This window comes from Pezoporus occidentalis, unplaced genomic scaffold (genome assembly GCF_034315485.1).
Source record: "Pezoporus occidentalis ecotype Australia unplaced genomic scaffold, CSIRO_AGI_Poc_V1 ctg138, whole genome shotgun sequence".
NCBI lineage: Eukaryota > Metazoa > Chordata > Aves > Psittaciformes > Psittacidae > Pezoporus > Pezoporus occidentalis.
This window is the reverse complement of record NW_026913188.1, coordinates 1123517-1245705: the sequence shown is the minus strand read 5'-3', so window position 1 is coordinate 1245705 and position 122189 is coordinate 1123517. Positions and strand designations below refer to the sequence as shown.

The window sequence follows — 122189 nt, the reverse complement described above, 5'->3', positions numbered from 1 at the left end:
TGTCTTTCCGTAATTTCACTTTCTGTTAATTTCACTATCACTGTTTTCTCTTAAGTGCAGTACAAAGCCTGAAGTAGCAAATCATGGCTTAGCTTGCATTAGCTGTGCAGAAAATGCATCCTGTACAGCGGAATCGCCAGCACAGGCTATGCAGTAAAGCCACTCATCCTTTGTTTTTAACCACTCTGCTGACATGTGTTCTGAACAACAGTAGTTCTCTGTAACAGAGGCAACATTTGTGGTCTCTGCTTGGTGTGAAACAGTCCACTGGTGGAGCTCCATAAGTACTGATTTAGTTTATTACTGGAGAAGTGGCAATTACAGAATAATTTTAGCTACAGTACTATGGCAAGGATTAAAAAGGCTGAAAGGAAAAGATTGCTTTTTGGGTTTTAAGACTTGACCCCTACAAGAGGGGAGATGTGGAATAAACTGCATCAACTTGTTTCGGCAAAATTAAACACAGAACTACCACTAAGTAGTTGCATAGCCTGCTGGTCCTCTGAAATCCCTTCCACAGAGGGCATGAGATCACTGGGTAGCCATGGCTGGTCAGCTAAACCAGGGGTGGCTTCTCACTAGGGACAGGAGCCCTGCCTTGGCTGTGGGGAGGAAAACCTGGGTTACCTGTGACCAGCCCCATGATGAGCACTTCAGAACTGGCTTGTAAAAATTGACGAAATATGCTGGCCACCTGAAGATAACCTTGTCGTGGTTTAAACCCAGTCAGGTAATTCGTTCGCTCACTTCCCCCCCTTTTCTTGCCCTCCCCCTGCTCTCGGAGGGATGGAGAGGAAAATCGAAAAGAATGCAACTCCCACGGGTTGAGATAAGAACAGTTTAGTAACTAAGGTATAACACAGATCACTACTGCTACCACCAATGATAATAATGATAAAGGAAATAACAAGGGAAGAGAATACATCATCTCACCACCAGCCGACCGATAACTCGCCCCCCCCAGCCTGACCAAGCTCTGACCGATACCTCCTCCAACCCTGCCGTCTCCCCGCCCTTCCGGCTCCCTCCCAGTTCCCTCCTGGGCATGACGTGCTGTGGTATGGAATACCTCTTTGGTCAGTTTGGGTCAGGTGTCCTGTCTCTGCTTCCTCCTGGCCTCCCCTCCTCCCTGGCAGAGCATGAGGCTCACAAAGTCCTTGGCCAAACCTAAACATCACTATCAGCTCTGTTCCCAAGCTGAAAGTCAAAACACTGCACTGCACCAGCTACCAAGAAGGGGAAAAATGAGTGCTACTGCTGAACCCAGGACATTATCCACCCCTTATTCCATACCATTCACGTCATGCTCAGATCCCACATTTTCAATATACCATCACTCTTATCTAAGTGCATGGACCAGTAGCTATAAAGCTGCTGAATCCATCTGGTCCATGATGTCAGGCTCCATCTCTTGTAACAGTCTTCCAGAGCAGGAGAGACTGTGTGCAGTGTTCACACTCGTGAATAACCTGGGCAATAGTGTCCATTACTAAGTCCACCCCTCGATCATGAGTCCATCTCTATGTTGCATCTCTGCTCTGATGGCCTGAAGTGCCATGGGCCCACCAGGCTTAAAATAATTCACTGTCCCCTTCAGCAGTTTCTGCAGCTTGTTGCTGGGGACTCCACACAGCTGCCTTCCATCTCCAATGCTTCCAAAGCACTGGAGGGGCCCAGTGGACTAGATACTTGCCCATACTGTCACACACACCCTGCCACTCCTGGCTGTCCAGCCTTGGGGAAAACCTCTTGGTCCCCCCATATCCTCGTCTAACCCCAGACAAGACCCAAACCTGACTCTGCTTAACTTTTGAGATCAGACAAAATGGTCGTGGGTAGAACACAGTCTGTGTGTGTGCCAACATGCTGATCCCCACCACAATCAGCAGGCAGGTACCAAGGACACCCAAAGGCCATTCAAAACCTTCAGAACTCTCAAACGATGCTGCTGTACTTGTCACTGGGGCTGGTGTAGCTGCTGTGCTTGCCGGCTCTCCCACCGCCAGCTTCTCTTTTCCGGAGTCCAGCTCTTCCTCCTCTGCCTTGCTGGGAAATGCTGCGTGGTCTCCTGCATCCTCCTGGGGCTCGGCGGGCGGCTTCCGGGGAATGCTCTCGGCCGTCGCGGGGCTGGGCTCCTCCGCGGGGCTCGGCTCGGCCGCGGGGCTCGGCTCCTCCGCGGGGCTCGGCTCCTCCGCGGGGCTCGGCTCCTCCGCCGCCTTCTCCCGCTGCTCGGCAGCCCCTTCCTTCTGCTCCTCGACCGCCCCGACCTCCTCCACCGGCAGCCGTCCCCTCGCGGCCTCCGGCCCCGCTCCCGCCGCCGCTTGGTGCCCGGGGCCGCTCTCCCGGGCCGGTTCGGCTGCCGCCGGCTCCCGGGGCCGCTCCCCCTCGGCTCCCCGCAGCCTCACGAAGATGGAGAGTAGGGTGAGGGCCAGGACGGTGAAGAGCAGCCGGACGGCCAGGTACAAGTCCACGGCCACGTCCGTCCCGCCCTCCTGCTGGAGCCCGCCCGTGTTACAAGCCATTGCCATAAAGCACAGTGAGACAAGAACCTTAGCCCAGGCCCCATACTTGATAAACACTAACACAGCAAATACCGGCTCTACGTAAGTTACAACATTCTGAAGCTGTGAGATCAAGCGAAACAACTCTGAGAGCCAATAAATCAGCATTGTGACGAGTGACTATTAATCCAGTCAGATCTGTCGTTATCTCAACCCTTCGAGCCCCACGTTGGGCGCCAAAAAGAACTGTCGTGGTTTAAACCCAGTCAGGTAATTCGTTCGCTCACTTCCCCCCCTTTTCTTGCCCTCCCCCTGCTCCCGGAGGGATGGAGAGGAAAATCGAAAAGAATGCAACTCCCACAGGTTGAGATAAGAACAGTTTAGTAACTAAGGTATAACACAGATCACTACTGCTACCACCAATGATAATAATGATAAAGGAAATAACAAGGGAAGAGAATACATCATCTCACCACCAGCCGACCGATAACTCGCCCCCCCCAGCCTGACCAAGCTCTGACCGATACCTCCTCCAACCCTGCAGTCCCCCAGCCCTTCCGGCTCCCTCCCAGTTCCCTCCTGGGCATGACGTGCTGTGGTATGGAATACCTCTTTGGTCAGTTTGGGTCAGGTGTCCTGTCTCTGCTTCCTCCTGGCCTCCCCTCCTCCCTGGCAGAGCATGAGGCTCACAAAGTCCTTGGCCAAACCTAAACATCACTATCAGCTCTGTTCCCAAGCTGAAAGTCAAAACACTGCACTGCACCAGCTACCAAGAAGGGGAAAAATGAGTGCTACTGCTGAACCCAGGACAAACCTAAAGGAGAAAAAAATGACTGGGGTCTGGATAACTGACCTGGGGAAAATGGGAGTGGGTTAGCTGGAAGAATGGGAGAAAGGGGGAGCAAAATTCTTCAGTCATCTGAAGGCTGTTACAGAAGGTGTCTGTGGTGAAAGGAGTTGAGATTCTGAATATACATCGTAGTGCACAAAACAAACCTTTCCAAGACTTTTCCAATAGGTTTCCTGAGTTTGGCAATATCTTTGTGAGACTAAAGAGAGTGAAGTGCCAGAATAGTGTTCTGGGAACTGAGCAGTATTGGTCGAACTGGGGGGTTTGGAAATGGGTTACCTGTTGGCAGTTCTCGTGGCCAATCTCACCACTGGCAAGGCTGCATGACCTTTTAATTTTCTGTTTTTTAGACAGCTTTTTGTTGTTATTTGTTCCATTGACTACAAATAAAGTGTGGTAAGGGATATATCCCTCAGCGTCATCTGCTGTTTTGACATTGGTACGAGCCTGGCCAGCAGTCAGTGCACTTGCAGATGCATGTCTTTTGGAGACCTTTCACCTGCTGTTACAAAGCAGACTGCCAGGGACAGGTCGAGCTGAGCTGTGCTACAAGCCGGGGGGGGGGGGGGGTACCACAGTTGTTCAGAGCTGTGTTCTGCTGAAATCTCAGTCAGGTGTTGGATGCAGCTGGTGACTGCACAGGCTTCCACGGCCTTCCCGTCAAGGTGCATGTGTGTCACCACTGCCTGGCCATGGGAAACATTCCCTGCAGTAGCAGCTCGAAGTGACTTTGGCAGCTCATTTCAATGAGAGCTCACAGAAGTGCATCACTGGCCCTTGCCAGCTCCCTGGTGCCAGCATGAGGGTCCCTTCAGCATACTTGAGTATATTCATGCTGTGCAATGCGGGGTTTGTCAGTTCATTGCAGAGCTGGTGTCAGCAAATGCATCTGGCATGTAGCCCTGCCCTGTGCTGGGGGACAGGCAAGCACTGGCTTTGCTTGGCTGGCACATCTGCCAACTCATGGTGAAAGAAGATGATGCTGGCACAATTGTACTGCCATGGGAGCCCTACAGCAGCTCCAGCTTTTAGCAGTCAGCAGCAGTTTAGAGTCTGCAACGAAATCAGGTCATGAGATTTAACTATTTTGTTTTTTTCCCCCTTTTTATTCGTCGGAACCTTCTGTGTAAATGCGCAGATGAATTGTTCATAAACCCTGTATCGCCACATCCTGAAAACACGTTATAGCCGGGCTACAGCCCACTTTATATCACTTAGATTCTGTGCACGGCTGCGTTAAAGTAGGCGATGTTTTAACGCCTGAGCTGTACCGGTCAGCTCACCGAGCGCTCCCCACAGCTGTAGGTTTGCTAGATCCGGGCTTCCAGATGCGGCTGGGCTCGGAGGAGCGGTGCGGGGCCGGGGGAGCGGGGTCCGTCCCCGCCCTGCGCCCGCCTCTGCCGCTTCTTCCCTCTCGTCCGCCCGTCGCTGCGAGGCCGGCGCGCTGCCGGGGCCCGCTGCTCCCAATTACAAGAGCCAGAGTTATGAAAAGCCTTCCCGTGGAGACTTCACCTCGGGAAACACAAACGCGAAGCCACCGCACGCAGTGTGTTACCGAGTCTTAACTGTTTTACCTGCTGTAGTAAATCGTACCTCCTGGAAAGGCGTCACGTCTGCTTGCAATGCCCACTGCTAGTGCGTGCCTTGGCAAGGGCCGGTACCAGCGCAGGTTACAGCCGCTCCAAACCACGGCGGCGGCGAGCCAAGGGAACGGGGTTCGGCGCACCGGGAGTGACCCAGAGCCCCGGGCTGTGCTTGTTCCTCCCGAGACGTCTCAAGGAGAGAGGAGTCGGCAGCGGCGCTGAGCCGAGCCGGTGTGTGTGTGTGTGTGTGTGTGTGTGTGTGTGTCTCTGTGTGTGTGTGTGTGTCTGTGTCTGTGTGTGTGTGTGTGTGTGTGTGTGTGTGTGTGTGTGTGTTTTCCCACCCCGCCGCTCCGCTCCCCTGGCCCGCGGGTGCCGTGTGCGTGAGGCGCCAGCCGCCGCGGGGAGAGGCGGGCAGTGGCCGGCGCGTCCCGCTCCGCATGGCGGCCACCCCGGGCGAGCGGCGGGGCAAGCGGCCAGCGGCCATGTTCCTGCAGCCCGATGCGCCCGACGGGGTCCCGGGTCCCGCGTACAGCGGCTGCCGCCGCCGCCGCCCGGCCCCGCCGCGGCCCGGCCACGTCCGCACCATCTTCGAGGCGCCGCCGCCGGAGCCGCCGCACCGCTTCGGTCCGGCAGCAGCGGGAGCGTGGTGCGACCTCTGCTGCAGCCTCGTCCTCTGGCAGGGCCTGCGCTGCGCCGGTGAGCGGGAACGGGCGTCGCGGGCGGGGAGCGGCGGGCTCGGGGCGGCACTGGAGCGAGAGGCGGGCGGGTGGCGGCTCCCGCTCCGAGCCACCGGCGGTGGTAACGAGCTCCTCACCCGGGCCCGCAGGGTCTCCCGGCAGGCGGCGTTGGGTGTGAGGGCGGCGGCTGGCGCTGCAGGCCGGGCGGGAGGGGAGTGAGGGGTGAGCGCATGGCCCGGGGCGATGGCGTGGGTTGGGGTTACGGTGCAGTGGGTGCAGTGCTCCATGTCCACCCAGTGGGACGGCAGCACCTCTTAAAGGTTGCTGCTGCTGCTCCAGACGGTTCTCGTGGGCTCCCAATGCCTGGCAGAAACCATGTGGGCTTCTGGTCCTTGAAGGAGGAGGAAAAGAATCATAGAATGAGTTGGAAGGGACCTTCAAAGGTCATCTAATCCAACCCCACTGCGATGATCAGGGACACCTTCAACTACTCAGGTTGCTCAGAACCACATCCAGCCTGTCTTTGGATGTCTCCAGGGATGGCACATCCGCCACCTCCCTGGGCAGTACTGTGCCAGTGTTTTACCACCCTCATTGTAAAGAATTTCTTCTTCACGTCCAGCCCGAATCTCCCCTCTTTCGGTTTAAAACCATCACCCTTTGCCCTGTCACAACAGGCCCTGCTAAAAAGTCTCTCCCCATCTTTCTTATAGGTCCCTTTTAAGAACTGAGAGACCGCAATAAGGTCTCGCCAGAGTCTTCTCCAGGTTGAACAACCTCGACTCTCTCAGCCTCTCCTCATAGGAGAGGTGCTTCATCCATCTGATCAGTTTTGTAGCCCTCCCATCTTTGTGGGAAGTTGTGTCTTGTTGTACCACACATCCCCCATGCTCACCACGTACATGTGCTTACTCTCTCTGGGCTCTGATTCACAGTCAGCAAAGGTGCATTTTCCTTTCCCTGTGTAGAAAATGGGGAAAGGAAGACTGCTTTCCAGCCCTTCCATCGCCGCTGCTGGACTCTAAACTACCCCTGCTAGTTCCTGTAGGAGAACACGCATAATAGTGCTTGGACAAGTCCTCTTTTGCCATCCCTGGGTCTGAAAAGCCTTTGGCCACACTGCTGGGTTTCGTGCTTGTTTGTCTGGGTGTTCCTTGCCCAGGGCTGCCATGCTCCTGCACTTTTTAGGACAACCTAGTGCTGTCTCCAGTGGAGTGACATGTGTGCTTTGGTTTCCGTTCACATCACTGTGCCTTTGTTTAATAGGTGACATTTGAAACCCAAGCTGGGACAGAAAGGTCAGGCTTTTCCTATTGTTTTGTTCTGGTTTAAGAAGATGCAATAACCTCACACTCTCCTCTGCTGAGATACAGAATTTCTGTTATACTGTAATGTTCTCACAGTCACTTCCAGTAGCTCTATTTGTGTGGTTAATCTTGGAATGGAAATACTTTGGCTGTGAAAATGAAGTATTTTCTATTTATCATTTAGGTCACTGCACTGTTTGTTCTGACAGGTTGTACAGGGCTCTGATGTGAAAATAGACCTTAAACCCGGTATTTTTTCTTCTATGATCAAATGCTCCATGGCAAGAACTTCAAGTGTCATGTTGGATTATATGTCTCCCAGCAATGTTTTCTCAGGATCATTACAGCTTACAAAGCTTTTCCTTCTCCTCCATGACAAGCTCCATTTTTATGAGGCCTACTTCTTCAAGCCGCTCTCTTGAATTGCTGTTTAAATACCAAGGAAGCATTCAACATTTATGACCTAGCATGAATATAATACTTAAAAGCTGTAAAGTGCTACGGAGGTGAAAGGAAACAGTAGCCAAAGGATTGCTGCTGGAGCCTCTGTCCTTTCCCAGCTTACAGGCACACAGTGAGCCAGACTGAGGAAGAGATTTGGCTGAGGGCAATGAAAGCAGAGGCTGTGTCAGGAGCTCATAATCAGGAAGGGATGTGTGGCCAGCTGCCCTTGCAGCTCAGAGCTGCTAAATCCATTCTGTGGCCAGGCATTGGCCTGCACCCGGGCATAGGCTTTTCTGTGAATAAGCAAATACAGAGGGAAAAAGGATGTCCCCCGCATTGGAAAGCCAGCAGATGCAGCTGCGCTCAGCATCTGAATTGTGTCTAAACTGACCTTGAAAGCTGCAGCAGATATGTCATGGAATCATAGTATAATCAGGGTTGGAAAGTACCTCAAGATCATCAAGTTCCAACCCCCCTGCATGGGCAGGGACACCTCACACTAAACCATATCACCCAAGGCTCTGTCCAGCCTGGCTTTAAACACTGCCAGGGATGGGGCATTCACAACCTCCCTGGGCAACCCATTCCAGTGCCTCACCACCCTAACAGGAAAGAATTCCTTCCTTATATCCAATCTAAACTTCCCCTGCTTAAGTTTTAACCCGTTACCCCTTGTCCTCTCACTACAGTCCCTAATGAAGAGTCCCTCCCCAGCATCTCTATAGCCCCCCTTCAGATACTGGCAGGCTGCTATGAGGTCTCCACGCAGCCTTCTCTTCTCCAGCCTGAACAGCCCCAAATTTCTCAGCCTGTCTTCATACCGGAGGTGCTCCAGTCCCCTGATCATCCTCGTGGCCCTCCTCTGGACTTGTTCCAACAGTTCCATGTCCTTTTTATGTTGAGGACACCAGAACTGCACACAATACTCCAGGTGAGGTCTCACAAGAGCAGAGCAGAGGGGCAGGATCACCTCCTTCGACCTGCTGGTCACGCTCCTTTTGATGCAGCCCAGGATACGGTTGCTTTCTGGGCTGCGAGCACACACTGAAGCTGGCTCATGTTCATTTTCTCATCAACCAATACCCCCAAGTCCTTCTCCTTGGGCTGCTCTGAATCTCTTCTCTGCCCAACCTGTAGCTGTGCCTGGGATTGCTCTGACCCAGGTGTAGGACCTTGCACTTGGCATGGTTAAACTTCATGAGGTTGGCATCAGCCGACCTCACAAGCGTGTCAAGGTCCCTCTGGATGGCATTCCTTCCCTCCAACATATCAACCGAACCACACAGCTTGGTGTCATCGGCAAACTTGCTGAGGGCGCACTCAATCCCACTGTCCATGTCAGCGACAAAGATGTTGAACAAGACCGGTCCCAACACCGATCCCTGAGGGACACCACTCGTTACTGGTCTCCAGCCGGACATTGAGCCATTGACCACAACTCTTTCCAGGACTATGGGTGAATTTGTGGCCAATGTAGTCACCTCCCTGGAAATGCCGTGGTATTCTTTGTGTATCCCTTGTGAAGCAGAGATCACAACTGAGGTTAAAATCACAAGTACCGGTCAAAGATTTTAATCTGCCTGGCAAGGTGTGATAGTGCCGGAAGGTTCCCAAGTAACTCTGGGTTTTCCAGGGGCCACAAGTGGTAGGGGCGTTCACTTTATGTCATCTAAACATCTAAATGCAACAGCATCTTCTAGCTATGAGGGAGCTACGTACCCAATTGTCATGATTCTGTCACAAAAACGTAGATATTGTACTGATTTCAGTTACAGTGTTTGAGTATTGGTTGAAGTCAGAAGATTGTTGCCCTTAGACAGAATCAGTCAGAGGTGCTGAATTTGGTGATAAGAATTAAAAGGCATGAGGAATCCCCTCTGGGAAGAAAGTCAAAGACGCATCAAAAGGGTAATATTGAAGTGCAGACCTTTTCTAAGAGAGAAGATCTGTGACGGACATCCTTGTGGCAGTGGGGGTTTCCTTTGGGTGTTTCTGTCCTGCCATCCACACAGGGACAGAGAAGACACCTGAGCTGAGCTTCCCTGGAGGCTACACTTCCCTTTTGGCATTTCACAGTGGGGCCGGGATCGTCTTTGGGCTTCTGTATGCTCCTTGGTACGCATTGTAAAGTGAGGTGGGATCCCCAGGGTGAATAAGGAACTACTGAGGAAAAGGTCTTTCTGCCCTTGTGAGATTTTTGTTCAGAATCCACAAGTTTCGTTTCGGGCTTCTGCTAAAAATTGGAAAAAGACTTTCATGTAACTCAGGGAATAAGGATTAGAATAAAACACCCCAAGGAGACAGATGATCATCTGTTTCAGTGCGGTGCAGAGGTGCACATTATTCAAGCAACTTGTTTCTCACAAAAATGAGTAAGGCAGCACTGATATTTCTAGACCTCAGCCCAGGAAGAAAGCCAAGTGTAATGAATACCTCTGAAAAGGATGCTTTGTAGTATCTGAGCTCTTGCTGTTGTTTTGGATTCCTTTTCAAAAGGGGCTTAATTGGTCTAGCAGTCCAGACTTGCTTTGCTATTCACCTTTTCACCTCTATTATTTGGGGTAAAAACGTGGTGATAGAGCGCAGATGCAGAATGCCATTGCCTGGCCTCAATTCTCTGCACAGTCATTTGAAACAGAAGCCATCAGGATTCTTCCAGTTCATTCCAATGAAGTGACATAGAGTAAAGAGTGGATTTTCTTTTCTCGCATTCAGTTTCTCTTTCAATCTCAGAGCACTTTGGAGGGAAAATTCTCTATTTCTTGTATCGTAGAATCATAGCCTAGTTAGGGTTGGAAAGGACCTTAAGATTATCTAGTTTCAACACCCCTGCCATGGGCAGGGACACCTCACACTAAACCATCTCACCCAAGGCTTCGTCCAACCTGGCCTTGAACACTGCCAGGGATGGAGCAGTCACAACCTCCCTGGGCAACCCAGGGAAAACCAGGTGTTCCTTTCTAGTATCTAGTAATAGGACATGGTTGGGAATTCATGGATGCTTCTGTTAAATGCATGACATTGATGAACTGACACTTATTACTCTTACCAACTGTATGTTGCATGTACACCACCACATGTATTCAGTTTGTGTGGCAAGGTTGATGGGGCTGCAGGAGTTAGACCACCAGTACACTGCAATACTTCAAGGACCTTACTAAGCAAACAGAGACTCACAAGTATTTGTTAAGTTGCCTGTAAAAAGTTGCCTGCTACTAAGGAAAAAAAGGAAAAAAACAGAATATTTTTGTCATATTTCTGGTGGTTGGATTTTTTTATAAAAGTGCAGTTGATGAGCATTGAGTCAGTAGATATGTTTTAAATACTAGTTGGAAGTGACATAGAATTATAGAACCACAGAATGGTTTGGGCTGGAAGGGACCTTAAAGCTCATCCAGTTCCACCCCACTGCCACGGGCAGGGACACCTTCCACTAGAGCAGCTTGCTCCAATCCCCTGTGTCCAACCTGGCCTTGAACACTGCCAGGGATGGGGCAGCCACAGCTTCTCTGGGCACCCTGTGCCAGCCTCTCAGCACCCTCACAGTAAAAATGTTTTTCCTTATATCTAATCTAAATCTCTCCTCTGTCAGTTTAAAGCCGTTGTCCCTCAGCCTGTTTCCTCCTTTGCCTATAGTGTTACTTGCTATACCTGCAAGTATGTTCTGCCTGTAACATTATCTGCATGTAGTGTGACCTGTGGATAGGCAGACCTACCTGTCCCAGCGTAGAAGCCTCTCCAGTTGCAAGGTGCTCTGCAGAGGTGCAGAAGCCCATGGGTGCAGATAAGTCTGCTCTTCCTCTCACACCTACCAGGCATTCATTTCAGATTTATTCATTGAAAAGCATCTCTATATCTTTCCTACACATTTTTAGGATTTTGCCTTTTGAGTGGCATTCCCTTGTGAAGAGCATAGCACAATTTCAGGGTCTGTCAGGGCCTTCTGCCTTTTTTCTCTGCTGAAATGGGTATTTTGGTGGGACAAAAAAAAAACCACCCAAGCCCTTTTCCTCTTAGAACAAATTAGGGTATATTATCTAAATGCTTCCTGTCAAGAATGGTAAAGAAATAGATTCCCCCTTACAGAAGTGGAGGTAAAATGTGGAGGGAAGGAGTAGATGCAGAGATCAGTGATTTTCTTTCCTTTCAGAAGGATGTTCTTTTGACCATCAGATTCGTGTACCGTACTTTATGTTTTTAAAGAAGAAGATAAACTTTGTCTGTTACCTGTGCAGTAGGAGTACGTTCGTATTTCATCACATGTAATGGGGAGGTTAGGTTTCTAAAGCTACTTCTAGAGTTACGACTGAATTACCAAATGTGTTCAGGGACAAAGGAGCCCCTGAAAGGTTTATCTAAAGAGTGAGAACTTGGGGGGGGCAGATTAGAAACAGTGGCACTTCCCATTCTTTCTCCAGGAAGTTGTTTAACGATGCACAGTTCCCAACATTTTCTTTATTTTGTTTCAAATCCAAAACTACCACATTTCAGAATCCATAGGGGCTGGAACAGAAGGAGGAGACGGGGTTTGGGTTGTGCCAAGTGGAGCTCAGCTCAGAAAAAGACCTGTTTTCTTCCCTGTTGGGTTTGAAGGAGCGTGGGTCATCTTTTGCCCCAGCGTGTTAGTTGCTGGAGCTCGCAGGGCTAATGGAGCTGGAGGATGCTGTGCCCAGTGCAGGGAGGAAGGAAGAGGTGTGGAAATGGAGAGCAAGAATCAGCTTTGATGGGGGTTGTTCCCCAAGAGTAACGCTTGCTGCCTTCTCTCCATCTCCTGGGGCATGTCTGTGGTCTTCGCAGCCACAGTAGGGCTCCCACTGCTGCAAAGCTGAACCCTGCTCCCCCAGGTTTGCAGAGAACAGTAACTCCTCACAGAGTTCCTTGGTTTCCATAAGCCATACACTCTCATATGCAGAGGCTCTCACCCTTTCTCCGAGCGTCTCTTTCTTTGTTCTTGTGTTCACCATCTCATCAGCAGCTGATTAATTGTGGTGTCCTTCAGAGTTTGGCTCTCTCAGATACAACCCTGGGAGACCACAGACAATAGCAGTTGTTACTCAGGTTGCATAGCACTGAAGAGAAAAAGATTTTAAAATCACCCCATAACATTCCAATGCCACCGCTGACAGGACCTGCATGGCTCTCCTGCTTGTCCCCCTGATGTGCTTCGGAGCTGCTCTGTAGGAAGCTCCCGCAGAAGCGTTTTGTGATGGGGCAGGAGCCCTCTCTGCTGCCCAGTGTTTCATTTCACATGTGGGACGGAAGGAGGCCAGATGCCATATGGCTTGGTTTCAAACAAAGGGGTATTTGAGAGCTGATAGGGAAGCAGAAATGAGTCTGCTAATGAAAAGATGATAAAACAGGTGTTTCTGCAGGCAGTGTTCATAACCTAGGATGTCTTCAAGATGTGTAATGAAACATCAAAGCCATGATCTGTTTACAAAAGCAAAGATACTAGTAATAAAAATGTTGCTGTTACTCACCAGCATGATACCTGCTGATGGTCTGCCTGCCAAGAAAGCCTTGGGGAGCCAAGGAGAGACCCGGCCCTGTTACATGAGAGCTTTGGAGGCTTTGCTTGGTGCCTGTTTTATACAGTTCAACCATGCTCAGAGTTCAACAGATGGTTAGCACTGCTTGGCTGGGAGTTTGGGGCATTGTGGAAAGTACCGCTACAGGTGCCTTATAAATTACATTGCATCCACATACTATTGATATATTGCTAGTCTGTACTTCTAACGCACTGGGGGAAAAGGTAAAGATGAAGTTTTACTGGATAATGTATTTTTTGATAAATTTCTAACATGGTTTTTGTTTTTGGGTTTTTTTTTTGCATTTTCTGTAAGCGCTAGGAGTTGTTGGCCACACTCAGTGCTTAGTAGACAGTATGCTTGCATAGGAAGAAGCAGTCCCTGCTCTGAAGTGCTATGAGTGAAACAGAGAGAGATGAAACACCAGGAGGTGAAGTGACTTCTTCAAGGTCAACTGGGAGATCTCTGGCTAATCCAGCATTAGAGCTCAGCTCTTGCCCAGAGACCACAGTTATTTCTTCCTTCTGTTGCTAAGTAGTGTTGACCAGAAACCTCCAGCCTGGATTTCTTTATCTAGACAGTTAAAAGCAGGTCAGCACTGCGCACAACAGAAACTAAATAGTGATGCTTTTTTTGGCCGTGAGGCTTTGTGAGCTGCTAGACATGTCTGTTTTCTCCATACTGTACTGAGTACTGACAAAGGCCTTTTTGATTTGCACGGTAAAGGAAGAGCACATCACATGGAGTAGCTTGAGTACAACAGTCTGACAGGGAGTGTAGGAGCTTGGAAGGAAGGATGAAGAGCTACAATGAAAGTTCAGCTCTGCTGTATCTCTTTTGTGCGTTTTTCATTTACACTTCAGTATAAATGTTCTAAATATGTATATATACACACATATATACATATATACATACAAATTAATACATGCAGTTCTAAATAGTCACCTTTTATCTAATAGCTGCCATGGCTGAAGTAAGAATCATGCACTGTTCTAAGAGATAAAACCCCTTGCTAATCTCAAGTGCAAACAGCATGTAAGCATTCATGCTCCTTGCAGAGACCTAAAGAAAAGATGCTCAAAGCTTTCTTGTACCCTGAAAAATTATCACAATACTTTTGTTCTAAGACCAGATTAGATGGAATAAACTTACTGGTTCAGCTGTGTTTAACAAATAGTTTTGCTTCTCTGCTGTGATCGTATCTCCCTTAGTGATAGTTCCATGCAGGCTCTCACTGAGAAGTCTACTAATTTTGGCACAAAGTGACCCGAAGCCCACGGGCAAGTTGGTCTGTCATCCACTGAGTTAAATCCTATGTGTCAAACCGTGTTAGGAGGAAACTCAGTATCTCCTCTCCAGTTTCAGCCTTGAGTTTTATTTTCCCCGTACTCTAAAGGGTAGCTGTGTATGTACAAAAGTGGTTTTCCTAAAGGCTGTTCTTTCATTTTCCTGAGTTTACTGCTAATAGTGTAATATCTATTACAAAACTAAAATTAATACAGAGCTGTGATTTTCACATTGCACTACTATTATCTGTATTTAGCTTTTAAAGTTATCTTCAACTTTAATTTTTAGGCGCAAGCCTATATACAAACATACAGTGAGCCTGTAACCAAACTACATTAAAAATGACAATGTGCATCAGATTGTACTGGCAGCAGTCTCCTGGAAGTAGAGCATTGCCTTCCCAAAGCTCAGCTGAACAAACACAGCAATGCCCTTTCTCACACACTCACTTCCATCATAGTTCTGTGCCCATCCTGTCCTGCCTCTGCACATTTCCAGCACCTGGAAAAGAACAAATTGCTACCAATTTTACAAAATGAAATGGGGAACAACTGTAGAGCACAACAGACAATACTGAAAAGAATCAAGCAGAAATGGTGCTGAAATACACAAAGATACATTCTTTTGCATGTAACAATGTATGAGAATATTTAAGGATAGTGTTGGACAAAGCCTTGGGTGACATGGATTAGTGTGAGGTGTCCCTGCCCATGGCAGGGGGGTTGGAACTAGATGATCTTAAGGTCCTTTCCAACCCTATATATCGTGGAGTGAAGTAAGAACTAACCAGATGTGAACAAATGTTTGACAAGTGCAAGGTCCTACACCTGGGTTGAAGCAATCCCAGGCACAGCTACAGGTTGGGCAGAGAAGAGATTCAGAGCAGCCCTGCAGAGAAGGACCTGGGGGTGTTGGTTGATGAGAAACTGAACATGAGCCGGCTTCAGTGTGCGCTCACAGCCCAGAAAGCAACCGTATCCTGGGCTGCATCAAAAGGAGCGTGACCAGCAGGTTGAAGGAGGTGATGCTGCCCCTCTACTCTGCCCTCATGAGACCTCACCTGGAGCATTGTGTGCAGTTCTGGTGTCCTCAACATAAAAAGGACATGGAACTGTTGGAACAAGTCCAGAGAAGGGCCACGAGGATGATCAGGGGACTGGAGCACCTCCTGTATGGAGATAGGCTGAGAAAGTTGGGGCTGTTCAGCCTGGAGAAGAGAAGGCTGCGTGGAGACCTCATAGCAGCCTTCCAGTATCTGAAGGGAGCCTATAGGGATGCTGGGGAGGGACTCTTCATTAGGGACTGTAGTGACAGGACAAGGGGTAATGGGTTAAAACTTAAACAGGGGAAGTTTAGACTGGGTATAAGGAGGAAATTCTTTCCTGTAAGGGTGGTGAGGCACTGGAATGGGTTGCCCAGGGAGGCTGTGAATGCCCCATCCCTGGCAGTGTTCAAGACCAGGTTGGACAGAGCTTTGGGTGAGATGGTTTAATGTGAGGTGTTTCCTTCCCATGGCAGGGGGGTTGGAACTAGGTGATCTATGATTCTATGATTCTAAATGTGCTTGGGCACTGTGTTTTTCTTCCTCAAAATCCAGGATGTGTTTCATTGGAGCTATTGCTCAGAAGAAACTTCCCTACTCCTTAAGGGGAGAAATTAATTTATTCCTCAACATAGAGTCTGTAGCAGACGTAAGCAATTCATCTCAGAGGACACTGGGATGTGATCCATAGGCTGAATTTGTGTATATATTTTGAATAAACAGCACTTCAGGCCTGAAGAAAATGAACCAAAATCCCACTGCATTTGGAGAGTGCTTCTGTGTGAGCTCTGAAATGAGACCTGCAGTTGTTGGTTGTCTGCTCTGGGTTCAGCCATTCTGGTTTCTGTCTTCTGTCCCTGACAGAGATGCCATACCCAAAAACCTTAGGGGTTTCCACTTAAGATGTGCTCGGTGTGCCATAGAAGGGTCAGGACACCACTGCTTGTCCCTGCTGCTGCTCAGAGTGAGTGCTGAGGAAGTACTCTCCCAGCCCCTGACCTTTCTGCGGTGGCATCCTGTCTTCTCCAGAAACTTTGCAAGTCACAGTTCGTCTTGTGGATATTGCACTTTACTCCAGGGTGGGACTAAATATGCCCAAGAGGCACTGGTCTTTCTCTACTGACTGCGAAGGGAGCCATGACAACCAGCTCAGCTGCAGACATCTGTATTGAATTAGATGGAGCCAGCTACCTACTTGTACAGTGACACTTCCGTAGACCCATGAAAAGGGGTTGATGCTGCTCAAGCTCGTTTAATGCTCATTTGCTTCTCCATTTTGGATGAGTTTCATCCAAATTTCTTGCTGTTGTACTTAAAAAGTCATTCTAATCATAGGAATGTGTCTGGGCTAGAAGTGTTTTTTGCAGAAAGTAATGCTGGATGGGAATTTCTAGTGATACAGATCTGGTTCAGTTTGATGTGCAGCAAGGTTTGCGTTGCATCATCTTTTTATGGTATTTTTGTCTCTTAGCATAGCTGTCATCCACTGCACAAGGTGTAAGGCTTTCAACCTTCTTCCTCTTCTCTTGTCAGTTTTCTTTCATATCACATTTATTACATATTGGCATATAAATTATTGGGAGCTTGATAACAGAGGATTGAACATGTGGAAGACTTTTGATGTCACAGCTAAAAAGGTGTCTACACATTCTATTTTAACCTTATTTATTCATCTGCAATCGATCATGAAATCTGATAACAAGTGTATTTTACATCAGATTGGTTCCTGCGGTTCTTCGATTTCCATCTTTCAAACGGAGGGAAGGTTTTGGAAGCTGCAGATCACCAATCACTGGTTAATTTTTAATCCCTTCTTTTTGTGCATGTGCAGCTGCTGAGAATCAAAGGGTTTTTTAGAAACCTCACAAATATAGCTACTTATTTGGATCAGGGAGGGATGAACAGCTGAGCTGGAAATCAAAAGTATTATGCTAGTTTTGCTGAACTAAGCTGAAATGCAGCAGTTTTTTGTTTCTTTACTTTTAGTAGTTGTATTGCGTTCTTGTTAAGCTCCCTAACAGCTGCATAGCTTTGTCACACATGATGTTACCAATTACGTTTTAGTTTGAGTTCTGTGATGCTGTGTCTTGACAGTGTCATGCAAATGCAGTGATGCTGGAGCCCTACCCCTCTCTTGCTGCTTGGATACAATTTACTCTGACAAACGGCTGAACAGGGTTTAAGGAAGGTCACAGTTTTTGCTTATAATTTCTAGATAAATCTATTTCACACATTCAGTTCTGTCCAGTGCATAGTTATGGTGTTTCTCTGCATAAACCAGTTCTGGATTGCTGAAATCTTTCAGTTAATTTCAGATCTCTGTCAGGCAAAAGGTGAAGGAAAGCAGTCCATGGAGGTCTGGAAGTCTCCTCCTCATTCTCTGGAAGCTCAAACTCCATCAATGTGGAAAATATCCTTGTGCAGACTGGCTTGTAAATACCTCCTTACACGGAACTCTGCCTATTGGTGTGGTATATAGCATTATAGCATAGTGTTGCATACCCAAACCATGACAGGCTGGAAAGACACCACTTCATTTTCCAAGTACATTATTATCTAAGAAAGCAAAAACTCATTTTGAGTCCAGCTAATAGGGCTATTTGCTAATGCAGGCAAACAGATATTCCTCAATACATTTAGCTTTTCCTACACAGTTTCCACTGTGAATTGATGTGTGTGTATCTTTGTTCCTGAAACCAGACTGAATGGAGAAGTTCCAGTTAAATCAAAGCAAATGAAATCCTTTGCCCATCCTAGTCATCTGCTACCCAAGAGCTGTGAGAAGTGGAAATGGCAGTAATTCCTCAATGAAGAAAAATACTGTTCAGCCCCAGAGCAGAGAAAGTTCTGCATCTGCCCCCCATCGGGTACCACTGTCTGTGCTCCTCCTCACTGTTAGACTTCACTTTTATGTTATCTCGGCACTGCAGCATTGCTCTAACAAATGCTCATCAGCGAAGAATTTACCTTAAAACTACATAAACTCAGCACATGCAACAGAACATTCCCAGTCAGACGCCACTGGTTGTTTGCCATTCATTGTTTAAGAGTATTTTGTGTAAGAGTGAGGGGTTTTTGCGTGTTTTTAATTTCCTCAGCTCCAGTGGTGGGCACAGGAGGGCTGCAGTAAGGCACCCACTGGGCCATAGTGTGCAGAGCTAGTGGGCCTGGCTCTGTAGGCTGGGGTAGACACTGATGTGAGAGCCCTTTTGCTTTCCAGCTGCTGTGCACAGGTATCCTTGTGGAAAGTGGGGTGCGGGCAGATGCTGAGAGCAGTGTGGCGTGCCCGGCTCTCCTGCCAAGGTGGTGACTTGCCACATGTGCCAGTCCGTAAGTGGAGAGCACGTGGGATGGGTACCACGTGCATGGAGTCTGCGTGTGGCCTTTCTGCCCTTCACAGAGCCCTGCTGAGATGTGACCTCTGCACTGTTGCAGTGGGTCAGAGGCTGCCCACATAGCAGAACAGGGGGACAGCTGCTCACCTCCCTTTCCAGGCAGGTGGGACGGCAGCATGGACAGCAATCATTCCCTCCCCTCCTCCAGCACACTGCTTCGATGAGCAGAGTATGACCTGGGGGTTGAAATCTGCTGCAAGAAATACCCTTACATGGCTTTTTTCCTTAAAGGGAGGCAGGGATCAAGAGTGTGACTCTGCTCACATTTCAGGTCCTTCTGTCCTCCTTGGAAAGCATCTCAGTGCACTGTCCCTCCCTTTGTCAGAGTAGATTGAAAGGTACACATGTAGCCCTGTCTAGTACCTTTTTAATACAGTGAATGCTCAACTTTAGTAATGCTTCAGTGTAATGTAAGCAGAGTTGTGTCATGAGGGGCTGTGTGAACTCTCCTTAGCCCAGCCGATGCAGCTAATGCAGGCTGACAGCAGTTCGTTGCTGTGCAGAGCACAGTGGCTTGTATTCTAAAGTTCACAGTTCAGGTTGAGAGGAACCCTCATCATCATCACAGACCCTTCATCTGTGAGCCGTGGGGGACAGGCTGTCATCCATTAGCTCTACATTTTGGCTTAACTAGGGCCCAGAAATGTGAGGTGATGGAAAAGTCATGAAACTATTGCAAGGCTACCACTGCTGTTCAGTTCAGCTTGAATTCAGGTCCGTGTTCTCGTCTGTATTAACTGGTTTGTTCATACCATAATTGTCAGATTCATCCAAATTTTTTACTTATAGAATGAGTTCTGTTTGCCTTAAAGTGATATGCAACATTTTACGCTCTTGCCTATTTTGTGCTCCAGTAAGCCACCAAACACCCTAAGGTGTAAACCTCCACAGGTTCATGATTCTCATCAGCGAATTACCCCTTTATATTGTTATATTCTGATGTGTTTTACTGAATGTTTTTAAGCCTCATAAAACACCAGTATAACAAAAATAGTGTCGACGTTTTCTGTTACATGAAGAAAACACTTTTGTGCTGTTTATATCCTACTTATGATCATAGATACCTGTATGGATTCTTTGCCAAGTTCTAGCACTAATTGTCTTAACAAATTTTCACCCTGAAATAGTTTGTTTTTTGTTTTTTTTTTATACCACTTTGATTTTTGATAAAAGTTTGTATACATAAATCTCAGGAAAAATAAAAGTCATTGTTTGATTTGGTATTTGGCAGGTGCTCTTGAGCATTCAAACCCCTGCTGCTTCCTGAAGGATGCAAGTAAGCTGTTGGGCCTTTAACCCTGCTTCTTGCCTGTGCTGAACTGGGTGGCAGACCTCCTACTTCTGCTAAAACTGTCACTTTGCTACTAAATTCCTGCTGGTATGACAGGGTGGAGCTTGAACAAGAAAGTCTGGTGGGCTGAGTCCTGCCTTCTGCTCTTTTCATTGACACTGGCTGAAGAATTGTGACAGATAGAGTATAAATGGAAGTGTGTATTTGTATACAGAGACATCCTGACCAGAGGAAATGCAATCGATCTCACTGTGTCCTGAGAAGCAGCAGTATGCTAAAAATGTCAGGGTTATAAAAGGGGGTTAAATATTTCACATGTTTTAGTGAAGAAAAATACATTGTGAATTCTAGAAGAGTTATTAACTGTGTGCTGTGGACATAGCTGGTGTAACAAAGCCCTTACTTTCTGTAGTTTAAAAGTTGAAATAAAAGGAGCTTTGTTTTGTCATGACATTAGTCTCGATTTTCAGTGTTTTCTACTGATCTAGCAGAAAAAAAAATCAAACATGAGAAGCTGAAAAGAAACTTGTGACATAGTTGAGGAAATCATACGAAGCTTAGAAAATGGTTCAATAAAGTTGCTGTTCGGAAGTGTATGCTAGAATTTGTGATAAGTGTTGCAGGGGGCATATATTAATTTATAGCATCTCTGGATCTCCAAATGTATTGTGCTTGATTCATGTATAGTCTTAAGTACTGAGATGCTCTTAATTTCTTTGGATAGTGATATGGTGCTAGATGCTCAATTCTTAAATAAACTGTGCCAGTGAATGACTTGACTTTTATGTTTGCCTTAAAATCCACGAAGAGTAAAGTTGCATTAACATCCTATTTATCTAAGGAAATCTCTATAAAATGTACTGCTAAGAACCTTCGTATGAAGATATATTTAGCAGTACACATAGCAGTACAATAGAAGGCTCATAAGTGTCTTTGAAAATACTCTCTATAGATAGAAATCTTTTGACCTAGATCAAGGGCTTTTGAAAGGGAACTTGTCTGTATCAGTTTTAGGATTTGTTTCCAGCCTAGAAGGGGTAGCTAGAGATGAACAAATGAGCCTCTCTCAACCTTACAGTGGAAAACATGTCTTGTTTTAACATCATTGGAAACACAGTACCAGGTTAAGAGTCTGAAGCAGTGGTCTTTCTTTAGCCAGAGCATCTATTAATATAGCTGCTTCTTGTAATAAAGAGGGAGGTCTGGAGGGCTCTGAGTGGAGTGACGGAGAGGGAGGGGATTTAGGACTAACAGGTGGTCCCGAGACGTGCTGGCTGACGCTGAGCTCAGAGCGAGCACACTCTGCGTGGTTATTCATGGGCTTTCCTCCTTCTGTCTGGATACATGAGTCTGTTGTTCCTGGTGTAGCCGTGGAGCCCTTTCAGCTATGGCAGTAAGGAGTGACTTGAGCAAAACCATCAGGAGGATAGCACGTTTTTTTTACTGGTTTCCTAAATCATTGAGCAGTTCAAGGAGGAGGAGGACAGTAAAACTTCTCTGGAAGTCTGCTGGTAAGCCTGCTGCTATGTTTCTTGAGTTTCTTGTGTTTTTCCTGCTAAAAAGGAATTCAAAGAGAAAGATAGTTTATTCCCTTTCAGCTGGTTAATTTTCCAGGCCAGCATTGTTTGCATTTTTCCATTCTCTGAGGCTCATTAGGCAAAACTCTGAAGATATTCTGAAAATGCAATGGAAGGCTCATTAGGCTTGTTCAGATGAAGAATTCTCTTGCAGCCATATAAATCATTCTTATTAATGTCAGTGATATTTGGTGTCTTGTTTTTGTAGACCTTGTTTCTCCCTTAGGTATGTATATAGGAGCTCTAATATGGCTTGACTACCTGCTGGGAAATTATTTGGACTTGCCCTAATCGATCTAGAAGGCTGTGTGAAGATCAGTCTGACTGAAGACCTTAACTCATTGTACCAGTGTTCGCACAAAGCGACGAACAACTAGAGAGGGCTTGTGTTGAGCAGTGATGCGCTGTCCTTCACTTCCATCGTACCAGCTGAAATGCAGCACAGATCACCAGTCAGTAAAAGGCATTGCTCCTAGTGACAACACTGCCCAGTCTTGGCAGAGGAGTGTTTGCATCTCTCAGATTAACATTCTCATAAACACCCTTAAAGCCCAAAGGCTGTTTCTTCCCTCTAGCGTGGTCTGTTAAAGCTGGGGCTCAGGCATATCCTCAGGGGTTTGGAGGAACGTGCACTGCCATAGCTTAGGAAGCTGAGTTCTTTCTGTTCTTCTTAAAGGACTAGTTGTACAGGATCAGTTTTATTTTGATGAGGACTCTTTTGACCAAAATGGTGAATTTGTCAATTCTGCAAGTATTACAACACTAATACTGAATTTCTATTTGTATGGGATGGGATTTGGGTCAGTTCTGCAGTTGAGCAATTTAGTATTATGCCTCAAATAACAGATTTGTGGCTCTGAGAAGGAAGGACAAGTTGTGTGTATCATCTGAAATCTGTCACAGAAACACTGTTGGTCCACATGTCTAAATAACATGTGACTTTTTTCCATGTGAAGGAGTCCACAGAATTCAAATATCCAGAGGGATATCCCAGCTCACTGAAGTCTGTGGCAAAACTTCCCTTGACTAAACCTAAAGCTTCAATAAGCCTCTGTTTGAATATTGGTAATCTCAAGTCTTCCCAATACATCAAATCATCATGAGTTTTCATCAGATCATTCCTGATTCTTTTTTCTTACTAAGAAATAAGAGTCTAAAAGACACCAATAAATGCTATTTCGAGCTTTAATTGCTAGCTGAGTTGTACATGAAAATGTTTATATGCCAGTTATCTCTTCCCTCAGTACCATGAATGACTATTTGCATCTGTGACTTGTAACAAGAAACAATGTCAACTTCAAGTGCTTTAAAATAATACTTTTTGTGGGTTTTTTCTCCCCATCTCCCTCTACATCTAGTGGTGTGAATAAGATTGCCTTTCTGCCATCATTTTAATGTATATATATATATGTGCATCTCTTTTGAACTAAATAGTGTCAGAAGTGCCCTAAATGTTCTTTTTTTACCCATTCAGTGAGACAGTTATGACAAAATTGTGTGTTTGGTGGGAGTGTGAAGTTTTAGCAGAAGGTTACATCCAAGCAGAAAAAAATCTCAGTGTGAAAATTCAACTCAAACTTCTCATAACTTCACAGAAGCCAATCTCACCGTCTACATCTGTAATAAACTGGAAGCTGAAGCCCTGATGCTCTTCTCACAGGTAGGGGATACAGCTCCTGTTTGCAGTGATGTCTTTACAAAGACAACAAGTAGCATGAAACCTTAGCTACACAGAGGGCTGTGAACACTCTGCCTTTTTCTTGAGTGGCCAGATTTTTCCTCAGGATCTTGAAGAACTACCAGATCACTCACATGCTTCCTTAACTCTGAAACACCATGTTTTGGTAACATGTTTTAACCAAATTGTCCTTCTGTTCTTCTGGGAGAGTTCTCCAACAACACATAAGCCTGGTTTGGTCAGTACTGACCATCTAGCTGCCTTGGTACACAAAGAGATTTACCCTTGCCCCCAGCATACTGAAGTTTTCAACTTTATTTCTGCCTTTGTCTTTCTGCCAGGTTTTGCTCCACTACTGGCACTAACAGAAATGTTTTGGTTGGGTCAGCCAGGATAAGCCAGCAGAACAGTTCTGCATTGCTACACTTGCTCCACAGATGAATAACCTGGCTGATAATTAAAGCTTTCCATAATACTTGCTGATGGTTTTTATCCACTTATGCTGCAATAGATAAATTAATGTTTGAACAATAACGAGAGAGAAACTTCCATGATCTGGATGTGTTAGGAAGAGCAGAGATTCCATTCTCTAATTTGCTTTGTCATAGATTTTGTGTGATATCATACAACATTTGAACCAGGAGATGGGCACTGTGCCTCTGCATAGGACCCTCAGACTTGTTCCTTTCATTGTGTTTCTGTCACTGTGTCTCAGGATGCCACGTCCTCTCTGCCTGGCCCAGAAACCAAATCTGCCCAAGCACAAAATTAGTCTTTAAGTATGACAATGAATTCAGTACTGCTGTAGGTCACTGCATTCAGAAAGTGGCATTTGATTCAATTTTAGAAAGAGCTATGACAGCATAATTAGGTTGCTGTTCATAAAAACCCTTAGTTTTCCAGCCTGTCCTTGGATGACTACTTTGGGATTGTTGGCCACAGAATATTGCCTACAGATACCACGCTCCTTTCTAAGCTGTAAAAGAAGGAAGATTTGAGGGTGCTCTTTGATAACTGCTTTTGACTAAATTACTTACTGAATGACTAGAAAAATATCTTAGACATGGTTCAGAATATACAAAATGTAGCTGATAATGTTTTAAGTGCATTTAGTTTCATCAAGGGTACATGACATCTTGTAAGAGGCTTAAATGGAGGGATGTAGTATCTAGGGCTCTGGAGCCTTCATTTCTTTCAAATATGTTTGGATTATTTCCTACAACATCCTCATAGATTTAGTGTTGGCACATCGTATGACTAGAAGGTTTATCATGATGAAGTACATGCATACAGGGAGGGGTATTGAAACACAAAGATATTAGGAAAAAATACCATAGAGGGACACGCTAAGATCATGGAAAGCATGATCAAATGAATAAAAAGGAACAAGTAGCTCCCATTTTCTCTGTCTTATAGCAGAGGAATAAAGTGAAGGGTGACAAATGTAAAGCAGATGAAGGGAATATGTTTTTTTCATTTTTTATTCAGTGTGTAATTAAATTGTAGAGCTCATTAGCAGAGGATGCTGCTGAGGTCAGGAATGTAACAAGATTTAAAGAGGGTCTGGAAGAATACAATATTCAATATTATGACAATTGATGCTACAAGAGAAGCTTTGAGGGAGACATAAATCTTCTTGCTTCAGGGTTTAAGCTAATTTTTAACAATTAGGCATTAGTTTGAGATAATTTTGTGACCCAGATCCCACAGCTGTTATTGTTTCTTGAAGTTCTTTCTGAAACAACTAATGCTCACCCCTGGCAGAGATGATCTTACAACCTGCACTGATTTAAACCTTTATGACATTTTTAATGCTTGTACAGGAGAAAACCAGATTTTAGACCTGTTCAGAAAACATCCCATAATATCCTGTGGAAAACATGAAAGTGCTTGCTGTCATTTTTTTCACTTGGACAAAACTGCCCCAGTGTCAGACTGTGTGTAGTCCTGTTTCTTGCCAAATCCGACTGGCTCATGTAGAGCTGTGTTCTCAGCTCTTGTCTGGTGAGGGTTCTCATCAGTTTGAGCTACTGTCCTGCTAGGTACATTGAAGGGTTTTTCAGGGAGCAGAAAGTGAGGATTTATTGACAAAATCTGAAACTAACCGTATTTCACACAGCCTGAAGGTGGTTTTTACCCTTTGCTGTTGGTTGGGGTTTTTGGTGACTTTTCTGCTCCAGTGTACTACCTCTTTAGTCCATCTCTAATATTGAAGTAATGGAGTATTTTTATTGATTTTGAAGGATTTTTTGTCAGAATTGTCAAGCATCTGCTATAAAATCATGTTGACATAAGAGTATATGTTATGCAAAATAAATCAAACCTGTACAGAGTGTCCTGGGTTCAGCAGTAGCAGTCATTTTTTGTCCTCCTTAGCAGCTGGTGCAGTGCTGTTTTTGACTTTCAGCCTGGGAACAGCGCTGATAACACCGATGTTTTTAGTTGCTGCTCAATAACGTTTACTCTGACCAAGGACTTTCTGAGTCTCATGTTCTGCCAGAGAGGAGGGGAAGCCGGAAGGAAGCAGAAACAGGACACCTGACCCAAACTAACCAAACAGGCATTCCATACCACAGCACGTCATGCCCATGATGTAGAACTGGGGGCAGTTACCTGGAAGGGCAAGATCACTGCTCGGTCGGGCTGGGTATCGGTTGGTGGGTGGTGAGTGGTTGTATTCTCTTCCTTTGTTATTTCCTTTATCATTATTAGTATTGGTGGTGGCAGCAGTGATTTGTGTTATACCTTAGTTACTGGACTGCTCTTATCTCAACCCATGGGAGTTACATTCTTTTGATTCTTCTCCCCATCCCTCTGGGATCAGGGAGGGGAGGAAGGGGGCAAGGGGGCAGTGAGAGAGCGACTGTGTGGTTCTGATTTACGGCTGGGCTTAAACCATGACAACAGAGTTAAAGTGATAGCCTTTAAATTTGCTCCTAAACCAATCCACATACAAAGGTTTAACTGATCAAAGAGAGAAGTCAGCCTTTGAACTCTCTCTCTCCAAAATATGTCCAGCTGACAAATCCATAACACATATGGGCAGAGCAATGTAATTTTACCGTGATAGGTCCATTTAGTATGGCTTAGTTTAAATAATTTTTAATTCATGTCTTATTTTCATCTTTGGCCAGCTAACATACGATGGCTGTAAGCACCCGTGTTATACATGACATGGCCTCTTTAATTGGTTTACTTTGGGTATGAGAGGAAGCATATGTAGCACTTGTGAGATGACAGAGCTCAGAAATTAATGAACAGAAAATGTCACTTGTATTTCTATGTTCTCATCAAAACCCCGTTGGGGAAAGTTACTGCCTCCCCTGCTACCTCAGGCCAGTGGCATGTCACACCTCTATAGTCGGGTGCATGTCTCTTGCATGGATACCTTCAGCTGTCCAGTGAGCACCTATAGGTCTCCTGTGGTTTTAGTAAAAAGAAGTTCACCTGACCATCCTCACAGTTCACTGAGGCCCCTGTGCTCTTCTGGGGATGAGCATAGAAGCAACTCTCTGTTGGCGTGGTGGGTATGTCAGGCCAAGCGAGGGCTTAAAGAGCTTGCAGAGGGGTAATCGGAAGGACAGCATCCATCTTTGGGAATAATGGAGAGAGTTTTGGCCCACCAAAGATGATAAATGGAGTGGAGGGGCATTTGAGAGCTGTGGCTCTGGAGCATTCAAGCTCATGTGGGTGGACAGGGTGGTTGTCTCCAAGGGAATATCACCTGAATGATTAATTAGCTGTGTTTGGGAGAGGGAGCAGAAGGACACCGTCTCAGTGGCAGCCAGCTGGCTGTACACTTGTACTGGGTGTACATCAGTTATATTTAGACTTAGCGTGGTAGCAGACAAAGTGAGCTTATGACTGCAGAAGAGTGCTGTTCTGGAAGGACCTGCTGGGGTGGGTAACCAAGACTTCTGATCCACCTCGTTCAGACTGCTGTGTCTGCTTATTTCCTGGACATCTAGTTCATGGCTATGAGTTATATAGTACTGGAGATGGGTGGGGATACTGCAGCAGATTGGAAGCAGGCAGAAGATGATGGCCTTTTGCCATCAGACCATACATACAGAATTTCTGCCTACATTAGGACTGGTTGCAGATCTTTCAGTTCATATTTGTTCGTTTACTTTGGACATTTCAGCCCATTTGATTTGAACATTCTTAATCATCATTTAATAGCCTGTGTCCAGTGTTTGTAGATTATTAATAGAAGTGTGCCATTTAAAGATCCTTTGTGTTGTGAAAGCACATGTTAGTTTCTAGTTTCCTTTTCAAAAACATCTCTGTGTGTGTTTCCCCTATCTCTTTCCATTTTGAGTATGTATATGCATTTAATTTTTCTTGCATGGTATTGCTTGAAAGTGCACTTACCTAGTTCTAGAGGAAGCTGTGCCAGCACCTGCAAGAAAAAAGTATTTATTAACAACAGTAAAAGGAAGATGGGTGCAGGATATAGGTGTTAACAGGTCATCAGGGTAGTTTAAAGGTAATTGTAGAAGGGTGTAGGAAAAACACATCATACTGAATGACTGGGCACTAAAACAAAATTCAGTGTTGATAGACATGAACTATATGGCTAAAACGCTGACGGCACACATAGGACAGTGGCTTCTTCTTTTATCACTTTGAAAGCAGAATTAATCGTGTGGATGGTTCTTTGAAGAGACTCGTCTCAATGTTCAAGCTAACAGGGAGATGAAAACATGGATGTACTAGGAAAGAAATAAAGTAAAACCCCAGAAAACCCTGTTGTGCTCACATGTCATATGAAGCAGTTTGGTCACCCCACCCTCTTAAAAAAGATATCGTAGTATTTGAAGATACAAGAGAAGGCTTTGGATTATCAAAGAGATCAGCAAACTCCTGCAGACCAGGGCCTTTCTGCTTGGTAAGACACAGCTGCGAGAGTACATGCTTCAGCACTAACAGGAGCAGTGTGGAGAATTGAAAACAGCATAGTTATTTACCATTTCTTGTAGTACAAAAGTCAGGGCCATGCAATAAAATGGCCAAACAGGGGGCTTAGAACAAGCTACTCTCTCACATACATACACTTGCACGTAATTTAGTTGTGGAACTGACTGATACAGAATGTTTAGGAGGCTAGGAGTATAAATGTATTCAAGAAGAGATTAGATAAATTGATGGAGGAAAGAGCCATCAAGAGATATTAAATAAAATGATGCAGATATGGGCTGTGGCTCATTTATTTCGTGTAAGTTGCAGATTGCCAGACAGTCAAAAGGCATAAGGAGGAAATATCACTCAATACTCACCTTTTTTTTTCCTCATACATCTTTCCAAAGCATCTGCTGGTGAGTTCTTCCCAAGACAGGTTACAGGCCTAGCCAGATCTTTGGTCTAACCCAATCCATCTGTTATTATGGGTTATTTTCAGGTGCAGTACTGTTAAAGATGCACCCTGTCAGTGTCCAGAGAATCCATGGTATATTTTTCTCTGTAGTGGTTGTCATTCACAGCTCTTGCCGGTCATGTGGCTTTTTCAAATTGCATCATGTCTTGTTTGATTTAATTTCTCAGATAATTAGATGAGACAAATGTGGCATCTTACTAAATTCCTTTTTCTTTGGCTCTACCAGTTTTAAATGAGACAAGACAAATCTCTGCCTCCTCTGCTTCGTACCCAGAGATGTTTATGAGCCTGTGATAAATGTAAGAAAGACTGAACTTCATCTCACGTGCCCAGTCACTGCTTGGATGAGGATTACTGAAGTGAATGTGTGTAACAGGAAAGATGTCTGTACTACCAGGAATTGCTAGTACACCCTATGCTTATTGTAGACTTGTTCTCCTGAAGTACTTTGGAAGATTTAATTTTATGTCCTGTTTCCCTACACCCACATTTCTTGTTTCTTTTGCCAATATCAAGCAACAGCAGTTGGAAGACACTGTTTGTCTCTACTGCATCCCTTTGCTGCCCTGGCAGCTTGTAGGAAGGTAAGAGGAAGAAATGAGGGTGACCAACTCTGTGCATTAAGCTGAGCACCTCTCCAGTACATCTGCTTCAAGGTCCACTATCAAGAGTGGGAGTGATGACCTGTAGTATCTGAAATAAAAGCTGTGGGTTGGTCATTTATGAAAAGGAACATTAATAAATTAGTAGTGTGGAATTACCCCTTTTAAAGAGATAATGTAACATTAGAGCCTGATACGTAAACATAGACTGAGCTTGGATGCAGCATGCAAAAGCACGCTCAGAATTGAGCTGTGCTCAGTGTTAGAGATGATCTGCACAAGCGCAACTGTTTTTGTGTTAAGGTTCCTTTAATGTGATGAGTTTGACTCAACTTTTTTCCATCTCACATTTAAACGTAACAGTCCACAGGTTTTGGCTGGCAGAATGTTGACGTTTTCAAATTTCATGTGATCTGTCAGTTCAAAGCCTGGCTAGGATATGCTTGCTGGCTTTATGTCCCCTAATAGAACAATCACTGATCCTTCAGCAGCAATTCAGAATAAACTCCCAATATCATGCCAGGTAAAGCAGATAAATCGGGTATTCTGAGCTCTCGGGACTGTTTTTCTATAATCCATCCCTTCTGTGAACTGAAAGTCTGATATTGGTTCCGGCAAGAAGAGGGAGTTTCTTAACTCAGATGTGGTCCGGAGCTCACAAGCTCTTCGGCAGCACAGGCAGCCAGACTTAAACCATGCTTTTCTTCGCAGTTCTTACTTTTTGGTCAGGTTTCTTCTAAAGGAAAAACTGGAGAGCGAGCTGATTTCCGAACTTTATGCTGGCTGTTTTGGGGATTCAGCAACAGAGGGCACCAGAGTAAGCGCTTTCAAAAAGCAGCATTTTCCCTGGTTTTGCATACGGAAGAGAGATATCACTGGTTTGCTGGTTTGGGGTTTTGGTTTTTTTTCTACCCATATGTGTAAGCTCTTAATGTTGGAAATAGGACAACAGTCAGAGCAAGTAGAAATCCCAAAATACCAGCATGACACAGTGGAACTGTGTAAATACTTTGGATCAATTTTTGACTTTTTAAACTGGAATTCTTCTGCTATTTCCCATCACATTTGCAGTGCAGCAGTGTATGCATCCATGTGTTCCCAGGTGCTCACTGAATGCCTTTAGTTATGGCCAAGGTGGATTTCAAATGCATTTTCTGAAGGCTCCACAAAAAGAAAACGAGGCATGAGAAGCAGGTGCACCCACATCCCCATCCTCATTCAGGCTCTGTTCTCCTGAGGGTCAGGAATTCAGCACTTGCCCTGGGCTGCTGCATTCTGTGGTTTCTATGTGAAAACCTAATTTAATTTAAAGACAACCTGGGCCACTTTCAAGTGATTGGTGGAACATTCTGGGTCTGGTGGATTAGACTGGTAGTTAGGATCCAAATGTGTGTGGGCAGATTTGTGAGAGGAAAGGGGCTGTAGCTCCTGTTTTAGCATCGTAGCCACTGTGCTGCCATATCACTGCTGCAAGCCTAGCTCAGTGCGGTGCCATGGCTCCTCTCTGGCTGCTCAGCAGTTCCTAATGATAACTAACCAAATCTTGTAAGGCCAAGCCTTACACAAATAAGCATAAAAAGAAGAATTACTGTTTTTTATGGGAAATCGAATGTAAATAAATAATTGTAAGTTCTGTCAGGGCAGCTTGAATCTAGGATTTTATCCTCAGGGAACTTTGTTCTTTTCATGGCATAACTTCAGGGCAGTTTCTTAATATCAGAATTGGAGAATAAGCTGTGGGTAAGCCTTAAGGTTATCTTAAGGTTTTTGATAGAGTGTGACAGTGTCCCTTGAAAGGGACCTCTGAAAACTAGCCATGTACCTGGGGAGGAGAAGCTTGCTTTCCTAAAACCCCCTTTTCCCAGTTTCCTCATTTCACGCTTGGTCTCAAAGCTCAGGACAGGAGGAATGTTATCTGCCCAAGGAGCTTATTTCTTACGGTGTGCATTGTATTTTGGACCAGTTCTTCAGAAGGCTGTGCAAGCAGAGTCAGCTTAAAGCCATAGCCTAGAAGTTTAACTAAAGAATACTGTAGGTGTACGTATAATAGAAGGACCTAAGGAGGAAAGAGAAAAGAGGCATTTCTTCCCATTCACATGCTGGCATTACTGTGTGTTGGTCCTGTGCTCAGTTAAGCCAGGGGAGCCCTACAGAGAGGAGGCATTTCAGGCTGGGGAAGGAGAGCTCAGCCCTGTGCCCTTCAGTCTGCTTCCCAGAAACAGGCAGATCTGAGAGCTCCCAAAAGCTTGATAGCCCTGGGGTGGCCTCAGGAGAGGTTGTGGCCCAGCTCTCCAGCTAGCTGTGATGCTGAAACAGATAAAGGGTATGGTGAGGAGTAAATGTAATCTAAACTTGCATTTTCTTGTCTTTTGAAAGTGTTTCCAATATTGCAAATTTATGTCTTAACCCTTACTTCGAGTGGATGAAGTAAACATTTTCAGCCTTGTTTGCAAAGAGATTCTGTGATTATTTCAAGGTGGTCTGGCAAATACTAGGTGTTCTGTTTCTGTGGGAGTGGTGACTGTAAACAGGACTGCACGCAGTGTTATCTGCCCAAAAGAGGTGTAGTAAGTAGCTGTCAGGAGCCTTGGCCTGTTTATAGGCTGGTTGCATGGAATCCCAGGTTGTGCAAAAGTCTTGCGTGACAAGTCTTAGCTGGAGCCTGTTGGCAAGCACTAGAAGGGAGGTGAAGACCCGAGGCTGTTGTCGTATTGATAAAAATACAAATGAGCTTTACAAACAAAATAATTGACTTTAATTCTTTAATAGCTTCCGAGTAAACCGATGGGATTGATGTTTCTGTAGGCCAAATGCTCAGAGACATTTAAGCACCTGAGAACTAGGGCAGATTTTAGTGCCTGAAGATAGGCATTAACCCTTCCTCACACATCGTTTTTGCAGTCGTTGGCATGAAGAGTGGACAATCCTCCCTGAATGGTCAGGGAGCTTCTCTGTGGTTGCTGCTGGCCAGTTTACCTGGCTAACAGTGGTCCCTGGAAGATGCTTCATCCGTGCGGACTCCTACATCCCAGTTCTTCAACGTGCAGCTAGATGGCAATGTCCTCTTCCACTCACTCCCCGGCTCAGCCCGGCTCCTTAACCCTCCGGCTAAGGATGACACAGAATGCATGTGTCATGGTGTTTACCAGTTACCCAGCAAACCTCCTGGCACAAACCAAGAGAAGATAAGTTCATGCAAAAAAGGTATTTAAAAGCCCCAAAACAGAGTACAGGACTGTACAGGTTTATAAAGGTACCAGCAGCAGAAAGTGGAAAACATTCTGGTTTAGACTATTTCATCTAAAATGACTGTCATTCCATCCTGCTTTGCAGTTGGAAAGCTGAATTTATTAATTCAGTTTCCTCATGTTTTTCAAATGTCCTGTCCTCTGGATGTGGCAGAGTCGATTTGTTGTTGGCCTAGATGATAGATAAACGGTTATCTAAAACCTCTAAATCTTAAACTGATGAGTAATGCAGCATTTTTTTGGTACAGTACCCAAACTCTGCTTGGTAAATGTCTTTGCAGACCAAAACCCAGTGAGAGTTTGTTTTGGCTCATGGACTGTTCTGTTAGAATTAAAACACCTGCCTTCTGCTGAGTTCCATATATATGCCAATACTGGGTTTTGCAGGTTGTTGCCATAGGCACTCTGGTTAATTTTATCTCAGTCACTGTGAGTGGCTCCTAATAGAGCCTGTTACAGGGGTTTATCCTGTTCCCAGGCCAGGGTTCCTGACCCTGAGTGGGGCTGTGGCAGTTATAGGTGGGGCTGGAAGCTGGCAGAGAGTCAGTTTTATCTGGTGTGTATGTAAATGTTTTGGATTGCACAGTGCTAGGATACATGGCTGAAAAAACCAACTGCTAGTCTAGTAGAGATCTTAGACAAACCAGTGTTCTGTTAATCCGAAGTCAGAGAGATATAAATCGAACAACGGTCTCAGATACTAATTTGCAGAAATACCATGCTTTCCAAACAGTCATTTAAACTTTCCAGCAGACAGTACTCATCTGCTTGAAGGAGAAGGCACATCTGGTTTCATCTTCTGGCCTAATTTAGTTCCCCCAGTGCTGCTTCAGGAGCAAGATGGTTTCAGAGTCTTTTTAGAGGTACTTGTAGCACGCTTCTTGGAGCATTTCCCCAGGAAGCAACTTAAGCCAGTTCTGTGGTCTTTCTGTACTTGGGAAGATGGGAGAGGATCCTCTTTATGGGGAGTGAGTATCCCATATAGGGCCTCAGTGGCAGAGGCCAGTGTACCTGTTGAAAGCAGCGTCTACAGAGAAATAGCAGAAGACCTTAAGTGGCAAAGCAGTATCCGTGTTTTTGCTGGGCTACAATCTGACCTAAGCCTTGCCTAGCTCCACAATGGGGAAAGAGCATAAAATGTGCAGAGATCCCTTGGGAAGAAAGATGGCCATAAGGAGCTTGAAAGTCTGTCTCGTCTGTAATGGTTGTGATCCCTTAAAAATCATCCATGACTCACCAACTGGGAAATATGATTACAATTAGCTTTATTTTAATCTCAGACTGATGTTAATTGAGACTAATAAATAATCAGAAATAAAGGGAATTGCACAGAGATAATACTGATGCTACGGATCTTCACCTGCTAACAACTGTGCTTAACACTTTCTGAAGGCTGTTTGTCCAAGTAGGATTCTCATTCCATTACAGCTTCAAGTGAAACTGCTAAAAAAAGATGGTGGCAGCTTCAGTGTCACAGTAGAATGCAGACATTTGAGCATCAGCAAAAAAAGGAGGACAACCCAACACATATAAAGTACAAACTGAAATGTGAGATGTTGATATCAATGTGTTGTAGAGATACAGTCCAGCTCTGCCTCGCAGGAGAAATATTGATGAACTTCATTCTCCTTCCTCTTGGGACCTGCTGGCTGAATACAGATTAAGAATTAAACATTAAGCACCTTACCTGGTTTGAATATTTTTCCAGGCATGCTTTCTGTACGGCAGGCACAGTAGTAATCTTTCTGATTGCTGGGAACCAGGCCACAGGCTCCCAAGTAAAGATGATTTTACTTGCTAACTTCCTAACACGCACAGTCGCAGTAGCATACCCTGCTCACACTTTCTAATAAAGACTTCTTCAGTATTACTGTGGTTGATAAATAATGCAAACATCATATAAATTTGGCTTTGAACTTCCCATGTGCATCAATTGCTCTGGCACAACATACGTGTGCATACCCATTTGGAGGCTAAATTTGCCTGGGCCACCATAGAAATGAACACACACATTTCCTAGGCAGGGAAGACCACAGCAGGATAGACTTTGCTGTTGAGCCTCTGCCTGCCTCTGACAGATTCAGTAATGCTCAATTACTAGGGTATGATGTTTGAGCATCTGTTGGGTTGCCTATTCACTTGCTTCCTTTCTGCTGTGCCACCCTGGAGAAAATCAGTTATGGGAACAGCCATTTACAAGCTATCAGGCAAAATCAAGTTTCAGTTGAAGAAAACCGAGCCATCAGGTAGGGACATTCACGTAAAACCGATGTGTTGAAGTCTTGCAGTTCAGCCCTGTGAAGGCAGGATAGGAGTAGTCTTGATTTCATGTGATTTTAAAATTTGCTAACTTATTTCTTCTGTGCCTGTAGTCAAGCTGTTGCTGCAAGAGTCATAAATAATAAGGTGTTTCATTATATCTCCGTAGCTGACAATGCAACTTTTAAAGCATATTTATGTGTTTAATAAATACATGCTTACTTTGCAATTCCTAACTATGCAAAGGTTAGGAATGCATATTCAATATGCATTGATGCATCACTTTCATAAGTAACTTCAGCATACAGGATAGTCTCGGCATTAATAAAATAAACCTGTTAGCTTTCCTAGATGTCATTGGATGGTTTTATCAACTGTGGCCGGTTAGAGTCCCCAGACCTTTGAATTCAAAGGACAGCATTCATTTCAGACCACATGAGGGAAAAGCACCTGGTTCTGATTACTTTCTAAACAGAAATAATATGACAACCCACAATCTGATGGTGAAAACAGACTTTCCAGAATAACAGCTACTTTTTGAACTCATGGCAGTTTTGGGAGTGCTCCAGTAGAGGATTACCAGAAAAAGATGTTATTTTTAATTTGATGCTACCATGGTATGCCATGAATGGAATAAAATAATGTGTTTAATGCTATAGCACATAGGAAAAAAGGTTGAAGCATTGCTGTTCTAGGAAAAAAGGCCAAACATCCTTTTTTCTTGTCTTGCTTATAATCAGCATGTTAAAATCTAGTTTGCAATCAGAAGAGTTTCAGAGATGAAGCTTTTATATTTTTTGCAGTTATGCTTATAATAGGCAGAAATTATGGGTTTGTCTTACAAATGACATTATGGACTCACAAATAAAAATGAATATAAATGACAAACAAAATAGCATTGAGAGATAATGTTTCCTAATTTGATAAGTAATTCTGTTTCAGAACACCATGTAGCTAACGGATTTTTTCCTAATATTATTTGTGAAGATGCATCTTTAGAATTGGTGCATGCTTGGTATATACGTTTGCATAATGATAGAACATTGGGGAATTAGGGAAGCCTGGTTTCCTATAGATTCATGCCCCATTTTCTGTAACCTCCTCACCGTGGAGGTGACGTGCAGTAGCTGGTTGTCCAGACATTGCCAGACAATGGTGCAACGGATGAGTTTTGCTTGCTTTGCCCTGAGCATGGCTATTAGTTTGGGACTCCCTTCTTTAGCCAGGAGATAATGATCATAGAACCGCAGAATAGTTAGGGTTGGAAAGGACCTGAAGATCATCCAGTTCCAACCCCCCTGCCATGGGCAGGGACACCTCACACTAAACCATGTCACCCAAGGCTCTGTCCAACCTGGCCTTGAACACCTCCAGGGATGGAGCATTCACAACCTCTCTGGGCAACCCATTCCAGTGCCTCACCACCCTTACAGTAAAGAACTTCTTCCTTATATCCAATCTAAACATCCCCTGTTTCAGTTTGAACCCATTACCCCTTGTCCTATCATAGAATCATAGAATCATAGAATAGTTAGGGTTGGAAAGGACCTTAAGATCATCTAGTCCCGAGCCCCCTGCCACGGGCAGGGACACCTGGCACTAAACCGTGTCACCCAAGGCTCTGTCCAAAATGGCCTTGAACACTGCCAGAGATAGTGCATTCACTATTTCCTTAGGCAACCCATTCCAGTGCCTCACCACCCTTACAGGAAAGAACTGCTATGAGGTCTCCACGCAGCCTTCTCTTCTCCAGCCTGAGCAGCCCCAACTTTCTCAGCCTGTCTTCATACAGGAGGTGCTCCAGTCCCCTGATCATCCTCGTGGCCCTCCTCTGGACTTGTTCCAACAGTTCCATGTCATTTTTATGTTGAGGACACCAGAACTGCACACAATGCTCCAGGTGAGGTCTCACAAGAGCAGAGTAGAGGGGCAGGATCACCTCCTTCGACCTGCTGGTCACGCTCCTTTTGATGCAGCCCAGGATACGGTTGCTTTCTGGGCTGCGAGCGCACACCAAAGCCAGCTCATGTTCATTTTCTCATCAACCAACACCCTCAAGTCCTTCTCCACAGGGCTGCTCTGAATCTCTTCTCTGCCCAACCTGCAGCTGTGCCTGGGATTGCTTCAACCCAGCACTTGTCATGGACCTTGCACTTGTCATGGTTAACCTCCATAAGGTTGGCATCAGTCCACCTCAAAAGCGTGTCAAGGTCCCTCTGGAGGGAACTCCTCCATAAAACTCATAAGAACTTAATGAGCCTTTAGACCCTTTGTGGTTGAAACTGGGCAGCTCTCTCAGAATTACAGGGGGAGAATAGAAAGGTGCACATACAGTGCGATTTCATGAGCATTTTTTCTCAAGAAAACTCAGATAGTTAACTCAAACGTGGCACCCAGGAGAAACTGGGCAGCAACTGGGGGCAGTCTGGCATGACCCGCCAACGTCACACGAGGGCACAGGGACAGCTATCGCTCCTCCTGGGCACCTGGCCTTAACCATCCTTTTTAACCCCTGTAGTCCTCATGTTTTCCAAATTCTGCATTAAATACAGCGATGGTTTTAGAGAGTTAGAGCCTTTCTTTTAGTGTGTTGACTTACACTGCAACAGGGCCCTTCTTGCTCCACAAGTAGCTGGAAGCTATTTGCTGATGTCTCAAGAGGAGCATGACTTGAGACATATTATAGACATATAATCAGTCTGGTTTAAGATCCAAAGCATGCTAGTTATCTGACCCCAAGCACTGATCCAGGATAGACTCACTCTGCTGGGTCACTGGCATTGGCAAGATTTTGTATGGTTGACTTTGTATTGGCAGCCTTTGTGCCAAATAAAATATGTTTATTCCTGCCTTAATACAAATGCAGCATAAATTCTGTATCAGGCACAGAAATACCTTATTTACATTAGGATTTTTACTTTTGGATGATCTGCTAGTGCAGAGATCTTGCATTAAAGATCCAGTCACTAGCCAAAAGAGGCAGCATTTCAGGGAACTCTCTGCTGCCTTGTCCCATAGCACTGCTCATGAGTTTGGAATGGAAATGGGAAGGAACCTTCAAGAATTCATTCTTCAGGAACCTTAATTGCAATGTAATCAAACATGAGGGAACCTGAGATTTTTGAGAGGCTGATAAGGGAACAACAAAAAAGCTCATCCAGAATTCAGCTTTCGCTATAAATCTGGAAAGTGTAAAATTTCATGACAAAAAAACCCAAACCAAAAAAAAACCCCAAACAAACACAAACTGTTGTTTTGTTAGGGAAAATGAACGTTCTCCTCCAAAAGTCATTCTTGGAAATGGCAGAATTGTTTTAGCTGGAATGTTCTAAAACAAGCAGCACAACGTTCCTGAGCAGGGAAACTTGAAGTACAAGTGGTTGCTTGTTGGCAAAATTATAAACAATTTAAAACCTAAAGATAGAAAGTGCCATTCAGTGCTAGGCAAAGGGGGTATCATGAACTCAGCTCAACTTATGTAGGAAACCAGAAAACGCAACAAAGCTCTGGAGCAAAATAAAGGCTGTTTTTGCAAATGCTGTTAAAGTGATTCTCTGTTTAAGATCAGAGGCCTTATGATCGTCTGATTTCTTACTAGAGGTGGGGCCATCTGCTTCTGTTATCATGAACTGAAGTTTCTAATCTTAGTTGACTTTGCTAGTCAGCAAGAGGAATTTCTGAATTGTTCCTGAAGGCAACTTTGTGATTTACCAGCTTAATTACGGCTTCAGATAAGCCTCTCGTTCTGTTTTCAATATTAACACACATGTTCTTAAGAGAACCTAAAGCTGAAAACACCTAAAACCATGTAGCTGCGATTACAGTGGGTAGAATTTTGTTATCTGTAAATCATAGATACTGCGTCTTCTCTGAGAACGGCCCCTTTCGTGCTTGCATTACAACAGCTAGTACCTCATCTGGGGCATGGACCTCTTGCAAAAACCAAGAGGCAGCCGTGCCCTGAGAGCGAGCTGCATCACTGCTGCCATGTCAGTGTGGCATTGGGAGGTGTGCTGCAGTCACCTTCACTCCAGTGAGCTTGCATCTTCAATAGCATGTATCTGTTATTATCTCTGTGTACGGATGGGGAGATTCAGTCGAGAGGTGGTCGTTCCTCTGAGGACACGTAGCGGGTAAGGATGTGCCTCACTCCTAGGTCCTGCCTGCAACAACCTAATTTCTAATGCCACTTCTGTTTCTCTGTGTGTGTGTGTGTGCGTGCATTTTTCAGATTGCAAGTACACCTGCCACGCTCACTGCCGAGACCTGGTGCACCTGGGCTGCCGGCGCAATGGGAGATTAATGGACTGCCTCGCTCCGCACGACACCTTAGATCCATCTTACAGCAGCGGCCAGGTAATAGGTCTCGTGTTCATGTAATTACAGCTTTCTCTTGTCAGATCTGTAATGAAGTGTGGTCTGCCTGCCTCGCCCAGCTGCGCGGGAAGAATGTCTTGCTCCAGCACAGCCAGCATTTCCCACCCAGTGCTGCGATTGTACAGTACAGCTGGGTCAAGCTGCAAACGGCTGCTGCTGGCTGGGTCACTCCCGCTCCAATTCATTTTCAGGTAAACTGCCTGAAAAGTAGCCCCACAAAAAGGTGGTTTTCCTCTTGATTTGTGTCACTCGGGGTCACAGCAGGCACGTATGGCAGGACATGAGGGCAGAGCTGCTCTTCAGGTAGACTTGGCCATACCACGAAGCAGCTCACAAAGTGAGTTGTGACCAGGTGGCCTGGGCTGCTGGATGTAGTGCCACAGGGAGGCCAATAAAACTAAGGGCTTGGCTATTTGTGATCATCAAAGATCCTGCTGGGTTTGGTGTTAATCCCCCAGTTTTCATCAAATCCCTCTTAGGGTAATTTCAGATTTCCTTGCCTGGATTCGCCAGCAGCTTCAATGGGTCACAGTGTGCCTCCTCATTTCCTTCCTTTAACCACCACAGAGCGTCACTCCCTGTGTTTCACCCTCCCCATCAGGGCTTTTCTCTTTTGTTCAGGGAACACATCAAAGCAGCACATTTTTGCAGACAAAGCAGGGGGTCCTCTGAGAAGGAGGTTCATACAGTGATAATGAGCCCCACGGACCTTTAGTGCTGTGATAAAGGTTGTCATGTGCTAACTAGCTCACCCTTCTTTGCATTTTCAAATACATTTACTTTTTGTCCTCCACAAAATCCACTCAAACTTCATCCCATGGGAAGTCCTTTGACATTTACACCTAACCACTAGAAACCTCTGAGAGGACACTAGTATTTCCCAGTGCCCTTGCTGAGCTTGTTGCACATCCTCCAGGTCAGCACTGAATTTTCTCTGCAAGGACAGCATTTATTTGGTAGAGCAGATGCTTGCTCCAGCCACTCAAACTGAAACTGAGGGCAGTGTCTCTTGTGAGCTCCTCAGGACTTGCTGTTGGGAAGAGCAAAGGGGAATAACTCAGATGCTAAAAGGAAGAGTAGCAGGGGTGTGGAGGAAGAAGGACATGGCAACATATGTTTTGGAAGTGTGGGTGACTATCAGCAAGAAAATACATAGGATCAGAAAGAGAAGGCCATTAAAAGCCATTTATACTCAAAAAGACATGTACAGCTTGGTCATAAGCAATCTAAGAAAGAGCTGGTGGTGTCTTGGGTGAAGTGGCTATGAACACTGAGCAAGGAAACTATTTCTTGCTGTTTGAGGCTTACAGCACTTAGAGAAGCTGTATTTCATGTGCCTTTGTGTGAAACAAGGCTGAATCAGAGAAGTTCTGATTTTTCCTATTGATTCCTTGCTCTTGGAAGAAGTCACAATTTGGGTGGCTGTTGTGGATGACAGTTGTTGCAAACTTTCGTTTTCCTCACTAGCTGTCTGGGTCAGTGTGTGTCTGACAACTGATACACCTAAGATGAGGATTCAAATACTATTTTCAGCATCCGTCATCCATCGGTTTTGAAACAACAATCATTTGTGTGCATGAAACCTGGAGTGTTTCCTACTGGGCAAAGTAACTTTCTTCGTGCATGGCTGTCCTGTGTGCGCAGCACAGGCACAACTACTCCTGGAGGCTGCAAGATTTGAATTCATTCTTTCCCCTGCTCCTACTGCTTTGTCTTTCTAGGACTTACCTACCTGTAGGCAAAATAGGCATTAGAATTTTCTAAAAGGATTTTAAGATCTCTGAACAGTAACACTTAAAAGGGCTGGCACAAGTGTGACCAGCAGCTCAAGGAGGTGATTCTCCCTCTCTACTCTGCTCTTACGAGACCTCACTTGGAGTACTGTGTTCTGCTCTGGGGCCCCCAGCACAAGAGAGATGTGGACCATGAAGATGATCAGAGGCTGGAGCACCTCTCCTGTGAAGACAGACTGAGAGAGCTGAGATTGTTCAGCCTGGAGAAGAGGAGGCTCCAGGGAGACTTTAGAGCAGCTTCCAGTGCCTAAAGCGGGGCTACAGGAAATCTGGAGAGTGACGTTTTACAAGGTTATGAAGTGACAGGACAAGGGGGAATGGCTTTAAACTGACACAGGGGAGGTTTAGATTAGATATTAGGAAAAAATTCTTCCCTGTGAGGGTGCTGAGGCGCTGGCACAGGGTGCCCAGAGAAGCTGTGGCTGCCCCATCCCTGGCAGTGTTCAAGGCCAGGTTGGACACAGGGGCTTGGAGCAAGCTGCTCTAGTGGAAGGTATCCCTGCCTGTGACAGGGGGGATAGAACTAGATGATCTTTATGGTCCCTTCCAACACAAACCATTTTATGCCTCTATGTTTTACAGGTCACTATTTAGTGAAATGCAACTCCCAGCCCAGCTGCCTTTTCAAAATGACTTTTCCCTTCCATGCCAAAATTTTTCTGGTCTTAGTCTCATCCTTAAGGTGATTTTTGCTTTCTGTTTAAAGTTTTAACCTCTGCCTCACATATACAGATGGGCAGATGTGTAGTATAAGATGGTGAAGGAGTCAGATGGGAAAAAGGCTGAAGCTATTTCCTTTAAAAAATTGTATTGTTATTTTGTGGCTGTCTGTAGTCTGCATCTAAAGCAGGGATGCAGGAGTGTGCTTTTGAAGCAAATCTTCCAGTTGTCCTCACTTCCCTTGTTTTGGTTGATACCATGGAGCATTCTTAGAGCACAAATTAATTCCCTTTCAGATGAAAATTAAGCTGTTCCCTGAAACCTCTGAGAAGAGGCATTCAGTCCACAGGATCAAAACAGAGATTGTCTTAAGTGAAACCTGTGAAGTGTTTATATTGAGGACTTTGGGTTCTCAGCACCACTTGCTTTGCTTTACAGAGCCGCTTGTGTTGCACCACACCGTTTGCTAACACGTGCGTCAGATACTTGGCACAGAGCAGTCCCCAGAGAGAAGCAAACCAGTAAGTTTTGCCTGCTTTTGCTTTATCTACACAGTGACATTGAAAGTCACATGGTAGGCAAAACCAGTTAATTTTACATGAGCTATGCTAGTAAAATACGTAGCTGCAAAGCCCACACATATATTTGGGGATGTCTCACCCATTCAGTGAGCGTTGATGTAAAATGTGAAGGGATTTTGCAGAACTACTCAAACTTTACAGTATGGAGAGGAATGACTTTCTAGGCATTTTTAGCAAGGCTTAGTCTTGGCCTTTGTGCATCTTCGTTTCTACTGGGATAACAATTTTGTTTTGAAATGTAATTATGTTTTAAAAAAACCCAAATAATCTTGTATGCACAAAGCACTATTTTGAAGTTGTTATATTGGCATTTATATGCTGGCACAGTTGAGATCTTCCCTTGTAAAGGGACACGGCATCTTTATACTTGCATAACTTCCTCTCCACAGGGAGATCATTATCCTGAGTATGATGGTAGACAGATGATTTAAGACCTAACTCTGTACTGCCTAAGACCATTTTAGACTGCTCAGGCAATATGAATATATCTCCTGCTTGGTCCAGGTGATATAAACTGCACTTGGTCCTGCTGTAGTGACATTGTGGTGCCCTCAGTGCAGCAGAGCTTGAGGCTCAGGTGTAGTTCCTGGTCCTGGATGCTCATTTGTGCCCATACACTATTGCATGTTCCCCCTCACCCTTCCACTCCCAGCAGTGCAGTACTGCTGCTTTTGGGCAATGTTGGTTTGATATGGGTCAGGGAAACGGGGCTTCTAATGTTTGCTCTTGCAAAGCCTGATCAGAGCTTTGGTTCACAACACAGCTTGTGAACAGTGCTGTCAGCACAACAAGGGCTGGGTGTTGTGATGTGGCTGAAACACCTTAAACTCCACATAGCCCCAAACAAATGTCCTGATGAGCCACACTTTGAGAATCTGGGCTTAGGATTTCCCTTATGGGGAACAGGAATTTCTTACAGTCTCTTAACTGCTAATTTTGCAAAAGGAGTCAGATTTCTGAGGGATTTCCATCCTGTGCAATTCTGCCAGTGGCTGGAGCACTGTGATGCGCCCATGAGTGGCTGGAGTCTCAGAACCTGGAATATGAACACGCTGCTTGATCAAGTCATTGCAGCTCAAAACACCTGAACTTTGAGCTCCTTTCCGTGTGTGTGTGTGTGTGTGTGTGTGTGTGTGTGTACACACATACCTTATACAAAGTCTAAGAAATTCCATTATACAGCTATTCTGAGAGATCACTAAGGCTGCAGGTTAAATATGTACAAATGAAACTCTCCATTTCAAACACAGTGCAAGTACCCGGTGGCAGAAATACTGGCTCAGGTGAAAAGGGGATGGTGTTTTGTTAGTTGTGTGGCCTGAAGTGTTTCCTTCCTGAAAAGGCTTCCTATAGAGATTAAAGAGGAAATGATGGATATAAGTTCTCTGTGACCTTGCAACACAGCGCTCAGAGCTGCGCAGAAGAGTTGCCAGCTTCCTCTAGGAACAGAGGGGGATGAACAGAGCTCCTCTCCTGTGCTACTACATTGCCCATTACAGGAGCAGCACCTTCTGTCTGACATTGCCATGGGCTTCTCAAAGTCTAAGAAGTATCAAAGCCATTATGCAGATTTTCATTTTTCCCCCCCTTTTTTTTCACCCAAGATGGATCAAAATGGTAAAATCTCTTATGTGTGAGCCACAGATACAATTTCTGTTCTCCTTCAAGACGACAAACCTTCCCAAAGAGGTCTCATTGCACTCAGATTTACCCAAAGACAGAGGGGTGTTCAGAGATGAGGTTTGTACAAGATCTGGGGCCCTTGGTAAAGTACAGAAAGGGATACAGGCTTTCCCAAATGGCTTGGGATGATAATACCCCCAAGATCGCATCAAAACACATGAATCTGCTGTGGAGAAGACTGAGAGGATCTCACAGTGCAAACACAGACACTTCTGGACCTGGCTGCCACTGAGGTTATCGTATAAATGTAACTTCCTACTCAGAGGCTGGGTATTTTGACATCTCTTTTCAAAAATAACCCCTCTGGGGGAAGAGAATGAGAACATGGAGCAAAATATCATGATGGCCATGTGTACAGCTCTTGGTTAATTATGAAAGCTATGCTGAGCTATTAGTTGCTTTCCTCTATAACTTTAGGTAGTGGAGTGTACTCTGTACAATGTGTGTGGGTTTTATGGATTTTGCATTTCAATTCCCTGTTAAACCTGGCTATGCTTGGTGGTAGTTGAAAGGAAAAGAGGAAAAGTGAATTATGTTTGTTTTGGCAGGTGGATCATTGTTTCATTTCTGCCAGTGACTGGGAAAACTTGTAAGCCAAACCTGAAGCTGATTTTGGTTCTAATTGTGTATATTGCTCAGGCTACTTTTATGGTAAAAAAGAAAAGCTTTGTTAGATTATATGATCTAGAAATTAGTCCCAAGCTTTCCAAAACTAATTTGAGAGTACCTACAACAGTTCTTGGGGCCCCAGCATCTGCAGCCTTCCTTCACAGGGGTATTGTTAAAGTGGGCTTTGACAATACTGACTGAAGATCTTTAAATCAGAAATTAATTGCGACGTTTTTAAGCAGTTTCACTTACTACATCAGATACTTGGACTTCTTCAGTATTCTCGGCTGTAGGCATCATGGAAAAGTCTTGTCTAGACTACTGAGGCAGCAGCTGAATATTGCAAGTAAGGCAAATCCAAAAGATACATTTAAAGGAGGAGCACTTTTTGAAATTAAAAATGGATCTTAAAGCCCACTAAATAAAGACTGGATGAGGCATGTGGTGAGGGGACCTGTATCATAATCTGTCCAATAACATAATACAAAAATTAATACAGCTAACAGAGTGGATTTCAGCTTGTTGGCACCTGGTGGGAATTTCCAGCCCATAGAAGCAATCACAGTCGTGTTGTTACACCATTATGGTTTTTAAACGTTACTTAAAAATCACAGGTTTTTGATCAGTCAATCTATCTTTAGACTCTTTTTTCTTAAGCTGAGGTTCTTGGTTTTTTTTTCCATTGAACATACTTGGATAATATACAGGCCTGACCTTTCAAACAGAAAGGTAGCGAGATCACTGCTTAAAGAGCACTGCTTTAGCCCAGAGATCAATTATTGGTTGTTTAGCAACCAGATCAACTGCAGTCAAACCGCTCTGGTTTTCTAGTTACGTAGAAGAAGCAGACAAGGCTTCAGATTCCAGGAAAATACTGCTATTAGACGAGGGGGACATTTGAATTGCACTTTCGATTTGTGCACAGTTACGTGTTTTCACATTCAGGAGGTCTGTGTAGTATCCCTAGAAAATGATACACGTTTCCTTAGTGATGTGGCCCTCTTCAACCTGCTGTTTTGTGATTATAAGATCAATGTTCTTCTCCCACCGTTTATTTCTAACACAGACCATACTAACCACACACATTTTCCCACAGTCCTTTCAATTTCTGCTGTCAGTGTTGTGCCGGATGTAGGGTGTAAAATACGAACTGCATCTTTTTTATTGTGGCAGATTTCTTCCTAATTCAAAGTTATTTCTGTCTTCCCAGTGTCTCACAGGCTTGGCAGAGCACGGATGATCACATTACGCATGTAATACAAGTAGTACAGGCTTGCATGTCCTGTGATTTCCAGGTGGTTCTCAGATATCCAAATAGCATTGGCTAACTGTGTTGGAGATGTTCAAGGAGAACTGAAGTTTTATGTGTTGTATAAGTTATATAGGGTGATGTAGCAGCACACTGATGTAAGAGGTGGGGCTAGCAACAGGCCAGGATCCTGAGGGGTGGGATTGTGATAGTTTGCAGCAGAGATAACAACACAGTTTCTTTCTTATCTTGAGGGTAGATTTTCAACATGCAGATCAGGATAGTGATCAGTAGGACTGGTTTTGATGAGGGGTGTGTAGGCAAAACGATGTGGGCTGCCTGCATCAAAATGTGCATGCTTAACGAGGGATATTTTGCTGTTGTATGCTGTAGATTACGATTGTACATGAAAGCTGCACAGTTACTGGTTGATAAATCACTATGATAATGTCGTGAGGGCCTTACTTAGCCCTCAAAGCATGCAAAGAAAATGAGCACTGGCTGGGAAACTGCTAAGTGAGGGGTGAATGTCGGCCCCTCCAAGTCTGTCCTGGTGCAATCCTAGCACTGAGTTTTCCCAAAGGTCCATGTGCCATAGATGACAGATGGACAGCTAAACTTCACCTTCGTGTTAGAGACAGGCTGGTAAACAGGGTGTCAGTGGCTTTCCTTCCCCCTTCACAGGCTTGCTGAGTATTTATTTTGTATCCATAAAATACGTCACTATGAATGGAATTACCAGCAGCCACGTCAGGCCTGTGCTAGCCTGTTAATCCACAGGGGTGACTGGTTTTCAAGTAGAACAAGAGTCTAAAGAAATACTTAATCTCATGCACTTTCCAGTGTGCTTGTTCATGAGGCTAATTCTATTTTGCATTTGAATGCTCAGGAAGGTGGCTGGGCTGGTGACATGACTGCAGACTACTTAATTCACCCCATGTAAGCCTGCCCTAAGTAAATAATAAGCAGTGAGAGTTGATTGGAAGAGAAAGGACTGTTGTGGAACTCACATCCCATTTTCTCATCCCAATTGCCTAAAATATTCTTGGAGCTCCAATCGGTCTCTCTTTTTGTTTTTGCTTTGTTGTTTTTTTTTTACAGTATCAGGCTTCTTTTGTTGACTTACAGCATTAGCAGCTGTTGGAAATACTCAGAGAAGAGATTGCTGCTGCCTTTTCAGTGCAGGAAGAGCATGATGCAAAACCTTCCCCCGTGGGGAAGGAAGGTGGGGAGTGGTTTTTGATTATTTTCAATGATAACATTGCTGGGTGAAGGTCATAGAATCATAGAATAGTTAGGGCTGGAAAGGACCTTAAGATCATCAAGTTCCAACCCCCTGCCATGGGCAGGGACACTTCACACTAAACCATATCACCCAAAGCTCTGTCCAGCCTGGCCTTGAACACCACCAGGGATGGAGCATTCACAGCTTCTCTGGGCAAGCCATTCCAGTGCCTCACCACCCTTACAGTAAAGAACTTCCTCCTTATATCCAACCTAAACTTCCCCTGTTTAAGTTTTAACCCGTTACCCCTTGTCCTATCACTACAGTCCCTAATGAGGAGTCTCTCCCCAGCATCCCTATAGGCCCCCTTCAGATACTGGAAGGCTGCTATGAGGTCTCCACGCAGCCTTCTCTTCTCCAGGCTGAACAGCCCCAACTTCCTCAGCCTGTCTTCATACAGGAGGTGCTCCAAACCCTGATCATCCTCGTGGCCTCCTCTGGACTTGTTCCAACAGTTCCATGTCCTTTTTATGTTGAGGACACCAGAACTGCACACAATGCTCCAGGTGAGGTCTCACAAGAGCAGAGTAGAGGGGCAGGGTCACCTCCTTCGACCTGCTGGTCACGCTCCTTTTGATGCAGCCCAGGATACGGTTGCTTTCTGGGCTGCGAGCGCACACTGAAGCCGGCTCATGTTCCTTTTCTCATCAACCAGCACCCCCAAGTCCTTCTCCTTGGGCTGCTCTGAATCTCTTCTCTGCCCAACCTGTAGCTGTGCCTGGGATTGCTCTGACCCAGGTGTAGGACCTTGCACTTGGCATGGTTAAACTTCATAAGGTTGGCATCAGCCCACCTCACAAGTGTGTCAAGGTCCCTCTGGATGGCATTCCTTCCCTCCAGGGTATCAACCGAACCACACAGCTTGGTGTCATTGGCAAACTTGCTGAGGGTGCACTCAATCCCACTGTCCATGTCAGCAATGAACATGTTGAACAAGACCGGTCCCAACACCGATCCCTGAGGGACACCACTCATATGAGATATGAAAATAATTGTTCTCAGTCTTTGATCCAAGGATCTTGCCAACCAGCAGCTCCACAGACGGCTGTTAGGAGACCAGGTAGAGAACAGAGCCCTATGTTGTTCTGATGCAGTTCTGTTTGTCTTACAGGAATGTAAAGCCTTGTTTCCCAGAGAGTAGGAATCAAACAACAGGAGGTAGCGTTTTTCCTTACTGATTCATGGCTTCCTCTGGGAATATTTCCTAAAAGCTGCTCCCCAGACTTCTCTGTGCAGAGGAGCCTGTCTGTTTGCATGACTCAGTTTCTCCCCAGCTCATCATGTGCGCTGCATGGTGATTCCCCTTCTCCCAGGGATTTGTTCTTCAGTGAAGCTCTATTCTTGTATGCGTTGTCTCACATCAGTCTGCTCCACAGGAAGTGTGGATAAGAATTTACCTGTTCCCCATTTACTCTGCAAATAGTGTGTCTAAGCATGTAAAAATACAGCGTTGCAGTAAGTTTTAATGCTTACTCGGAAGAGTGAAACTATTACCAGTTACGTGTCGTTTAAAAGTGATGTTAATACAATAATTCTAGTTAAACTTCTGGGGAGTAGTCCTCTTGTTCCTATCCAAAGTGTAAGCAAGCAGATGGCTTTCCCAGGACTTCAGAACAGATGGATTTCCCAGTAGATGGATTTTCCAGGATCCCAGATACTGGATTCCTTTAACACTTGTGGAAGATCTCAAGTCACTCTGCTGTGTTTCCTTCTCTCTTTTTTATTTAAGCTATTGTAAGCCTCTGTTCCTGCAGCGCAGGTCCCAGTGGGGATCCTGCACCTCTGGTTCCTGTGAGCTTCTAATCCTTTCCTGCCAAGCAAAAGAAGCTGCCCAGATACAAAGGCTGTTTTGTTGTTTCTTCTGAGAGCAGAGACAGAGCTACAAAACCAATATTCCAGCAAAGTTTTTAGATTTGGTTTGTTCCATGAAGAATATGCGGTGGTCAGGTGTTTTGTTTGCTTTAGGGTTTTATTTTATTTTATTTCCATGGATGTTTATTTCACAAAGGATGTAGCAATCCTGTCAAAAAAATGATACAAAGTCCCTTTATTGCTTCATTCAAAATATATACCTTATACTACGGTTACGCTATACCAGCTGAGATTCTTGATCCAGCAGTAGTTTTGTACTTTGATCACCTTTCACCATGACCTTTAGATTTCTTATGACTTGTGACCTGGTTCTTAACCAAGAAACAGGCCTCTCCTAAGGATGAGTTTTGGGTTAGCTCCTGGCCCAGATGATCCTGGAGCCATGCTACTTGGAAGCCGGACAGTGCCCCAAGAAGATAAACCCAACTGGTCTGTGCATGCCCTTCTTGGATAATCCCTATGGAAAAATGGAAAGAAACATCTCCTTTTTACTTTTGAGAAGAGAATTTTCATTATGGGACCCCAAGAGATCTTCAAACACATACGTTACAACTAGTCTTGTGAGCCAGTGGAGAGCTGCAGATGCCAATATTGGGTATTTTTCCTACTTGATGTGCTGCAGTCAGCTGGATAAATGGATGCAATTATTTGCTTTGCCTAAATCATATCCCACGTTTCTTCATCTCTTTCTCTGCTAGTGCTTGCAAATGTGTATGTAGCTATGGCAAATCCCCTTTTAAGGCTTTGTCTTCTCTGACAGAGTGTTTGTTTACTGCAAGATAAATATCATTGATGATTTTGCTTTACAGTCCTAAGTGAGAACAAAGCAGTGGTGATAGTTACCATGGGGCAGCAGGATGAGGTCAGCACTGTGCATCCTGCCTGGGGCAGACATCTCCTACCTGACTTCAGGATAAAATTATGTTGCCTTGATTTCACTAAGCTTTTCTATCACAAGAACTTTATCAGACAATTCTGCAGCATTATTGTCTGGGTAAGGAAGACCAGGCTGAACACTACTTTTGCATTTCCCAGTGTTCTAAACTGGAGTTTAGAGGAACATTGCTCAGTCCATACTCCACTATGAGTTTTCCATTTGCACTGTCCTCTCCCCTCGACCTTCCTTTTGCCATCCTGACTAATATTTTCCTTTACAGTAACCTTGAAGAAAGTTTTCCTTATCTGCGTATGTGACTAATCAGTAAGGTCTTCTGATTATTATAAAGTAATTTGTTGGAGGTAGGAATTAGAGCGTGAAACTGGAACTGAGGAAGCCAGATCTGCAGTCCTTGCTCTGCTAATGACTGATTAGATACGGCCTTCAGGAAGTCGATTTGGCCTTGGCTTTCAGATGTGCTGATTTAATTTTTAGTCTTTCGCCTCCAGCTTTCTTTTCTTCCCTCGTCTGGTGGGAGGGGGGTGTCCATGGTATACAAACCTGCTATTTCGTTTTGCCTCAAATATGTCTTAGTCTGGAGAGTCACAAGTAGAAGGTTTTGGAAACACTGATGTTGTGAATAACGCTTCTTACCCATCTGCTGCTCATAGTCACACTGAGGGTGAGCTCTTTCTTGCAAAGCAGTATGGGTGAATAAATGCACCATGTGGCACAGTTACATTCTGAGAACTTGATTGTTTCTTCTTTATCTTTGACCCATGACTTCTATGGATATTCCTGAATTTGTTAAAGAATCCATAATCTGGGGAGGGAGAGTCAGGGCAAATTCATAACATTGAGGATTGCAGACACGGTAGATAGGGTAAATACAGCGGTGACTCTGTATGAGAGAATGAATGGAGTAAAATCTCTGGCAGCTGCATTTGTGAACTGTGATTTTACTAAGTTCTTTATATTTTTTCCCCCACAATTAACAGATATAGCTAGAGACAGGAATGATTTATTGGAGTGAATGAATACAAAAATAAGTGGTTTGGAAATACCTAGGATCCATATTTCCAGTTGCAGTTAGGCAGCTGAAGTTAGGCAGCTGCTGTCTGTTTGAGGAGTGTCCTTGACATTACTCTCTGGGGGTAGGTCAGGGGTCCTGTCCTTTGCCTGAAGCTCCTTTCTGGGATCCTGTGCTTCATCTCCCATCATCTCTCAAGCTTCCCAAGCTGTGCTGGGCTGCACAGCCCTCACAGCTTCCCCCGCATCAACCTGCGACCCTCAGAGACAGTGGGCTTCAAACCCTTGCTGCCAGGTCCTTCTGCCCTGCACCCTCATCCCACGTGTGCATCCCCCATGGTGGGGCTGGAGAGAGGAGAAACCTTCACTGGTAGAGAAAGAGGAAGAGAGAAACAGAAAAGGGACAAGAGGGGCTGACACATGCCATCTGGATTTTTTTATTCTTGTCTCTCTCTGTCTCCCATCATGCAGTCTGGACCTCCCAGGGCAGCCTCAACCTTGGGTTTGAGAATCATCTGTCCATCATATTTGAAAAATCATGGTAGTCAGGTGAAGTTTCCGACAACTGGAAAAAGGGAAATATAACCCCCATTGTCAAGAAGGGGAAAACAGATGACCAAGGGAATTACAGACCAGTCAGTCTCACCTCTGTGCCTGGCAAAATCTTGGAGCAGATTCTCCTGGAAGGCATGCTAAGGCACATGAAAATCAACAAGGTGCTTGGTGACAGCCAGCATGGCTTGACTAAGGGGAAGTCCTGCCTGACCAATTTGGTGGCCTTCTATGATGGGGCTACAGAATGGATGGACAGAGGTGGAGCAGTTGATGTCATCTGGACCTGTGTAAAGCGTTCGACACTGTCCCATACAACATCCGTGTCTCTAAATTGGAGAGACATCAATTTGATGGATGGACCACTCGGTGGATAAAGAACTGGCTGGATGGCCGCACACAGAGAGTTGTGGTCAATGGCTCAATGTCCGTCTGGAGACCAGTAACGAGTGGTGTCCCTCAGGGATCGGTGTTGGGACCGGTCTTGTTCAACATCTTTGTTGGTGACATGGACAATGGGACTGAGTGCGCCCTCAGGAAGTTTGCTGATGACACCAAGCTGTGTGGTTCGGTTGATACCCTGGAGGGAAGGAATGCCATCCAGAGGGACCTTGACACACTTGTGAGGTGGGCTGATGCCAACCTCATGAAGTTCAACCATGCCAAGTGCAAGGTCCTACACCTGGGTCGGAGCAATCCCAGGCACAGCTATAGGTTGGGCAGAGAAGAGATTCAGAGCAGCCCAAGGAGAAGGACCTGGGGGATGAGAAATTGAACGTGAGCTGGCTTCAGTGTGCGCTCGCAGCCCAGAAAGCAACCGTATCCTGGGCTGCATTAAAAGGAGCGTGACCAACAGGTCGAAGGAGGTGATCCTGCCCCTCTACTCTGCTCTTGTGAGACCTCACCTGGAGTATTGTGTGCAGTTCTGGTGTCCTCAACATAAAAAGGACATGGAACTGTTGGAACAAGTCCAGAGGAGGCCACGAGGATGATCAGGGGACTGGAGCACCTCCTGTATGAAGACAGGCTGAGGAAGTTGGGGCTGTTCAGCCTGGAGAAGAGAAGGCTGTGTGGAGACCTCATAGCAGCCTTCCAGTATCTGAAGGGGGGCTGTAGGGATGCTGGGGAGGGACTCTTCATTAGGGACTGTAGTGATAGGACAAGGGGTAACGGGTTCAAACTTGAACAGGGGAAGTTTAGATTTGGTATAAGGAGGAAATTCTTTCCTGTAAGGGTGGTGAGGCACTGGAATGGGTTGCCCAGGGAGGTTGTGAATGCTCCATCCCTGGCAGTATTCAAGACCAGGTTGGACAAGGCCTTGGGTGATATGGTTTAGTGTGAGGTGTCCCTGCCCACGGCAGGGGGGTTGGAACTTGATCTTAAGGTCCTTTCCAACCCTAACTATTCTGTGATTCTATGAATCATTACTTTGGTTAGACAATGAAAAAGGAGATGTGGGATCCAGCAGGGTTTTGCCACAGCAGACCCAGTTTCATTAACAGTTTGTAAACATTTATTAACCATCTTCTTTTTGTCTTTGAAGTGTCCTCAAACTGCAGTTTTGAGCCTTCTTTGGACTGTGATTGCCTGCTGGGCAGTCAGCACAGTGTGTCACAGAGCTGGGGTCAGGAACTGCCCCGCACCCTCAGCCAGAAAAAGAAGTTACCAGACACGGGGCTCTGATGAAGGGAAGTGTTTGTGCCTCCATCCCACCCACCCCCAGGCTACCTGAATTTTAAGATGAGTTGGCTGTGCTCCATCACTTGGCAGCATTTCATAGAGAAGCCCTCTAGACTGTGCTAAAGCACTGTGCATATGGCGGTCCTTCCTGGTCATTCCAAACTCTTCCCCACACTTTCGTTTCTTTTCAGTCACCTGTGGGGTTTGGCTGCAATTAGGAAGGAAAATATTTCTGGCAGTTCTGCTGCAGTCAGATTTGGCAGTTTCACTGGTTACTTCCAGTAATTATCTCCATGTCACAGATATGCCCTCGGTGCCAGTTTTAGGAAACCCTTCCACCTTTCTGGTGTTTGAGTAAGGAAATGGATGCTTTAGGAAATTGCTTTCTTCTGAGAACAGCCCCTTCTTTACAAACACTTTTAATAAGGTCTTTTGGAAAAGGCTGCATTCGAAATTTGAAGTATGTTGATGTGCAAATCATTTCAATAGCTGATCTGCACTCTTTTGGCAGGGCTGCGGGAGGCTGTTTGCTCTGCTTCCAGCTGCCTGCTTCGTTTTGGCAGCCGCATGCCTCCTGGCCCAGATGCCTGCAGCCTCTTGTCCAAGTTAGGAGCTAGACAAACTTCACACACCATCCTGTAAATGCCCCTCAGCTTATTATCTAAGTGAAGAATTAGACCTAAAACTCAGGCAGCCTTTTGCCTCCCCAGGTTATCTTAAATGGACCCAGTAAAGCTGGATTATGGATTCACAGTGGTGGATGAGCCCACTGGATTCCCACCGGGGAGGTGGGTAAATTGTCATGTTTCCTTGTAAGGGTATCAAGCCCAACTGCAGAGCAGTGATGAACGCTGCTAGCCGGGCTGAGCAAGAGCAGGCAGGCCTTTGAAAGCAGCAAAGCACATGCAGGCAGATCCTCCCAAAAGAGCAGATGCTGAAGCAGATGTTCAGGCAACACAGGACTGCTGAGCACAGCATGGAGGAGATTGCTTCTTAGGTACTGCTCACAGTGCTCGGGTGCCTCTGTCCCAGATCATCACAGCCCTGCCACAGACCTCTTTGTAAGAAAGTTGTGCAGAGTTTTCCTAAGTTAGTTTAAAAACAGGTCTTTGAAACAGTCTTTAAAAATGCTTTCAGGCCCAAACAAAATGAAAGTAAATGGCCTAATGCATACAGCAAAGCATTTTAGCGTTGTTCTGCTGTGATACATTCGGTGACGTCTCTGACACGTTTAAGGTCTACAAGTAGGCTGCAAGTTCACTCATTGCTTTCTGACCTTGAGGTACAAACCACTTTCAATTACCCTGAGACTCTGCTAATTTGATTGCATGTCAAGGGAAGGGAGGAGCACCCGCAGTGTTAAATTACCTGAACATATGGACATAGGGACACATCTGCACATCTGTTGACTCACAGGAACATAACCTCTCTTTGGCAATGTGTTACTGTGGTTTCCCTACATGTCTGGCACTCCAGACAGAGAGTGCAGGCAGGAAGACAAGGTGCTGGACCGTGATTCAGTGGGGGTCTGCTATTGGTACAAGAGGCAGAGAGTAAATGATGGGAATAAGCGCTGATCAGTAGAACTCAAAGAAAATGTGTGAAGAACAAAGACAATCCCTTTTAAAACAAAACCCATGCACTGGTCTTGCTGGATGCAGTGTTTTGACAGTTGTTGTTAGTGGGATTGCTTTTGTAATGGCAGCTACCTGGGCAGACCTGGGATCCAATTGGTTTATGGCACAAAAGGAAGCGTTTGTGGCTCACACTGTCTGCTGCTTTGGGCCCCAGAGTACTCTGTTCCTCTCCTACATTGAGCTTTCCAGTCTCTGACTAGTGACACCTTACCTTGGTATGGCTACAGGAGTTCCCCACTGCCCCGGTGCCCAGCCTGTTTTCCTCTTGGGGATCTCCATTTCGCCCCGAGGGGTGGCTCAGCTGATGGAGCAGCTGCTGCACTGTGGCACATTTCAGCCTGGTGCTATTAAAAAACAACAAAAAACACCCCAAATTAGTTCCAGTTTATCTTAAACATCTTAGCCCTAAACTGAGGCAGTCCAGCAGCTGCTTTGCCGACAGCTGAGCCGCCTGTGCAAAAGGACCAGGAACCTCTGGGAGAGGTTCAGATGGATAGGCAAGCGCAAGAGTAACTACTTGTGTCAGACCTCAGTCTCTCGGTGCGGAGGTTGTGTGTGTGGCACATCTCAACATAGCAAAGAAAATCTGAGCTGCGGAAGATGTCCTTGTGAGCCTGTAAGAGAGAGGGTTTATGTCGGTGACAGAAAAGAGAACATGTTGAAACAAAGTGTTCAAATGTTGTAAGAAAACAGCTATATTTAGCTGCTCTAAAAATTGCTTAGTACCAGACATGAAGGAAATGGTGGTGGCAACCTACACTCCTCCAGTTTCACCTGTTGTGGTGTTTCTTAAGCCTTGGAATACCTATAAAATAAGTAAAAAAGCTGTTAAACCTTCCCCAGAAGAGATGGGAAACAAAGTAAATTCACTTGCTGAAGCAGCTATTGCTGAACTATGAATTGACCTTGAGCTGTGTCGATTTGCTGTAATGCAAACCATCTGCACGCTGAAACAATTAAAGCCTTCAGATCTCCTAGGAGTTTCCTTCCTCCGATTATAACTTATGTGCTGTGGTAAAAGCATAGAGGTAAACAGCTAGTTAGCGTGGACCTCTGTGTCTGTGTAATTTTATGGTGCAGCACATACAAAACCATTTTCATTTGAAGTGGCAGTCAGCTTTCAAGTAGAAAATATAGCACATGCTTGATTCCGAACGCTGGAGTCATAGCTTGTAAAACAGCCTGTGTTAGACACATCTGCTTCACCTCCTCTGCTTCCCTTCCCCCAGCTTCTCCTAAGGATATACCATTTTCTGGGATTTTTAGCCAAGTTTTCAGAAGGCACAGGTCGTGCTGGAGAGGCAGGGCTCAAATACAGATTCTTCTTATGTAACGCCTCCGTGCACATGCCTGACTTAAACCCGCCTGCCTTCTCAAACAGCGGCACATAAATAGCGCTTCTGTGCAGTGAGTCTGTGGCCATGGCTGAAGAAAAAGGGTTGGATAACAATTACAAGTGAGTTTATAGAAATCTTGCTTACTTTGTACCTACTTCAGTTTCCAGAAGCTTATAAAGCCTTAAAAAATAAATCTACAGCCATGGCATCAGAGTCTGGACATTGCTGCAGTGGGAAAATACCAGAAATGTTGCTTCTGTAGTATTGCTGTGTCCTGCAATTGGCAGAATTTCATATCAAAAGCTCTGCAGTGTAAAACCTATTTTTACACATTCTTCCATCATTTGTCTGTCCAGATGATAGCAGCGCAACAATCTCAAGTGCTCCCCAAATCATGCAAGCTTGCTAAATTAAGAAAATAATTCTGTTTTCTACAAATAGGTTTAGGGTTTTTTGTCTGATATTAGAAAATGAGTTTAGAAACGTTAACATTAGAAACAATGTAAACATAAGCGATGACTATAAAAATAAATAAATTAAATATTTTGCTTTGAAAGTTAAGATTGACAAATAATGAGGGGATGAAGCACAGCCGCTGAGCCAGGCATGACTGTTTGTCTCTGTGGCCAAAGGCCTCCAACCCTGTGTGACCCTTGGGAGTAACCTAAGGGAGTGACCCTGGGCTTCACACAGGTCCACATTTCTCAGAGCAGGCTGTTTCCTACACCCCCATACACATGGACTCAAGATATGGTGTGCATGTTTTATGGGTTCAAATTGCCTGGAAAATGTGAGGGAGGCTGAGGGCGCGATGCTGGCTGGGGTAGTGTAAGAGGATGGAGCTGGGGAGACCACACTGCAGGATGGTGTAATTTCTTGTGCTGTTTACCCCTGGAAGCACTTCTGAGGTTTGTTTTGAAGGTAGCGCACCGATTTGCTGTAAAAGAGGGCCCACAAATGAAGTAACGTGTAGAATAAGATTATCACAGCACCAGACCCTGGGACCAAGCTGGGAAGCTGTATTATTTAGGAGTGTAGGTCCAAGTCCTGTAAATATTAGGTCACATATACATGTTTTGTATAAAAGGCTCTCTATAACAAATAGACATAAGCATATCAAATGCCAGATTTGCAGTTTCCTTTGTGACCTAAATACTGACCTGTGTCTGACCTATGCTGCAGGCTAGAGAAGTAACAAGGGTCTTGGTCATGCCCTGCATCAGGGCTGGGGGCATGTGTTAAGCTCGAGGCAGTCAGTCATGAAAGAGGCATCTCCCAGCTTACAAGCACATGCCTTTAAGACCCAAATATATCCTCTTTGTGTTTTATTTTGTACAGCATCAGGGGTTTTCCATTAACGAAACAGATAAAAATAAGTGACATCAGCTTCCCTGCATCAGCCCAGGGCTCAGGTCCTGACCTCCTCACCCATCGCAGGACCAGACACGGCAGCAGGCAGAGGTATAAACAGCTTTTCCCTCGGGTTAGATGGTGCTCCTCCTGCATCTAAGTGCAAATGTTATTTTGTTCCCCTCTGGTCATCTCTTTCACCCCCACAAAGTGCTGTCGCTACATCTGATGAAGAAAACGTAGGCAGAGAAGAGCAAGGACCATATTAAAGCAGGATGTCTCTGACAAGGCTACAGCCCATGTGGTTCGCAGCTCTGCTGGACTTTTCATTGATGTAAGGCATCCCCTCTCCTCCCTTCCTGTTCCCTCCATAGGTGAAGACACGAGACTGACTTTGAATCTCATAAATTGAAGACCTGAGATGCTGCGTGTACGCCATTCCACAAGTTTGGAAGAAAAAAAGGCACCACTGTATTTTCTGTTTCTCCTTTTCTAGTTCTCCGTTATCTTCTCAGCCTTTCTACTTATGCTTTCTTTACCTGCCCTTTCAAGTCGAGTACTTTTCCCATCATTTTCCTTTCTAATTTTTCAGTATATTTTTCTCTGCATATTCCTTCAAAATTAGAAACGTGTATCTCAGCTTTCCTAGACACATGCTCTTCTTCCATCCAGAAATTTCCCTGGCTATTTGTTTTGGGATTTTCAGGAATTCTGGAGAGAAAAATCTGATTCAAAATACTACCTTTTTTTTTTCTTCTTCAGTTTTTGCCTATTTCTCACTTCAGCTTTTTTCCATTCCCTACAATCCTGTCTCTTCTTTAAACTTCCTCCCTCTGCACCAGTGCTCTCGCAGTGAGGGAGGAAGAGCATGACAGCAAAAGTGGGAATCAGGAAGCTCTTGGGCCTTGGGGCATGGACTCAATATGAAAAACGTCAGTGAAGTTTAGCAAAAAGAAGGCCTGATTCAGGGCAGAATTTTCAAAGGGGGTCCCATCCCACTGGAAATGTGAACGACGTTCATCTTGTGCAGCACTGCAGCAATACTGGGGGTGGGGGGAAACATTGCATTAGCAATTAGCAAACCTTGCATTAGCAGCTGGCAGCTCCTCCGTTTCCTGCTGGGCTTGCAAGCCTGTGGAGCCAGTGGGCAGGCAGGGACACGCAAACAGGGCTGCCCGGCTGCGGGCTGGTGAGGCTGGCTCAGCAGGCGTAGGACACTGCATTCGAGGCCAGGTTTTTCCAGCTAAGGGTGGAGTGGATGGGTTAGGCATTTCAGCAACAAGCTGTCAGATCTGTTGTCCTGTCGAACAGCACTGTCTTCCTAGGATGCTTGTCTTCACGGGCTGCTGTCAAGATGATTTACTAGAAAGTCCTAAACTTGTGCGGGCAGTCTTTAGGGAGTTTCTACATATCAATCACAACCAGACAGAGCGAAATGTCATCTTGTACACAGTCTGACAGGACAATTTCTTGTTCTTTGTCTGGGAAATAACAATGGGGACATGATTCCCTGACCAGAAGGCCCCTTCCCCCACCAATTCACCAGTTTGAGGACAGATGCTGGGAATCAGATTGCAGCTACAGTGCATTAGGGCTCACATTTTCGTGGTATCCACAAAGCATGCTGAGCTTCCACAGTTGTGGTTTCTATACTTGAAACAGAAGGTCCTAGTTAATTTTACTGCCCCGAGTATTTTTACATACTGTTAGCAATTAGGAACACAATTAAAGTAGGAGAATGTCTGTTTTCTGTACACTTTATTATAGAATATTTCCGTAAGATTATATTTTCTCTTCTAGTAGCATTACTGCTTCCCCTGGCAATGCATGGGTGCTTACAGAGAACTACATGACAGCGCTCCCAGGCCTTTGAGCTTCCCTTGCGCCAACCTTAGCTTATACTTGTGTCTGACTGTTCACATCAATGGGACTGTGTGGGTAAGGATGAATTCTTCACCTCTTTATTGAATTGGGGCATCTGGGCTACTTCTGGGTGCTGACAGACTTGTGACCTGACATTGTTAGGGCTGGCTACAGCATAAACTAAAAAGGCCATTGCTGCAGGGAACAGATTGCCATTTGCAACATGGTTCTCAGCTTTGAACTCTTACTACTACTGGCACATCCACTGATCTGTCTGTGCCACAGAAATCCAGCCTTTGAAATGAGAGTGAGGGTCAGGGCAAGACTCGCCTCAGTACATTTGCACAGCTCTCTGAAACGCTCTGACTGAATGTATGGCAGACATAAGAAATATTTGTTCATCGTTTGTATTAGAAAATCTACCTTTTCACATCTATGACAAGAAAGTACCTGCTTAATAATGCTGAAAGAAAAATGCACACAAGTACACCAGCAAATTGCTTTATGAGCCTCATCAAAATGTTTTCAAAGGCAGTGGAAGTCTTTCTGTAGGTCCTGGTGGGTTTTGGGGGTGGGTAGGATGTGTGAAGGTTGGTGCTCACACCCCATGAAAAGGCCAGACCTCATGGCAGTGTCTTCAAACTGCAAAAAATACTTCCTTGGTGAAGGCTGCAGTCTTACACTGGCCAATCTTGAGTCATCTTGCTAAGATGGATCAATGTTACTCACATCTTTTTGAAATAAAAAGGGGTATTTCTTGAATATTTGGGGAAACTGTCTAACCTGAGGATGAGGACAATTCCAGAACTGTCAGGAAGGTATAGTTTTATGTTTATAGCTTTAGGCAGCAACCAAGATAAAGAAGTCCCCAATCCTCCTAAGTGTATGCATATTTAAAATACAAGTAACAGTATTGATTTCACTGACTGTGGATGTGGGGAGATGGGCACATATTCGCAGCATTGTAAAAAAGGAGACAAGCGCAATCGCCTCATTCCATCCCCATCAAAATAATGTAGGTCTGAGTGCTCCAAGCACAACCCCTAGATGGGATGGGGGAGGTGAACTCGCTCTGAGTTCTGTTATCTTCTGACCAGTCCAAGTATAGCAGATGAGGACCGCAGATTTGGTGCATGCCTGCAAGCATGTGAACATTAGAGTAAGAAAGAAAGGGATTACATGGGTTGTTTTTAGTTTCCAGGTTTCCCTTGTATTTTGAGGATTTTGGATGAAGGAGTTGTACCAAGGGGGTTAAGGTCTGGGCAAAATTAAGAATTTTAGGAACCAGAAAAGGATTCCTGACAATGCCATCTAAGGTTGTATCTGCCACAGCGAGTATGTGTCCCCATAGCATTTCTTCACCAGGAGATGGAGAGAGGCTGTTTAGCTGGCTCCTGTTTGTTCCCAGTCTGCACTCATGTGCCTGTGCGGCTGGAATGACCTTGTTTGAATTAACAAGTCGCTGAGTATGACTGGAAGGGTAATTGTCATTGCTGCCAGTGGTACTAAACAGACCTGAGCTATTAATTCAAGACAAATGGGAGAAATGAGTAAACAGAAAGTTTAGTGAGGTAAGGAAACTACAGGCCTGTGTGGATGCTCTGTGTTGGTTGTATTTCAACTTGATTGCTTTGCTTTGATCATTTGAAATTACCACCGTTTTCAGCTGGAATGTAGAAAAAAAATCAACTCACTCTATTTCTAAATTATTTAGATTTTAAAGGGATAGCCTATTGCAAACTATCTTTCTTCCTCTGTGACTTGTTTTTGGGTAATCTTTGCTATACAGCTATAAATTACATAATGAACATCATGGAATACTTATTTTTCCTGTAAACATATTACAAAGAAGCCAAATCCAACATGCTATTAGGTAGTAATCCTTTTGGATTTCTAAGCATATCTTAAGATTCAGTATGTCCCATAGGGACCAATCATCACTAAAGCTATGTCCACCATGAAGCCTTTACAGGATCGGGGCCAGGGCTTGCAAAGACATGTGAAGGCAGAAAATGAGAGGCAGAAAGAGGCCCACAGGGCTCCAGAAGTGACCAAAAGGGTTCTGAAGTAGACAGGGGCTGGGGGCATCTTGCAAATTGATAGTCATTATAATTCTGAATACTGCTAGGATCATTAATGAAGCTCTTCCTGCAAAACACTGGTGAAACTGGGGGGATACTAATGTAGGTTTAGAGGGGTGAAGGAAGTTTAGTCCCCATTACTGTGTTTATCTTAATAGAAATATAGTCTTAAATGCTGCAGGACTCTCCAAGCCCATGCCCTATCTTGCTTTAGGTCTCCTGCTCCTTTGATCCAGTGCCTTTTGATGTGGTCTGGTAAAAATCTGGAGAAAAGACTAAGGCTTGTGTGCAGAAGTGAGCATCTTGGTCCAGGGCCTCAAAGCAGCATTGCTGGCTAAGTGAATGTTTAGTAGCTTTCCCGTTTTAATGAGTCCTCCCAGTTTCTCTGTCAGCAGGCAGAGGGGATGTTTTAGAAACATGTAAACATCATGCAGTTCCCGATGGAGTAAATGTAAACTCTATAGGATGTTTTATCAGTTGTCCCTTTGTTTAGTCTGGGAAGCAGAAGAATGGGGGGAACAAAAAGAGTCCTCAAATACTCAAAAGGTTGCTAGAGAAACTGTTCTCTTTCTTTTGCTAAGAAGCAAATGGGCAAGGTTAATGATTTAAAACGGGGTGTTAAGAAAAACTTTCTTAGTCAATAAACAGCTTAAACACTGGAAGGAATGACCCTTAAGGGAGATACTACACTACTGTACTGGGTTTCGAAAACGGATTAGCTGAAAGTCTGTTAGGGATGGTTTCAAGTACTTGGTTCTTCTTCAGAGCTGGGGATGAATTTACTGAGCTGCCCCTTGTAATCCTGTTCAACCATGCTTTCCTGTGGTATTGTGATCACTTCAGTGAAGTGGTATTTTAATCCAAATAAACAAATGAAGCTGCAGGAGCTTGTGAAGCATTCCACATTTATGCAATTTGATGTCTGGTTCTGAGGGTTATTTCAGTTATGGTAGTTGGAAGTCCTAATCCTTGCCAGATTCATAAAATTATTCACACCTGTTTCGCCATTCAGGGAGTCCAGCTTTCATTTCCACTTTTCTGGAAGCTATATATGATGTTTCATTTCTCTGAGCAGATTCTCCAAAACCACAACATGATTTAAAGTTGAATTTTATCCTTGAATGTTACAGCGATTTAAAATATCGTTTCCTCCCTTACACAAGACATAACTGTATATCACACAGGGTATCTTTGCCTCTGATCGCTTTATATTAATATTTTATTCCTGAGACTCTTGCTTTGGAACACAGGGTGCCCATTACTATTTTTGGTTGTAGTACGTGAGTTACCACTTTTAACTAGCTTGAACGGGCTACAGTTAAAAAATATCCTGAAATGCCATCTGTATCGGCAAGCTTTAATGAAAAAGTTTATTTTCCTTTTCTTCCCAGGTGCACTTGTACTTCTTGCTACTCAAACTTAGTTATGCACTTATGAAAACCCCAGCAGCTCACTCTTCTTGCCAGTTGGCCAGGTGACCCTGTGATAACTGACTGCCAGCTTAATTTCTCACGGGACTGAATTATTTCTTGGAAGGACTGATTTGGAGCCTCACAGTGCTTTTCTCTCTCCTGTGCCACATTCCTTGGCTTTTAACTTCACTATTTTTACCTAATGCTTCAATAATTCTCCTTAAGAACATGTATGCTTTCAGAAAGCTTATTGCTAACTTTATCTTGAGACATGGCTGTCTTTGGCAAGTAAACAAAGACAAGGCAAGTTAAGGTAAAATTAAGTAGTTAATTTGAGATGGTAGAAAAGCACTTGTCTGGGGACAGAGACCTTAAAAATATAAATATAGCCTGGTAAAAGTGAAATCCACAGGTATACCAATTCATCTTTAAGTATCAGCCTTGCAAAATACTTGGTAAGATTTGGATATGTGATTTGCAAGCACCAAACAAAACAAAATCGAAATGCATCGCATCTGTTTGAGCCTTCATGTGAATTTTTGGATTCAGGGTCACATCTGAAAAAAACATGAAAGTAAAAAATAACTGTCAAAAATTAAAAATCACAGAAAAAAATTATCACTGTCAAAATTAGTAGGCTTAAAAACGGAACTAGAGCTGAGGAGTGAACTCATGTTGGAAGATAGGTCACAAAGAAGTTAGGCATATTTTGTCCATCATTCTTTGTTGCAACAGGATAAAATAATACTGTAAATCACAGAGAAGGTGAATGCTGTGCCTTGCTGCCACAGAACATATAAACTCGAGCCCAGGACTTGCAACTGAGTCGCTTAAAATCCTTCATAACTGTGATCGTGGCCAGGGGCATTTTATCCAAAAGCTTTGTAAACTGAGGTTATCGGGTCTTGGACAGGTTCAGAGGCAAGCCCAGCACATCTCTGGTGGGACTTCTTTTTGGCACAGGGCTGGTCTTGGCGAGCCAGGTAACACAAAGCTCATTTGTCTAAAGCAAGCATTTTAATGTTTTAGTCGCATTCAAGTAACTTGGCATTAAACTTAAAGCTATCTCAAATACCATGGGGCTTTACATTGCCAACAAGTAGGCTCAAGGTCTGACACATTCACATCTATGCTGCTGAACTCAATTACTTGTTTCTAAAAGCTATACAACCTTCTAATCTGCCAGATGCCAAACTCCACAGAAAAAATCTGGTCATTCATCGAGAATCAGCATTGGTAGGAAAGTAAGGATTTAACTCCTCCCAAACTGGTGAACTGGCTTAAGTTCTTGGTGTGAGTTGTTCTGGTGTTGAGGTGACTTTATCAATACATACAGCATATTGGTGCAGGTAGAGCACCAATCTGACAGCAGCAGACCCAGATCCTGCTCGAGTGAGGGGCTAGGAATGGCTACACATGGAAGATGAGGAGTTTGTATGGGGGCAGCACGCTGGGGACGGGGAAGAGGGAAAGGAGACGTTAGCTGCTGATGTCCAGATATGTCTGTGGCTGAGTGCTGAGACCATGTGAGCTGATGTACTGGCTCAGACTGCAGCTTGGTAAACACACAGCTTCAAATCTGTTTTATCTAAGGCTGAAAGGTGCAGCCTGCCCTCCTTCCTGCTCCCCACAGCCCCACCTCCGGGGGTTTGCTGCGGCAGTGAGTGACTGATGTGACTCACTTCCCCCCGTGGGACCACTGGTGGCACTGGGGACAGCAGGAACGCCGGGCTGAGGGCAAGCAGGAAAGGCAAGCCTGCTTTTTTGGGCAGCTGCGTAGCCTTAGGAAGCCATACCTTAAGCCCAGTATCCTGTCGGTGACAGTGACCAGCCCTAGATAAATTAAAGGAACACATGAGAAACTCTGAAGCAGGTAATTACAGAGCAACTTGGCCTTCAGGGTTTGTCTATAATATCCCCCGTTAACGATGAGTTTGATGTACGCCCTGCATGTTATCAGAACTTTTGTGCTTTTAAATACGTTTTCCAGTTGCAGCCTTGGATATCCTTGCTATCTATACACATATCTAATCTCTGCCGAGTCTTCACAAGCCTCACTCCTTGCTACATCCTGGGGCCACGAATTCCAGCGACTTAATAACATTCTGTGGGCCTGATCGTGCGAGAGGCCAGCGCCAGCCACCCACAGCAGCTGCGGGAACTCAGAAGTCTTTCCTGCTCAGCACGGTTGGGTCTGCTAGTGCTTGCGAAGCTTAAACTCCAAGATCACTGGGAGAACAGTTCGGGAAAGGCTTGCAGTTATTTTGCCACTGCTCATCTTTTCATGACTTCCTTCTTGCGGGCGCACAGGAGGGTGAAATCGGGTAACTACTGGGGGAAGGTTTGGGAACTTCTTTAGCAAGCCCCTCACCTGCCTCGCTGCTTGTAAGCAAGGAGGGGGAGCCGAGCTACCAGCAGCACAAGCCCGGCGGGAGGGCGCGCAACACCGCTCCTCTCCTCTCACCTCCCCTGCCCGCCCGCCTCCCCCGGGCAGCGGCTGCCGGACGCCGCCTGGGCCGGGCCGGGCCGGGCCGGTGTTTCGGGCCCGGAGCGGGGGAGAGAAGCGGTCGTCCCCGCCCCTCACCTGCTGCCCGTGCGGGCGGGGCTCGAAGCGGCCCTGAGCGCGGAAACTTGTGGAGCAGGAAGGGAGCGGAGGGCGGGAGCGGGTTTGTTAGAGCGATGGCTCCTCCTCCTGTGCCCTAGACCCGGCGGCGCTGGGCGAGTGAACGGCAGCGGCGGGGCTCCATGTGGCGGCCGGGACGCCGCTCTCCGCCGCCCGGCCCCAGCAGCACCAGCCGCCGTTGCTGCCGATGACCTGGACCAGCAGCATGAGCAGTGGCTACAGCAGCCTAGAGGAGGAGGAGTCCGAGGAGTTCTTCTTCACCGCCCGCACCTCCTTCTTCAGGAGGCCGCCGGGCAAGACCCGCGCCGACCCGCAAGTAAGTGCAGTGCGCCGGGCTGAGGGGCGGCCTCGCCCCGCGGGGCAGCTGCAGCCGGGCCGGGCCGCGCCGCTTCCCTCCGGCCTCGGCCTCCACGTGTCCGCCGCCCCCTCCCCCACGGGGAAGGGCCGCGGGAGCCGTTGGGCGCCGGGACGGAGCAGGGGGAGGCCCCGGGCGGAGCTGCCCGCAGCGGGCTGCGAGCGGGGCTCCTGCGCCGGACCCCTGTGAGGCGGCCCGGCAGCTCGGAGGGCCCGGCCGGTGCCCCGCTCGGGAGCCGGCCTGAGGGGTCCGGCGGGATGGGACGGGATGGGATGTGATCCGATCGAACATCACATGTTTCTGAGGTGAATAACAGCGCTATCAGCCCCGCTGTCGGCTCTGCCGCCGGGGTACGGCGGGGCTGCCTCTTCACCGCTCTCGGAGCTCGTTTCGAGATGAATGACAGCCTCTTCAGCTGTTTTGTTGGCAGAGGAAGGCCCTCAGAAGTGTTTTAAGTGCCGTGGTTTAAGCATTCAAGTTCAGGAAATCAAATGCCAAGTGGGCTTTGAAGTGAAGAACTGATTAAAAACAAAGCAAAAGCCCCAAACCAGCCCCTTTTGTGGTCAGTATTGAAGTTCCAGTGAAGGACCCGCAGGGTACAGGCAGAGCGAGAAGTGTTGGTGTGTTGGGGAAGCCTTGCCATAGCAATACCAGCCCCGCTCTCCTAGGAGCAAAGCTCGAGTCGGGGATACGAAATGGAACAGTCCCTGTCTGATGCAGAGCAGTCGTTAAACCATGCAGGGTAAATGTCACGTTTCTTGTTTAGCAGTCCAGCCCCTCTCGTTTTGCCCTTCCCAAAATGCAGATCACTTTCTAGAGCTAGTTTGTATTTCTGGAAACTACGAGCTAGGGAGCCTATCTGGTTTATGCTAGCTCTTGTCTTGTCCCACCGACATCTATGTCTTTTCTCTGTTAAGCCTGTTTCATAGTGCAGACCCCTGGTGTTTTTTCGCCGCTGCACTTTGGTGCTGATGTTACTGCTGCTGTGGACACCTAGCTATAAACTTGCTTGTTGAAGCCTGGATAACTCGGGTTCCCTCTGGTTCACCTGTGTGGCTTGTAGGGACCCATCGTTCGCTGCCCACAGCTGTGCCTCTAGGCTACATAGTGCTGCACAGAGCCAGCCTTGGTTTATGTTTCTCCGAGGTTCGCCATCTATTATGCCCCATCTGTGATTTGTTTAAAACTTGAGCCCTCTAACCATCCCTCGGGACATTCCAGCCCCCATTCGAGGAAGTGCACAGAACTTTCTTGAGCTTTGGCTTCCTTTGCAAAGTTTGGCAGGGAGCCTTGGGCGCACCCTGTCCCTACACCTGAGCTCAGGCATCTTTTGCCAATGGGCTGGGACCAGCTTTTTTATCAGGTCCTGGCTGGTTCCCAAGGGCGCTTCTCGCTGCACCCCTCCTCAGGGGTCTCCTTATCACCCCTCTTTAGTTTCAGCCTCCCCATAACCTGAGGGGCTCTCTGGAAGTTTGCAAGTGCTCCCAAGTGTCCTTGAACTTCATTTGCTAACCTATTTGGCCAGCATCGGCAGCCACCTGGCCCTCACAGGAGAGGCCTATGGTATGTGCACAGATGCCTAACTGCTGTCAGGCTGCATATAGCTACTGTATCATGAGGTGTGAGAAGGCCCAGGTCTGGATTTGTATCTTAAAAACATACGTGTGCATTTATAACACTGTTGTGTGAGCTGTGTTAGTGAATACTAGTTGTGTAAGCAGTAAACTGTGCAAATGCATAAATTGCTGTATGTGATGATAATGTTTCCAGACAAGGAGAGGTTGGAGAAATATCCCCCTAAAATTTCATATTGTGCTCTAGTAATATTTCCCAAAAGAACACCACAGTGAGGTGCTGCAGGGTATGTGTTTAACTATGTATTTAGTAGCCTGGAACAAATTCATCTGTATTGCTGACTCTGCAAGCATCAGAAATGCTCGGCTAATGTTTCTAGTCATAAAGTTATTACCAGTTGCTTTGAGCTGCTGAGTTATAGAGGAAAGAAAAAAAATCCCCAAAACAATGCTGAATGTAGATTTCAACAGTCATGTGGCCAGTAAGAGTGAGCTTCCCCTTCCAGCAATAACAATCATAATGAGCCTCTTTGTATGGATGAGGATGTTACTTTTGGTTTGTATTTGAGGTTTAGTCAAAAAATGCATACTATGTCCCCTTGAGCAAAGAGGAAAGAGGGGAGCTGCTAGTTATTGTTTCTGCGTCTTTCTCAACTATACAGATACTAAGTTCTGCAGTGTGGGTTTCTTGTCTTGTAGAAGACTTAAGTGCTGGCAGTTACTTTTATTCCTCTCTTAGCTCCCTCTGCCCCCTTTCTTGTGGGGAGAAAAATTGGTTAGAGCATTTGGCTTGCAGCTGTGCCTGCAGAAAAACTCAGTACTAGTGCTTGGACGTGTTTTGTGTGGATTTCCAAAGAGGAGAAGGAAAAAGGAAGCTTAAATAGCTGGGTGAATTTTTGTCTTCCATTTAATGGGGCAAAGATGGGCTCACTTATGTACCTCGATTTCTGTAGCTACAAGAGGTTTAATGGATTGATACCCATTCTGGTGTCAAAATCTTGTCATAGCACCTTTGGGCTTTGCCTAGGATGCCCAGTCTTTTCTAAAGTGGTTAAAGATTTGCCTCTTCCTCTCTCTATAACACTTCTAAAAAGTTGAAGCATGAAAAGCATTACATCATACATCAGGCAGCATGGTGCTTTGGGGCTGAGCAGTGGCCCCAAGCAAGAAATACTTTAATCTGAGGGCAGCATGCATAAAACACAGATTGCTTTATGTTGCATTTTTGCTTGTGAAAGTTCAGCTTTATTTAAGACTTCTTATCTTCTGTGGCTGTTGTAAAATTTAGGTATCAGGGGGTGGATTGAGCTCACTGTGGCCCTGTTTCATGTTTGTGATGACTCATTTAATAAATGAGAAAGGAGGAACTGTAAATGTTTTTGTCCTGACACTGTGACTACTCATGTGAGTAAAGTTATCCATGTCCATAGGCTTTCACAAGACCAGACCCAAGCCTTTGGAAATTGTCCATTCCCTGTAGAGAAAATACCAAAATTAGATGGTTTGCAAACTTGTGAAAGCTGACCCCTTTCTCTCCCTTTTTCCTCCTGCTCACCCCCATCCTTTCAGGAAAAGTGGAAACAGTCGTGCCTGCTTATTCAAGCCTTGCCATATGTTGAAGGGATGCACATCTGCCATCTTCCTGGCATGTTTTCTGCCCTTCCCGTCCACATACTAGCTCCCCATACTCTCCCATTTTGAACAGGGCTGATGTGAATCCTTGATACTTCTCCTTTCTCAGGTGCCTTGATGGACAGAGGCTCTTCAAGTGTTGTGGTTGGCATCTGGGTTAATTCCCAGCCTTGCTAAGCTCATGTCTTCTGCCAGGATCACAGCAGACACCTGGGGACATCCCTGTGCTTGGTTCTGTCTGCTCTGTGTTTTGATGTCCCCTTCCACTGTAACTGTAAGGGTTAGAAACATGAGAAGAGGCTATGGGCAAGATGCCTCCGTCTCCCTCCCCTGACGTGCGAGTGATCTGTGAGAGAGGACACCACTGTGCTTTGGGAAGCTGGTTCAGGAGCCGGCGGTGCTGTGAAAATCATGGATCCCAGCTGTTAGAAGAGGTCAAATACTGCAGCTCATATTCAACACCTGAATTGTTAATAGTTTGCATACAAAATGAGAGAGCTCTGCTGGAAGTCTGATGCAACATACTTTGGAGATGGGAAGTTTGGCACTTGGATGCTGCTCTGCTCTTCAAAGAAAAAAAGCAACTGTGTGTTTCTGCTCTTTCACCGTTTCAGGGCTCTGTAAAAGTGCTTGCAAGAAAAGTTCATTTGCTTCAGTTGGCAGTTTCCAGAAATGCACTTTCTCCTGCACCCGAGAGCACTCTCGTTTCCTCACCATCAGCACCAGTGCTTCCCTCTCTGAAGTCTAATTTCTACCTCTTTCTTCCCCTTACTGATCACAGTCCTCCCAGCTTCCAGACCCACCATCTTGGTTCCTTCCCCTGCACCCGGTGCCTGCTGCGACACTGTTGTTGAGGCCATCTTTTCTGCATGTCAGTGGAATTTGCAGGTGTGGTAATGGGGGTGGGAAAGGAAATGCATTAAAAAAGCTGGAAATGGAAAGCGGATATGAAAGAGCAGAGGAGGTAGGAAGGGGAGGGGCAACAGACAGAGGGTGAAAGTCTCATCCTTAACTAGTCCTGGCGAGGTAACCAGCCAGCTCTCATTCCGCTGTCAGAGGAGGAGGTTTGCAGGGTAAGGTGCAAAAGCTCTTTTTTAGGTCTGTTCCACTTGAACTTGCACAGAGAGAGGGAGACAAAAAAGGCATTTCATTTGGGAAGAGAGCAGAAAACGGTTTCTAGGGGTAAAATGCAGTTTGTAACTGTTTGAGTCCAGTTAGGATGGCTCTGTGTTACTAGTGTCTGTTTATTAATCAAGTTTCACATTGTTTGGCCATTACAGCTCTTCCTGGGTTTCCTTTTAGTAACATTCCCTAGGGAATATGGTTCTCCTGACTACCAGAACAAATGAGGTTTCTAATTATAGGCTTGCTTTGGAGCCAAAAGGCTTGGGTTTGTGTTTCATGTGTAATCATAAAACTTATTTAAAAATAAAAAATAACTAAAAATACCCACTAATGTTTCATTCTTTTTTTCTTTTTCTTTTTCCTTTTTTTTTTTTTGTTATCCATTTGCCAGTCAGTGAGTATTATGGGATAAACATTGTCTTACCTAAAATACTAGAAAGTTAAGAGCTGAAGGAATGAGCAGGGTAGAGATTGACAGTGTTGTGGGCTTAAATAGACACAGAGTAAACTAGCAATCCTTACTTTGTGTTTCTGCCCCACTGTCCTCTCTTGGAGCACTGAATGTGGCACGTGTGCATCAGTAGCTTGGGGGAACGTGATGGCTGCTTTGGGGTGAACTCCAAGCCCCCTCCTGGTGTCTGACAGCCTGGAGGTGAGGTGAGATTTATGCTCTGTGCAGAGGGTGCTGACTGATGTACACTGATTTGTCATCACAGGTGGTTCTTAGAATCGTCGGTTTACATTTTGGGGACTTCACCGTATGAAATGGGAACTACTAGCACACAAAAAATTGAGAAACAAGTTTAGGAGAAACGGGTTAATGTATTATCCCAAGAAGAGTTCACATCACTAAAACATCTAACGAGTGCTGTTATATGCAGCAATTTAAGTGTCCTGAGTGCAGCAACAGTGGCAGGTGGTATTAAGGCTATTTTCCCACTTATTTTTAGTCTATTATATTACTACTATAATTAGGTGCGTCTTGGGTATCTGCTGTTCTGTTAGCATAAACTTTTGGAGCACCAGCAATGTGTTACTATGTTACTGACATTTATTTGAATATCACCAGCTAAAGAACAGAATTTGTTTCTCCCCTTTTATTTGGAGAAAAAAAAGGCTTTGTTCCACCTATGTGAGTGTTGGAGTATGGTAGCTAGGCTTTTCACTTGTAGGATCAGGAGTACCTAATATTTATGGGTGTTTGGTGATTTAAGTGATATAGTGGAGTTGGGATAATCCTGTGGGTTTATCTGAGTGCATAGGCAGAAAGGCAAAACTGCTGGATCTTTGGACTTTCACTGAAGTCAAAGTATTGGGCACCTATAGCCTTATGGCCCCAAAAGTTTAGACTTAGGCTTCTTTGAACACATATGAATAGACATGCAGACAGGAGTTTTGTTTTAAGTGAAGAGTCTGGTGGATTTGGGGAAGTGCTCTGCAGAGCAGCAGAGATCAGGATCATCTGAATACACTAAAGCAATTAAAAAAAAACAACCAACCCATCATAACTAGTTACTTAAGGAAGGAGAGAATTTAGTACCCCATTTTCATGCTCTCTAATGTCAGCTGTAGACCTGTGTGTAAGAACAGTGTCAGGATAACCATTTTGGAAGTGGTTCTTACTGGCTAACATTTAGCCACTGCAAGTGCAAAATAATGAAGTAAAACTGAAGTGAAAACTGATCCTGCAGTTTGTCCCTTGTGTAAAAAGCCAGTGGCACCAGCGTTGGATTAACAGTTGCAAATAAACCGATTAACAGAGGATTTTAGATGAAGTGGTAGCTCTGTAATGCAGCACTTGCCTGTGACAGTATACCTGGGAGCCAAGCCAAGCAATATAGGCGTTTGGAAGACAGAAGTGAGAGTGACAGGTCTCTTATCGTTCAACTCGCATCATGGACAAGGGAACTACTGCAGACAGCACACAGAGTTCAATACATACTGCGCTTTCTTCCGAGGTAGAAATAGTCAGGGTTTGTGAATGTGTACATATATACACTCACATAAAAAAAGTTATATATGGGGGGTAGAACTAGGTGATCTTTAGGGTCCTTTCCAACCCAAACTGTTCTGTGATTCTGTAACTATAACAGAGATTTTTACTATTTGAGACCAGTGTTCAGGAAAGGTCTTAAAACCAGCACATCTCATAGACATTGGTGCGTGCCCTAGTGGGGCTAAAGCTAGCACAGCTTGCTGTCACCCACTGCGGTTGCGATGCAGCACTTACCTGACTACAGTACTGTTAAGCTTTTGTATGCGTTTAGGTCCCTGTACGAGGCCCATGCGTTTCTGTAGGCAGGTATGAATTGACTTGAACTAAGTAATTGCTGCTTGCCTTCTGTTTTTTTGGCACACCAGTTCTTTTTCAAGGTGGATGAAATACTCCAGACAGTTTTGAGGAGACTGTTTCTTATGCAGGTGTGTATTTGGCTATGCTAAGTAGCCACATGTGATTTATGTAGCAATTAAGATCACTTTCTAGTTACTCATCTGTGTGTGTGTGTGTGTGTGTTGGAGAGGAATTTGTGTTCCTGAATACAGAGGATTCTGTGCTGTGCTGAAAATAATAATAAAAGCAGTAGTGGTTCATCTGCCTTGGAGGAAGCATTGAGTGTTAATGTTGGGTATGTAAGAGTACTTGGTGTGCTGGTTGTCAGCTTTTCCGTCTCACTCTTTACCCACTAAGTAATTGTGGAAAATGTTGCTTGCAAGTGCATTTCTTTTAGAAATTATATACAATAATACAGTAGGGGCAAATTACAAAGGCAGTTGTCTGTAATCTCTTGTAGTTACCCCTGTTGTCCATTATTAGGACTGCTTGTCTTGTGTTCTGCCTCCTAATTGATCTGAGGTGTGATCAAGTGCATGGATGCACAGTCTAACCATCTCTTCCTCATAGAGCAGAGTCTTCCTATCTTGTATTTGCAGTACCCGAACCATATGGTCTGTGGTCTCTGATCAGTACTAATAAAAGCTGAAGATCAGTTTCTCATCTGACTGAAGGTAGAGTCATAGAATCACAGAATTGTTTGAGTTGGAAGGGACCTTAAAGATCATCTGCTTCCAACCCCCGTGCCATGGGCAGAGACACCTTCCACTAGACCAGGTTGCTCAAAGCCTCATCCAGCCTAGTCTCCGGTGAAGCAGGGATCCCATGATTTGGCTTGCCCTCCAGAAGAAAAGTCTGGGATAGATCTGTTAATACCGCAAAATTAGCTTAACACTTTTTATTGATGGCTGATAACACCCATTGAGAGACCTTCCTCTCAGTGATTTCTTACACATAATTGTGCCTAGGATCACAGTAGCCTGCCAGCTTGGAAGAGTTTAATTCAGATTTATTTAGAGCATTACTTTTTTTTTGTGCTGGATTGCTCTCTTCTGAAGAATTCTGAGGAATTTGAAGAACAAAACCTCATCCACCAGCAGCTTGATTTAGCGTGTTCACTTACAGATACATAAGCTAAGATTATGAAAGTCTTCTTGTAGAACTACTCATTTAATTCCAAAATATCTCCATAGTTCATCTTGGAAGCATCTGGTAAAGCTGTATAAACTCTAGCAAGTGCACTGAGGATTTCAGTGTGATCCATAGTGCATGTGTGTGCAGAAACTGGCACATTCTTTGGCGCTGCTTAAAAGATTAAGAATATGGTGGTTGTGTCTTGCATAATGGGAGGATTGACTTGCATTGTTTGTCTTAGTGTCTGAAATGAGTGAGTTCAAGGTTCAGTGCTGCTGAGCCTTGCTTATGAGATCAGCAGAAAGGTCAGTGCAATTTATTTTTCACAATAGATGTAATTTGAACTACTGTATTGTGATCTTTTTTTATCACGTTGTTACTGATGTGTGCAAAGATCGGGTAGTGTAGGCATAGACAGGCATCTGAAGTAAAGGGTAAAAAAAGGAAAAAGTTTTCTTTTTCCTGTCATTGCTGGTTAGCTTGCTAGTATTAGGAAAGCTGACATGTAGCAAGTGACCCGGGCTGTGCCTGAAGCTTGCAGCAGGTAGGTGCTATAGCCAGCTGAAGGAGCTGATCCTCCAACTGTCCAGACTGGTGACTTAGAGACTGATCAGCCCCTTTTTGTGTTACTGTGCATGTGTGTTTAACTCTGAAAAGCAGTGGGGAGAGAGGGTTCCTGCAGAAGTGTTTCTGGATCTGCCAGGCTAGACTCTATAACCCAAGCTTTGAAGACCAAGGAACAGAAATACGAGCAGGAGAGAAGTTCATTTTAATCCTGTCAAACAGACGTGCTCCCTCTTTCCAGGAGCAGGAGTACCTGTGATCCAGAAATTAGATCCATGTGGTGGCTCTTGTTTTGTGATACAGCACAGGGGTAAACGCCTCCTGGAAAACACTTAAGTCCTGAACTCTCCATGAGGTATGGACCTGGCAGCTCAAAGTAGGTGTTGCTTTCATATTTGATAGTTAAAGAAGGGAGGAGGAGGAGAGGATGGAATCTTCACATAGAAGACTTGCTTCATCTGTTGCAGGATGATAAATAGGAAAACTTACTTGCTGCTAAGAGCAAATGGGAGCAAATTATCCTGGTGGCATGTGGGGCATGGTAAAAGTCTCATTTGGGATGGAGAGTTTATTTGTGACTTGATCTTTCAGGTGCTCTGACTGAAAGAAGGAAGAAAAAGTATCACATCTGTCCTGCTGTAAGTGTAGGCTGAAAAATGGCATGTTCATATTTCTGCACCAGGGAGTCTTGTGTCCTGTACAAAAATGGCTGGTTTAATCAAAAGTTCGTGCTTGGAACAGTTGCTCTGTTGGGTGCCCATATACAGATGCTGGCAGTGGAGGAACACGAGACAGTCAGGGGAGCATCACTTGTGCAGGCAACTGATGGGAGCAGTAACCAGACTCCCATGTAATCTGCACAAAAAAAGAGATCTGTAATGAAAGAAACCTTCTGGTTACGATGCTCCCAGCTTTCATGGAGCCTAGCTTAGCATAGCGTTACTTTTCTTACACAGCGTCTACATATACTGTAGCCTTGTAACTCTAAAACCTTGTTTTCTGCATTTCTGTTTCTAAATCTTTGAGCTGATTTTCCTGTAAAATCTAATATTAAGGACAGTTTGCAGTTTTTGCGTGAGTTAGCAGGTCAGGTTAAAATAAACCAAATCCTATGAGTATTTCACTTGACATAGAGGGGCCCTTTAGTTGTTGAATTAAGGGGACACCCTTTTCCCCTTCAAAGAATATGCAGTGTGGGGTGATGACTATGGACAGGAGTCTGAACTCTTTCTGTTGTGAAAGCCATTTAGCTCTTAGAGAACCCAGTAAGTGGATCTCAGGATCTAAGAGGATAGATTCACAGTAGCTAGATAAGATATTCGCATAGAGTGGGACCACTGTAGAGTTCAAAGACTGGACTGTCTTTCTCATTTTAATTTAGTTACAATTTAGTCATTTCCTTGGGGAAATGACTCTTAAAATAACATTGAATTGCTTTAGTTACCTTTTAATTTAGTGATAAGAGACTAGTGCATGTACATATGGCTATCTGAGGAGACAAGTGCTTCTGGACATCAGTCGGATAGAACTCTGAATTGGATCATCACTTTATTTTCAACTGCATTTTTCTGTTCTCATTGAGAAGTTGAATTAAGTTACATGAAGAGTTGCCTCCCTTAAGCAGGCTTTGCTTCTTTGGGCACCATGACTGACAGGATGTGAAGAATTATTCTTGAACAGAATTTTGTGTCTTCTTCCCCCTGCAAGGTCAAGGGAGAACCTGGTTTATTCTATGGGTACAAATCACTTTCCCTTCTCCTTTCAGTCTGAGACTGACTTGCAGTGCTGTGGTTTACAACAGAACCGCTGACAAACCTAAATACCTCCTCTCAACATTCTGTGTATCAGCTGCAAAGCATTGCTTTGGGGTCTGGTTTGGCCTTCATGGGAAAGAGTTTGTTTTCATAGAATTTGAAAAACAGTATTAGTGTTCAGCTGACCATGTGATCCGCTTTTCTGAACATTTGTTCATCCTTTACTTGCCTAGGAGGTATTTTTACTGCTTTTAAAAAAGTATAATGCTGGCAAAATAATATTCAGCTTTCCTAAACCCACCACGTTGTAATTAAAGTATCCTGAAGGAAATACCTTCTATGAGATTTTTAATTCTGTGCTGTAAATTGCAACTTTATTCTTGAGACAATACTCAGTAGAATGTGTCTAACAAAGAGTAAAAGAATTGGGAGAATGCCTTATTCCTAGCTTGAGCCTGTGTGTAAGAGGACTTCAGGAGGTGGATTTGACTGTGGGATTTCTGGCTTTTTTGTCACCCTGCTTGGAATTCTTGCTTCTGTCAAATGAAGCAGACAGCTGATGTACTTAGTACGGTGGAATTTTTATGTTCCGGATTAGGCTGGGTGCCAGTTAGCCAGCGCACAGCGTAGACAGCTCCTACATCTTAGACCTGAGCACAGCATACATAACATTACCCCAAACAAATGGCAAGTATTTAGGCAAGGAGGAGAACCACTAGTGCTTCTTAAGTTGATGAATGTCAAATCCAAGTGGCTCTTGGATCAAGATTGCCTCTTTTGTTTATTAAACCATAGGGCATTTGTGGTTGCCTTAATACTGTAATGGCAGGATTGTTATAAAATACAGGAGAAACAGTTCCTGGTATATACTTTTACCGAGTTCTGATTAAGAATGGAACTGTCTGTAGAACAATAACCCTATATAACTGCCCAGCTGTCAGAAAATCAAGTAAGTTGGCTTGAAACACAGCAGGTGGTATAATGTAGATCAGTTGACTTCTGTTTGATCACCAAATCGCAGTGAGGTTCTTGGGATGCTAATCCTTCATTTTGTCACCGAAAAAGTGCTTTGTGCTCACCTCTGCCCAAGGTTAACTTGTGCAGTGTGTTTTCAGCTCATGAAGTTACTGGCGGAAGCTTCTTGTTTAGGCTCACTCCTAATGCCTGTCTCTGGTTCTCTAGTTGCTGTTACCATGTCCCCCAGTAGATGTGACAGCTTTTGGAAGGAGTGTTGCACCTGCTGAGCTGAATCCTAGGAAAGAATTAATTTTCTTCTCTTAATACGCTACCCTGGAAGGAGTTGTCCTACTTATAGAGGTTCTGGGGACTCTTCTAGTGAAGACCTTGGTTATGATGGTCGTAGGAAGACTTGGTGGTTTGGATATCCAGGCTGCTGTTCTGTTGCTTATTCTGTGACTGAGAGGTGATAAGATGTGCCTTAATAAAAATGTCAAAGGATTTAAGTAAATTACAGATTATTCCAGTAGAAAAGAAGCTACAAAATACCTTTAGTATCTTTCTAAATGTCTTCTGCTCACAGTTATGGGCAAAAATGATGAGTTTGTTGAAGTTGACAGCTGCTTTTGATTCAGTTACATGTTCACATGGTGTGAAGCTTATCTCAAGATGGGGGGAACATGATTGTTTGTACTGTGCTAAAAGGTTGATATTATGTGAAGTGAAACATCAAAGCAGTTTCTATTGCTCTGAACTTTAAAACTCACAGCTGACTTAATTAGAAAATAATTAAAGGCACATCTTTCACTACCCCTAAATACAGACCTCAGATATTCTTCAAAGTATATTTGATTTTAACATTTTCTTTCTTCCCCGAGGCATTTTTTTTAAGATGCAGAATATGAAGATGTAGCTTTGAGTGGTGATGATAACAGATCATTAGTGAAGTCAGTGCTTTTCTCATAAGACGATAAAATGACATGTTCTGTGAACATACCCTGGTATTACAAAAAAAAAAGTCATAAATCTAGAGGTTTTCCCTGAAATAGCCAAAGTTGAGGTCAGACTTCTTTTCTTTTTAATACTTTGTAGCTCAAAAGAGCTCCTGAAGCAGCTTAGCGAAGCCCATGGTGAAGATGCTAGTATGCCACCCTTCTTTTCTTTTATTCCTTCTCACCCCCCTTTAAATGTTAATCAAGGGTCCTGTATTAAAATGAGCTTGGTTTTAGCTGGGCCTTTATGGTCATTGCTTGGAAATTGCTGTGGTACATAATACAGCTTTTACTGCACTGTCTAGTTCTGCAAACGTTACGTGGAGAATTCAGAATGGGAGCTCTGCGCTGTGTGTCTGGATTTGAACTTGTACACAAGCAGTAACCTGTATGGTTTCATCTTCAGAAATAGATCTGGAAAATAATGGCAGAAATATCTTTCAGAAGGCATTTCACATTTGGTAGCGATTGTGTCAGAAACAATAGGCAGTAGAGGAATATTTATTATTCTAAGGATTATAGAAACATCATTGTTAATACTAGCATTGGTACTTCATTATCTTGTAGGTATGAGCCTTACAGTGTGCTAAGCACAATCATTAGAAATGTGACAGTCCCTGGACGTGGGAAGGAACTGCTTTTTTTAGGTGCTTCCAGAGATCCTTTGTCATTCTTCCCTGTCCCCTCCCTGTATGCTGCCAAACGGACCTCAATACTGCTGTCACAGAGGAATCCAAAATTTGAACTGACTGTTCCCAACAAAGGCAAGTGAAAAGGTTTGAAACATGGTGGGGGTACCTCGGCAGCGCTTGCCCTATTCTTCTCATAGTCTCAGTGTGGGTTTGTGACTGCATGCTCACACAGACATACTCTAACTCTGTTACAAGTTGTTACCACAAAGTTATTGGGTTGCTGATCCCCACAGGTTACCTGTAGATAGGTAGGTAGTATTTTCTTTCAGGTTCATAACTTCCCTATGCTCCCCTTTTTTTGGAATATATATATGAGGAACATTTTGATGAAAACATGGTAAACTATTAAGAACAAGCTGGTTCACAGGATGTAACATGTCAAAACACAAACCTGGTGCAACTCAGTACTCTTTTTGTTTGGACATTTTGTAGAGGGAGCTGAGCACATCCATGTTTCTGGTCTCCTAGATTATGAACCAAGAAGAGCTAGTGATGTCTTGCAAGGAGTATTGTGGAGCAGTTCATCCTGTTTCCGTTGGTTGTCCCCTGTAACATCTCAGCCACACACCTAGGAGTGGATGCTGCAGGTGTAAGACTGTTTTAGAGTGTGGCTGCCATGGCTTAAGCAGAGGGTGAGGTTCCACTGCAGAGTTAGGTTTTTGCCCGATGCCTTCCTTGAAGCAGATCTCTGTGTGGTTGCCAGAAGAGCTCCTCTGGTGCTAGACTGGATGGAGCAGTGTGCAGGTGGGGAGGCTGACAGGGAGGGTGGGACCTCACAAAGCCCTACCTGGGCTTGGCTTACCCCATGGGGCTATGCTTTGGGAGGAAGAGCCTCAGTAGATGGTACAGTGAAGACGTGCCTCAGAGCGCTCAGGCAGATTTCTTAACTGGATACAGATGCTGCAGGTAAGTGGAAGGTGGAAAAGTCTGGGCTTTTTGGTTTTGTGTGGGTTTGGTTTGTCTTCTTTTTATGAATAATGCTTCTGAAAGGAGATAAGAAAGGAGAAAGCAGTAGAACTTCCTGAATGAAAGAATGGTTTCTGCTTTCACATCTGACAGAAAGTGGACCAGCAAATAGGATTGCAGTGTAAACCTTGGATTTACTTGCAGATTCCTGATTTTAAAAATATATGCTTTTGTGTATTTTTAGCTCTTCATATATTCTGTGGCTTTCCAGTCCTCTCTTAATGGCTCCCTGTGGCAGGTTTAACAGGCCAGTGCATTCATTTAGAGGATAAAGTTGAAAGCACTATTTTAAACACTGAAATGTATTGTAACTGTCATGCCACACCAAAAGGTAACTGCACTCTTTCCTGTGCTTTCATTAACTTTAGTCTCAAGCAGTTACAAGGATTTTTCACCACAAGTGTGAGCCTGTTAATGGAAATAGAGTTTTAGTCCTTGGCTTTTTAAAATTACCAGGTAAGTTCCCTTGCTTGCCAGTGTTGAAAGAAGGTTGGAAGTGATTTGTTAATGTTTGACAAATGTATCATCAGTATTTGTTTTCATGCCACGTCATAAAAAGTTTCACACTGAAACTATCTGCCTGTAATCAACCTTGTGCTGTGATTTTTACTTTGCTGGTTTGGGCTCTTGGTTATGGCATGACAGTGACTGCTGTTTTCACAAGTGTAGGCAGTTTTTTGATGCCATGACTGCTCAACAGGAAGAAAGTATCTTCTGCTGCATGAAAGACAGAGAAATGCAGATGAAAAAGAACCTACAGCAAGAGAAGAGGCAGCTCCTCTTGACTGGAGGTCTTGCTCTGCTGTTGGACCACTGGAAGGAGAAGAGGCTGGAGGCTGGGCTGTGCACTCCTGCCTTTCTTTCATCACAGAATGGGAGCATCTGAGTGTCTTGACTCCTGACTCCTTAATAACTTATTCTACTCATTTAAGAGAGGGAGAGCACAACCTGGTGAGCTGCTGGACAAACTTGGAACATTGTCACCACTCTTTTTTAAGTTCTTTGTCTTCTTTTTTACCCCCCCTTTTTTTTTCTTCTTTTTCTCTTTCTCCTCTTCTTTTCTCTCTTTTTTTTTTTTCTCCACCCCAAACCTGACAATGAAAAATAGGACAGGGCTTGGATGTGTAAGGCACTGGTATAGTCAGGATCATGGTAAATAGCAGAGCTGTGTATGCCATTAATATAAGAAAAATACCAAGTTTAAAAATACATAAAATGATACCTCATTATTTGGCAGATTAGATCTAATTTTTTACCTTGGTCGTTTTTATTGTACAAGACATGAAGATGTTCCCTCCCTTCCTTGTTCTCATAGATCTTCCACTTACAAATGTGCGAACCTGCTTTCGGTACTTTGTCAGAACAAACAGGGAACAAGTATGGACAGCTACCGGAGGACTGGGTAGCATCAGCAGGAGCAGAAGGACCAAAGCCTGACTGACACTGCTGAGACCCAAAAGCACTTGGCAGTTTGAAGGCACTTCATTTCATAATAGCCTCTGAACACAGCCCTTAGATGAATGCAGTGTAGTGGGATGCTCAGAAATGGGTGTAAATATTTAGATCTGTGTACAATGAATTTTGGTTCTTCCAATTGGTGTCCCTCAGGCGTTAATCGTGAAGTCACCTATGTTTTATTGAGAGCTGAAAAAGGGAGCAATGACCGTTAACAGCCATTGTACTGGAAGACCATGTGTGTGCCTGGTACTCAAGGGATGTGGCATGTCCTGGTCGGGGTGAGGAGACCAGAGGGAAATTGTGTGGCCTCTGACACTTCCTTCTTCCCTGTCTCAAAGCTTCTCTCTGTGCAGCTCTTACATAAAGAGTTAAAACACCTACCTTGAGCAAAGGGGATGCTGTGAGAGGAGGTAAAGCACCTTGTGTGCTCCACCCTACTTGTGCAGCTGTGGCTGAGCGTCACTCCTGATGGGCTCTTTCCTCCATGCCAGTGCAGTGTGCCAGAATTAACAGGGAAGAGGCTGGGACAGGGCGTTACTGCTCTTGTGCTCTCAGAGAGCTCTGCCATGAGCTGGGTGTGTGGGATGAGGCATCTGTGCAACCAAGATGCCTGGGAAGAAGGGCAAACCCTGGGTTGACGTGTGTGGTGGTGGATGCTGGGACTGTGAGGAGGTCATGAGCCCTGTAGTTTGAGTGTTTAATATTAGTGATGTCGGGAGCTGGGCAGGCAGCATGCAGGGCCCCATCTCCTGAGGGAGGAGCCCAGGAAGCTGAAGAGCAAGTAGAAGTATGGCTTGGGGAGCTCCTGCTGGGAACTGGAGTGGAGGTTTGCACAGAAACTGGGTGCTGTATGTAGTTAACCTCAATGGGGCTGGTGGCCCATGCTGCAGGTGACACGTTGGTGGGAGCTCTGAAGATGAACCTGATCTGGAAAGAACCATGAGCCAGTGCTATACAAACAGTGATGATGTTTATGACAGCAGCTTATGTATGTGCTGTGTTTTGTCATCTCTTCTTCTGCTGCCTGTTCTGGTTTTGTTTGTCAGGACTGGCTGGACTAGGTTTGAGCTGGTACCATCAGTTCAAACGTCAGTATTTTTGTGTGTTCTTTTAAATCTTAGTGGCTGTGCTGCTTGAAGAGGTCACAGAACAATACCTGGCTGCCTGTGAATACTTCTCAGGGGATGTTTATCAATGCCACTTAGCAGACATCTGTTAAGCAAGCCGAAAGCAAGCCTATTTGTAAACACCGGTATGTTGAGTAATTATTAACTGTAAATCCCTCCTTCTGGGCTGCTGTTCCGGAGATGTTAAAGATGGTTGCTGATAATGGGCAGGTGGTTGAAGTAACTGTCCAAGCTGAAGTCTAGCAATCACAGCCTAATGCTAGCCCCTTGACTTCTTTTGCAGGATGAAGTGGATATACTTTAGATGTAGATTGAGACTGACTTCGAAGCTTCTTTTATCAGAGTGTGACTCCAGCTGACTTTCTGTAGCAGGCTACAGGGTGCTTTGGCTGTTCTCCAGAGAACTTGTTTGAAAGTAAATGTCGAAAGCAGGATTTTTCTTTCTCGATGCGTTAACGCAACAGATACATGAAGTATATGCTAAATATTTAAAATTTGGGTGTTGACACACAGTGATAGTGTGTGAAAGTGGGTGAGAGACTGAAGTTTGTGAAGCTGCTGCCGACTAATTGCACTTTTGTATTGCGTGTTTGCCAATGAAAAGAAAGAAGTGCATCGTTTAGTTTTTGGCTAGACAGGCAAATACGGAGCAGTTGCGTGGAAGTGTTTGCTCTGGCACTCTTCATTGCTCATGAGAGTCTTTGCTCATGACCTGAATTCTGGGAAGGTGTCCAAGCCCTGTGCAGGCTGAACTGCTTATCTCTTGGGTTATGTGTTTTCATTATTTTGCACAACAGAATACACAGACCTGCTTAGCAAATGCCTATGCAATTATGGCTCTCTGTCCCGTTTCCAGTTCTGCACCCCAAACTGTGAAGGCAATGCAGTTAAAGCTCTCCTTCCAGGGAGGTCTTATTCTGCAGTTCCAGATTATTCTTTTGCCTTGAACCTTGATGGTGTCTCTTTTTCTTTTCTCTTAATTTGAAAATGCTCTGTGATAATGATGTGACTTATTCAAGGTGACCTGTCATCTTACATCTGTCTGTGGAGGAAAAATTAATTCTCTGAGCAAAATAAGCTCTGTTGTGTTTTTATTTGAATACTTGCACAACTTACAAAGTGCATGAGGAATTCTTGCCTTGTGCTTTTGCGTCCACGTTGTTGGTGTAACAGTAGCCTCTTGGAAAAAGCTGCTATAAGAGTGGTTCAAGAGTTTCTGAAACTCTTGAACTCCATTTTCATTGCTGGAAGAGAGTCACGTAGGATAACAGATGTGCAGAGCCCTCAGCTGGTGCCTGGGGAGGCTGAAAACTCTGCACGGGTGGCAGAAATAAGAGTGGCTCTGTTGCTGTCTCTCAACATAGTGTGTAGCTGTTTCAAAATACTCTGGTGGAAGTATAACTTAACGTGAAACATACCCTGACTTGCTGCTGGTGGTAGGATCCTAAAGCTATCTGGGCTGCCCATTATGAGTTGTTTCCCACAAAGCTGAGGCTAACTGCAATCTTTCTGTTCCCTTTCTGAAGCTTAGGTAATGTGTTGATTGCATCTCACAAAGGGATGGAAATGTGCAGGTACAAAAGTTTCTACAGATCTTTAGTTAAGCCATAAGCAGATCTTGCAGAGAAACCCTTGTGGTGCTTCAGTCAAAACAAAGACAGCAGTGGGAGCAGATGCCATTTGGGGCATCAGGGTATCCATTCAAAAGAGAAGCTTGTAATCCATACAAGGAAAAAGATTTTTAATTGTAACTTACCCTTTTGTAGCCATCCATGTAAAAGTCTGGTGCAGTTTAGTTTACAAGTAGATTGTATGCAAGACCATAGCATTAGTTAGTTCCTTTGCGTGCAAACTACTTTTTTGTTGCCCTTTTAGAGGCTACTGGAAGAATTTCCAGTACTGAATGGAGCTGATACTATCCCTGACCTTGGGTCATTTGAGTCAGAAGATGTTTTTAGAACAGTGTTGCTGTTTTAGAACAAAGGAGGGCCTGGAAGTTTTGGAAAGTTGGGTAAATAAGACAGTGTTTGTATGGCCTGCAGCAGCTTGGACTCTTTACAGCAGGGACTATAGCAGGAGTATGGGTTTTCTTTCTGTTCTGGCCTGCACCTTCAGCCCCCTTCCTCTCTCTGCTTTCCCTCCAGCGTTGGTGGCACCCTGTGAGTGCTCTGCACAAGGAGGGAAATGGGTTGTGTCCATGGCTGCTGACTGAAGCTGTGCTGTTGTCTATTCTGTGTGTTTATCTAGAGAAAAGTAAGCATCCTATGTGTGTTTACTCTCTCACACAGTTGTTTGACATAGTTTGGTTCTTGCCCTAGACAGTCCAGCATCTGCCCTAGTTAGAAAAGGCAATCTGCTTTTAACTCGAAACAGTTGAGATCTGTGAATGCTCCCAGTGAAGGAGACTTGGCATTACCTTTTCCCTGCACTTCTGTATATTTATTGCAGTACAGAGGTTACCCCTTTTCCCCCTTTCCCTTTGGATTGGCGTATACTTGAGCTTTCTTCCCATCCCACAGTTGTGCCTCTTGGCGCTTGTTCTTCTGGGATGAAGTGCTGCAGGACTTATTTCAAAGGGCTTTTTTTTTGGTCAGGAAGCTCCTGGGTTAGTTGTCCTCAGCGACAGGCCTCTTCTGGATTCTGGCAAGATTATGAGTGCCTGCTTTCCGCCAACCATTCCTATCACAAGACAGATAAAAATGGGCAGATACATCTTTAATGAATTTACAAACCTCAAAGGATTCGGCTTTCTTTTAAAGCAGGCATCTGGCTTTCCATCCTGTGCTTTGGCTTCCCTTCGTTACTTCAGAATCACTGTGTGCTCCTTCCCCTGACTCTCACAGCACAAACCTTTTGTGTGATATTGGAGGTAATTTGCAGTGAGGGGTGGGATTTAGGAATGGTTTTTAGAAGCAAGGTGGTTTGTTTCTACAGAACTGATTATCTGTCACAGTTTAATCTGGAGACAGCAGTACTTGAAACAGCCCAGGATACCTTTTGTGAAAAACCTGCATGTAGGTCCATTTCGCTGTGTATGGCAGAGCCTGAGGGGCTTTTCACCAGACTAGTTGCCTGCAGATGAAACAAACCATGAAAAACCCTTTGTTAGGAAGAACAAATCAAATCTGTGCTCATCCTAATCACATCAGTCTTTTCTAGAATGAAGCACAGGGAGCAGCATGTCTTGGTCTTTGCAATTATATGACCTGTATAAGCTTTTTTTTTTCCTTGCTAACCCAACAGTTGATGTAAGAGGGACAAGGTTGAGAACTTTGTGGCTTATAAGCAAATATCCAAAATGTCCTCTCATTTGATGCTATGTTTTGTATTTCAAAATGCAGGGGCAAGAGCTTTCATTTCAAAGTTTGTGTGTGACCTAGGGTTTAGTCAGTATGTGGTAGACACTACATGTCAGAACAAAGAATGCTATCCTTTTTCCTCCTCTTTCTGCTTTTACCGATTCCATCTTTGGAAAATAGGATTCCTTTTGAGTTCTGTGTTATTGCAGGCAGCTGATGACATGTCTTAGCAGGGTCATGCAAATGACTATGTTTTTCTTTAGCAGCAAGTTGATAGGAAGAGTGTTAAATTCTTACCTCAGCTGTATTTTGGAGTATCAGTATACTGAGAGGCTGTTATGGAAAGCTGTATTATTTGTGGTTTCAGTAAAAATAGCTTAAAGCAGGAAAGTGGTTTTGAATAAAATAACAGAATATTCAAGTTTGTCATCCAGCTAAAGGTCAATATCTTCTGTATGCCTGCCTTTTTCAGCCATGCTTCCTTTCCCATTGAAGACACGTTGCTTCATTGTCGCATCTGATCAACTGCATAATATGACTTTGATGCTTTAGAGGAACAGTTTATTCTGCAGGGCAGATTATAAACATATTATTTATAGGCAAATCACGAAGCACAGTAGGAAACATTTTAAACATTAAGACTGATTAGAAGTATTAATAAAGGAATACTACTTCTGAATGTGAAAGGACAGAATGACATTTGCAGTTCTGTAATTTTAAGATACTTTCTGGGTAAGCATGTTTGTTTCCAGTAGCCGTTGTTTTTAGTGTTAATAGTCAACTTCTGGGTATGCAAGTTTTGCATTTAAATTTTTAAGTGTATACCTTTCTAAGCAAGTGTGTGAAAGTTTTGGAATGCATGAAACTTGTCTTGGCAACCCTGTAATATCATAAAGAGCATATGGCGATTGCATCATTTCAAGTAGTGTTTTCCCATACCGATTCTTTTCGCTGCAGGCCCCAAGTCAAAATGTGAATGGTGCATATCTAATAGACATCACAGCTGTCCCTTGCTGGAGAGCTGACAGGTCCTTCTGGTTGCAGAGGAAAGGTATTGTCTGCCTAATGAGGTACTATGGACTGGGGTGGGCAGAACCGCGCAAGCTTGGCTGTGCTGTGGTGCAGAGGTAACCTGTGAGGTTGTCCATTAGCTTCTGGTGAGATAAATTCAGCTGAGGGGTTGACAAGTCTAAAGGTGCATGTTGAATTTCCAGAGCTATCTAGTTATGTGCTTAGGCGTGCCTCATAGCTCTGGCCTCAGTAGTTACACATTCTCTAGCTGTTTTGGGCTTTCGAATCTGGACAAGGATTGTCCATGCATGTGGCCTGCTGTTGCAGTTGATGTGGCCTTCTGTTCTTGTTCGAGCTGTTGGGTTGTCTCCTGTTGCTAAGACACGTAGCTTCAGTCCTGGTGTCTGTTGTAGTTTCCTACTGTAGCTGCTTTTTGAGCCATTCAATCTCTCTGAAGTTGAGAATAAAATAAAACTAGGAAGGAAAAAGTTCTGCACTTGTAGTCAATATGATGTACTTTGACTAATGGCTTCACTGGTGGTGAACAAATCCTCTTTCAAAACCCATATTAGTATGCCTGAAGTCTGAATTCCTCTCTGGATCTGATAGGTCCAGATCTTAAGATTTAAACTTGTGCATACTGAGTTTTAGCCTTACTCACTGATTTACTCAGGTAGCATTTCAAACTCTTCTGGGGGGGGGAAAGGTGATAAACTCTTCAAAGAGTAATATAAAGGATTCCAGCAAAGAATTGGACATCTTATCTCCAGTTTTGCATGGAAATGCCTTTAATTTCTTGCTTTTCAGAAGTGACCAACCCACACCCTAGAAAATTTGTTATAGGATGTTTGGCTTGCATGGTATGAGCGGGTTGTGAAGTTGTTGACTGGGTAGAGCAGCATGAAGCTGCTGAGGAAATATCTTCCATGTTTTGTCCATGCAATGCCTCCTGTAGTGCTTGGACCTTGTTTTGCTAGCTTAGCTTTTCTTCCAGAGTTACTTTCCTGACAGGTTATTGAGCAGAGTTTCCTTCACCAAGGGTTTGAATAAGTGCTGGGAGGCAGTGAGACCTCACAGCTATAGGAAAGGGGAGTGAAATACCCAGTTTGTCCTTGTGTGCAGCAAGCTACTGGGTTGTGTCTCACACAGGAAAACTTAACAGTCATGTTTGAGCAAGTCTGGGTGATAATGTTTTAGTGTTTGCTCCCTAGAGCAAATAAAAGCTGTTAAGAGTATGGTATGACATGAATTGGTGGCTGTGTTGCCTAGTCTAACGCTGCTTTCTTCTATCCCTGCCAATACAGCTCTTGGCAGGGCTGTGATATGTAAGATCAGGGAACTCCATAAACTGACTCATCTAGGAAAAAAAGGGGGAGTGTGGCTGCTTGAGCACATCTGCCAGCAGAAGAGAGTATATCTGCACTGGAGCTTTAATCTTGCCAGTCAAGATGCCTGGGATGTGAGAGGGCTGGATGGGGTGTGGGATGTTTTGCAATGCATTGACTAGATCCTACACAGTAGCTCTTTGCTGTGACGTGTGTTGCAGAGAGGCCTTAGTGTCTGTGGAGAAGGTGACACAGGTTCAGCAGAGCTTACTGACAGTGGCTTGGTACCAGCTGTGTCAGAACATGGAGACAATTTATGTGTGGGTTTTTTTGCATCTTACTGCTCCTGCTAGTGTTTTGCCTCTCCACAGCAGAGGATTAACTGTACAATGTTGTTTGGTTTTTTTTTTTGTTATTTTTTCCTTAAATCTGATCTCTTTCTTAATGGTGGTTTAAATGGATGCAGTACACTGTGTAGTGCTACCTACTGCTCATAAGTCCTGAGCATAAGAAAATAAATAGTAGCTTCAATTTTGAATTACTTGCTGTTGGGAAATCTTAAATAGGATGCACAGCTTCCTACTGATCTAATGGAGAGTGTCTGTTTTCCAGAAGTAACTTGTGATGCTGGTCTGAACTGATATTCTAACACACCCCTAATAAGTCCTTTGAAGCATTTGTCATCTCATAAATAACTCTTGTAACTGCTCTCAATCTTCTCTCTTGGCTAGCTAAAGTGACAAACTGAAGAAGAATCATCTTTCGGTAAAATTAAACTGGCAATGGGTACATGTTAAAAATGGCAGGAATCTATCTTTTTATTTTAAAGGTTATTTTATATTTGAGGTAAAACTTCTTACGTATGTATTTATAGTTCACTTTTGCCACTGCAAATAATAGCTAATCAGAAATAAGCAGTATTTCAGTGTTGAAGTCTAACCATTCTTTGCTTAGTACTTAGAAAATACCTACCAATGGGTAATCTACACTATGCAGAACTCATGTAAACATACCGAGTCTCTGCCAAAGCTGGCTTAAATATGTTTTGAGAAATATGAATTAGTATGCACTAATGCCAAGCTTGCAGCAAGTGCTGAGGGGTGTTTCGCTGTCAGTGTTATTGCAGGCACACTGTGGTATTAAGTTTAAAGACAAGGCTAAGCCTTAATTTTTAGGTTCATAGTCCGTTTGGAGTTCACTGTGCAAGCAAGTTTTGCTGTTACTGGTTTGTCTTCTCTAGGAAGGATTAAAGGAATTTTCTTTCTTTAGTGCCAATGACAGCTCTTTGTCCTATGCCTCCAGAAGAGTTGATGACAATTACAAGCACTTGACACCTGTGAAAATCAGGTTTCAAACTCTTGAAGTTCAGAAAACCCTTTTGTATTCTGACCTGGCTAAGGTGATATTGAAAGGTAATTCGGAAAGAGCACTTGGGGTCTCTAAGCCTCAAATGTAGTACTACATTTAGCTGACTCTTTCATAAACACTTGCTAAAACAGCTAAGCTGTTGTGACAGGTACTTTAAAAAAATGGACTTGGCAGCAGTGCTTTCTTAGTAGCTTGCTTTGTGTGTAGCAATAAGAAACAACCTTGCTTTTTGACTTGTCAGTGACACCCAACAGCTTCCTCGGAGGCACTTAGTAGGTGTGGTGTGTGCATGCTGGAAGAGATGGCTGCCTCCAGGTATCTGAGGACATTAGGTGAATTAAAGTGCACATCTGTAGGAAGAGAATTGGCTTTCCATTTCCTTTTTAACATGCACTCTAAACCCCTTTGGCTTTTCAACTGTCGAAGTGAGATACTGCTTTTTTACTTTGGCTTTCACAGCAAGGAGAGGCGCTCCTTGCCCTAGTTACTAGTTAACAGCAACTGGCTTTGCTGTTTTTTTTGGTAACCATAGGTAACCAAGCTGTACTGCCTCCAGTTTTCTTTTTACTTGCTCTGTTTGTATGACCAAGCAAACTGTACTGCTTGACTTACCTGTCTGCTGATTATTTGCAGTCAGCTCTTCTTTATCTCAGTTTCCTTTTTTTGCTTGTTATGCAATGTGAATAGTACTTCTAGAATCATAGAATAGTTAGGGTTGGAAAGGACCTTAAGATATCTAGTTCCAACCCCCTGCCATGGGTAGGGACACCTCACACTAAACCATGTCACCCAAGGCTCTGTCCAACCTGGCCTTGAACACTGCCAGGGATTTCACAACTTCCCTGGGCAACCCATTCCAGTGCCTCACCACCCTCACAGTAAAGAATTTCTTCCTCATATCCAATCTAAACTTCCCCTGTTTAAAGTTTTAACCCATTACCCCCTGTCCTGTCACTACAGTCCCTAATGAAGAGTCCCTCCCCAGGATCCTTGTAGGCCCCCTTCAGATACTGGAAGGCTGCTATGAGGTCTCCATGCAGCCTTCTCTTCTCCAGGCTGAACAGCCCCAACTTTCTCAGCCTGTCATCATACAGGAGGTGCTCCAGTCCTCTGCTCATCCTCGTGGCCCTCCTCTGGACTTGTTCTAGCAGTAACATGTCCTTTTTATGTTTTAAAGAAAGGAGGATTGAAGTGATGTTTTTGCAGGCCAGATGGCTATACGTTACCTTCTGCTGTGCCCTCTGAGAGGAGGGCAGGAAGACAGCAGCTGCTGCAGGGAGATCAAACCACATTTGTTACTCTGAACCAGACAGCAGGGTAAGTTGCAAGTCAAGGCGGAACCTTCCCTGGGAAGGAGTTGGCTTCTGGAGAGCTGAACGTCAGAAGTGTAGTGCTTCATTTCCTGGCCTTCTATAGCAAATCCTTAACCTGAGTTGGTAAGTGTCTGTATGTCCTGGACTGCTGAGCATTTATACTATGATACAATATGAATGGCTTCCCAAGTGCTTCTTTAAAATGTTTCCTCCCCCTGAGCATGGATGCTGTGGTGGTGTGACTTTGCTAGAGGACAGTTTTTTGTTTGATGTGGTGGACCATTGCCTTGTTCAAAGAGCACCCTGATGCTAAGGCATTTGTGGTGCTGGACGTGCTTGTGATGTAGGAGCAGTGACTACCTTCTGCTCACACCAGTGGCTTGTACCTTTTACTGTTTCCTTTCCCAGCCCTACCTTCTCTGGTTTCTTGCTCTCTGTGATGATTTCTGCTCGTATGTCTCTTTGGGTGGCGCAGGACTCCCTTTTCCACCAGGGCTTGAACTCTCCTTGGTGTTTTCCAGGCTGTTGTACTGGCTCAGCCTGGGTTGAGTGGGTGTCTGCAGTGAGCCCTTTAATCAACTCCCTGCTCTAGTTACCATGTCTTTGATCTCTGTCTGGTACCTCCTACAGCCACTTCTTTCCCTTGTCAGGATAACAGGACTTATGTGCTTGCTCTCCATGCAGGTACCTGCTGCCCTGAGTGTTTTACTCTCTGTGACTGCTTTCTTTCCCCAGATGCCACTGTTTTTGTCTAAATCCCTGTGTGACAGGACAGGTGATGATCTGCACTTTCTTTTTAACACACCCTCTTTTGGGACAACCAGCTAATTTACATTCATGGAGTCTGTGTCTTTTAGAAGCTCTGTGTAGGAGACCACTGTGTTTTTTCAACCAGATGATTTGCAGAAGCCTTCCCTTCCTTACTATGTTGGCACAGCCGCATGACAGGTTGAGACACCTGCGCTTGGGCTTACTGTCATCTGCAGATCTGCTCCAAGGAAGTTGGTATAGAGCCAATTGCTCTGTGGGTGGATCTGAGATGTCCTTCAGAGCTCTGCTAGTAAAAGCAAGATGTGTTAGGGGAAGCCTTTCCTGTGGGAGGCTGTCAGAGGGACTTCCACCCCCCTTCCTGTGGTGGGAGAGGTGTTAGGCATTCCCCATCCATTTCTTTCTGTAGCTGCCCTGGCTGGGGTAGTTTTTCAGTTTACCCTGTCTCCGGGTAATAGATATTGCCCTTCTGACCTGCTGGCAGTGGCTTGGAGCAGCCTATCCTGATGCACAGCCTGCTGCTTACTTTAGGCAAAGTTAATGTTCCATCATCTCCCCATGCATGCTTCAGCCAAAAGTGTTTTCTGAGGGAAAGTCACAAAATCGGGGCAGTAGCATAATCTACAGAATGCTGAGACTTACTCACTGACTTCAGATTAAATGGAAGATACTTGTCTTCCTGAATCTTCCCTAGGATGTAGCTATGTGTTGGTGTTTCTCAAGGCAGAATTCTCTAAATGGTACAAGAGGGGCCAGTGAGAGGAGCAGCATGCCTCAGGCGATTGTATGGTTTAAAATACATCTCTGCTATAAATTGCAACAGATGGTGGTGGGATTCTTTGAGGTGGATTTTTATTCAAGCAGTTCTTTCACACAACTTCCCTTCCCTCTCCTCATAGAATCATAGAATGGTTAGGGTTGGAAAGGACCTTGTCATCTGGTTCCAACCCCCATCAATGCAAGTTTCTGGAAAAAGTGTGAAAAAGAACAAAGGAAGGTTAACTGTGTTTGTGCTTTGCAGCTTCAAGGGAAAGGCTGTAGGACCTTCAGTTTGCATTTTCTATGGTGCTCTTATGCCTCTACCATCACCACTCTGCTTGGCAGGAACGGGTTCCTTGCCCTGAAAAGGAGTTTTAAGTACAAAAATACCCACAGATGATCGCTTATAGCAGGTTCTCTCCTTTTAGGGGAGCTGACTTGAGGCTCAATAGCTGTTAGGATTCTCCAGATTTGGGAAGCGTAAACAAGTGTGCAAATGGGCTTTTACAGAGTCTGTATGTATTTTTAAGGTGTACCATATATTTTGTAGGATCTGTGTTCACTTCTCATTAGCATTCCTTTAAGTCAGGAAAAGGTCTGTGTTGCAAGAAGGAGATTAACTTGGCTGATTAGCTGCAGGCTGTGCTTGAGGTGGCTGAGGGTTACCAGGCAAAGTGGGGTTTAGTTCTCCCAATACCCAGGAGCACAGAAGATGTCATGTTCGTTTCCAGCCAGTAATTTTTTGTTTGCTCAGGAAGGGCATCCTGTAATGTCAGTTTCCACGCAGTATCTGGTTACCCCATGAAACTTGAATGCAGTCTTGAACTCTTGACCAGATATCCTATCTGCTTATACTTTTTTTTTTTTACTATCCTTGTAAGTGGGTTGAATGTTGTTGTTGTTGGGTTTGTTTGTTTTGGGGTTGGCTTTTTTTGTTTTTACCCTTTGAAAGCAAGATGGATTGTAGTTCAACCGATTTCTCTTTTAGGTTACTCTTTATTTGGTGTTCCTACTTAGATAAGGTCATATGTAATGGGCTTAACTTCCTGCATTTCTCCTTGTTTCTTTCTCTGCTTGTGTTCAGGCAGAAAATGTTCCCTTTTTCTTTTTTGACTTGTATAGAAGAGTGTCAATGCTTGATGCAGGTGAAAAGCAGATCTTGGGAACTTTGTAAACATGGGGAGTAATTCTTGCTTTTCATTTTGCCCTGGCTAGATTAATTCTCATGTGCTGTTAAATGTGCAGGATTTGCAGATCTCTCTTGACCTGTTGAAATGAAAACCAGTGTAGCAATCTCATATCTGCCTCTCGCATTGAAATGAGCTGGCTTCTCTGAAGCTTGTCCTGTTACTTGGAGTGCCAAGCTTTCTTTGTGAGTGTGGAGCTCTCTTTGGCAGATAATTATTTTATCCTTCAACAGAGACCTCTGAATAACTACTTTAAAATGTCTTCTGATTTCAGATTCAAGACTTGTGCTTGAAAATTGTTAATGCAACTCAAAACAGGAGAGGGAAGAAATGTTGCAGTCTTGCTAAATTTGAGGTAGCTCCCATCTTGTATGAGAGCTGGATGGTGCACTAATGCACTGCTGAGAATCACAGAATGGTTTGTGTTGGAAGGCACCTTAAAGATCATCTCATTCCAACCCCCTTGCCACGGGCAGTGCCACCTTCTGTTAGACCAGGTTGCTCCAAGCCCTGTCCAACCTAAGGGACAAAGTTGAGCATTAGGAAGAAGAAGAAAGCAATCACTGTCAGTGTTTTGTCTTAAGTAACAGTATAATAACTAAATAAAACATCTATAGTAAAGCAAGAAAAGGTTTTAAAGACTGTTTGTCAAAAAGCTAAATAAATTCTTCCCCAAGAGAGGAGCTCTTGAAAAAAAAATCTGATAGTTATATATGCTGCCGTTGGTTTTTAAGGAGGGAAGTGAGAAAACATGATCACTTTTTTCAGTGTTTCATCTGTTCTTGTGGTTATTTTTTACTCAAGCCCAACTCTCACATACTTCAGTTTGCTGTAATTTAAAAATATGTAATTCTTGAGTAAAATTCTCATTGGCATATGAGAGTATTTATAGATATATATACATGCCAGGGCTTAGTCATGTAAAGTTAAGTGTAACTTCTCATCTGAAAATGTCTCATTGTCCTTAAGTGTAAAGTCTCATCACAGTCTTCATAGCTTTTTGATGAATCCTAGCCCCATGGTACTCTAATTCTGGATTGTGCTTTCAAGGTAATAAAATAATTCTTTTATAAATGACCACGTTAAAGTGTGTGTATGTGTGTTGATTTTTAAGAACACTGGGTAACTCGGGTTGTCTCTGGTTTGGAAAAGCCAGCATCATTTCACCTCCTTGTCTCTCTGGGTTAGGTTATGATTTTTAATTGTGTTATTGCTTGCCAGCATCCCTCCCACAGACTCTGTGCCTCATCCAGCACACAGACTATATGGTGCTAACCTCAACGAGACTTTCCCCTTCTCCTTATTGTGGAATATGTGGCATGAGGCCATAAGTTTCCTGCACTGTCTCAAAGGCTTACTTTAAAAGAAGAGTTCATCATTTCAACATGAATTTCTTTTTTTGTTTTGTTTTGTTTTTGCTATGTTGCTTCACAAACGTTTGTGAGTGTGCCTTCTAGTAATAACATATTAACAACAGCTTCTTCCCATCTGCAAATACAACACTACTCGTGATTCTGGCTTTAAGAAGTTCGTGTTATGTGAGGGTTGATTGGGTGATTCCTGGCTGTTCACCTCCGGCTCTGTGCAGGGCCTGTCTGGCTGAAACATGGGGAATGTGTGAATAGCTGTATGAAGTCAAAATAAAGATCTTTCTAGACTAGTATCCCACCTGGCAGTTGCTAATGATATGTGCCAGGGGAAGAGTAGAGAAATAGATCAAATACATGGTGGTGTTTTGCCAGAACATTTTTCTAGTCTCTTTGATTTGCAAGCCAGATAATTTTCTTCTGTGAGTTACCTAATTGCTTTTGCAGCCATATAACTTGTAGCATCTCCAGAGTTCTGTGACATGAAATTCCACAGATGAACTGTCACTTGCATAAAACACCCTGTCATTCTGTGGTGGTTTTGAGTTTGCCTCTTGCTGGTGGCATTTGGGTATGATTCAGCTCTGGACTAAAACACCTACATGCAGGTGAGTGCATGCAAGTGTCTCACTGGCAATGATGGCAGCGGAGCTGATAGCACTTCAGCTCACCACCAAGTTGGTGTATAGGTTGGGACTCAGTTGCTTAAACCAGAGATATCTGGTGTCATTTTGGGTACTGTGGGACATGTATCCTGCCTAGTCTCCTGTTGCCACTTGGGTTGCAGACATCCCGCTAAACCTGGGACATAATCTGCCAACCACATGCAGGCAATTTGGATGTGCTAGGGTTCCTCAAATATGGAACTTGGATTTGTCTGTTGGAATTGGCTCCTCCTGTCTTGCTGCTTCACCTGACATGGGAATGAAACTGTTGAGGTGCTTGGATCCAGATGACTCTCCTGTTCCATCCTGCCCCCCTCTTTGCTCCCTCCTCTGTGTAGCAAGAAATACCTGGTTAGATCTATAGATGTGACAGGCTTCTGCACATACCAGAGAACACACAGATCCTGCACATGCTTGCTTTGCTTGCAGATGTGAATGTTCATAACCCAGCAAATCCTAATTACTATCAAGTCCCAAGTCAGTTCCCCTAAAAGGAGAGAACCTGCCGTTAGCAATCATCTGTGGATATTTTTGTACTTAATACTGCCTTTTCAGGGCAAGGGTGGAACCCATTCCTGCCAAGCCAAATTCACTTGAGAGGTTCCTCCTGCTGTTCCTGCCTCCTTTGCTGGGCTCCTTCCAGTTTCTACAGCAAGGGATCTTGCTAACTGAGCCTCACAGTTACAGCTGCCTGATTAAAAATACTACCACAGAACACTTATAAAGGCTCATGTTTGCAAGTGTGTGAGGAAAACATTCTGATGATAAACCATAAATGAATTAGTTTGTTCTAAGGTTTTATCTGGTTGTTGATGAGAACAAGTATAATGATGCTGCTCTGAAAGATGGATGCATTTATTTTAACAGTTAGGTGGTCCTTGAATTGAGCAACAACTCTGACACACAGATAAATGCATCTTCTTCGGCACATGGTCCTGACCTGCTGTGCCTGCGCTGTGTTTCCCCGCTGGTTCCCTGTCATCTTCCTGGACTCCACAGCTCTCCTGTCGCAGTCACAGCTGCTCCAGAGACACTCAGATGAATTTCTGTTGTGGACAAACCCACCGTTTCCCTGCAGCTTCTCCCTCTGCTGCAGTGGAGCAGTTTTGGCTGGAGTTTCAAGAGGGGAAAAATGTTGTCTTGATATGTCATATCATGAACCTTGGCTTGGGCTTTTCAGCATTTGCTGAAGTTGTGATCAACTAAAAATGGCTGTTGTTGTCTGACAGTTTCAGTCAATGCATGCTTTTGAGGTACTGGTTTGTGTTCATTTTAAGTAACCTGTTTGCAAATAGTTGTTGCAGATTTGACACTTGGATGTGTGCTGTATTTGTCTCCTGAGAGCATTTTTAATACCTTTCCATGGCCTTATTTCCAATTAAATGTACTTAAATCCATTACTTAATGGTTGTGTTCAAGTTCATGGTAAAGCTTACGGCCTATACTTGGTCAACACTTCACTTCCAAGGCATGGAATTAAGGAATCCTAGATTATACCTCATCTTAAAGCTACATGGCAAAATCTGAACTGGCTGTCATTTGTAGTTTGAGTGTAGGACTGAAAAATCCTGACTTCTCCCATTATGCAGCTGCAGAGACAGTAAACCAGAAGTCTCTTGAGGGGCCAGGTGTCCCTTGGCAGTGTTTTGATGGCTCTTGTTTCTCATAAGCAAGCTTGATGTTGGGAGTTCCTCAGTCTGTCTGGGTGTGGGGAGAATTCTGTTCTGTAATTCATAAGTTTAAATGAGGATCGCTGTGCTGTTTTGGCTCCTCTTATATTAATTCTTATTTTTTAATCTTACTATACTGGGTTTGTTCAGTGCTTTTTCTACTCCAGAGCTATCAGCAACATGTGGTCACTTTAACAGCTTGGATCCAGGCAGCAAATATCAGTGGGGTTTTTGGACACAGACAGAACATTTTGCAAACAGCTGTCATGGTGGAAGGCAGCAATATAGCCCTCTCGGTGGGAGTACTCCTGAGCTGAAGCAGTCAGATCTGGAAGATCTTGTAATGTTAGAAAAGTTAATGTGAAAATCTAGTATCCTAATTTCAGCATTCCTAATAATGTCCTGTTGAAGAGATATATGGCACTTACTGTAAACTGAAACACAAGAGTGCTGAGGTTATGGGTGCAGAGATAATGTTTCCTTGTCAAGTGTAATGTTTAGAAAAGGTTTGCAAAGCCTACTGTTTGCAGCTGATTTGCAAAATACTCCCAGGAATCTCCAGTTGCATTGGCAAAATTACTCTCTTAACCAGAGGCAGTTTGCAAAGAGGTCCCAGGGGGGTAGGAGCACAGGTTGTGAGCAGTCCTAATACACAGGAGCATGTTTGGTGCCCCCAGTTAGGGGACAAGATGCTGTAAGTGGCTGGTGCTGCATTGCCTGCCAGCAGGGAACCTCTTTCCACCCAGCAGCTGCTGGTGTATCTCCAGTTACAGCAGTCAGTTGCTCATCTCCTATCATGTATTACTAACATATAAAAATATATATCTCTGTGGTGAAAATTGTTCTCTTACCTGTTCTATTGGTGACATCTGAAGTAGTGAAAATAAAAGCATGGCTCCATGGCAGCATCACACCTGCCTCTTTACATGCATGTGAGTTCCCTTCAAAGCATTTTGCAATCCAGTTGGGAGCAGGTGTCCCACTTGGGCAGGAAAAGCAAATAGTGGTGGCTGATGGACTCCAGGGATGTGCTGAGCAGGAAAGGAGCACAGCTCCATAACTGGCATTTGGGAGGGTTAATTTTATTGGGAAGTATAAATGTGTTTTGCCCAGCTTTTTCCTTTGTGGATTGGGGCACAGAGCTGTGACTCCAGTGGCAGGAGGGGACCGTGGCACACAGTCTGCACAGTGCCTGCCCCTCCATTGAGTGCTGAGGGTGTCTTGGGAGGGCATGTCCCAGAGCACGCTCCTTGGTTGTCCTGCTATGGGCTGCACAACCTGTATGCCGTGTGCCTGTGTGGTAAAGTGGCTGGAAGCAGGTGTGCTTCATTTCTAGTGTAATTATGTGGCCATGTAAAACTGCTTAGGAATACAAAGAGGGGAGAGCATGTGCTCCTTATATTACCAGTAACATCAAGATGTTGCTGGTTTTGATCAGTGCCTTTCCTTAGGATAGGACTAAGCTTCTAGAAATGTGGTATTTCCTAGTCTGGTTAAGCCTGTAAGATGTTTGGGGCTCTTGTTAATTTTCCAATAATGTAAATGAGTAAGATGTATTAGATTGAGAAATTACAAACAAAATGCAGCTTAGTGAAGCAAAACTGGGAGGTGTGGTGGCATCTCAAGCTGTACACCCCACAGCATTATCTTTTCTTAGGATCACTTGCATCCTTTGTAGTTTGCTTGTTTAGACTGCTTTTCTGAAATGCTGATTTTATAATACTACAGCCAGCTGTGGCTGGTTTCTTCCCTCTTTGCATCATATGAACCATTTGATTAAAAGCATGTAGTAAGCTCCCTTTAAGTCCCCAAGTTTCCACACTTTGATGTTGCCACATTATTTTTCCTTTCTATAAAACTCTTTGCTCTGTGTGTGCATACATGGGCATAGGTGTGTGTCACCTTGGTATGCTTATAGAGCCTATGTAACTATACTGATTTTTCATTAAGATTTACTAACTAATTAATGAATGACTGCATGAATAACTCATTTTATTAGGGCTTACTAATGAATGGTCTTAATCAAGGACAAAACTCTGCCATCTTGAGAGAACTTTCTTAGGCTCAGGCATGCCTTGTAGTTTATGTGCAAAGGTGACATGGTTTACTATGCTACTGTAACTTTTGCCATTCATAATACAAGTCAGTGAAATGGAAAGAATTTGGATGCTAAATGGATTCCTTTTAAAAAATAGAAAACTGAATACCTTTTCTGCCCTGTGTTCCTCTCCCCCTTCCCTGCACCATGCAACTAGCCATTAGGTAAGTCTTTTACATGAACCTGTGATGTTTGCTGATCTGGAGTTTTTATAGTCAGGTTACACAAAGGACCTACTGATAGAAATTCAGTTGAATTTCAGTGTTCTGAATAAATTGCCAGTGCAGGTTTGGAACATAAGAAAAAAATGCTTTTTAATTCATTGTATGTTTGGTTGAGGTGTAAAGCTGAGGTCCTTTCATGCACAGCGAGTCTGCAGTTAGAGAGGCCTTGTTAGTGGACCCTTTGTTATATGTGTTCAAGTGGAAGAGTGGATGTGAACTGACTGTTCCATTTACAGAATCACAGAATGGTTGGCGTTGGAAGGTTGGAGATCATCTAGTCCAAGCCCTCTGCTAAAGCAGATTCACCTAGAGCAAACTGCACAGGACCCACTTCCAGACTCCACAGCCTCTCTGGGCACCCTGTTCCACGTTGCCACCCTCAAAGAAGTTTTTCCTCATATTCCAGTGGAACTTTCTGTGTTTCAGTTTGTGCATGTTGCCCCTTATCCTGTCACTGGGCATCACTGTAAAGAGTCTGACCCCATCCTCTTGACAGCATCACTTAAGATATTTGTATGCATTTGATAAGATCCTCCCTAAGTCATCTCTTTTCCATGCTAAAGAAGCTGAGCTTTCTTAGCCTTTCCTTTTAAGAGAGATGCTCTAGATCCCTAATCATGTTTATAGCCCTCCAGTGAATCCTATTCAGTAGTTCCTTGTCTTTCTTGAACCAGGGAGTCTAGAATTGGACAAAGAATACTCCAGACATGAGCAGAGTAGAGGGGGAGGATGACCTCCCTTGACCTTCTGGCCACACTGATCCTGATGCACACGAGGACTTCCAGGTCCTCTTCCGCAGAGATGTTTTCCAGCAGGTCGACCCCTAACCTGCACAGGTACTCGATGTTATTCCTCCCTAGGTACTGGACCCTACACTTGCCTTTGAATTTCATTAGGTTGTTCACCCAACTCACCAGCCAGTCCAAGTCTCGCTGAATGGCAGCACAACCTTCTGGTGTATAAGCCACTCTTCCCAGCTTTGTACCATCAGCAAACTTGGTGAGAGTGCACTCTGTGCCTTCATCCAGCTCATTGATGAGTAAGTTGAGCAAGACTGGACCCAGAGCTGTCCCTGGGGTAACACTGTTACTTACAGGCCTCTGAGGTTGGTAAACTTTCATGGTAAGATAAGTCAGTGTTACAATTCAGTAACTTTAGAAGTCTAAGTTTGTAGGTGTAGGTAAATGCTGTTTCAGTTGGGTGATTTTTGTTTTTTCGTTTTCCATTTTGATCCCCTGTCAGAAGGAGTTGATAGCAGGTTGTTTGCTTTATTTTGCCCTCTGAAAATGTGAATTAAACATCAAGATTCTTCGTATTTTCTGTTAAAGTTCAGGAGTCATTAACAAAAGTATTTAAGGGACTCTTATTAAAAGGCAATTAATTTGTGGTTTTGCTTTGCAGAATTTGATGGTTGAGGAAACTTTGATTCTATTGTTTTCACCTCCTCCCATGCTTGTTCATAAGGTGACCTGGTCTTTTTAATGTGTCCTGTCTTCTGAGAGTGTTTTTTCAGAGGGTGTGGTGGGCACTAATTTTCCCTGTTCTCTTTAACAAGAGTGGGGGTATTTAATGAAAAATTCTAGTGGGCTCTCTTCTCCTTCCACCTGAAATGCGTATCAGCTCTAACAGATCTCATACCTTCATGAGCTTCATAATTATATTTCCTGAAGCCGACGTTGGGCATAAGGAAAGGTGGAGTAGCAGCCGCGTTTCCTTGTGCCTGTAACATCCTGCCTGTAAAAGCAGGGAAATAGCTGTTTGGAAAGAAAAAAGGAATGACTTTTAAACTTTGTTGTAAAATCAACACGTTCTCCCATTTGCTGCTTAAGAACAAAGCATGTAATCTTTTCCCCCCTTCTCTGGTTTCCTGATGGCCACTCTCCAGCATGGCAAAATAACTTGTGTTTGGAGTCGGGCCATAACATTGGGTTGTAAGCAAGCAAGCCCCGTTCTCCAGTGCAGCCTAATTGCTGTTCTCCTGACCTTTCCTCAGAAGAAAAGTTGGTTAATGAATATCCCACTGGAAAAGCTGGATAAACAATGTTCTAAAGTCTTCCGTTCACACCTCCCTTGAAAGCCTACCCATTATGACCTCCTACTTCATTCTCCTCTCTACTGCATCCCACCAGCATTGATCTAAATAGCACCGGTATCACCCCACTCGTATTGATATCATTAGAAAACATGATGTCTGATTGCAACAATTGCCATGTAATTCTGAAGTGACTCCCTACTACAGAATTGTCTGCCATGAGAAGGAAACTGAGTTGATCAGGAGGGAGCAGCATGCTTATGTCGTCCCTGGAGATGTTAGTGGTGTAAACTGTGCGGTTATACACGGTACCGGGCTAGCACAGTGTTCGGGTAAGCTGAGACCTGTGTGGTGAAGTGTTTAGTGCGTTGTAGTTCTCTTATGCTGCAGAGTTGTTTAATGGTTGTTTATATAAGCTGTGGCCTTACTTTTTTAACCTGTACACAAATAAAACAAGCCCCCAATTTCCTCTGCTAGTTCTTATATTTTCAATTTGTTTATCCTGTTCTTTTTCAGCTGCAAAAAGAAAAAATTCTGTGTTCATCCTAATTAATAAAGGAGCTTTCTGGATTTGTAGAAGGTGTTTGTAGCCTAGTGGTGTGTCTCTTACTAGATGAGGACTTTGACAGCCGGCGCTGGTTTCTGAGGCAGCAGTAGCATCTAGCAGAGAATAAGGCATACAGCTAAAAGCAGTAATCTCTTAAATTGTCCCAGCATGGATGTCTACATCTTGAGGCATCTGGATTAATTTGTGAGAAATAAATGTGTGTGTTCTGGAAAACAAATTCATACAGAAACTAGGCAGCAAGTGTATTTTTGCAAAAAGGGTTGAGTGAGATAAATTGGTGGCAGTTTCAATTTTTGTAATGGTAGTAGCATATTTTCACTTTCTTTTTAGAGAACATATGAGCTCTGAAGAAATTTGTCCTTTTGTCTGTCCCACACTGCTCACAGTTGAAGTGCTTGGTAGCTTCTTTAAATGTATGCATGAATAATAAAAACAGAGTGTAGAAATCCAGGGGATTAAAAACCTCTCAGAAGGCAAGTTGTCATTACCATGCTGATGAGTTTATTCAAGGCATGATATTGCTGAATCAGTTGGTGAGGTTCCTCACAATGCAGAGATCTGAAGGTTGAGTACCACCATACCAAGGTTGAGCTTGAGGTCACTAGGATGTGTATAAGCTGGATCCAAGACCAGTTCAAACCTGTTCTCTCTTTATTTGCCTTCTTACTGGCACAACAAGAAGTCTGAGCTCTGAAGCTTTAGTAAGTTCAAACTGCAACTCCAGTAAAACTGAACAAAGGTGAGGAAAGAAGTAAAAAAAATCCTGTTTGCTGCAGCCTTGAGATAGTTCATTAAAGGGTTCTGGCATTTATTTTTCGGCATTTGACCTCTTAAGGCTGGGGACACAAGAGAGAAGTAAAATCTTATCATTACGGCCAGTGAAAGTTTACGCTATGGTGTCCCTGCCCATGGCCAGGGGGGTTGGAACTAAATGATCTTGAGGTTCTTTCCAACCCTGACTATTCTGCGATTCTATGGTGGTGGTGCTGAGATGGTCACCCAGTTTGGTCCCTCTCCTTTTTTCTTTCCTGAAATGATGAACTGAATTTTTGCCAGATTGGATCTGGCAGTAGTAGGCAAAGGTGATGGCTGTAGTTTGCTGCTTCAGAAATGTGTTTGGGATACCACCCTACTTTTTAATAAAACATGCTAATGTAAAGACTGTACAGTAGGGTGCAGTCATTAGTGTGTTGGCTGTTAATGAAATGTGGCAAGTGACAGAAACTTTCTGGAGTGTAAAAGAAGAATGAAATCCTTCATGCAGGCTAGACTGCAGGGGTTCCTCCTTTTGCCTGCACTGTGTGGAACATCTAATTCAAATACCTCAATGCCCTTGGAGGCAGGTGCCTTTTATAATATTTCTGTAGGAGTTGTGTAAAATGTTAATTACACAAAGTGCAGTGAGAGAGGCTGTGTTGGGGTAGAAATACTTCGTATAAGTTTATTTCATGGAAACCTAGCTTGCCCTGTTGAAGGAGACCTGCATTCACTGCAAACTTCATTAGGCTTTACATAGCTGTTGCCATTTGATGTGCGTGTATGTAAAGCAGCAGTGACAGAAGTTGCCTGTAAATGCTTATGGCAGTTTTATTGTGATCATATTCAACATATTAAGATGATACTTCAGATTCTTTGGCTTAGAGGATGTGTACTTTTTATTAAAGATACCAATGACTACTTACAACTTTTACCCCTGTAAGGTTATTGTTATGGGCTTTTGAGGTCTTAAAAATGCCGATTTTATTTGAAAAATAGATGGTTGTACTTCAGGGTTTTTAATAATTTTAATTTTTTTATATAATTTTGTGGGGTTTTGAATGCATCTGTGGTAAAGGAGGGTGCTTTTCCTTCAGAAAAGTTTCAAATACAAGATCAGTGGCAGGTTGACCAAGAGAGAGAGACAGTAGCAGTAACTTTTTGAGTTTTTTAGGGAACTGTATCTTCCTCAAACAAGGAACTTCTCCCCATAAGCAGTATTTGCTTAAAGAAGACCGTGCATCTTTTTGAGCAACACTGTTTTCATTGTAGTGTTCATGATAAGGGATTAACTGTCAGGAATGTGCTATACCTGAAGAGCCCAGTGCATTATGTGATGTTTCCTAGATGAGAACTGTTACTGTGCAATTTTTAAGAAGTCTGTTTTTTCCCTTTTTCTTTCAAGTAAAACAAATCCAAACAAAAATGACTTGGTTAGTGGGACAATGACGATTTGTGTCCAACACCAGCCCCGAAGCTGGGCCTGGTTAGGAAGTTGTTTGTTGCCTTTTCTCTATTCAGGCAGGCTTTGTCAGAAGGATTAAAAACCAATTTGGTGACACAATCTCTGAACTACCCAACCAAACAGGGAAAGGGAATGTTGCTCTTTAGATAAAATGGTGTTTGACGCACAGGGTGAAAGCTGGCACATCAGCCAACTTCTGCTGGGACAAGGCCCATGACTCAGCTTGCCTCAGACTTGGGAAGTCCTGGCAGTAACCACGAGGAGAAGGCTGCCCACTTTGTCCTGCCACGACGCTGGCTCTTCCTGCACTGTGCTTCCCAAGGAAAGGCGGGTTGATTCCCAGTGCCAGTTTTAATGTAAAATGCAGATAGCTGCATTTGAAGACCTGGGGGTTGTCGCTGCAGACATCCTCTTCCTGCCTCTTGTTAGGTGGAGAACACTGGAGTCTTGCATTGCAGGGTCACATGCAAATGCTGTGGTGGAATGACCCGTGGTCCTAATATTACTTAATTGTCTGATTGCTGTGTAATAGCTCAGGTTCCAGACCAAACTTAACTGTCTTTTCAAGATACCCTATGGAAACCTAATTAGTTTATCTTGTGTAAGCTTGTTTCCTAACTGTCTGCTAAAAGCTGCAGGTCACAAAGAGGCTGGTAATCCATTTTACTTCATTAAACCCCTTAACTAATTAAACAGCCAGCAGTCAAAACTCACATGCTTTCTGGAGGGGAGACCTGAAGGAGTTTTTTGACTATTTGTGATGTTTCATACATCTAATTTTACTGAAATTTGCAAAATTGAAATAGCTGTGAAATGTTACTTCAACCATGTAATGTATTGTTTCAATAATATGCCGGGGGGGGGGGGAAGTACAAATCTGCATAAAACCTGCTGTGTCTTTGGGGACAGAATCTAAAGCCAAGCCTCTGATACTATTCTTGATACAGTTGGTTCTCACTTTAAACAGATGACTGGCTTTTTAAAACTGTGTTGTGTGCCAGTAGTTTAAAGTACAGCCATATAGGGTATGACAGGGTCTGTAACTAAGGGTTTTCAGAGGTGATGTCATGATAAACTTGAGCACTGCTTCTTAAGCACTGTTTATGTCACCAAGAAACAGATTCCTTTTTCTAGCCTTCCTTTCACAGCACCTGAATAATAACTATGTTTATGTTGCCTCTGTTTGAAGGAAAATAATATGTTAAAAGGAATAAGGGGAAGTTAGAGTTCTTGTTTTGTTTCTCTGCTGCTTAAAAATATTCATCATACAAACAGCTGAGTGTTTACATCAGAGAGGTCAGACAGGAGCCATAATGCTTTGCTTTACCCTTTGTCATTTAGTGCTTTTGATAGTGTGCCAAGTGGTGTGTTGGTATTTGGAAAAAAACTGCAAATAGTTCGAAAGTAACAAGTATTTACTTACTAACTGGAATGCCTGTACCTTGTAAAATCCTGCTACAGTTATAAGCTGCGGTAATTTCACAGGGATTTCTTTAAGCACATATGGAAGTGCCCTGGAAGAGAGACCCTGTTGCTTCATGGGCATCTTAGGTAACGAGTTTTCATAGACTTGCAGTATACAAACAGATAAGCAAAGAGCATCTAAGCTTTGCACCTTTGTGGGGTCTGCACCCAGCTCCGATCACCACTTCTGTAGAAGGGCTTACTGCAGTTGCCCCTTGCTAAAATGATTGAGAGGATGGAGCAGCTGTCTTGGGAAAGACCAAGGAGCCCAGGGCTCCTCACTGTGGAGAATTAAAATGGGGTGTGATTATGGTTGTCAAACTCACAAAGGTGATGCACAGGCTGAATGTGAAACTCAGGCTTGTTAGGTCCTGCCATATTAGGATTAAGGGATACTCGGTGTATCTAGCAGAGCTCATCTTCTGTCTTAATGGGAGATCAGCTTAAAGCAAGTGGCACTTCTTCACACTGCAGACATGAATTTCTGGGACTTGCTGCTTCAGGAGGTGCAGAGACAGGCAGTATGGGCAGGTTCTAAAGGGTTTATGTGCCTGCATAGACACCAGGTCCATAAATGGACACTGAACACTTGGAAGGGAGGTGCCCTCTGAATTCCTGCTACAACACTTGTGGATGCCAGCAGAGAGGCTGCAGAAAAGGCTCATGTGCTTGCTCGAAATAGCTTTTATTTTTGCTGCTGTTGGAGGCAGAACACAAGGCTGGATGCATCATACACCTGACCTGGGAAGGCACCGTTCCTCTTGCTGCCTCGGAAGGGCATGGTGCAGGCTGTTCCTCAAGCAAGTTAGACTCACTCTGACTGTCAGGGTAATTACTTAACTCAGATCAGCCAAACCCATTTAGAAAAATAGAATCTTTTTCTAAAGGAGAGCCTACTTCTTTGCCCTGTGTGCCACTGACAGGGGTGGGAACTGCATCATGCAGGGTGCACAAAGGGAATTCTACCTACATCCATCCTATCAGAAAAATTCCTCTGACCCAGAGAGCAACCTCACCCCAGTCAGGAGCACACAGAAATTTCAAGGTACAGCTCTGTAAGATGACAAAATGCCTGAATGCCAATACTTCTCCAGGCACCCTGCCCTCATTTAGTCTTCTCCATACCCTTCTGGTGTCTCAGACTGACTGTGGGTGGATGTGGCCACTAGCTCTACCTAGTGATTGTCAGGCTTTCAAATAAAGGAAGATCACATCTGGGTGTAGGCTTGCCTTGGGGTGAAAGGAGAAGCTGCTGGCAAGGCTGCTGTGCTCCCAGGAGAGTTAGGATGAGGGAGAAGCAAGATGTTTGTTTTGAAACAATTTAATTGAAGGGTTTCAATTTCTTTCTTTCCTGCAGGAGTGCTGGCAGGCTGTAGGAAATAGTGTTCTTGCTTGTAGAAGTAGCAACAACTGACATCAGAAGTCTCTCTATTTTCCTTCCGGTGTTCTCTGCTGGGCTTTTTTGTTGCATGCTAGCACTGTTAGTTAAATCCTTTCTTTAATGCAAGCATGATAAGTAGGATGCATTAGTTGCAATTATTTTAACCAAACCTGTTTAATGTAGATTAGGCTGCATTTCTCATTTGTCAGAGACTCAGTGCTTTACTTCAGGAATTATTCCTGGCCACAATTTAGTAAGATCACAGTAAGATCAGGACATCTTGATTCATCTGACTGAATCAAGGTTCACTCTGTGAGATTAATATGAAATATGAGGGCAGGGAATAGAGACAGACATCGTTTAAAATTTTGCTTGAGCTCCCACAGGTCTTTGGTTCTTTTCTTGTTTTCATACTTCTTATGAACATGTTTTAATATGTTCCTGGGGTAGGTTAACATTTCATCCATTATATTTTCCTTTGTCTGTGAAGCCAAAATGTTAAGAGGAGCTTGGTTTCCCACTCCTTAAGAGATGCTAATTTCTAGATTGAACAGGAGATTGGATAGAGGAGAGAGACTTTCTGTTACCCTTCATAGAGGCCTTTCCCCACTTAGGGAACCCATGCATCTGTCTCAGAGCAAGGATCCTGGCTTCAGGGTTTTGTGTTTTTTCTTTCTTTATAGAACCTCTTCTCAGCCTCATCCCATGGCAGCTTGCTAGCTGTTGAGTTTAGCACTTTTTGTACTGCATGCAGGGCTAGGGTTTGGCAGTAACTATAAGCCTTGCAGTTTGTTGAAGTCCCTGATGTGATGAGATTCTTTTTGGGCACCACAACTTGATTTGCAGTTAATTGTAATCTGTGCAGTTTTAATTGTCTTCCTTGAGGATTCCTGCTGAGCTAGTCTGTGGGGGGCTTTATATTGAACATAAATGTTACAAAGAGAGTGCTGTTTCTGTAAACATCTGCAATACAATAAATGAGATGTGCATGGAGGTGATAAAGAAAAAACATTTTCTACCCTTTTTGTTGAGGGGAAGCTCAACTGTGAAGAGGCATTGCATCATGAGCTCTAATGAAATACCAGCTATTCCCCTTGGGAAAATGAAAGCACTTGCCTCATTTCCCTCTCAGTGGCAGCTGTTGCTTAGGAATTTCATTTGAGACTGCTTTGGTTGACCTGAGGAATGGCTTTGATGCAAATGGCCACCAATTGTGTGTGCTGTAAGTGTGGGAAGGACAGCATCATTTTCATAGAAGTTAATAGCTCAGAGCACTAGCAGTGTTTTGGACCAAGATACATCATCTGTATGAATTCTCATGTATTCAGCTGTCTCCTTGAGATTAGTTTTTGTATTTCACATCTGTGCTGGGCTGAAGAAGTTGAAGATAACATGAGAAGCAGGGAGTGGAAGGAGACCAGGAGCTGTGATGAGCTCTGATGAACATGCTTAATTGGGGTGGGAAGAGGAAGGGCTGTTGACATGGCAGCCATTTCTGAGAGTGTCATTTGGCTGAGTGATGGAGGAGTCAAACTCAAGTTTGATTGGTTTTGGTGAAAATAACATTGAAATGTTTGTGCATTGTTTTATGGAGAAAATTCCTTTTTTGAACACTAGCACCCAGGAGTGCCACTGTTAAGCTCAGCAACATCTAAGTCATGGCTGACAGAAGACACAGCGTGAACTGCTCTGCTGACTTCATTCTGCTGCTGTGACATATGCAAGGATCTGTGGTTAGGAAACTCATCACCAGGCCTACTTTTGCAGAAAGGCGGTTTCACAATTCCCAGCATATGAATTTTGTGAGGCATGCATGCTGGGCGTTCTGTAGGGAGCTGGAGATGAATCAGCTGCCTCTGAATTGAATAGAGATGACTTGGCTGGCTGGAGCATGCCACCCTTCACGCCTAGCAGTGCTCTCTCCCCAGAGCTCTGCTGGGGGTTGCAGAGCACAACTGGGGGGCACAGGAAAGCCACAGTGGAAGAAGCAGCTTTTGACCTTTGGCTGAGTGAGCCACTAGGTGACACGGAGTGCTTCCTCTCTCAGTAGGCCAGGCAGAGCAGTCACAAGAACCAATGATAGATATACATGGCTGTAACATCCAAATCTCACCTCTCAAATGCCCTTGCTCCTTTGTTTAGAGCAACTGAGGGCAATTGCTTTCCCCATAGTCCCACCCTGAGCAGGTCTGGCTTCAGCCACTTGGTGGCCATTTCAAGAGCAACAGGTTAGAAGCATATTGTGGAGATAATTACTCTGCTGTTATACTGGATGACTCAAGGCCTTCTACAGGTTTAGCTGTAGAAAAATTTACCTGCTGAGATAACAAAGTGGAATTTGACCTGCTCAACCTAAGCAGAGTTAGCAGAGGTCTTTTGTTTTTAGTGGGTTCTGGTACAAGGTAACAAGTACAGAAGGAAGTAAGAGAGCTGTGGGAAATGAGTTTGCCAAGTTTTTCTCCATCCACCTAAGCAGGCTGGTCAAAGAAGACTTACTTATTGTAACTTAAAACGTGGCTAGGCAGAGGTGTATGGCAAAAGTTATGTGCCACTGTATACTGAGAGCAATTCAGCTTCAGGAAAGTTGGGGAAAAAAAGTATGCCATCAGCTTCTCTTTGCATGTTGCTTAAGTATAATTAGAAAAATTAAAATACATAGGTGCCTCAAGTATGTGTGTGCTACTTAATGATACTCACTGAGAGCAGCTGACCCCATGAATCACAGTGGGCTGAGGCTCTCTTGTTCATAATAAACTCGGGAAGGTATTCCTTTGTTGGCTTTCTCCTGACAGCAGTCATGTGAGGTTTACTGTCTCTGCAGTCTGTGTGACAGCAATGTGATTTTCTATAGGCACTGGTGTCTAGCTGGTGAGGAGTTTTTGTTTGCTTGGTTGAAGTAATGTGTGTGTGCAGTTTGAGTGTTTAGGGCTTTTGTTTGGGAGCAGGAGGGTATCTCCAGATCAGTTTGTTAAGATCTCAGGGTTAGTTTTTCAGCAGCACAGTTGTTTTTCCTTTCCTGTGACAGATCTTCCATTGTTCGCTGTCTGTGGCCTTCCTGGTCAAGGATGGTGGACTGGAGTGAAAATGATGATTGAAGTACACAAAGATTCTGTCTTTTCTTCAGTCCATTTCTTGAATGGAATTGGGTCTGTTCTTCAATGTTTTAATCCTTCAGTCCTTTTTTGTATTCCGTTCATAGTCTTGCATAATCTACATGCTGTTAAACTTAGTTGAGACAGATATTTGGTTGTTTAAAAAATGAACTATAGCTGCATTTGTTGGCAGTATGCTACAGAAGTCTATCTTGGCTTTTGCGTAAACAGGGCTCTATGTTTTCTATGTGCTTAATTAAACTGTGACAAAATTGCCCAGCCTCTAGAGCCAGTGCAAGAAGGTGGAAATTCCAGTGGTACGTTCACATAGGGAATCATGTCTAACTCAGTTGAGGGAATAACAGGTCCCCTGGTGATGCCCAGTGACCTACAGCTCTGTACCAGAGCCACCCCTGAGAAGACTGGCATTACTCTGAACACTAGTTGTTTCCCTGTCCCCTTCATCACTGGCCTGGTGGAGCTGCTACCAGGCTTATTGCCAACTTGTGTAGCCACCCCTTTCTCTCTCACTGTTGCCATCAGTTCCAGCACCCTTAAGCCTGCTCTTGCATGAACATTTGGCTCTATCAAGAGCCTTGTTAGCATTTGGCACTGTATTCTGCAACACATTACAGATGTGAATCCAGGGCATCACCAAAGAGTGAGTCTTACCAGAAATTAGCTTGTTTAGGGGCTGTGCTTGGGTTTTGCTTGTCATGCCTGGTTCCGTGACAGTCCACAGGACTAGACTGATCTCATGGGTTGTGTCTGTTCTAACCTGACCAAGTTTCTATCACTTTGCTAGAAAAATGTATTCAGAGAACAGTAATATGTATGAAAACTCTCCTATATGAAAACAGGAGAAAGTTATTTGCTCTTTGCCCTCTCACATGCATGCTCCCCACTCTCCTCCCCTCCTCAGTTAAAGGCAATGAGTTCTTTCTGTCATCTACAGTTATTAAAAGTCCTTTTTGCAAAATAAAACCTCTTATGGTTCACAGAAGTTAATGTGAACTGTGTGGGTGTTTAGTTTTTTTGGTTTTTACCAAAGGTTGAGGTTTGAATATAGAAAAGGTGGCGAGTGTTTTCTTCTTTTCTGGTTAGTGTTTCATCTTGATGATAATGAATGTTGTGGGTGACTTAAGTAATCATGGTGGCAGTAGGCTCCAGCAGGGCAGATGAGAGGTTCCTTCTTGAACAATCAGCAATGGAATTACAATAAATATTAAAACTGTGTCCATCATTGGAAGTTCAGTATCAGCAGTGTTAGTAGATTAGAGAGGTATGAGCTCCACAACATGCTTGTCTCTTGGAGAGCTGAGTCTTGGCTGGTATCCATGTGAAGGGGCTTGTCTGCAGCTACACAGACAAGGAACATATCAAGTTAAAGCTTGGATTCTTGAAATCAGTCATGTAGATGGCAAATGTTCTGTCAGACCTTGGTGGCCAGAGGCCTGCAGACTGTCCCATATCCCTTCAGTACCCACTGCTGAGATTGTCTTGGCCACCTCCCACAACATTATTTGAAGTCATCAGTTAGACTGACTAACATCTGACTGGCGTTAGAGTGCCCATGTTTCCAGACTCTGACTATGGGTCATTGGTTTTGGTATTTTAAGCATGAAAACAGCAATAACATTTACTTAAATTTCAGAGGAAAAAGAAATAAACCTATCTAGATTTTTTTTTTTCTTTTTTCTATGTCTGCTTTGTTTTATAACTACTCATTTGCCCCTGAACAGAACACCACAAAGCTGTAAGAGCCTCTGTGGAGACAGAGTGAGCGGTTTAAAGGAAGCTGTATCTGTCATTATTATGATATTTTGGGGGAGGAGAAAAAAAAATCCAGAAGGACAAGAATACTCAGTTTCTCTAGTGAGAATAGACTTGAATTCTGAAAACATTTAGTAATTGAGTATTTTGTAATAGACTAGGTGGAGTCTGGCAGCTGTGCAAGATGCTACACTATCTTAGAGTTGTGCTTGAGGAACTAATGGGAGGGTTGTTATTTTACTGGTGTTCCTTCTTGCCTCAGTTTCCTCATCTGTGAAATAAAGGTATGTTCTCTGTGTTACACAGGAAATCAGTATCTGAGCCTAGATCAAAATTCCACATTTCTGGCTTCCAGTTCTCAGTTCAGACCACACCTTTCTTTTTATAGTTATGGGGAAAAAAGTCTGCTCCAGTGTGTCATTTAGTGAAATATCATATAGGAAAAGCAAGACTAAAAGCTAAGCCCAAGAGAGCTAAAACTAGCTGGTTTTAAATTAGGAGACAGAAAAAGTTCTGTGGATTGTTTCTGGCAAATGGAAACTTGCAGTTCCACACCAGGTGTGCTCATCTTTGGGGTTGTTTCTGGCAAACTTAAGCGCCTGCAAAGTGTTTCCTGAGTGGTGTTCAAAAGACTGTGACACAAGACTGGCCACTGAAGTCAGGGAAGTCCATTCTTAGGATAAGCTCCGCCGGGCTGTGCTTGTGAGGACAGGTTGGAAAAACTGTTTCTTGACAGTTTGTCCATACAGTGAATCTATATTCCAGTGTTCAGATGTGTACCAAAAGCTTTAAGCTTCTTCAAAGCTTCTCCCTTTCAGAGTGAAGTCTTAAATCATTAAAGCTGAGAGCTGAAACTCTTTCATACTATATATGGCATTTATACTAGTGATAGAAACCAGGGTGTATTTATAACACTAGTTTGCTGCAGGAATACGGATTGGGAACAAATGTTTGTTTGGATACAATCCAACTCCAGGGATGGGTTTTACTGCTGCATGTAAGATCTGTAGCAACCTCATAAAAGCAGCAGTTGAAAAATCAAATAGGGCCTTCCCTGTGGAAAACCCACAAATTTCATGTAACAAGATACAGCTAGAGGGTTACTCGTGATGGTTCAAGTAGTAGTTGGTGACCCTGTGCATATAACCTGCTGTCTGTCACGTTGGAATGACGGGATGCTCTTATGTTGTTGGCATGTGTGAGGGTTGTTGGTGTTTCTTGTTAGTAGGTGCTGCTGTTTTGTTATATATTCTTCATTTGTTTAGGAATACCCATTTGTACCCTAAGTAGTATTTCCTGAAAATTGCAGCTGTATTCCTAACAAAATTGCATAGCACTGACAGGGGCAAATCAAGCCATGAATTAGATGTTTTATATACTGTTGATAAACATTTGAATGAAAACAGTTGGCAAAAAAGGGGCACAAGTGCCTTTGTGTGTGTTGATTTTACCATCTCCATTCAGTCCAAGTGTTCTTTCTGTTTGATTTGCCTAACATGTTAATCCTTTCTATTGCTGCACTGCTAATTACTGTATGTGGAGCCTCTGTGGAACAATTACTATTTGGACTAAGAATGCTCATATCCAAAGTATGAACTGGGTTTTATTTTTTTTCCTAAAACTGCTATCTCTGTTGTCATTTGAAGGATGTTCAGAAGGAGAGAGAACCTCATGCTTATCTCAGTAAAGAAGAAGTTAAAGAGAAGATACAAAGCTACAATTCATCTGTCACTGATAAATTAAAGATGACCTTGGTAAGTTTTGAATAGGATTCCTGTAATTTTTAATAGGAGCAATTTAATTGGTAGTGAATCATTTTATTCTCGGCATCTTACACATGAAACTCTGGTTTAATGCCTTTGTAAAAGGCTCTTTCTTAGATCTGGTAATTAAATAGCACATCTGGAATGTTTCTATCCATGTGGCTCTTTTACATGGATTGAAACAAACTGTAGTAGAAACAAATGTATATACCACTTGAAAGATGTTTAAGATAACCTTGGAGGGACACTAAGATGTAAATTTGTCAGATGAAAATCTTCCACTGGTAAACGTGAAGATATATTTGTCTTGTTTGTGTAGATAAATTTTTGTCAGGTATCTCTCTGATGAAGATGCTCAACCAATGAGAAAAGTTAACAAATTTAAACATTTATTCTAGGAGACTTAATTGTCAGAGTAGCTGTATGGGTTTTCAGCTTGAGGAGACTTCCTTACCCTCTCCCCTAGAACACAGACAACACACAGTGGAATCTGTACAGACTTCTTACTGCTGAGGACTGTGGACTAGTTCTAAGGGTCAGTGCAGACCATGCTAATAAAACATCTCTGCCCAGCAAGCTGCTATTCAGTCATTGCCTTGTCCAGATTTTCTCATACACTACATCCTCCTCTGGGTGTATAGTATATGGAAATGTTGAAATTCCATTGTATTGTAAGCCATATAAGCGTGACTATGTACTAGAAAGATTTTTATTACTTGTTTTGTATGGAGGTCAGGACTTAACTGTGCCTAAAACCAGACTGCCTAAAGTTTTCTAGCTCAGTAAATTTTGATCAGTTTTATTTTGTCTTTCAGAAGCAACTGGAATAAAGAATTTGAAATGTTCATTAGATTGGGATATATTCTGGTTCTTTGTTAATTCCAATGCAATTTGAGCATTGAAATGCTTTAGACTAATCTGACAAGCACAGCTGAAATGTGGGAAATAATTTCTGTATTTCTGTATAAAATCTGTTGTTAAAGATGCATGACAGTGGTCTCTTTCACTTCATAGTTCTCTTCTAATGTGAGAATACCACTTGTTTGTAGTACATTTTGCTTGCTGGGATCCTAATACTCTTGGAACCCAGTAGTTATTATTACGGAAAAAAAATATTCAGCAGATATACCAGAAAGAATGAATGTCTGAACTATTGAAACAATACCTTTCCTACAAGATGTCATGTGTTACAGTGGCATTTGTGTTTGCTATAACCATTTTAATCTGTCTACTCCACTAATAGGCTGCAATTAGTCATTACTAATTTTAACAGTTCAGTACTTTCCTCCTGTTGCAGAATGCAAATGGGATTTACACTGGCTTCATCAAAGTTCAGATGGAACTATGCAGACCAATCACTGTGCAGTCTTCCCACAGCCAGGGCAGATGTCCTCACAGCAATAATGAAACTGCTTTTTACTTGCCGGAGGGCTGCGTGAATACCCTTCACATCAGTAGCACCAACACTGTTCGTGAAGTTATCGAGGCCTTGCTCAAAAAGTTTTTTGTGGCTGACAACCCTGCAAAGTTTGCACTTTATAAACGCTGCCACAAGGAAGACCAAGGTATAAGTTAAGCTTGTGGCATTTTGGTTGTGAAGGGGTTTGGGGAGGGAGTGCTGCCACAGGAATACTTGAAATAAGCAGGGTGGAAGAACTTGGATAAATGGGGGTGACAGTCTTGCTCGCTTTTGTCTTTTTCCTTATGAAAGGTAGCAAGTGTAAGAGAGTAAATGATCTGGGGATGTTTCAGGGTAATTCACAAAGGACAAAATATCCTACTAAGCCATCCACAGAGATCTCCTGTGCTTTGCAGTCCATTAGATTTTATTTGATATGCCCCGTTATCAGGCTCTCAGTTTGACCTGGCTTGATATACTGCAGCTTTGTGAGACCAAATTCCAGGACAGGTTTTTAACAATTAGAGAAACCTTGATGTCTGGGATACCTGAAGTCCTTGCACTGGCAGACAGCTCTTGAGGTGGTGAGCATCAGGGGCATGCATGTCCATTGTGTTTGTGTGTGTCAGTTGGCACATATGGCTCTTCCAGCGTACTCCCTGCTGTTAGTTTCTTGCATATTGTGTTTGGAAATAGCAGAAGATACAAGAGGTATTTTTAGTGAAAAGCACATTTTGCCAACCTTGTGTTTGTGCATGTAGAATCCACCTTCTTCCATGGACATTGAGGGCAGTTTTGGGAGTTCAGATGGTTCTGGCTGTCAGTGACACCAACTGTGTCAGGCAGGCAGAGTTGTCTTTTAGATTTTGTGTAAGAGATTTTTAAGTAGAAAAGGTATCAGATACCACAGCTCTGATGTTTTAAATGCTTAGATCAACTGATCTGTGTTGTGGTTTTTTTTGTCTTGTGCTTTTCCCCTGCACGTATTCAGATGGTGAACTGTGTTGACTAGAGGCCATTTCATTCTTATGTGAATGTAGTGTTGCCATCAGTCACCTGCTCAGCTCCTCCCTAAAACTCATTTCCTCAAAACCAGTATGTAGACTTATATGTAGGCAGTATGAAGAATGTGTAAATTTTGTGGCTACACATGCATATCTCTGAGATTTCTAGCATTAATCATTCAAAGTGTTTGAAACACCATAAATGAAGATGATAATTAAATTGTGATTTTCTTCTCCTGTAGTTTATACATGCAAGCTGTCAGACCGGGAGCATCCCCTCTACCTGCGTTTGGTGGCAGGCCCCAAAACAGAAATGCTTAGTTTTGTTTTACGTGAGCATGAAACTGGAGAAGTCATGGTATGTTAACACTCCTGCTGTTTCTGTGTGTTTGTTTAACATCATGGATGAGTGGCCTGCTTCTTGATCTGTGCTGACAAGAAGGTCCATTTTTTTAGAAGCAGAATTTTTTTTTTTTCTTGTTAGAGTTACTTTGTGGTTAGACTGTTACTTACAGAACAAAACACAGTTTAAGACAGAAAGATGTTTTCTGATCCCTAAGATTTGGGAGGAGGGTGCCCGATACTGGTCCAGTTTGAAATTGTTTTGAGTGTCTGTGATTTTGTATAAAAATGCTGTATATATAAACTATTTGTATATTTTCTGTTCAGTTCACCCATCCTTTCCCCCGTTTCTCTTTTTCCAGTGGGAAGCTTTTACTATTCCTGAACTGCAAAACTTCTTGCGTATACTGGACAAAGAGGAAAACGAACAACTGCAAATCTTAAAGAAGCGTTATGCAGCTTACAGGGACAAACTTGAAGAAGCCCTTGGTGGGGTGTGGAAACCTGGTTAAAAGGGGGCCAAAAGACACTCAGGAAAAATGCGCGCTACCAAATGTCAATATAGCATGCCAAACCCAACCTATAAAGAGCAGCAGAGAGTAGTTTTCTTTGTTGGGAAGACTGTTTTGTGGTGCCAGGGTACCTGAATTTTGCTATAGACTTAGTTCCATAAGCCAGGTCACTTAGCATCTTGCACCCACAAGTAAGGGATTCTGCATGTTTGTACATCAGTTTGCAACCCTTTGTGTGCCTAGAGAGTTTTCCAAGTTATCTTGGCGCAAGCTGTGAAACTGTAATCAATTTTCTAGGATGCTATGAAATAAGATTTAATTTTTTTTTTGTTTCTTCTTTGCTTTAATAGTAGCTTTACAAGTAAGGATGTGCAAATTGATGGGTTAAAATAAAACTGAATTAAACTGGGCAAGAATTAGTTGGAGCACTATCTTTTGAGATGAAATTGATTTGCACTACCTTTCTGTTCTCAAATAGTTACTGTATAATTTGTGAGAGAACTGTTATAGATGGATGGCATATGAGATCTTGTGGTTTGTTCTGTGAAATTTGTGGAAGGCTTTAAAATGGTCTTTCTGGAGAAGGTAAAGAGAAAGTTGAAAAGAAGGTAAGAGTTGAAAGAGTAGAGCTAACAGCTGGTAGAGGAGGACTGGTTTTAAATGGAAATAGTATTTACACAGAGGAAAGTTAAAATAGTAATTCTACAAGATTAAAGTTTTAGGATGTTATAATATTGTGAATAAGTTTTATGGTTTTTTTTTTAAACTGCATAAATCCACACTGGAAAAGAAATAAAGATAATAGAAATAATGGGAAGGAATGAGAGGCAAAAGCGAAATAAGAATGGAAATGCAGCTGCACATACAAGTCATTATTGGAGAAGGTGGTTCCATAAGTTCATAGTATGGATTTGAAAAGTGCAGCAAAGCTAAAAAGCTGCTTGCTTGAATTCTGAAAAGTGGTCAATATCTCAGCTCTGAAAAATACCCATCTAGCAAGTTTTTGGACATAAGCTACAACTACAGATGCATTTGGTCTTTACTGTAAGTCAGATATTTCCTCTGGCTCAGCGAGCCATTTTTAGGCTGGATAATTTTGCATTATCATATCTGAAAGACAAAAATAGCGTCCTCTGCTTCTTTGTTAAAGGCTCAGTCAGGCAAAGAAAGTAGAATTTCTCGTTCAGGTTTCCAGCTTAGCAGAAAATTGACATTGGTTGTGTTGGTGACTGAGCTCTGTAACTTGCTTTTAGTAATTCAGAAGGGTTTTTTTCCTTATGGTTTTTAAATTCTTAATTGAAAAAGTGATTACCAAATTCTGCAGACTGCTGATTTACTTGATTTTAAAGTAGGAAAGATGTAGCAAGAAATCTTTTTACTTTACTGTAAATATAATTGTTGTTCTTTCAGAGTTATTTATCTAAAAAAGAATCTTTTTCAAAAGAAACCAAAGAAGTGGGTGTGCAATAGAAGCATGAGGCAGATTTGAGTAACTGATACTTTAGATATTATCATGGCAGAGAGGAAATGAGTTATATGGGGGTGGGGGGAGGTGCTAATGATTTAAGAGCAGCAGAAGGTGGTGGGATTTTTTTTCCCTCCACCCTTAGGGTGTTCGTTTTAAATTCCCAAGGAATTGTTAAAACTCTGGTGACATCTAATGGATACTGTGTGAAACTCCAAGATGCTTCTGTTCTTCCCCTTAGTTTGATGTTATTGTGCCTTTGTTTCCTTTCCTTAGTAAGACTTCGTTAAACTCTTCACAGGTGTTTTTTGGTAAAAAGAATTTTCAAGCTTAATGAGACAATCATAAATGTTTTAAAGTGTTAAGATAAATTAAGAGTAGGACTAACTATGAAGTATATATAAGGCATATCTTGTTTGTTTTTTAATTTCACATGTAACATTGTAGTGCATGTGTGAGTTAGTAACATTATCCTCAAGTGAGACACTTTATAATGGTTCAGGGAATGCTTTTATGTCTTGTTACAATGTTTTTCTATGAAGGCAGCAGCATGTTGGTGGGTCTTCTGTTAACATCTGCTTAATTTATGTTATCTGCCCATAACTGTGTAATCATTAGATACTCGCTGTCAACATCGAACCATTTGTTGCTCATATTTAAACACTGTTTGAGTTTAAAAGTGGAATATAAAAATATGTGAATTTTGGTTTTACTTGAACTGAACTAGCAGTCTCTTTAAGTAGGCGCATCTGCATTTACTTTAGCCAAAAACCTCAGTGTTGTATGCACTATGAGTCTTGATTTGGGGCGAAGGGGTGGGGGTGGGGGACCAAAATAAACTTTCATTTTGTCTTAGTCCACAGCTCATGATTGTGAGATGTCATGTGGGGGGTTATTATTTTTTAATTATTATTATGCAATGGCAATTACAACAGCTTTAATTTAAAAGAAGTGGTCAAGCCTAGTCAGTTTTTCTCTTTAATCTTAGTATCAAATTGAGCAGTCAAAGCTTTTGTTGCAAACAGTTTTTGTTTCATTATATGATGGTACCAGAATGATTAAGTGATGGGGTGGGGGAAAATACAGGGGAAACATTAAAATGTATATCTTTAAAAACAAACATGTTAAACTATTTATAATTTTGACAAGCTTAGTTTTATTTTTGTAGGGAAATTTTTATTCCCCTTAAAGTTATTACTGAAATGGTAAAAAAAAAAAAAGTGATGGTTCCATTATTAAAGTTGAAGTTGGCAATACTTAGTTGTGATGTGTGATATTATTATCATCATCATCATCATAGAACAGAATCATAGAATAGTAAGGGTTGGAAAGGACCTTAAGATCATCAGGTTCCAACCCCCCTGCCATGGGCAGGGACACCTCACACTAAACCATGTCACCCAAGGCCTCGTCCAACCTGGTCTTGAACACTGCCAGGGATGGAGCATTCACAACCTCCCTGGGCAACCCATTCCAGTGCCTCACCACCCTAACAGGAAAGAATTTCCCCCTTATATCCAATCTAAACTTCCCCTATTTAAGTTTTAACCTGTTACCCCTTGTCCTGTCAGTACAGTAATCATATTTGTATTATTATAATAATAATTATTCTATATATTATTATTTTCCCTTACCTGAAGGTTGTGTTATGATCACTTTGATGCTGAATGAGCCTTCCTTGAAGCAATAACTCATGTGGAGAGATGCAGCTTGCTGTCAGCATGAATTTCTGGAGAAGGCTCTGAGGAGACCTACCAGCTTTCCAGTACCTAAAGGGGACCTATAAGGAAGATGGGGAGACACATTTTAGCAGGGGCTGTTGTGGTAGGATGAGGGGTAATGGTTTTAAACTGAAAGAGGGGAGATTCAGGCTGAATGTGAGGAAAAAAGTGCTATATAATGAGGGTGTTGAAACACTGGAGCAAGTTTCCCAGAGAAGGTGGTGGATACCCATCCTGGAGGTGGTTCTGAGCAACCTGATATAAAGATGTAGGGGCTTGCACTAGACGACCTTTGAAGGTCCCTTCCGACCAATTCTATGAGGCAAAACCCCAATCAAAGAAACAAAAAAAAATACTTTGAAATTTACACACATAACTTTGAAACTGAACCTCTCCTTCCGCACGTTTACCTCATGATCGGCCCCGCCGGAGGAGGAGCCGCGCGTACCTCACGTTTCCCGCCCATGGAGGTGCTGCCTCCACCTTGAGGAGGACGGCGGGTGTCCCCCTCCGAGACGGGGCTGCCGCCGCCCCGCCATGTAAGCGCGGTGTGAGGGAGGAGGGCGGCCGTGTGTCCTCCCGCCCCGCGGCGGTGCCGGAGCAGCGGCCTGCCCGGGCGGACAGCGGTGGGGCATGCGGGGAGAGCCGCGGGGCCGCCATGTTTTGCTTCTCGAAGCCGGCGGGCACGACCCGAGCGGGGCTTTCCTCATCTTCCCTCAGGGGGAACGCAGCCGCGCCTCGCAATGGGCGCTGTCCCAGCGAGGCTGAATGGGAAAGCCGCGGCGAATGCTTTCCTCCTGTTAACGGGAACTTGCAGAAACAGGAGGGAAGACGGGTGCTGGGCTGGGGGCGATACCCGCGTCCCCCCTCCCCGGAAAACTCCTTTTGCAACTTCTTATCTTTAAAGGATTTTTAGTGGTTTTCTCCAGGAGCACGTATGTTTAATTTTCTGGTCATTATTTTGTGGTTCTTAAAAACGGTTTAATCCTAATTGAATAAGTAGAAAGGAGCTACTTTGCTTTCCTTTCTCTGTTGCTCCTCCCTGGGCACTGCAGCCCGGCAGCAGAGGGGATGATCGTGGATTGACCAGCTCTTGAGAGTTGATTCATGTGAGACCTCATAGCTTCATGTGTGCAATGACCACACTATGTCTTATGTCTGTGCTTGGTAAACCTGTTAATAGCAAATGCTCCAATACCAAATACCAGCCAGGGTAAAAAAGGTTGGTAAGAGGTCTTTGAAGTACTAGAATAATCGAGGTAACTGGGCTTGTGCCTCTGCCTTCAAGCAGTTATGTAGTATTAAAAACACAACTTGGCGAAAGAAATCTTGTGGCTTTTGGCTGGTTAAGGAGCTGGATCACCGCTCCGGAGACCAGAGGAACTGCAGCGCGGAGGCAGGAGAACAGCCTCTCCATGGCAGGGATCACCAGGTTGTTGCTTGTCTTCTTCAGTCTTGACTTTTAGCATTGCATTGTTTAAGTTCTGAAAAAAAAAGTAATTAAATAAAATTGAGTCTTCTTACTGCCCTCCTCCTGCATGCTCGTAACAACTGTGTTCTTTCCCTTGCAGGTTTCCAGCATGGGGATTTCTAGCTGCAGTCCTTGCAGCTTTTGCTAGCGTTTACTTTTTACCATCTCCCATTGATCCAGATCCCTTCATGTAGGTTGCCCTGCTTAATTTTAAAGTTCAGTGCTTGTGTTTGTTGGGAAATACCCGTGCTTTCAAAACTTCTCCAATGCTTTTCATCCTACAGGGATGTATAAAGCATGGCTTTTAAGTTCGTGTGGAGGAGAAACTGTTTCTCTCATAAGCCTGGAAAATTGAAACAATTTTTCAAAACAAGTGGATTTCGAGCAAAACAACACTGACTAATGCAGTATTCATACCTACATGTAAGAGGTAATTTGTAGAGCTCAAACTAGTCTAGGATGATGGCAATTTTATGTTTGTGTTGATTTCAAGAAAAATAAAATCTCCTAAAATGTCTGTTTTCTTTTTAGCCTGGGCCTGCAGGCTCCACAGAATTGTTAATTTAGTTTGAAGTAGCAATATTAACAAATACTACTAGTTTTAACAAATTCTTTTTTAAAAAGGGAGCACCTTGTTACTAGTATCTCTGTTATAAAGTCCTATCACCTTTCCTTAAAATGATTTGATAGTCCACTGTTGTCTCATTTCTTACACTGTATTTATAATTCACTTGTTGCAGTTTTGAAAAGCCACCTCCTGCCTTAGTTGGATCATTGCAAGTGAATAAAAAGCTTCAGAGTGGTCAAAGAATCTTCACAGGACAGCTGAAAGCTCCTGAGTCTTTTGCTGCTGATAATGAAGGCAAGTAGATAACTTCCAAATGAGTAAAGTTATACATCTGCTACATGTTACGCATGTGATGCATCTGCTCGGTCAAGTTATTAGAAGAATTGAGAAATTAAATCCAAGACCTAAGAATTAAATCTAAAGAAAGAAAAATAGGAATAATTGCTAAAGCAAAGTAATTGTATATTCTTCCGTATCTTTGCATTTGTAAACATTTCCCTG

General features: G+C 43.9%; 1 protein-coding gene across 3 annotated transcripts; it reads left to right on the top strand.

Moving 5' to 3' along the window:
* Positions 1–5387: 5387 nt before the first annotated feature.
* Positions 5388–119184, top strand: RASSF3 (Ras association domain family member 3). 3 transcript variants are annotated; one of them, XM_062609480.1, is made up of 6 exons: positions 5388–5630; positions 38878–39002; positions 113090–113197; positions 114504–114771; positions 115852–115967; positions 116314–119184. In XM_062609480.1, the coding sequence occupies exons 1-6, from the start codon at positions 5417–5419 to the stop codon at positions 116461–116463; spliced, it is 981 nt and encodes a 326-aa protein (XP_062465464.1). In that variant the 5' UTR covers positions 5388–5416; the 3' UTR covers positions 116464–119184. The 3 variants fall into 3 exon arrangements, with proteins under 3 accessions (XP_062465464.1, XP_062465465.1, XP_062465466.1); XM_062609481.1 differs by lacking the exons at positions 5388–5630; positions 38878–39002 and adding an exon at positions 65208–65512; XM_062609482.1 differs by lacking the exons at positions 5388–5630; positions 38878–39002 and adding an exon at positions 79114–79213.
* The last annotated feature ends 3005 nt before the right edge of the window (positions 119185–122189 follow it).

Excerpts from the sequence above, each read along its gene's own strand:
- RASSF3 (XM_062609480.1), top strand. The coding sequence starts at position 5,417 with ATGTTCCTGCAGCCCGATGCGCCCGACGGGGTCCCGGGTCCCGCGTAC. Across the intron at positions 114,772-115,851 it reads CTGCCACAAGGAAGACCAAG|TTTATACATGCAAGCTGTCA; the intron begins GTATAAGTTAAG and ends CTTCTCCTGTAG. Across the intron at positions 115,968-116,313 it reads ATGAAACTGGAGAAGTCATG|TGGGAAGCTTTTACTATTCC; the intron begins GTATGTTAACAC and ends CTCTTTTTCCAG.